Here is a 135,000-nt window from a genome sequence, read left to right on the forward strand (position 1 = left end):
CTGAACTAATGAAACACAAAATGATTCTACCTGGAACTTTTTATTTTGTGTGCCCACATTTACAGCAGCCTTACTGTGCCATTAGAGAGAGTTTAAAGTTGAGAGGGAATGCTTCAACACTGCTTCATCCAACAGGCTACTGTACTTCATAGGCTTGCTGACAGGTGGGCTGAACGTACCTATCTTAGAGGCCATGTGCTGGTTTGCAGTAGCTGCTTTTCAGTTCCCTCTTACTTGTTGATTGTATAACCATGGTTGCTCACAAATCCACTGCTGTTGTAGTTACAACTACAAGTGCAGCATTGGAATGATTTGCATTTAGTCTGTTGGCAAAAAACCCTGAGATTTGTCAAATCATTACATTCAATTAGCTCTTTAAAGAGAAGGATGCTGATATGTGGTTAGTATACAACAGGGCCTATCAGTGTGTTTGTCTTATCTAAAATGTGTTTGATACAAGTGTGAGGGTACTGCTGGGCTTTACCCCACTTCCATAGTGAGAACTCTCAGCATTGCCAGGCCATTGACCTATTTACATCCAACTGCCTACTGCACCTCAACAAAGTCTATTCATTGGCCAGGTATTTCAGTTAACTTCTTGGTTAATATACAACAGTCCTTGAAGCACCTAAACTACACAATAGCAATATTGTTTCAGTTTAATTTCTTCTCCATTGTGGTATAAGAGTATATTATATATTTTAAAGCAGCATAAGGGTGTACATATACACTAATTGTAGTGAAGTACACAAAGATCCCAGAGAACCAGGATGTTTTGGGCAGAGGTCCTTCAAAAGCTGTGCAAACAAAGAGCTTCTGAATTAGTAGAAGGAGGAACCAGTTTATATTAGAAAAAGTATACTACCATTTAGATATATAAACCATACATGTATATAATTTTAGTACATAATATTGCGTTCGTTTAAAAACCAAATATAACAATATTAAATCTAATATATATTATATTCATATACAGTCTCTGTTTTAGGAACATTCTAATTCAAGGTGATTTGGGGCTGTATAAAGCTAAAATTCCAATTTGCAATGGAGTGGAATAGAACTTAACAGAAAGGAGCGAGGAATTGAAAAATATATACATGTGTGTGTGTATGTATGTATATATATATGTGTGTGTGTGTGTTAAAGAGGCAGAGAAAGAATATAATTGATGTGAAAGAGTTTGAAGTTAGAAGGGTAAATGCATGCCAAGAGCAACAAGATGTCTGAATTGCTTTATTTGAGTGTGTAGTGTATGTGGACTTCACGTTCACTCTGTGATGCTCCTGACCCGAGAATCTTAGTGTGCTAATCTACATATTACCTGTTTAACATCTCTATAGCAACGCAAGCAACTGCCAACATGCGTCAGAGAAGTCCGTGACTGATTCTCAGTCCCTTTTCTGGTTGCCATGGACACGCTGGGGACTGACAACATCAGTGACGAGTGTCAGAACAGAGGAGAATTTCAAATGGTTTGTCATTAGCGGTCATCAATTAGTGGTTGTTAGTGCTTTGTACAGTCACACTCAGCAAAATGCCTATTTTGGAATTAACATCTACAGTGCTGATTGCTCTTACTGTGGTCATTTGTGTGTGGTTGAAAAGTTACAAACACTGCAGGTGTCAGTTCAGCACTGGGGCTTACTGTGTCCTAAAGCCCACCCTTGACATAGAGTATGTCTGCATGCTGACCTAAATGACTAGTGGACTTACATTCATCTTTAACACTAGTGATTAAACCAACACGAATCTAAAAACAGCAACATGGACCCATAAGGTTTTGAATGTTTTGAAGGGTCCCTTTCATGATGATCATGAAGCATCTGGAGATAGGAGTGGAGGAGAGGAGCAAGGAGAGGAGGAGGGGAGTGAGTGCAGAAGAGAAGCCCGATCCACCTTGCTGAGGGCTTCCACCCCTACCCCCCACCAGGGCCCCTGGGCTCTCTCGGTGATGCAGCCAAGCGGCCTGCTGTTAAGAAGAGAATGGGCAACACTGAGCCCAGCTCTGCTTGTTCTTGCCCTGCATTATTCAACTCACACCTGCGGTAAGCCGCGCCCGAAGCAGCACAGCACACACAATTGCTCAGTCTTTCACATGATTTATTTTTAGAGCCATATTGCATCCTCCCAGTCCTCTTGCTGCATCAGACTCAGCTATCCTTGCACATGCAGTAGGCTACTTTTACTGCAGTCCCCTACACACTAGCAGACATATAAGCTTAATATTCTCAATCTTAGCTTTATTGTCTCCCCAAGTGGTAGTGCTAGTCAGTTCCCAGTTATTATTGAGGCCTTCCCTGTCACCAAGGAGCTTCCAACCTGGGAGTCTGAGGGCACTAACTAGCCAGGGCTATATATGTGATCTAATAGATTGGCTGGCATTGCTAATCAACAGGGAGTGAACTGAGAGCACGGCTCAAAATCCAATCAAATCCTGATGGCTACATTGCAGTCCCACTATCAATGAACATCCTGTTTTACTCAGAAATATGTCACGTTAGGGAAGTAAAATGCCTTAATTTCTTTCGAAGTTTTCCTACATTTTCAATGTAGCTCTGTTGCATGCATTTTAAATGCCGCCCTTACAAAATAAAAAAGAAGGATTTTATCAAAGCATTTTATCAAAGCTTTTAACAAAGCATGCTAAAAGACAAGTATATCAAACAAGATGTAACTACAAAAAGAAATACAACAAATGAATGCAGGCAATCATTTAACCACTGAGAAGAAAAGTAGGCTAATAAAAATTTGAAAAATAAAAATCTGTCTCCTCACTTCTTCTCTCATGACTCCTCCTCCACCTCCTTCCCAGGCCCAGCACTCTCCCTTTCCATTATAACAACACCCACTCAAGGGAATAAGGTAAGAGAGAGTCAGACAGAGGGACAGGGTAAATGTGTGTGGACAACTCTCTGAAATATGCACCGACTGCTGGTTGTTTAGAGGGACGATCGGCAGCTCAATACCTACCTATGGTACATCATCTCTATCCCATACATCCTGTGCACAGCACCTGGATAGGCACCATTCAGAACACCTATCTTGATGAAAATTCATACTACTATATCACATTTAAGAGCATTTGCAGTTCTGCTGGGAGGGGGAGAGAGAAGAGCCACATGAGTAGCTAAGGAGACACAGGAAATGGTCGGTGTGTAGCCCAGGACATGCTATCGCACCACAGCTGTTCCATCTTACAGCCCACATATGCCCTTTCTACATTGCTATACATTCTTATTCAGCGATAGCCAGTATCTGTGCCTTCTTTGGAGCAGATGAGAAGGTGAGCAGAGAGGAAGTGTTTATGGGGTAATGTGGTTTATCACACGCTAAAACTAGCCTCACTGAAAGAAAATCTAATAGCATGCATTATTGATGCTCTCCAGTCATGGACCCATATGTAGGAACCACTTGCAGAAACAACAGCCTCCGTTTTACTGGTGATTCCTAAATCTATTTACATGCTTGAACTGGTGGCTGATACAATGAGATTAAACAATTTTTGTAACAATTAGCTCATAGAGCACATTGTTTTGAAGCAAAGCCTCTTAAAAATGATGTTATTCTAACAAATAGGTTAAATGAATTTCAGGATAGTTAATCTAGACTCTACTTCCTAGATATTTTATATTTTGTATATTTTGGTGTGGGATATTTTGTGTTTAATTATATACTTCATAATTTACTTTTTACTCTTTGTTTGGGAACTTCCATATTTGGAGTCCAAGTCTTTGATGCTGGCACACAGACACACTTCTCTTTTCAGGATTGGGGCCTCACCTACTGATGACATTCCACCATAAGTCTGTGATCAGTTCTGCATAATAGCATGTTTAAGATGTTGTACACAGCCCTGGATGGCCCCAGCCAGATACTCCCACTAACCAGAAAATGAATTAGTTTCATTACCATGATGTGTCGCATGAAAACTGTTGTCTACAAGGAGCTCTTTATGCGATCCAGGCACAAAAAAAATGTCACTAGAAAAAGACTACAAGTAGATGACAGTATTTTTTTTTTTACCCAGTTTTGTTCAAAAACCCAGATCAAACAAAATGACCTCTGAGTGTAAAAGCAATTTTAATCCTTTACAATATTAAAATGACAAAAAGCTAAATCAATATGAATTTGCCATGAAGACACAGAATGAAGAGATAAGATTAAGAAACTCCTTTGTACATGAATCTTTGACAAATCCTATCCTGTTATTGAAAGCACATCTTATATAAAAGACTTTGATAGCTTTGCTTTCTCCTGAGCTGTGGGACAGTAGTCTACTCTCACCCACATAATTCCACCACCTAAACAACGCCAAAGGCAAGCAATCCAAACTAATGATATGAGGCACATTCATCTCCACTTTTCAGGAGAGTTTATACAAAGAGCCCCTATAAACAAAGCTTCTTCAGGACTGGCACAAAACAATTTCTCTGGTTGGTGGAACATCCTGTTTGCTAATGCTGAATCTTGAATAAGTCTGGCTGTAGTGACCTCAGTTTGGGGATTTCCAGAGTTCTCCCGTGACAGTGAAAATGGCCTCTCTCTTCCAGAACAGAGAAGCTTTTCCTCTTCCTCATGGTTTTATCAGTAGTGACCATCAGTTGGACTGGATTTATTTTAGCTTCTGATCAAATAACTCTGTTGTTTTTAAGTCTGTTTGTCCCTCAGTCTTGTCTTTTCTCTTAACAGTGTCAGGGGTACCTCATTAAAGGGGGGTGGGGGTGAGGGAGTGAAGCAATAAGATATGAATATGATTATGTTCTTTGCTTGCTTCTGCCTTTCCTGACATTCCCACTTGAGACAAGCAAGCTTTGAGAACAAGAATGACAACAGGGCTTTTAGACTCAAGAAGGCTCTCTGATGGATGATCCTTGATGGGAAAAAGATAACTAGGCACTTGTTTATCTGGGAATTAATATTTCAAAACAAATCCTTGGTTAGGTTGTATAGCCAGCACAACAGCTAAAGCCAGTTTTTCTTGCTTGTGTGTGTGTGATGTGGGTCTGTGAGACACAGTTGGCTTTCTCTTAACACAATGGAAATTAAGGATAGGTCTCAGAGACATTAAGTTAGTATGTGTACAAATAGCTAACATGGCGACCAAAACCTTTCACTGCAGTTTATACAAACTGCCATGTTCTTAAATGACTGGAATCACCAGCCCAAATGAATAATTTATGAATTAGTTGAAGGCTTCAGCCATTGCAGAATCACAGGTGTCCACACAAACCTACATTTTATGGCATGTAGAATTTCAACTAAAACTGCCAAACAAGTTTTTAGTTGAAAATGCCTTCAATACCCTTAAGAAAAAGCCTGCCTTAGGGCTCAGATTGTCAAAGAGATACACCTTAATGAACATGAGGTAATACACATACTGATATAATAGTCAGTAAAATCTCTTTTAAACTGCAGCACAAATCTCAGTAGAAGGGCTTGTCTTGGGAGCTTTAAGTCCAGTCATGTCTCTGTCAAAAATATCCTATCCAATGGGTTCCCTCTCCACACACCAAACTGGTTTAAAGTGGTGTTTTCTGTTTATGTGAAGCTGTTATATTGTTTGATTAGATTACATTGGCCATTTTATGCTACTTTATTCTCTGAGCTCTCTGTACAAGTGCTGGAGCAGCAAGCTGTGGGTCTGAGTGCAATCGATGAATATTTCATCACTTTGAGACCTGACGCTTTCTCTGAGGGCAAGTCTTTGGTGGACTCTGTATGGTAATAACACTGTCCCAGCCCGATCTGGGCTAAGGAGTTTTCCAGCACATATCTGAACTCGAATTCAGTGTTCATACACTAAGGAAAGACCCTTGTGTATGAAATTGCCACAAATTCATGCCTATAAGGAGTGATGGTGAGTATGTAGCATGCACATGTGTGTGGGTTAGTGAAATGGGGGGGTGTGTGGTTATCTAATGTTACATGTTACATCATAGGCCTTTCCTGAGGCTTCCTGCATAAATTATTGGAAGTAATTGTATGCTGAGGTTAATTGTGGTATAAGCATAGGATTTTAAAGCAGTTAGTAAAGCAAGCTAAGTTTTGCTGAATAATAAACAGACAAAACCTGGCTGATTCCTTATTTATAGCATTGGAAAAAAAAACAGTGATGGCTTTGTCATGTACCACTCCCTTACAGGCCTGTCATCTTAGGGGCTATAGTAAAGCCTACAACCAGTCCTATACAATACGCCTAAGACTGTAGCCTACTGTAGTAGGCTGGTAGTAGTGCCTGAAAATCAGACATCTGAACAACATAATAGGAATTAAACCAGCTTTAGCCTTCTATCCATCTTTGGTATTGACCTAACGCCTCACTAATGAACTTGCATGGCCATGCACTGTAAATAATTTCTACACCTCTCTAGTGCAGCTCTGCTGGGAACATGACAGCCCCAGAAATGAGAGTGAGAGAGTATGTCTGGGTGTAACCTATCAAAACACCTCAGAGATGCTCTGACATTCGGGACCTAGATGTGACATTATGCTCTTGGAAATCATGTAGAGAATGGATGATGTGATTTTATTCAAAAGTCCTAGAATACAGCCAGTAAATTCCACCAGAGTGCTCTTTATCTTGCTTTAATCGGAGGCATCTAAATGGACATCTAAGCCTCAGATTTGTGAGTACTGTCATGAAAGTTGAGTCTAGGGGTGTCTGGAATGTGCTCTGTCATATTCTTTGAAAGTATCTGAAGCCATTGCTCTTTAAGAACTAGCTCCTCTTATTAGAACTTCTCTAACCTATTGGATGTACACAAGATTGAATCCTGGAGGGTTACAGCACAGTTTAGAATTTTCTCTTCATTTGCCCTATCTTGCTCAACTGGATAATTAACTGATGACCGTGAATTGGAGCTGCTATGTTGGAACCAAGAAAACGATAAAATGTGGTGCTACAGCCCTCTGGAGTGGCATTATAGTACTCTACTTTAATTATATCAGATAAACAGAGATATGGTTCACACACCAGCTCTAGTTCATAATTGTAAATTCAACTATAAAGTTAGAAAATCACTCTACAGGCTCTGCTTGACTGGAGAAGACAAAATCCTTTGAGTTGTCACTGAATTAAGCTTTATCAATCAAACTCTTCATATTATATTCATGCCCACATTTGAGTCTTACAACAATCACCTGGATGTGGTACTGAAAGCTCTTAGTTACACACAAATGAGACACAATTACAGACAAGTGAGAGCAGGAGGAAACCAGGATAGCAGTCACACCCATTTGGCTTTAAGCCACAGCAGAGAACAGAAGACAGGTAAGTGAAGTGAAACTGTCTTCATAGTGAGCAGCTTCCTAATGTAACACTGGCAACCTCTGCCTATCACAGAAGCGCATGGCACAAACTGTTTATCCTGGCAGCTACTGTGATCTATCCAACGCAAATGAGTGAGATCGGCATGGCAACAGGCACCCGGGTAATCAGCAGGCTTTGAACAGAAGCTGGCAATCAGACTAATATCTATCCTCCTCATCTCTGGGGAGTGCCCTCGGCACCCTCCTCCCCTCTCCCCTCTCGCCCCTCCCCCACCAATCTGCAGTCCAAATTTCCTCTCTGTCACCCTCCTTTATTCTGTTGCTGGCAAATTCTGATGGCCATGATATTAGACAATCAGAGATTGTGGAACCTTATGACTGAGGGACAAATCGAGTCATGATTGATTTCGGCGTCTTATTTCCTGTTGTGTATCACGGTGTTGATCAGTGCACACACAACCATCCTACCTAAAGGGGAAGTATTAGAACAAAATGGTTTACTGTAATTACAAAGCTTCGTCCCTGAGCACAAATTGAACAGTTACTTACTAAGCCTATTCAGCATTTTTGAGCATTTTTTATGTAGAAAACACAAATCATTTCCCAGGTTAGTTTCATTAATCATTCTATATAAGACGGAAAATACAAATATATAAATTTGGAATGTTCAGGGCAAGATTACAAATTATTTTAAGATGCATGTCTTTACAAATCATTTTATGTTATACGGCTTTACAGAGTAGCAGAATGGCACTCTTATGACATTTGATAAAATTAACAAAACTCCAGTGGGGTCACAAAGTTTCAGCAGTGGAGATTCCCTCTCTGTGTCGATTTCAGAAAGTGATCTCAGAGGGAGTACTGGTCCAGGCAGGAATGACTGAGCTAGCACATGGGATGAGTGATACCTGTCAGCAGGAAACCATCTGCAGCGCGAGCCCACAGGCTTCATGACTCAGCACACCTATCACTACCGCAGCAACATAACGGGAACTTTGCTGAGGTCTTACCACACTATTGCATACATCCATTGTAAATTGTGCTTTAGCAGGTTTTAAAAGCCAGTTCTTTTTTTGTGTCTTAGAAATATACTTTAACAGGACAGTTTGCATCTTAAATGCTCAGAATATTAAGGAAGTGCATGTAAAAATGAATATGCATAGTTAAAGTGCATAGCTATATCAATTCTAAATGAGTTAAACTGAGAATAAAAAGTATTCATTTTCTGCAAATCTCATCATCTCTGCCTGAAAACAGAATTCCAGACAGACAGGTCTTATGACTTTTTCCATAGCTGCCTGTCTCTGTATGTACAGGATATACTGAAAATAATTGTGTGTGGGTATCAGTGAGCAAGGTCTGTTTCTAGGCAGGTTTACAGGAGGCCAGACAACACCCTGCGCTTTTTTATCCCCTCCTCTTCCCTGAACAAGCTCACATTACGTAAGAGTGCTCCATCGCGCAGAAAGTGTTAGCTGACAGCCTGACTGATCTAGTTCACGAGCAGCGATGGCTGCAGACTGCCTGGGGGAGGTGAGGATGGAGGGTGGGAAAAGGGACGCAACAACAGTGCCTCTAATGATGTACATGTGCCGTGTTGCTTCTGACTACATTGTGAGAAATGGACATAACCTAACAAGACTACATCTACATAGAGTTGGATGGACCACAGGCTGAAATGAATTGCTATCACATTCATTGAAGCCATACAGATTTATCTTTCTTTTTTTTTTTTTTAAAGTAAGCCTCCTTGACTGCCTCTCATATGGCTAACCTGTGAGACCATTAACCGCCCGGGCTACAAAAATGCTGTCCATCTCTCCCTCTCTATTCCCTACCACCATATGAGTGTTCCACTTAGAGCACAGAGGATGCAGCATTTTAGGAACTCCAGATAAACCCGTGATACTCCCTGAGCACTCAGCATCCTGCATGCACTGACACATCCTCCATGGCTGCTAGCTCCCATGTGCGCTTCAGATAATGGAGTAGCTGAAGCCAAGTAGGCTGGATGCTTGCTGAAAGTCAGCATGAGGGTGTTACTGCTCTCTATCACCACTGTAGCCTAATATCCCAGCCAAGGAATCAGGACTATAGAGAGGATTATCTGAAGAGGAGGTACTGCATGAGGTACAAGACCTCCATCAGCAAGTCATCCTTTATTCTGAGCTGTAAAGGATGGGGACCCCAACATCCTTCACTCTGACTTGAAAGGGGCTGAAACAGAATAAAAGGACTGAAACAGAACTTGAAAATGGCAAAAGGTTTCTGTATCTTGTCAGTGCACATGAGAGAACAGCAGTGACATTGATGACATCTGTCAATGAGGAGTGACTATATCTACTGGTGTCTCTATAAGATTTTTAGTGTTATTCCTTACACTGTGGTAGGATTACAGGGACAAGAATCATTGTAAGCCTGTAAATGATCTGCAGTTTTTTCCAATGTGGAGCATATCAAATTACCCATTCTTTTTCTAGAAGGTGGAGGCCATGATATTTGCAATGAAAGGGCCACCACTTCCTGTCAAGGATCCATAATGTTTTGTTTGGTATCCTGGGTCTGATTTTAAAGGCCTTTAGCACATGCAAATATCTGCATGCGCAGTTTTGGCGACTTTGGACTCCTGCAAACATGTGTGCTTGGTAAAATCAGGCTGTATAAAACATGCCCAAGTTTGTAACATTAACATGAGGCTAGTTTACACCATCAGCCAGAGGCAACATTTGAAGAATTAATTCTCAGGGAGCCTCTTTGGCTTTTGACCTCTTTCAAAGATAAGCAGGTTTATCACTCACTGTGTGTCTCTAAATGACTCTACTCTACATGGAAAGTGAGATTCAAACACTGCCATTCAGAATGGCTGTATCCTTTTCATAGGTCATAAGATAAGATGGATGAGTATTGTAAGTGTAAAAAGCAAACCATCAGTGTTAGAATATGTAAAACAGTTATTAATTCCCATGTTAGTTATTCTGCTCTGTTGACTTTTGGCCTGCGACACTATCCTTCCTTCAGTAATGATTCTGCAACTCTGTTTTCATAAAAACATTCAATTTATACAGTGTTCACTAACGAAAAGATGTAAAGGAAATGTGCAGAGTAATATGAAGTGCCATCTAAAATTTGCACCCAGTGGAACAAAATAATTTTATGTGAAAAACATTATGCTAGTGATACAGTATTAACAAATATCTGGCAAGGGGAAAATGGGCACTTAACATCACATCCAATCAATACTGCAATCTCCACTCTCCTGGAATAAAATTAGTCATTATTTAGACTCTGTGTAGGTAAGCATCTTAAGTGCACTGCACTCACTACACTCACTGTCATCTTTCTCTCTTCCTCTCTCCTACAAAAAATAGTACACTTCCCATTAATGATTCATTCACTTCCACTGTAACAGACCACAAGGGTTTTGACCTGCAGTTCATTTATTAGAGATAAAAAGTACAACAATGCATAGTCATCCTGGTGACCACTATAAAGTAGTCCATCATTAAGGAGAGTACTGAAATGTATATTCTTTGACTCAGGTGAACAGTTGGACAAGGAAACTTGGTGTTTACATCAGCTGTAATTAACTACACACAAACACAGTGAGGTCACACAGTAGTGACTGGGAAAAACTCAGCTGGTAGTAACTGGAATGAAAAAGCTATCAGCTCACTGACATATATGTGAACTGCTGACTTGCCTTTTGGAGTCAGTGGTCTGGTGCTGCATGCCTACACTGCAATGGTTGTCCTTCAGGTACAAAAATCAATACAACACAACACCTAAGTGTTGGTAACTAAATCAGAATGGGAAGCTGGGAAATTGGTTGAGGGTCATCATAGCTTCCTGTCTAATTAAACCTTCTAAACCCAACTGTGTAGCACAGAGGTGCAAACTACAGCCATCTCTCAGATTTCTGGGGCAATGGTAGCTGCAATTCCCATGTGATATATGCTTGCCAGACAATTGTCTATAGATAGACATGCACAACCAAACTAGATCAAGCTTCATTTTGGGGAGGTGAGAGCAATCCTACAAATAAATGATTTTCTTATAGCAAATTAAATAATCACAAACGGCTACCCTCTATTTAATCACAGTGACTACTCAACTCATTGCTACAAAAATCTGCACCCTGACCTATAGCTACAACACATACAACAAAACGATGATATAAACAAGTGAGGGCCCACTTTGAGCCTTTTAGCGAATAAGATTAATTCTTGTAAGTCTATTCACGCATCTTACAGCGTTTGCTGGCATACATAACGATTAAATGTTCATCACCTACGGATGACTTAGATCAGGGGAAGAAGATACAGGTATTAGCTACTAATTTTCTAGGTTAGCCTACCATCTCTTGAGTCCAGCCACGCCCGCCGAGTATACAATATGGAGGGGGCTGTAACCGTCACGATAGTGACGTATTTTTCCTTAATCTCATTGGTGTAAAACCCGTGACTTCAGTTAAAACCCACCTTTATTCCCCGCGCTAGGCGGATATTGGTCAAATTCTCTGGCGTCTAACGGAAAACTGGACCTCGAGATACATTGTTATTGGTTGGCCCAGCCACTCGCCACACCCACTTTTTCATGTTCGGTTGACGGCAATCGGAATCTTTTCTCCCTCCAAACTAGCCGAAGAGGGTACTGGTTTGGTGGGGTGGCTTACTGGGACGCTGTGCAAGGTTGGCAGTTTGTCTTGTTTTTTTTCTGTCCGTCTTTGTCTCTAGATAGTCAGAGAAACGCACCTTGAGGTAGTTATTCGTGCGAAGTGTTGCAGTTTGGTATTGTGTGAAGAAAAACGGACCTACGAGAAAGATTCGGTCAGGCGCTAACAGCTACGTTAGCTGTGCTAGCTAACTAGCGTCTGTCTAAGAAAAAAAAAAAAATCAGCAGCTGTAGCCAAGGATGGATGCGGTGGTAGCACGGTCCTTTAGGCGTACGCCTTTTAAAAATGACATCCACTCGTAACTCGTGTTATTTCAACAGTAATTTGAAGTGGTAGTAGAGTAGTGGCATTTGGTGTATTTCTGGTGGTTGTAATGGTTCATAGTAACGTTAGCTAGAAGCAACAGCAGTTGAACTTGTACGGCTTTAATCACCAGTCGTTCACCACGTCAGGTGAAGAAACTGGATTGTCACAGTTGAAAATGCGCATTTCTCTTTTTGCGTTGATTGCATGAAGCAAAGGGCATTTGTGAACGTTACGTTAAGAATAAATGGATTTCATTTTCTGACACACCTGCTTTATCTTATCCACCTAATCATCTAGCACTAGCTAGCTAACGGCACTTTTCTACATAGACATTCATGTAACGGTACATATAGGTGTTTGTAGGTGGGGTTTACGTTATCTCCCCGCTGCAGATCTTTAGCCTAATTAACATATCGTTAGATTAGCTAGTATTGTCGCTTGATTTAATCAGCCGTTCCTGTTCTGTAGTTGGTGATGCAGAATAGATGTGATGATAACGTATTTTGTTAACAGCTTAACTCGTTGGTCAATATCTTCCCATTCTGCAGGTGCGCTTAGGACACTTCAACTGCTTGCCTCATCCGTTCTTCTCATTCTTCACTCTCGCTCCTTCGACTGGACACACCACTCAAAACAGAAAGAGGAATAGATTGTATTTTACGACCAGACCATGGATAAAACGGAGCTCATTCAGAAGGCCAAGTTGGCGGAGCAGGCTGAGCGCTACGACGATATGGCGATGTCCATGAAGGCGGTGACGGAACAGGGCGCCGAGTTGACGAATGAAGAGAGGAACCTGCTGTCCGTCGCGTACAAAAACGTGGTCGGGGCCCGGAGGTCAGCATGGAGAGTTATCTCGAGTATTGAACAGAAAACGGACAGCCCTGAAAAGAAGCTTCAGATGGTGAAGGAATACAGGGAGAAAGTGGAGTCCGAATTACGTGACATTTGCAACGACGTGCTGGTAAGTCATTGCTGAGATACAGGCTGCAGTTTGTCGATGCTAAATTGAGTAAGGTTTCCTGTCATAAAATCTAAACGGCTATATGTGAATGTAAAACATTTATGTGGTTAATAAATGTTAGACAAGAAACCTACTTAGTGATATCAAACTCAAAAATGTGAGTTCTACATGACAGACCATGAACCTTAGGGTATTTTCACATTAACTTAATGCTCAAAATAAATGTAGGTTTATGGTACAAAATATCTATGGTGGATTATATGCTTCATTATAGGAATGACATTGCAGTGTGTAGCTGATTCTTCTCTGGAGCAATGCAGTGATTGATTCATGTAATGGTGCAGAGGCGAATGACCTGCCCTTTCAACTACTTGCAATCAATATGTGTAGCAGGCAGTACTACTGCATCATTCTCCTCCCACATCCAGTGACTTGGATTCTCTTTCATCCCTTGAATTTGCTAGAAATTACTGTATTTCTTCCTCAGTGGAAGACCACTGAATATGATCATAACCAACTCCCTTTATGGTGTGTCAAATTAAGGAATTTCCTGAATATGATTTAAGGTGAGCTACTTGCCATTGGAGCTGTTGGATGAGTCTGTCCGTTATGAAGGTGTCAAGTGCTTTTTTTTTTTTTTTTTTAAGTCTTACAGTGGGATTTATAATTGTCATTTTTTAAATGTTGTGACTAATTGGCTGAATAGCAAAGTTGCTTTGGTTTACAGTTTATGCAGTCTGTATGTTGAATAGCAGAGTACTTTTTCTAGCACCAGCTAAAGATGAGGTGTGTGGACAAAGCAGAAGTTCTCTTGGATTACCTGCTTCAGCCCCCTAGTGTTGGCTAACCTTCTCCTACACACAGACGTCCCACATGTATGTGTTTACCGTGCCAGGCCAAGGGAGGCTAGGCTGATGTTTTTTGCGCTGATTGATGGAAGATGGCTCTAATGGGTCCCTGTCATTCAGGAGGTGGATGTGGTGCTGCTCTACTCTTAACCTACCCAGCTGTACTGAGCTGAGGAAGTGCGTGCATGCTGTCTTATTATAAATAGGCCATCGACTTCAACTTGTGTATTAGCGGTGAGGTTTGTGCTAAGCTTCATGGGGCACTAATCTTGCAGGGTGATACAGTTCATATCAGGGTCCCCTTTAAACTGTGCTGAAACTGCACATTGTTGTGTGTTGCAAAAGGATTGATTTATCAAACAACTGATATACAGAGGACTAGTTTAAGAAGATTGTAAAGCTAGGAATGAGCATGACTGCTTTTGGTTAAGTTCACTTCCCAACCTTACTGATTGGTGATGATGAAAAGTTACATCACTTGTCTTTGGAATGCACCATTTCTCACTGATTTATAAATGTACGCTTAGCCTGAATTAGCCAAACAGTTACTCAAACAGTTACAGCAGTTATTATATGTATTTTAAACTGTAGCGTGATGTGATTCATCCATCCACATGGTTCAAATGACCTTGTAAAAAGGAGCTCAACCTACTTTTCTGGATTGACATTCAAAATCATGTTGCACAGTGATTGGCTAGGTCAAAACACTGAGGAGCATCAAAGATGTCTGTTTTTCTCTCTTATGGTGATGTAGCGAAGCTGTTTATAGACTGCCGGGTCCCTTTTAGAGGAAGCAGTGACATGGATTTCTTGGTTTAGGCTATGCTGCTATGTGGGTTTTTTTCACTGCACTTTTTGAACAGCAGCTTTCTCCTGGAGATGCTCTTTTCATTATCCCTACATCCAAATGATGAGTGGCAAGGTTCTCTTCTCCACTAGCTAGTAACCCTGCAGTGCATATAGTCTTAAAAAGCGTAAACAAAAAAGCAGACACATTTAAATGTGGTCAGTCTCACACTTGGTTTAAACTGCTAAAGACTTGAAACTTGTTTGTTAGAAAGATATGGATCATAGTGTTTCAGAGTCCAGTCGCATCAGTGCTCATGTCAGCTGTTTTTTCACCTCTGAGGTGAAGCTGATGATTATGCATTAGAGTACTGATCTGAGTGGCACTGAGAGCCTGCTCTCATTTGACCTGAGGGCAATCCTCCCATCCTCCCATCCACCTTTCTTACTCAACAGCCTGGATTTCTCCTGGGCAAAAGAGCATTTTAGGTTAGCACTGCTGTCCTCAAATGCTTGAGGAAAGGGCTGGGTTTTCACACAGGATGTCTGCAGATTGTGCTACACCAATGCGTGCATGCATGTTTGTCTATTTGATTTGCTTGGTTTGCCCTTATGCACCAAGTCCCAGATCATGGTGTTGCGGTCAAGAGAGAGAACCTCTGTATTTCTATTTAACCTATTTGGTTAGCAAAGCTGCATGCTTGGTTTATATTGTTTTTGGATGGTACAAGAAAATGTCTGAAACCACAATAAAAGATACCAGTGAAAAATATTATTTATGATGTGTGTAAGCATTACTTACCTTTTTTTAAAGAATTTCAGAAGACTCTGAATTGGTATGATACAATTTTGCTATCCCTTTGTCTTCAGGGGCTCCTGGGCAAATATTTGATTGAAAACTCCTCAAATGCTGAGAGCAAAGTCTTCTATTTAAAGATGAAGGGTGACTACTACAGATATCTTGCAGAGGTGGCCTCCGGAGATGATAGGAAGGGTAAGTGCATTTTTTTATATATATATATGTGAATATATTGCTCTTTTTTAATATATATATATATATATATATATATATATATATATATATATATATATATATATATATATATATATATATATATATACACACACATGTTTAACATGTGGATTCATTGTTTAACCTAGTGTGATCTAAGGAAAAACCATTTAGCATTCTTAAGGGTTTTGTTTTTGCAAGTCTAAGTGGATCAATGTCAGGAAAGCAAAGGTGAGAGAAGGTCTGTGGTCTACACTTATCAGCTTGATTAAGAAAATGTATGGATAAGAATTGGATTAAAATGTACTTGGATGTTAGAACCAGCTGGGGTCATTGACTGGTACCACTGTAGTTTTTGTTGCGTTTGCAAAATCCCTCTCATGGTTGGCTTGTAAAACTCTAAAAATTCCATGAGTAGACAATCAGTTTGCCTTTGTAGTAAAGGAGTTTAGTAAGCTTTTTTTGAACCTCCACCACCACTCTTGGCAAACATCCACGCCCTGTTATTGCTCTTTTTTGTTAGCATAGGCTACAAAACTTATTTGTACCATAATTAAAAACTCTTTAGCCACTCTACCTACAGTGGAAGATCTGTAGAACTTGCTAAAATAAAGACTAAAATAAACTGCATTTTAATGGATATAGCATTAGTCAGGGGCTTTTTGTTACATAGAAATGTCGTTACAACCATAAATAAATAAAATTATCAGAAAGATTGTATATGCTGACAATAGTATGTACACAACAGAATCTCCGTCTGGTTGCAACACAATACCGAGTACAGCACAGAGGTGTAGTGCAGAAGTCCGTTGGAACAAGTACTGCTTTGACCACTCCCACAAGGCAGCCAAGGCAAAAGACACTACTGCCTGTTTTTGTTTTGTTTTGGTTTTTTTTTGTCTTCCCACTCTCATAAACCATTATCTGTCCATTTTAATTTGTTGAAATGGATATCCTAGCACTGTGGTTATTCAGTTCTAGAGTCCACTACTGTGTTAACGAAAGTCATTATAGGGAAGCATCTGGAAAGGGGTGCAATAATTATTATAAAAACTTAATCATTTTCTTTTATTACAGTGGACAGTGTGATGGATGTGAATTTGCTTCTGAAATGAACTTCAGAATTGCTGTCATTTGTTGAACACAAATTTCACTAGTTCTGACAAACATCAGAAATATGAACTGATCAAAGCAAACCTGATGCTGATAACCTTTTCATCATGTGCTTCACCATGGTAAAGGCTAATCAAGTGTTTGTGTGGAGAGACTGGACCCAATATCCATTTACTTGCTGGGTGGGGGGTTAAGCTTGTAGGCTTAACTAAAGATTAATACATTTGTATTCCAAATGTTGTCAAGGAGCCTTGCAGTGCCTTGGGGCTTCCTTTGGTGTCAGTGAGTCAGTCTACTCAGCCCCTTGCCCAACTGGGGAGCCTCTTAGCCAGGCTGGCTTCTCCTCCATTCGCTCTCCACAGCCCACTAGCTTGTGCCTCCTGCCTCATATCAAACTGTCAAAGAGGACCTGCATTCCTCACTGCTGCTCTTTGTTACTGGGCAATGAGAGTAATGAGATGGTGACATTTAACCTATTTCTAGTGCAGCATAATACAGTGTGGTTTTATTGTTTTATTTGTTCTCAGCTATACCTTATCACTGATACCATCAATAAACTCAACTGGCCAATAAATCCTGAGTTCTAAAACTATACACAGGCTGTAATGTTGCCTGTTTTCTAAAAAGAAAATAATAATAATGTCCTCCATGTTGAGCCTGTCTTTCAGTAGCATCTTTTGTAAGAAATGAAAGTGTTACAGTGTGATGTCAACTATTTCATTTGTATTATCATTTTGTGTGTAATATTTATTTTCCCTTGTCCCCCATTTAGACACAATATCCAACTCCCAGAGTGCCTACCAGGATGCCTTTGACATTAGCAAGAAGGAGATGCAGCCCACACACCCTATCCGTCTGGGTCTGGCTCTCAATTTCTCCGTCTTCTACTATGAGATCCTCAACTCTCCTGAGCAGGCCTGTGCATTGGCCAAGCAGGTGGGTGATGCTCTCTTCAGCTAGGCAGCAGACTGGTGTAGGGAGCTTGGTATCTATGCTTAAGGCTGGTTTCCCAGAAATGGTTTAAGCCTTAGCACAGATGCTTCACTAGTGAATTACCATTTGCTGTTACAGGAGGGTAAAAACCATGTCTGGAAAAGTGGGCTGTAATATGTGAAGGTTTGCTTTGGCTGTGTACAGAGGTTTTACACAAGTGTACAAAGGTATAAAAATTGATGAGGCAAGGGGTGAAAGAACAGAGACCAGGGTAGGATTTGGAAAAGATACTTGCACATTCCTTTATGCTCCTCTTTAACCAAGCTGTATACTTTTGGTTGATAAGCCAATAGTCTAAAATGCTGCAACAGCCCATTTTGTGGTGGCTAGGTTGCCTAATGAAATGCCCAGCCTCTATGCTTAGCTATTTTTCAGTTAGGCTAGATTCAACACATGCATTTTCAAGTGACATTAGTGAATGGCTCCAACTAATTTAATGCAGAGGTATTTAGGTCACCTTGCCTTACATTATATTACACTAAGTTATGACTATTAATTTTTATTAGCCTGGCCACCACAAATTGGGCAGCTGTGGATTTTAGGTGACTAGCTTATCAGCCCAAAATATATAGCCTGGTTAAAGAGGAGCATAAATGAATGTGCAAGGCAAAGTGTGCAGTTCACAGTGGAGGGGATAGAAAGCCGGGCACTCTTAACTCCTGGAGATGTAGTGTTATTTTGGCCAAAAAGTTGGCCAATGCCAACCTCTGCCTGTGAAATTTAGAGATCACATCATTTCTTGTCATATCATGCCATTGTGGCTCACAAGTTAAATATGGCACATGTGCCACATATGTTAAAAGTAATAAACTGTGTGCACTAAGCGTTAAATTATTGTAATATACACTGAATGGCAACTTTATTAGGCACATCTGCTCTTTTACGATTGGAGCCTCCCTATATGGAAATTAGATACATTGACCCTGGAGTGCAGCATGAAATCAGGTGAGCTTTGGATCAGGTTCATTTTGAAATCATATTAGAATAGGGAAAATCAAGAGATCCGCACAACATCAAACGAGGAATGGTCATCAATGTTAACTAGCCAGGGCCTGTAAAACTGCCAACCCTGTGGAGTTTTCTTGTGCAACAGTGTCACAAGTATACAGAGAATTGTGTGATCGAGGAATAACATCCAGGGAAAGGAGATCCTGTGAACATAAACAACTCATCAATGAAAGGGGTCAGAGAAGGATGTTGAGAATCTACTGACAAACAGGCGGTGCACAGTCAAGCAAGATGCAGCTGAATACAAAGCTGATGTTCCAACTAACATATCCGAACTCGCTCGATGTTTTTTGTCATGGATGGCCTATAACAGCAGATGACCAGTTTGAGTGCCATTGTTGTCTAAAGGAAACAAATAGGCAAGACTCCTGGTGGCAAAAAGCACAAAAATTGGATCACTCAGCAGTTGAAAAACATTGTCTGGTCAGAGAATCCAGATTTCTTTTGCACCATGCTTATGGGAGTATCAGAATTTGGTGCAAGCAACATGAGTTGATGAGCCCTTCCTGTTAGGTGTCAACAGTTCAGGCTGGTGGATGTAACATAATGTTGTGGGGAATGTTTTCTTGGCACACCCTGGGTCCTCTGATACCTGTGGATGGACTTACCTAAGCATTGTGGTTGGCTAAGTTCATCCCTTCATGGCAGCTGTTTACTCTTTGGCAGAAGGTTCCAGGAATATGACAGCGTTTTCCTTGCTTCCCTGGACTTCATAATCCCCAGGTCTTAATCCTATAGAGCATCTCTGGGACGAGCTCGAACAGGTTGTTCAGAGCACATCATTACCTCCAACTAATTTGTGGCAATTGCAAGACGCTATACTGTCCACATGGGCCAAAATTCCTGCAGAACAATTTCATTTCCTTGTAGAACCTATGCCACTACGAAGTATTTTAGTTCTGAAGGCCAAAAGAAAGTATGCTATGCTGCTAGATGGGTGTGTCTAATAATGTGACCATTCCATGTAGACTGTTGAATTCACAAAAAAGGAAAGGTTTTGTGAATGAACTATACAGCAATGCTATGTCTAGCTAGCCTGAAGTGCTAGCTGTGCTAACACATTCTGGCTTGTTTTGCAGGCCTTTGATGAGGCTATTGCAGAACTTGATACACTGAATGAAGACTCCTACAAAGACAGCACACTCATCATGCAGCTGCTTAGAGACAACCTCACAGTAAGTCCCACACCCATACAGCTGAAGGTCAGGTTCAGGTGCAGAGATGTTACATATGTGAATAATGCTTGATTCTGAAAGTCAAGAATGAAATTCACATTCAGCATTTAAGAGTGCCTTTCTCTTTCAGTTATGGACCTCTGACAATGCAGCAGATGAGGGTGATGGAGGAGAAGGAGGAGAGAACTAAGATCCTGCCTCTTATCTCCACTGATAAAAGAAAAGGATTAAAAAAAAACTTTTTACACATTTTCATTCCTTTTTGTTTCACTCATAATTATTCTAGCCATGTAAACAAACCCATTATCATTACCAATGAGCTATATGTAAGGAAATTCCAATCGTCTTGTTTCTCCACCTGGCTTGTGGTTATGATGAATGGAAAAAAAGTTAAGTTGAAGTAACTCCTCCATTCTTTGGTTTTGTGGTTTTTGTCCTTTGGCATTTCTGTGCAGTGTCTGCTGTAGAAAAGTATTAGCCTCACCTAACGTCAATTGTCCGTTAATTGTGAGAGAACAACTAGTGTATGTCCTCTGCGAAACTGGTGAATTAGAGTTGCAATGGGAAGCAAAGGCTGGCTCAAGCAGGGCAAGCTTTCTTCAGCCATGCTGTGTTTCTCTGTATTATTGGCAACGTGTTTGCTGAAGATTTAATCTCTTGTGGACCGTCTTAATGTTGGCTTGAACACTCCCCTACTAGTACTGATGAGATTAAAGGTGGCTGTTTTAAACACACACACACACACGTATGTATGTAGGCTCTTTCAAGCAGGGCTTCTCATAAGCACCAAAAAACAAACAAACAAACAACAAAAAAAAAACACTCCATCCTGGTGAAGAAGTTCACTTTGTGTTATTTTAAAGCATGTCTCAAGTCAAAAGGTGCCACTTTATGATCGCTCATAATGGACTATTAAAAAGCATGCCTGTTTTTTGATGTACACTGGTATGGAAACCAATATTGCATACATGTGCTCTATTGTTGGGTTAATTACTTTCATTGCAGGGTTGTTCACATGTTGAGAATCTTTGATTTGTCCAGTGATGTTGATAGATATTTGCACCACTATTGTGTTTTTGCTAATCATTGATTGTAGTTCCCAAGAGCCTTGTGAGAATGTTAAAATTCCCTATGTAACGGCTATGTAACCTGAATTAAAATTATCATTTTATAAACCATATATTAAATCTCTGCCTTTTACTAAAGTTGATAATGTGGAACCAGTATCGGAATGCTCTTCAGTGAAAGTACCAACTGACTAGCAAACGTTAAGCTTCTTACATGTCGAAGGTCTGTCTGTCAATACTTAACGATAATACTGTTAAGACTGGGAAATGTAACGTTTCTTTGGGGGTATCTGGAGAATGTTGAAGTAATCCAATTAATTGGTTTATTATATAAACCAAACATCTCCACTGGTCACAAGCAAAATATCGGAGTGATGGAGGCAAGAAATAAAAATAGCATAACCTTAACGACCATGACCAAACACCTCGCGGGCCGAATATATCCTCTTACGTAACCCGAGCTTAATGTTAATAAAGTTCAAATGAGCGACGTGCGAATCGGTTCAATATTTGTGCACAATTGCATACATGGTTAGGCCCGTTTTAAATGGAGCTGCATGTTTGTGGGTAAATGCATGAACCAGTGAAACCTGTAGCGTGTACAGTAACCGACTAGTGTCTGGCTTCTTTTTTTCATATCCACAGTAGTACTTCCGGGTGTTTCGCTCGCGTTTGAGATTTTTTCTGTTTGGAAACCTTTTCATTGCTTCGCCTGCGTAATGGTGTGTGGTTATGATTGCGATAAAAACAAATGTAGTCCAAAAGTAAATGTGTTTCTTTCATTGTAAATATTAACGTGTTACGTTCTACTTTTGTCCCGTTGACACCGAGAGTCGACTCCATGTCCAGATGTTGAACACAGCCACATTCGCAGTCCATCGGATAATATGTTGCTGCTTGTCGTGTAAAGTAGGTTACGTTGCTATGACTTTGTCTTCTGCGAAATGAAACGCGTCGTTCTAATTTTAGTATCGTTACTTTTGACGGAATGCTCAAAGAGTGCTCCCAAGGATGCCTTAAACGCCGAATATGGTGAGTTTGGGACAGTGCAACTTGAGAGCCTTCATCATGTGATGTCGGTTCCAAAGACAACTAGTTGTATTCTTTGTGAACATGATTTTCACTAAAATAAAAACTCGTATCATTGGTCTGTTTTCTAAGTTCAGTCAAGAGTACGTTTGTTTTTTTTGTTTTTTTTTCCAGGGCTGAAGGTTAAAATGGCATACCTTTTGGATGTGAATATCAACTTTTTAAGCATATCTGTAATTTGATATAAATATGAATGGTCTAAGAAATATGAGTTGCAGAATCATAGTGTTTTGGGTGTGATTTTTTTTTTCTTTTTCAAGAGAATACTTCTGCAATGAAGTAGACACCAGCTCAATTCTAAGGTGTTTTAGGTCTCATGTTATGTTCTTCCAGGTCACCTTGGTTCAGTGCTTTCAGACTTCGATGTGCTGAGCTTGTCCAGCCTGCAGCAACACTCTGTTCGTAAGCGAGATGTGCAGTCACACACTCATGCGGAGAGACTAATAAGCTTCACTGCCTTACAGAGGTCTGTCCACTTTGGTCTCTAGCATCTGGGTGTCTGTGTGTAAGAGTTCTCAGGTGCACATAACTAGTAAGAGCTCATAAATCCAGGTTACAACAGTAGCTAGGGATGGACCATGCATAACTGACTGTAGTCACCAATGAACCAAAATTAAATTGGTCTTTATAGCTGAGTGTCATGGTGAAGTTTCATTGCTTGTAATGCAGTAAGATGCATGAAGAATGCATGAGTGATGCCTCTAGCTCTAGTCTGGGCTGTTCTGCCAGGCACTTCCGGCTCTACCTGGCTACCAATACCGAGCTGTTCACAGACGACTTCAGCGCTGTGGTGATGGGAGTAGGCCGCACGCAGGAAGCTTATGAGGTCCAGAGACAGAACTTCTTCACAGGCCACGTCATTGGTAGTCTTGTGCTCGTGCCAGTCATAAATCTGAGTTATAAATTAATCAGTGATTCACCAGCATTGATAAGTGCTGGCATAACATACTTGTTTTGTGTTTAGTTCAGCATAAGAACAGAACACTGCCAATAAGGGCATATCTTTAGAAACATTTCTTAATTATTTGTATTGTGTGTAAAGGTCATAGGATGAATAATAGATACTGTGTACACTGTTTATATTTGCTGATTTCATATATAATTTGTTGATTTCATATATATGGTTTGTAATGTATATGTACCTTTAATTACTAAAAAGAATTAACAAATTTTCACTATATTGCTTGTAATTAATTAATAGGTTAGTTATTATAAGTAGTGTTTATACAAGTTACTGCAAATTATTGCTTCTGCAGAAAAACCTTATGATTACATTTTGACCAATGCTTTAAAATTTGTTTTAAATGGATTTCTTTATGGGTAATATGCGTTACATCATGAGTGGTGTATCCTAGACCTAAGATCTTCCAGTGCCCTGTGCCATCATGCCTCTGTACACTTGTAGGGGAGGAAAGCTCACGCGTGCAGGCTCACATTGATGACAGTGACTTCACTGCCCACATCCTGACTGATGAAGCAGAGTACAACATTGAGGTTAGTGATATGCAACTCCTGAACAGTTGCCCTTGCTTCCTGCTTCTTCTCTGTCCAGTTCAACAGGGCCAGGAGCCAGCCCACATGTACACTTGGCTTCCTTCTAACAGTGATCACGTTTTGGCAGAGCATCAGAATGTAGTGAACGTCTGTTATAGTGTGTGAGCCTTTGGGTGTACTCTGTGTCTTGTTGTATATGTGTTGTGTATAGCCTCTGTGGAGGTTCACGGAAGGTGCCCCGGATGGACGCTTGCTGGTGTATCGCTCGGAGGATATCCGGAACATGAGCCGACTGGCTGCCCCTAAAGTGTGTGGCTACATCACGACACCGGCTACCCAGCTCCTGCCTGAGAATGTGAGAAGAGCCTCAGCACTGGAGGAAGAAGAGGAGGGTGAGGGATATAGAGGTTATGAAGTGTGCTGGTGTGAGACTACTTGCGTGGAACACAATGTTTTTGTGATCATATTTGTAGCACTGTCTTCATGATTGTTTTGCTTGTTTGTTTGATTGTTTTTTTTTGGGGGGGGGGCGGGGGTATAGGTATCTATTTTACTCTTTAAAACAGCACATTGTCTATATGGATTTGGCTGGCCTGCTTTGTGGTCTGGGACTCATACATATTCTGCAGCTCTTTGCTCAGACACTGTGTGTGTGCTCCTTAGCCTCCGTTTCCATCGTGAGGCCTCATTATTCACGGAGGCCTAATTAGGGCTGGCTGTCATGGCACAGGGAACTGATGCCATGTCTGTGGGACTGGGGGTGAGGGTTGAGAAGAGAGCCACTGTTTACTGTTCTCCAGCACTGAAGAGCCCATGGGCTTTCATCATGCCCCGGACAGCTGGAGGGGCGCTCTAGGGTGCCAGAGCTCTGCAGTTTGGGAAACTGGATGATCTTAATGATCTATGATCTTTTAAATGTGTTTAATATTTCCACCAGCCCAGTGGCAGGAAAATCATGCATTGTGATTTCAAAAAGAAGTGTCTTTTGCTGGTGCTATTTTCATAACTGTCCTGAGTTGTCAGAAGAATTTAAGGACCTCTTGTCCTTGTGGCTTGTGCCTGCACATCCTGTATTACAGTTTCTTCCACAAAGCTAGTCACTTTGAAGGATAAACTGCAGTAAGTGCCTTTTCTTTGCAAATGTTGCCAGTTCCCGGGGTCGCTGACAATGGTATAAGAGATAATGGTAAGTCTAGAAAGGGCCATTTTTTCACCTGAAGTGACATTAAGTGTGACAGGTCCACCACGTTTTGGTGCAGGTCAGAGCAAAAAATGTCATCTGCTATTGCAAAATGTAGCTGTTCTCTATGATTTAGGTTGCCTGTTGTTGGATAACAATGTATACATAGTGTTAACTAAAATTGTGGTATTCTGTCAGTGGAGTAGACAAAACATTTTCCAAATGAACCCTTTCAGGAGGATGTTTGATTAAATTATTCAAGTTTTATTAAATAGTACATTGCAGTTATTTGAGCACATTTTAGAATTTGAGTGCAATTATAGAGGTTCAATGTTAGCATCATGAAAATTGATGTTAGCGTTTTCTGACATTCACACCCATTTGATCAAATTTCACAGCTAGACCAGCTAGAACCGATCACATTAGAGTGATCATACCACTCCAAAGGATTCAAATTATCACTACTCTCTCTCTCGCTCTCTGTCTCTCTCTCTCTCACACACAAACTCACACTCTCAGTGTCTTGTGCCTTTTCACAGAGCACTTGAGGGAGAGGAGGCAGGCAGTGGACCACAGTAAAAACACCTGCCCACTGCTGTTGGTGGCAGATTATCGCTTCTTCAGACACATGGGCCGCAGGGAGGAGAGCACTACCATCAACTACCTGGTGAGAGGACAGGCCACTCGCTTGGTTTAGGAACAGCATTTAATAGTTAGTAAGGGGCTAGTATTACAATAAAAAAAACTTTGAATAGGCTTTGTATGGATCCCATAATCCACACCTTAAGATCTTGGAACAGAGAATTTCCCTGTAGGCTGTTTTTTAGATGTAACATGTTCAGTGATGCCATGTTTCACCCTGCAGATAGAATTGATCGACCGCGTGGATGACATCTACAGAAACACATCTTGGGATGAGGAGTTCAAGGGCTATGGTGTTCAGATCCAGCAGGTGTGTGCTGATGTGGTCTTCTCTAAAGAAAAGTTCCTCTGGAGAACTTTATTTGTGGTTGTGCTGTGGGTATCATTGGTTATATCTTCTTTATACAGGAGCTAACCTGCTACTTTTTGTTTTGCCAGATTATAATTAACAGAAACCCCACCCCAGTGGAGTCAGGAAAGGCCCACTTCAACATGAAGGGGAGTCCAGTGAAGAACAGAGATGTGTGGATGTGAAAAAGTTGCTGGAGGTCAGAATTTTTCATCATGCCACTCTGAATGGCTACAGTAGTTCCACATTATCACTGTGTGTATCAGTCCTAACTAAGCAGTGCGTTTGCTATTGTTTTTTAAATTAGATTCTTTGGTTCAGCCCTTGAAATGGTGAATCGATAATATATTGTTACTCTATTGTGTCTCTCTTTCCTGCAGCAATTCAGCATTGACATTGCAGACAATGCCTCCAGGGTGTGCCTGGCTCACCTGTTCACCTATCAGGACTTTGATGAGGGCACGCTGGGCCTCGCCTACGTGGCCCCAGCAAAAGACGGAGTTCCTGGAGGCCTCTGTTCCAAGGGTGAATACACTGTTTCCTCACCACAGTCACGTGGTGTTCCCGCTCCCTTGTAAAATGAAGGCAACCGTAGTTTGCTCTTAGAAAGCTTTACTAATCAGTGATGCTAAAATCTAAATGCGCAGATACCTTGTCGATCTGTTGACACAGTAAATGTTCCCATTGTTTTGCTTCTGTTTGCTTTTTTAAAGAGGGCCTACAGTCGAGTGACCACCGTGCCATGTTCCTGAACACAGGTTTAACCAGCACCAAGAATTATGGGAAAACTATTCTGACTAAGGTGAAGTAATGCATCAGGTGTTTATGTGCATACAGCCCAGACACAGACAAAATGGAGATAAAAAAACAAACAAACAAAAAACCCCAAAATAAAACCAACTGAGCCCCATTTCTGACCATAAACAGGAAGCCGATCTGGTGACCACTCATGAGCTTGGACACAACTTTGGGGCTGTCCATGACCCAGACGAAGTTCCTTACTGTGCCCCCAGTGAGGAACAGGGGGGCAAATACGTCATGTACCCCATTGCTGTGAGCGGGGACCGCTCCAACAACAAGGTTCACATCTTCCTAATGTACCGTTCAACCACTGTAGCGCTGTTACGCTTGTCTTTTAAAGACAGCTTCATGCCTCATTTGGCAGTTAGGCTGACACCTGTGTCATGTCCTTGTGCTTCTTCCCAGCTGTTTTCCAACTGCAGCAAGATCTCTATAGCCAAACGGCTGAGGCACAAAAGTGCATCCTGTTTTAAGGAGAGAAACAGTAAGGTGTGTGGGAACTCACGGGTGGAGGAGGGTGAGGAGTGTGACCCAGGGCTGCTCCACCTCAGCACAGACCCCTGCTGCACCGCCACCTGTAAGCTGCGGCTGGACAAGAAGTGCAGGTAGAGCGCCCTCGTGTGGCCAAGCTATAGCACGCCCGCTGAACAGCAGAGGAAAAGCTATGTCATTCCTGTGTTTATGATAAAGCCTTCATTATTATAACTGTTTGATGTAATTAAAACAGTATTCAGCATTTTTGTTGCATGCTGACATTGTGCACTTGTCTCTGTCTCCTACTGCAGTGACAGGAACAGTGCGTGCTGTAAGAACTGCATGTACGAGAAGCAGGGCAAGCAGTGCCAGGAGGCCATTAATGCCACCTGCAAGGGCGTGTCCTACTGCACAGGTGACACTGAGCTCTACAGGACTCAGATAATGTTAATGTGCTATTTCCTAATTCTGGTCCTGCGATATCCCTGCACATAAACTGAGCAAATTATAAAGACTTTTATAAACAGGTGTGTTTAATCAGAGAAATGACTAAATTGTACAGTGCAATGATAATCCCAGATCATAAATAGCCAACCCCCTGTTGGAAAATTGCATAATGAGTGTGTACAAATAAAGCGGCACCTGCGATGGTGGTGTAAACATTCTCACCTTTTCTCTCCACCAGGTAACAGCAGTGAGTGTCCTCCTCCAGGGAACCTCCCAGATCACACCACGTGTGTGGACAGTGGTCAGTGTCTGAACGGAGAGTGTGTGCCCTTCTGTGAGGCTTCTCAGAAACTGCAGTCGTGTGCCTGCAATGGTGAGCATTACCCTTGATGCATTTAGCACTGAGCCAACTCATTGCAAAGCAGATTTGGGCCAAATTACACCTTGTAAATCATATATTTATCAGTAAGGAACATTTCACTGTTTAAAAAAGTGAAACATTTGGGTTAGTTGTGTTTGTCACATTATCTATCAAATCATTTGTCATGTGGGTTAGCACATTGGGCTAACATAGGTTAACATGCTCTTGACCCCCCCCCCCCCCCATCCATGGCACAGTGACGGACAGCTCGTGCCAGGTGTGCTGTCGCAGCGCGAGTGGTGTGTGCATGCCGTACCGCGACAAGCAGGGCAGCTTCCTGTACCTGCGCAAAGGCAAACCCTGCACCGTAGGCTTCTGCGATGGCGCAGTGAGTGACCCAGCGCGGATGCACTCACTTCACTCGAGGAAAAACACTTTCTTTCTGCTCTGCACTGCAGCACCTGCAGAGAGCCGAGTCTAACATGGTGCGCTTGATGTAGAGCTGACGGTAGATCAGATGAGAAGATTTGCAGAAAGAAAATTGCCCATCGTTGCGCTGCACTTATGCTGATGCTTTTGAAGGTGCGATCTTTGCCCGTTGATGTTGCTCTTGCAGGGTAAGTGCATGAAACAGGTGCAGGATATGATCGAGAGGTTGTGGGATTTCATGGACAAGTTGAACATCAACACTTTCGGTGAGTCATTGATGGACCACAACTAGCCACACGCCTGAGACAAAGCGCATATCGTGCACCGGGGACAGCAAAGGTGTGAGAGGACTCTTCTCTTCCCTCAGGGAAGTTCCTGGCTGATAACATTGTGGTCTCGGTGCTGGTTTTCTCCCTGCTCTTCTGGATCCCCCTCAGTATACTTGTCCACTGTGTGGTACGTCTCAAACACACGTCAATTGTCCTTCTGTGTGATTAGCACTTTTCTCAACAAATGTGTCCATAATTATTGCTGTTTACAATATTTACATTTTATTTGCTTCTACTCTAGGACAGGAAGCTTGACCAGCAGTATGAATTCAACACTAGATCACTCTTTTACCCCAGTGTAAGTAATAGTCAGTATGACAGTATCATTGATGCTGTACTGGGCAACAGATGTCATTATCATGCGTATGTGTTGTCAGAATGCAGAGTTGCTGAGCACCCTGGAGTCAGCCTCCGTGCGCATCTTCAAGCCTCCCCCAGCGGCTCTCTCTGTAGTGCCACGGTTCCATAACGCAGGCCCCCTGCAGACCAGCACCCCCCCTGTGCTTCTGCCCCCCGCCAGCCCGGCAATGACCATCTCGGGCCCACTGCCCAGCATGGAACACCAGCGCATGGCCACAATCCAGGAAGACCCAAGCTACGACTCCCACCTGGGTGATCAGGCCCCGGTGGAGGAGTTTCCCATGCCCAGCTCCATCCCCCGCTCCTTCGAAGACCTGACGGAGAGTCGGGAGCAAGCCCTGCCTTTCAGAATGAACAGACACAGGCCCAGGAAAAGCAAGGAGACTGAGTGCTAAAAAAAAGAAAGAAAAAAGTGTGTTGCTTTGCTGAAGAGTTGAGAGCTGAGCATCACAGTGGAGTGAGTGAGAGTGACAGTATGAGTGTTAGAAGTGAAACAGAATAAGCGCTGCTTGCATAAGTAATGTGTGGGATGATGGTTACATAATGCTCTTTTAATCTATAGTATTCAGAAACAGCCAAACTGAAGGCAGCAGGCATTGTGGACTCTGAAATTCCATATGGCGTTAAGAGTGTTTATTGCCAAGATGACTGTATCGTGGTTGCTGAGCTGCATTTTGGGATATGCACTATGCACACAGTTCATAGGAGATCTACATATATGTGAGCAGCTTTATTGTTAAAGGCTGTTGAAGCTATTTACAAAGCTTTTTAGCTAGAGAGGTATGAAGAACATCTGGAGAAGCATGTACAGTGGGCTGGGTATGGTTCATCTGTACTTTTGTTCCTGCATATACATAACTGCTGCAACTTTGGACCTCTTTGGATAACTATAGATACTGTTACAATTGAACTTTACAGAACATAATGAATACTAACTGACTGCTGGTTCGTTAGGGCAGTGTTATGATCTCCCAGTCTTGGCGAGTTCAGCGTTTCCCCTACATTGACGCGTGTGGTGCAGGTGTTAGCTGGAGCATTTATCTTATATTAGCCTGTAGCTGGAGCATGCAGAGCTCTACCTTTCAGGAGAGAACGTTGTATAGCAAGAGGTGTAACAATAGTTCCATACTTGTAATGGTGTTACACAGATGTTTGGGGTTCTTTCTCATATTCACCAGCAACATAAAACTTACCAGTATCTTTTTTTTCTTTTTATTAATCAATTCCAAGTTTTCTTTTCTGGTGCTCTTTTATGCCAAAGATTATCTTACACAATTTACTGACATTAGTTTTTTTTCTTAAATAACTGATAGTAGTTTATATTTAAGAAGTGGCCTGTACGTGCTCGGCTTGCACTGTGTGTACAGTGGGCAGATAATTGGCCTTCTGACATAATTCGAAAATACCAGTAATTCAGTAACTATATTTGTGTGAAATGTTAATGTAATTTTTTTTACTGACATCCTGTATTCATTGTACCTTTGGGTATATCCAAAGTGCTTTCTCTTGTGCTGTTTTGTGGATACTTTTTGTTTACTCTGTATTCTGCCACATTCAATCACCTATAGTACAATAAGCACAAACGTGCATAAAAACCCAGATCTTTGGACTTAGTTACATTGCAATAAATTAGCATAAGGCCGCATCTTCCACTGTAGTTTAAAAGAAACTGATGCCCAGTATAAATGTGTTTTATGTTGGATTTTATATCGTTTCATTTGTATGCATGTTTTCTTTGTTAATATATCCTAATGGTGATTTAACTTGGTACTTAAAAATGGTCGGGTGACAAACACTGCTTTATACATTTAAGATTCTTGTTTTTCACCTTTCCTCTGGTGTTAAATTCTGTGAAAACCTTTAGATATTGAACTCCTTCAGTCAACAGCACTGCAATTGTTATACTACAATACTGACTGAAGTATTAAGAATGTGCACGTCGTAATATTTTTGATATTTGAATGAGTTCTTTCTTAATACAAATTTTATTTACACAGAATATTGGTTACTTTTGTGTGTTTATGATATTCAAGTGCAATTGGGTCTAGAGAAGTGTACTTTTTAATTAAGTCAAAAATATTGATCCAGAGAAATAACATCTCTACTTTGAACATATTAAAAATGAAAGAGACATATCTGACACTATTACATATGTATTCAATCTACATCTGCCCATTTTCCTTAATTTAGAAATTTAACCCTAGGCCCAGCATCCATTTCTTTAGAGGTGCACTCCTTTTGTCATAATTGCATTGCCTGGTCCTGTGACCCAGGCTGAGGGGCCCTGGTGCCGTCTATCTCCTGGAGTTCTCCTTCCAGCTCACATCACTGGGTTCATGGCATCATAGAGCCTCTGCACAGCCAACTCCACCATCTCTCTCAGAGACTCATCATCCGCACTGCCTTCCTCATACTGCACGGTCTGCATACAGGGGCAGAGAGCTCATTAAGAACACAAAACACACACCTGCCACTTTAGAGCCCTGATAATCCTTAACTTTAAATCCAACCCTATCCACATTTTAACTTATTTTCCACTGTCTTCACACCTGACTCATAAGTAAAAGGTGGGGTGGGAAATCTATCATAATCAGCCTTTATAGGAGTCAAAGGGGCTATATTTGGGTTCTAGTGCATCACACTCACCCTCGTCTCCAGGTTGATGTAGGCAGTCTTGCCATCCACTGTTATAGACAGATTGCTTTTATCCTTGAAGTCTACACACTCCTCACCAAACATGTCTCTGTAAAGTGGAGGATGATGTGTATGCAACCATAATTGCAGATCATTATTATTATTACTGCCTACTGTTAAACTTGTTACGTCAATCCAATGTTCTAAAACATCTGTGGGCTTCTTACTGGAACATGATCTGTAGTCTGTTCTGGAACACGTCTAGATCCACCTTCTCTTCTTTGGGCTGTATGACTAGAATAAAAAGATTGCTAGATGTAATTGATACACTCCATTTCACATGTCTGACATCTATGGCCCCCCCTCCACCAAGATAAACTTTTATTTTGTCTGCTAAAACCATGTTCTTACGTTTCTGAGCTTTTGGATTTGACTGCACCTCCAGGACCACTGTGGTGACTGCATCAGCATACATATCGTTCAGCGGGTTGGCGATCCACTGTTACAGCACAGGCACATGGACATTTCAGTTAACATTGATTTTCCTATGCAAACATCATCAGGGCACACAGCTGTGCTGCATGAGCCTTCTCTCACCTCCAGTATGACCATGTTGACATCATGAACCAATGTGATGCTGTTAAAGATCCTCAATGTAGTTTTCTCAGCTGCTTCTACCTCCTCTACGTGCCCTAAAACACACCCAACCATACACACACACCCGAGTTGGCAAGAAAAGCCATTTTAGAGTACTTTGCTAGGGTTTTCCTTGTATAAAGGGTTTATGGCACTAGAGTGTACACAGCTCCAGCACAAACACCCAAGTTAAGTCATGCCAAGACAATGCTTTTACGAAATACTGTCCAAAAAACAAACAACAAACACCATTGTATAGCAAATAGTGCTTATTACACCAGATATTGAGACAAATTCATAAAACCTGATAGTAACTGCCTCACAAAAATGTGATATGGTAGTTAATTCTTAAAGTTACCATGGTGATATCACACTAGTGTCAACTTACTGTTATGTTAAATCACTTGTGCCCAAAATGAAATCCTTGAGGTAAATGAGGTCTTATATATTGAAAATTCACACCAAATTGACTAACCAGGTCGTGAGGCCAGTGGTATGCTGAAAACTGTCAGTTACATAAAAATTTAACGCATTTGAAACCTTCACCAAGATGGCAATCTGCTTGGATGATGACTTATATTTGTTAATATCTGACTATATCTGTTTATAGTGTCTTCCTTATTACTTAAGTATACATTTCTTAAGGCAGATGTTTGTGGGATTCAAGTCAAGCAAGTCACCCATTTCTTTGGGTACTTCTACTATTGCACTCCAAAAAGACCAAAAATCTGACTTTTAATCAAATGCCAATTAACTAAACGTGTACACACTCAGAATTTGTTGATAAACCACAAGTGTGACCAAACAATGTTGATCATTCAATCCACGGTTTCTTACCAAGAAATATACCAGTGGACAGGTTCAGGTTGCAATTTTTTGTGGAGAAGCATTCTATTATGAATCGCTAATGTCATTTGCAAAGGAAGAATGAAGCATGAGGAAACATGTTACCATGGTGTTTTTTGCTGTTAACACACAGTGCATTTGTCAGTAGGTTTTCTGAATGTGGCCCAATTTTTACATTCCCCTCTCCCCATATTCTACTTCACACACACACGCAGGAAACGAACCTGCCAAATGGTGCAACTGGCTGTGCAGTAGGGTGAATGGTCCAGTGAAGGGAATGGCCTGAGACTGTTTCACTGTGCTCATAGCCAGGTCTGTGTAATCTACACAAGGAAAAGAAAACATATGAGCATGCACAATCCTCCTAATCTCTCTTGATTATGCTCTGACAGTACAGCAACTCACTGGAGAGGTCTGAGGGGGTCAGAATGTGGTAACTGAAGTTCCGTTTGACCAGGATCCCAGAAACCCTTTGGCCCTGCACACACTTCTTATCAGCTAGAGAGCCCATCACCTGGGTGATCACACACACACACACACACGGTAGAAAATTGGTAAGATACCATAAAAAATGAACCGGTGGAACCCAATGTTTATACTACAAAATATCACAGAGTTTAACACTGACCTAAACATACTGCATACATCAAAACAGAAGACCACAGCACACAGAAGGGAGGCGAGTTTTCACCTTAGCCAGTTTCTCTCCTCTGAAGTTGAGCGTGACAGCCTCAGTGTTGCGTGGGTTATGCACCTCGATATGGACCTCGTCATTGTCTTCATACTCTCTGATAAGAGCTGCCTTCAGACGGGCCATCTCATTCTGTTCCCCATGCACCAAGATCTGGACATCAGGCACATGATGAGGAACACATCTCTATTAATACTTAGCCTAAAGAGCAGCAGTGATCAGAAGGAAGGCAGATCTCGAAGGAGACAGCTCACAACGTGGGGGGGTTTGAGCGCGCGGATAAACTCGCTGGTCTGCTGGTAGTCAGTGTGGGCTGAGAAGGAGATGTAGTCCACAGACATCTTCAGCTGAAGCTTCTGGCCCGACATGGTGGTGATCTCCTCCGGCTCAGACATGATGTGCTGTATGCAGCGCAGACAACAGGGACACGAGGGGAATGGTCATCACCTGCCCTCTCATTTGACAAAATGCAGACTGAAGAGAGAGAATTGCAAGCTAAATACTTGAGTTAATGTGGGCAGGGAAAGGTCATTTCAGGTCTACACCTTAGCGAGGGTTCCCTCCACGCAGTAACCGGCGATGATAACACCATTCCTCTTGTCAGTGCACCAGCTTTCAAACAGCTCTCTGGAAAGACCACTCTGCATCATACCAGGCGATGCCATCACCACACTGGGGCCGATGTCATCAAAATGATCCATGCTCTGAAGGAGGTGACAAAAGGCAGGAATAAGTCATGGCACAAGTTCTGCCAAGTTACTGACAGTGACAAGCCTAAAAAAACCAAATGTCTGGATATGTACTGAATGACCGGACCCATTTAATCGCATTACATTAGTGGGAAATTTTAAACAACAGATAACTCCAGCGACTGTAGATTGAAATTTTGTTGCAATAATTAAAAGGCTTATTTAAAACAATTAATATGTGCTATCTACGTTACCTAAATAATTCACTAACCATCTTACACTAGAGATGAGCACAGATCTTGCCATAAAAATCAAATGACAAAACCTGCCACACTTCCAAACTATCTGAATGTCTAAATATTCCTGAAAAATTTTAAGTGCCTATGACAGATCGTCAGATGCACGAAACCGCTTCTGAAGGAGGTGAGAATATGGCCAGCAGGAGCCATCTCTGCTCTTCAGGACTGTTTTGAAGACATCATGGATCACATTCAAGGAGGCTGCTACTGATGGTGACACTGTTAACCTGGAGGAGTATACAGCACCAGTGATTTGCGACATTAACAAGTGCATTGATGATGTTACTGTCTCCAAGACCATCATTACACACCCCAACCAGAAGCCATGGATGACTGCTGAGGTGAGGCATGCTATTGAGGACCTGTGACTCAGCCTTCAGAGCAGGCGACAAAGAGGCTCTTAGAAAAGTGAGAGCCAAACTGTCACAGGCGATCAGGGAGGCAAAGCGTGCACACGCACAGAAGATCCACAGACGCTTCAAAGACACCGGTGACATACGGCACATGTGGGAGGGCATTCAGGCCGTTACAAACTACAGGAAAACATCACCTTCCTGTGATAGTGATGCCTCCCTTCCAGACGCACTGAATGGCTTCTTTGCACAGTTTGAAGCACAGAACAATGTTGCAGCGGAAAAGTCCATCCCTCCGCAAAATGACCAGGTGCTGTGCTCGACTGTGGCTGAGGTGAGGCGAATTCTGTATGGACTTAACCCACGGAAAGCTGCTGGACCAGACAACATTCCTGGTCATGTGCTCAGAGAATGTGCTGACCAGCTTGCAGATGTCCTGACAGACATCTTCAATATCTCTCTGAGATGCACCGTTATCCCGATATGCTTCAAGAGTACTACCATCATCCCCGTGCCAAAGAAGTACACGGTGTCATGTCTCAATGACTACCTTCCTGTCGCACTCACAAGCATTATCATGAAGTGCTTCGAGAGACTCGTCATGAGACACGTCAGGACCCAGCTTTCCTCTTCTCTGGACCCCCTCCAGTTCACGTACCGCTCTACCAGATGATGCCATCTCTACCACACTTCACCTGGCACTCACACATCTGCATAAAAACAGCACCTACGTAAGAATGCTGTTCATAGACTTTAGTTCAGAAATCAACACCATCATTCCTCAGCACCTGATTGGAAAGTTGAGCTTACTGGGCTTGAACATCTCCCTCTGCAACTGGACCCTGGATTTCTTGACTGGTAGACCTCAGTCAGTCCGGATGGGGAGCAGCACTTCCAACACCACCACACTGAGTACTGGTGCTCCCCAGGGCAGTGTACTCAGCCCTCTGCTGTTCACATTGCTAACTCATGACTGTGCAGCAATGCACAGTTCGAATTACATCAAATTTGCTGATGACATGACTGTGGTGGGTCTCATCAGTGAGGACGAGTCAGCATACAGAGAGGAGGTGCGAGAACTGGTGTGCTGGTGCAAGGTTAACAACCTGCATCTGAATGTTGACAAAACAAAAGAGATGTTGACTTCAGGAGAGCATGGAGAGATCACTCCCCACTTACCGCCTCCCCACTTATCAATGGCTCCTCAGTGGAGACTGTCAAGAACACCAAGTTCCTTGGTGTTCACTAAATGGAAAACCTTACCTGGACCCTGAACACCAGTTCCATTACCAAGAAAGCCCAGCAACATCTCTACTTCCTTCAGAAGCTGAGAAAAGCCCATCACCCATCACCCATCCTCACTACCTTCTACAGATGTACTGTAGAGAGCATCCTGAGCAGCTGCATCACTACCTGGTTTGGGAACTGCACCGTCTTTAACCGCAAGACCCTTTAGAGAATAGCGTGAACAGCTGAGAAGATCATTGGGGTCTCTCTTCCCTCTTTCACGGACAGCTACACAATACTTTGCATCCGCAAAGCCACCAGCATTGTGGAATACCCCACACACCCCTCACACAAATTGTTCACCCTTTTGCCATCTGGAAAAAGGTACCACAGCATTCGGTCCCTCACTTCTAGACTGTGCAACAGCTTCTTCCCAGAAGCCATCAGACTCCTGAACTTTGGCTAATTCCGATTCCAAACAAATGGACACTTCTATACACACACATACACACATGCTTATACACATTCATGCACGTACACGTACACACACAAACACACACACACACACACACATATATCCATCCATATACACACACACATTTTTTGTATCGGACAAATTGTTGAAGTCAAACTTCACACACACATAATACACACTCCTTTTGCACATTCTTCCTCCTTGCTGCTAGAATACTGTACTAAATCAGTACTGTATTCTGAACTGTTTCTGGCTGCTACTGGTGACTGCTATGTTCAGTATAGCATGTCACTGACTTCTATGCACAAACCTGCTTTACATATTTCCAGTACTGTACTGGTCAAAATAATGTGCCGTCTGTTCACTGTGTATTGGTCCTGTCTTGTATTTATTGTATGGTATTATTGCACTCTATTGTATTGATTGCACTCGTGTAGCGTGTTGTCTGTTGTACTTGTTTTGTTGCACCATGGTCCTGGAGAAATATTGTTTCATTTTGCTGTATATTTGTATATAGCTGAAATGACAATAAAGCCTTTTGAACTTGAACTTTGACATGTCTGTGAGTTCAGTGCAAGCCTTAAGGCTCGTACAAAGGATTTTAAGAAAAAACTCTCTCTTCTGGTCTATTTTGACTATAAGAAGCGATATATTTAACAACATATTTAACAATTAGCAGAAGCACATTAGGGCTCAAGTTAGCCTAACAGCGGTGCTTCCAGCTTGCAGTGTCCACCTTGAGATTGCTGATGTGCTTGAAGACAAAGGGGTTGTTGATGTTGATGGCTTTTCGGATCTTGTCGTTCATGGCATTGACGTAGGTCTGGTACACTGCCATGCACTTCTTGGCCAGGGACGAGGCATAGTAGATAGGAATGTCATGGAGCTCTGGATGATTCTGCCAGTACTCATCTGAAAAGAGGCCAGAGGCGCCATCAGTGTCACTTGGAGTTCTTCCGTACAACATGACACAACACCCTCCACTATTCCAGAGCCTTTACCCAGAATAAGCAGCAGCTCCTGGGCTCGACCCAAGGCGAAGACAGGGATGAGGCAGCGGCCTTCCCGGTTCACTATGTCATGGACTGTGTTACAAAAGCGTGCTTCTCTCTCCTCTCGCTTCTCATGGATGTGAGTGCCATATGTAGACTCCTGTGAACAGGAAGCGGTGAGATTGTGTTATACTGTGCTCTGAGTGAAAATTTACCAAAATTGGGAAGGATTAACTATGTCTAGTATGACATACCATAAAGGTAACTGTTTGATCCTTACAACATGAAGCTACATAATCAAGGGACTATTACTCACAGTGATGAGGATGTCTGGTTTAACACTGGGAATCTCTGCTGCCATCAGATGTCTGTCTTCTTGACGAGAGAAATCTCCCGTATAAAGAATCTATTTAAAAAAAAGTAGACACTGAGGAAGTTAGGTCCATCATAACATGGTGTGTGGGTATGAATAAATAAATTAACTCTCTTCACCCACCTTCACACCGGCAATTTCAATCATGAACATGGCTGCCCCCAAGACATGGCCAGCATGGTAGCACCAGAATTTAATGCCAGCCACCTCTTTCACCTCATGGAAGTTAATTGTCTCAATCTTATCCATGCTCTCCTCTAGGTCTGTCTCTGTGTACAGCATGTCATCTGCTGAGATATTACTTCAGACACAGACAGGAACGGAACATAAAAGATTGCCATTATAATTTATCACTCACAGAAACCTTGAATTCTGAATGTTTTATTCATGTAAAAGAAAAGAATGTGGTTCCTATCTACCTCACTTTGACGTAGTCTGAAAGCAGCCACCGGTAGATGGCTTTGGTTGCATGGGTCATAAAGGTCCTCCCTTTAAAACTTGTTTTCTGTAAAAACCATGGCAACGCCCCACAGTGATCCAGGTGAAAACTAAGCGTGGAAGAAAAACAACGATATTGAAACATAGTTCAAGTTGAAATACATCTATAAAACTGCAACACTTAGCTATAAATCAAACCGAACAGAACTCACTGGCTGATGAGGAGTAGATCGATCTCAGCAGGGTCAATCAAATCAATGTAAGGCAGTGCATCCATTCCTTCTAGACCAGGGTGGATGCCACAATCCAGCTGTTAAGACAAAAATTATAGCTAAGGCGCTGTTTAACATTTTCATAAACCAAAGGTTCAAGCCAAAAGAAACGTACCATAATTTTACGTCCCTTGAATTCCAAGATTATGCATGATCGTCCCACCTCTTGGCCGGCACCACTGTCATTGATCCGAATGAAGTAGAAGAAAATAAAGCATAAATACGCACACTCGTAGCAATAACTTTGAAGACATATTCACAGCTAATTACTGGTTTAATTAATCATTGCCTCCTCATTTAAGTTATTTTATGTAATCTAACAAGGCCAGTCACGGGTAGGTTCATTTTGTAAGAACTACTTTATCAATACACTGGCACGAAACAGATGGCATAACTGGCACAACCTACTAGCTAACCCTACCTAGCTAGTACTAATAATCAGCTGACTAACACTAGCCAACTAGCTAGATAACTAGCAAACATTTGGCGGGGACACTAGCAAGCTAGTTAGCCGTCAGCCTAGCCTGCTAACTATAATGTATGAGTTTGAATGAACGCACAGAGGTCTTATGAGTAGCTGATCACTTTCCTCAGCGGGCACCGGGACATCTGATTTACGCTTTGTAGCCATATTTACAGAAGGCTTTTAAAGAAAATTTCACTAGTTAGCCAGCGGTTAACTAACTAATGCATTTCCAGCAAACTGTTTCGCTAATATTAAAAAAAGACAACGCGTCTGCTTTCACTTGTGGTGTGAATATCGTCTACAACAACAACAACATCCGATATTGAGCTGCTAAAGTTCAAAATAAAGGTCTGACCTTTACTGCAAACGTAGTTTGAACTTATTACTGTAGCGTGATAAAACAATTTTTAAAAATACGTTAAATGTAATTAGGGAAAGAATACATTTATATAATGTTGGATTCAGTGGAACGGTCTTTACCGGCCATTTTGCCAATTTAAAATATAGGCTATATAATTTAGAATTGCTGTGTATTATAAATGATTGTTGTTTTGTATTTTTATAAATAGCAGACTGCTATTTATAATTTTTATAAATTGCAGCTTTAATTTCCTGGCTTGAAACAATAAACAGTAAAGTACATTAAGTGGCCGCTCCCTTTATTTTTACAGTTAACAGTTCTAATTGGGCCAGCTTTCTTCAGTGTGCTTCGCTATTGGCTAACTACTTTGTCTGGCCAAGTCTATCAGTAGCGCAGAGGTTACCAAGTCAAAAAGCACCAGGTAGAACCACCACCGGGTGGTGTCTAGGGGTGAGCGGACAGAATTAAAAGGGAGAAGCCATGGACAGATATAATGTTGCGTCTATCCGTTTCGGTCGTTATGGAGTATTGTAACGTTTTCTTAGAAGCTGTTGTTACTCATTGCATGTGATCTTTATTTATTTCTGTTAATCAGATGGAACTACTTTAACACTGAAGTAGATTACTCCAGTGTTAAACGGGAATAAACAACGAAATCTGAACTAATAGTCACTTCGTTCTCTAGTTATAGTTTTCCGTTTCGGCAAAACTTAATTTTATTTTGATTAAGACTGAAGAAAGACAATAGTCATGCCAGACCAATTAACAGTGTCTGAGTTTATGGACATAACCTTTGAGGACTATAAAGCGCCAACAACTTCGATTTTTACCACCCGAATGACTCACTGTCGGAACACAGTGGCCGCGTTGGAAGAGGTGAGTGAATAATTATTTTGTGAAGCGAAGCGTACAAAAACATTTACACGTACAAAAGTGCAGTAAGGAACTTTATTTTCTACACAAGTCTTCCGATTATTAAGATACCTATAAGATATTTAGCGTTTAACCACGTTGTTTGCTAATGTTTAGATTCTTTGACGAAAGAGGAAAGCAAAATTACTTCCTTCTTTTGGAATCAAAGGTTTTCCAATTCGAGTTTTGTAGTTGGAGGTGAACCTCGCCCATAATGTTCTAGGCATTCGCACGAGTCGTTCACTAGACTGTTGGTCTGTATTAAAGTATTCTGGAAAAGATGACTTGGTCCATGATTAAGGCCCGGACTTGTTACAGTCTACAATAAATGTGTGATTCACAGTGGTAGTTAATGTATTCTAGTCTAAATTCTGTTATTATTATTTCTGTTATTCTGCTCTAAATTCTGGCCTATTCTGAACATAGAAGAATCAAACTGTAATAAGAGAAGCTGTAGTGGAACTTCTGAAAACAGTGCACAATTGAAAAGCATTTGTGTTCATCACAGCCTTCGGAAGATAAAACCAACTGCCAAATAAAGGATCAGTAAGATATAGCTGACTACTAAATAAAGGATCCATAACTATGGTGGAATCACATAAATAGAACTGGAAAAACTTTTTTTCTGTAATTGAAATGTATCACTGTTTTATATACGCCATAATTATGTCATTTTCCTTTATGTGTCAGAAGAAACTGAAAGCTGTCCCCTGTGTCAAATTTCCACATCTTACATTTTAAATAATAGTGAATTAAATTCTTTTGTTAGTGAGAGACAATCCCAGTCATGCTTTTGCACCTGGAGACTTATGTGGCCTTTGAACTCATTCCCCTGTGGTACATGATCTTGGGTGTGAACTGCAAGGGCCTTATAAGTATGAAACAAAGATTTGGAGGCAAAGTCATAAATATTACATATTCTAGTTGCTTAGAGAGCATGAAGATGACCAAGCAGCAAATGTCTTTTGTTTTGTGAACATTACAAGACCAGTCCCTCCCTCATTGAGACCTGGGGCGGGGGGTTTCCTCAACTGACCAACACTACCAGCCACAGGATGCTACGTAGGTCTGAACTGACTGCAGTTCTACATAGCATCCCATGGCTGGTAGTTTTGGTCAATGGCTTTAGGCTAGTAACAAGGAAGTGACCTTCCCTCATGGCTCACAGCAGATAAGAGAGTCTGCTTCTGGGTGCTACTTGGTGCTGGCTACCCTGCAGGAGAGGAGGCTGATAGTGAGTTGCATGTATCACATGCAAAGACCTATTGTGGTATTGTTGTAGATTGTTGCGGGGTGGGGTGGTTGAGTATTGAGTGTTCATCTCATCATTCACTCTATGAAAACATTAAAGTTGTTTTGGTACATTAACTGGTGAATCCCTTAAGATATACAACTAAGGACAGACACACTCACACATACACACACATAGAGTAAAGATTGTTGTTCATTCTAATTAATGGGCAACACTCCCCTTTCCAGTTGTTCCACAAGTGCCCTGCTTAAACCTTCCTTTAATAGAAACTCGGTGCACTGTGCTTGTGCTTTCTTTCATGTTCTTGATTGTTCTGAAATGTGTCCCCTGAAGGGTCTGGTACTTCAGGGACCTGTTTACACCTGCCCATTCTATTTCTTATTTATTCTTTCCCTTTCCATTTAGTTACATTAATCATTTAATCAACTACAATGGATTTAAGATGCAGATTTGATGTCCAGATTTGAATACCACTGTCTTAGGGCATGTGTGCAGGCGCATTGACCCACAAGTCCTGAGTCTCATTAGCACTGGAAGAGTCATCTGCGAGAAGCCCCTCGACCGTGTTTACTCTGACTGCCGAGGACACAGTGCAGATAAATGTCTGGTCTAGTGGGTTTGCCTTGGTGGTTCCTGTGTAAACAGTGTCTGTGAGCTGTTGGTCTGCTCCTTACTCCTTCATTCACTCAGAGGTGAATTCACCAAGTGTGACTCACTCAGAGAGTTCAGGGCATTGAGGTGCAAAAGCATTTATGTGCTGATGAAGGACAAGTATTAGAACTCTGCAAATGAATTTAGATATTTCAGCCGGTTACTTATTCGTCTGTGTCATTAACGTGTTATTTAATCTACCATAATGCTTATGAGGCAGTATGGTAGCATTATAAAGCATTACAAAGTATTATAATGTATTAGAGGTTGCTAGTAGGCTTTACAGTGTGGTTACTGTTATTTTTTTTCCATGTTGTTTTATTGTTGCATGTTTCAAAATTATTCAAGACTGCTGATAACCACTCCCAATGACTAATGTACTCAATATTTAAAGACTGGGATTATAAGTCAGAGCCAAATGAATTGAGAAACCTTCCTGTCTCATTCTCTTGTTCAGTATCCCTCGTTTAAAAATCATTCATTATTTTGCAGGCTCTAGATGCAGACCGCAGTGTTCTGAGTAAAATGAAGAAGTCAGTCAAGGCCATACACAGCTCTGGTACCAGTGAGTATGCCAAGTGCTCATGTCAGCCTGAGTCAAGCTGTTCTTATAGCTACTCTTCACACAGGCTTCACACCACACATCTGGCATTTTTAGGCTTGCCACAGTAGCTCAGCTTAGATCAAAACCACCAGAGTAGCAATGGCACCTTTTTTTTAAGCACCCTAACCAAAAACGTTTTTGCCAAGCTTTACCAGACAATGGGGGGAAAAAACTCAGGCTACCTAAGAAAGAAAGGATAAAGTAATAAGATCTCTACAAAATTTGATGTGAGTTTTGTTTCACATTCCTTTCATTCCACCCACCAGTGACTTGTCTTAGCAAGCCTCTCTCCCTCTTTATATCTCTCCCTTTCTCCCCCTCCCTTTCTTTCAGTCTTTTTCTCTCTCTTTCCCTCCCCCCATCTCATCAGCACAAGCTCTTCTTAATTGCGCACTGATGTGCTGAAACCCTTCACGTTGCTTCATGCCAGTGCATGAGCATGTTTGTCAGAGCTGTGAAAGTATTCTGCAGCCCTGAATAAGGCAGCAGTGTCTGTTGGTGCATTAACAGAGAGCAGCATGGTCGTAAGGCCCAGGCTCCATATGAATGAGCAGAGGGCAAACTTCTGCAAGCTGCAAAGCATGGGAAAGATCCAAAAGAAAATGATCGGTTGGCTTTCACTGTGAGAAATATTCTGATTGAGTGAGAAAGTATTTCACTTCGTGTATTTCACTTCCCATGATTTCAGCAGTTCATTGTTCCTCCTAAAGTTCATTTTTCACCTCCATGGGTTCATAAGAGAAAACGTTGTACATGACAAACGTGCAGAGTGAAAAAACTTGTTAGAGAAGGAGATTATTTTAACCTTAGTCAGAGACCATAAGTGTGATATGTAATCTTTCATGTTTTGCTTGAAAACCACATGTATACTTTGAATACTGCTCAATATCAGATCAGTTTATTGGGTGCCTGCCCATGTGGCATTTAACGACATAAGAACAGACACTGACCTCATTCCACTATCAGTCCAATCACTATAGAAAAGAGCCCTTTAGCAAGTTCAAGGGTTGCTGTCAGTTTTCTATACTCTCTACCCGTCTCCACCATTTCCCTACACACCTAAAACACTGCTTTGTTTTCTGTTGATTACAGTTTGTAGTTTTGTAATGCATATATATAATCTGATGCTTTACTAGCCCAGTGCTCTCTGACAGTGAGGTCTTCATGTTAAAGGCACAGATTGGTGCGGATCTGATCTGTGACTGTGTATGTGGATTTCCCCAGCTCACGTGGAAAATAAGGAGCAGTACATCCAGACTCTGGAGAAGTTTGATGAATCCTGTGTGTACAAAGATGATCCAGACGTGTGCACTGCCTTCTTAAAGTTTTCAGTCTTTACAAAAGAGCTCACAGCTCTCTTCAAGAACCTAGTGAGTCTCTCTTTCCCTGTCTCTCTCTGGTTTGCTTGTTCTTCCTCCTATCACTGCACTATTTATTCACCCTTCCTGAGTCTTGGTGCTGTGGGATCCAGAGTGCTCACTCAGCTACTTTGCCATTCAAGGCCAGTGTGAGCTGTGTCTCTTTTTTTGTAGCAGTTATTCACTGTAGCTACCTCTGTTCTTCGTTCTCACACACACCCAAAGATATCCGCATTTTACTGGGTGGTTTCTGTTGCTGTCTCCCAGTTTCAGTCTGTTTATCTGATGATGGTGGACTGCTGGAGTGACTTGCATGCTCCAGAGCAGTTTTTAATGTAAGCCAAGAACTTCTGCAGAAGTAGACCGTTTGTCATGCTATACTCGATCTGCCTGTTTTGCTTTGTTCACAGCTGCAGAATATGAACAACATTATTACGTTCCCTTTAGACAATCTGCTGAAAGGAGACCTAAAAGGAGTAAAAGGGGTATGATACCTGAATCACCTGTATTAACACAACAATAATACACCCATTTAAAATACAGCCTGAAGTATATTAAATATGGATTCACAGCACAAAAACCTTGTCTGTTGGCCTCTGCCATATATTGTGTAATCATGGGTTGGGGTATGGATATGGCATTGTGGTGGTTGACCATGTGTGTTCTGTGTGGATGCACCCTACAGAAGCTTTATCCTCTGGGCCTGTACCTGGCCATCCACTGGTCATATGTTAGCTGACATGGCAATGTTTATACATTTAATAAAATAGAAAATACTAGTTAAATTATATATCAATGATTAAAAAGTGGTGATAACAGTAAAGAAAATTATTTTTTATTAGTAAAAGTAAAAGTTTACCCTGAGATGTGAAGCTAGAATACTCTTTTGTTGTGTTCCTAGGATCTAAAAAAGCCTTTTGATAAAGCCTGGAAGGACTATGAAACCAAAGTGTAAGCACTACATACACTCTTTACTCTCTCTCACACACACACACACATACACACACACACACACACACACACACTCTGTTTACATACTAAATCTCTGCAGGCTGGAAGCCCTCAGGTGAATGCCAGCTAAGTTCAGGTTAACAACTGCTCAGTTCAGGTGAATGCAGGTTATGTTCAGGTTATGGCCCAGTGATCACAACCATGATAAACACTGTGTTTAGTATTATGTGCTCAGCAGAGGAGAGTTCCGCAGCTTACCAGGTTTCACTGGGAATTAATAAGCAATGAGGGTGCCCTGCTTGTGCTGAAGGAGAACAAAGTAAGTGGCATTCAGCTTCAGCTTTACAGTCGTATGTCACAAGAGCATCGCAACATCTCACTCCCAGCCCAAGGCCTTGGTGGCAAAACGCAATAGCCAGTCTGTTTTAGCTCAAAGCGTTGGAGCTGTTAGGATAAGATAAGCATGTCAGAGAAAAAATGGTACATTAGAAGGAGACAGCACATGGCCTATCTAGGAATTGTACTCTGCAAGCAAGCCCAACACAAGTCTTGCGCCATTAACGTGCCAGCATACCCCTGTGTCATCACTGCAGTAGTAAGATCGAGAAGGAGAAGCGAGAACACGCCAAACAACATGGCATGATCCGGACAGAGATCAGCGGGGGAGAGATTGCGGAGGAGATGGAGAAAGAAAGACGCATCTTTCAGTTCCAGATGTGTGAGGTGAGTGGAGCACTCTGGCCTTCTAGCCAGCTATGGCCACAATTGATCAGCAGTCTTCTCATTTCTTTTGTTCTGGGGTCTGTTCTGTTTTTCAGTATCTCATCAAGGTAAATGAAATCAAAATCAAGAAGGGAGTCGACTTGCTGCAGAACCTTATCAAATATTTTCATGCTCAATGCAAGTACGTTTTTCTAGATTTTTTTCAAAATATAAGAACAGGGTTTTTGTTTTTGCTTTTTTTGAGGATGTACTCCATAGAAAAGATTTGTAATTTTCCTTTTGTAATCAGTTTCTTCCAGGATGGAGTAAAAATTGTGGAGTGTCTCAAACCTGCCATGGAAAAACTGTCCACAGAGCTCACAGTAGTAAGATACCTTTACCTATTGCTAAGGGAGTAAATCTGAGATCTCACAACTGCTTGATTTGTTTATGATTCTTTATGTAATGACTCTATGAACCAAGAAACTCACATTTTACTATGATTTGGTTCAGTTTTAAAACATTTCAAGAAAACACAAATCTGATTGAGGGATCCATTTACACAGTAGTGGAATATAAATAATAGATACAGTGCTCAAAATGCTTCATTCTTTATTTATTGTATTTTTAAATTTAGTCCTAGAATATCCTAAGAATTTTGTTTTAGCCAAAAAATAGTTAATACTTTATTGAATATTATTATAAACAATTATAATAATTGAATGTGATTTGTCATGACTCATAAACACATTTCTACACCTCTATTACATGCTATTACATGCTATTACATCATCAGGCGTTACACCATCAGGCATTTCTAGCTCTTTTTCTTGCTGTATGCCAGATTAAACAGACACAGGATGGAGAAAGAAAGCAGCTGACGCAGCTCCGAGACATTATAAAGTCCTCCTTACAAACAGAACACAAAGAGGTGAGACATTATAAAGACCTCCTTACAAACAGAACAGAAAGATGTGAACTGCATACCTTTACATAGCGCACAGAAACGTAAAACAGATATTGCTGTATTTTTCAAAGCAATGCTCATAGACATTCTACTTGGCCAGGTGTGGTAGGTAAAGCGTTTTCAGGCTTTACACCTGTAGATTTTCTGTATTATATAAGTATTGGATTTCTTTCCAGAAAAATATCACAATGTAAAAGCATCACAGAATCTTCAGCCACAGAACAAAAGGAAAGCTGAAATTTCTGTTATAGGAACATCAGCCATATTTTGGAATCCATAGTCATGTGAACTGAGTAATTTTAATTTTTCTTGTTAATCCCTTCCACAATAGACGGCCATTTAATTGCAGAATAATGAATGGTTCAACTCGTATCAAGACTGGAAATGAAGTGAGAACAATGTTTTGGAAAGTTGTGTATTATTGTGTAGGATATTGTCAATATGATATCATTGGCTTTGACAGGACTCTCAGGCCAAACAGAACACTGGTTACAGTCTACACCAACTGCAGGGTAATAAGGCCTTTGGCACAGAACGCTCCGGAATGCTCTCCAAACGCAGTGAAGGGTGAAGGAAATGCCTCATGTGAAACATATTACAGTAACAACCTGTAGTGAACATTACATGGCCATTCTCTTTAAATCCTCTATTGACTTTGTACTAAAGTGCTATTTTGTATATATCATATATATTATATGCTATTTTAATGTTCTTGTACATTGAAGATGGTGGAATTGCCAGTTTAATTTTTTATATTGTCTTATAATCTTTGCATGTGAACATGATGTAAATTGCATCCTCTTGCTTCAAGTCTAGTGGCTTTTTAGACTGAGTGGTCGTGGTTGTATACCAGGGCTGAATCATGAAGTCTCCTGTCGCTGGGTTATTTTCAGGCTGAGGAAAGTGTGGCAGAAGAGGAAGTGTTCAGTGAAGAATGGACTTCTGACCATTTCCCATGGCACGGCAAGTAACAGTTGGATCTAGTATCGATCCAGCAACCCACCGTGTAACTGTACACCAAATTCACTAATGTGACGCTCCCTTTAAGATCCTTAGTTTGTGTAGGGTCACTGTGTAATTTTTAAATTTGAACAAATGGAATTGAGAGTAAGCAGACACAGGAGATGGGATGGAGGAACAGAGAGAGAAGTACAGTAGGTCAGTGAGAAGTATGCAAAAGGGAAAACTGAGTAAGCTCTGGCTATGTCTGAGCTACTTGCAGCCCCACAGCAGACTCCAGCAAGACAAACCTACTTGGGGTTCTGCCTCTGCACCTGCAGCAGCAAAAATTAGATTTTTTTTTCAAGTAGCCTTTTTTGTAGACTTAATGATTTAGCACATAAATGAGTCATGGGTGTTGTGCTGCCCTTTACAGGCAAATGCACCACCGGCCAAACTGAACCTGTTAACCTGCCAAGTAAAGTGCAACCCAGAGGAGAAGAAGAGTTTTGATCTCATCTCTCGTGAGTCTTGGCAGAAGCACCCTACACTTTGACTATGTCAGCGCCACAAGTCTTTAATTCACAGCCCTTTTCCAGTTCCTTGCTCATCATTTTCTCTTTTCTGCCACTTTGGAACAGATGACAGAACATATCACTTCCAAGCAGAAGACGAGGCCGAATGTCAAATGTGAGTTCGGCGTGTCGCGAGGGTGCACGTGTGTGACGAGACGGAGAGACAGTAGGACCTGTAAGGTTAAACTGCAGTTACCTGCTTCCTCCATTCCTCCCTGCTGCAGATGGGTGTCCGTGCTTCAGAACAGCAAGGAAGAGGCCTTGAACAATGCCTTCAAGGGTGAGCAGGACGAGGGCGAGAACAACATTGTACAGGAGCTGACCAAGGCTATCGTGGGTGAGGTGAAGAGGATGAGCGGCAACGACGTGTGCTGCGACTGCGGAGCCCCCAGTGAGTGCTCCACCCTCTCCACCTACAGATCCACCTCTCGGTCACACGTGGTTCACGGCAGTTGTGCTGGCTCCTACAATATCGCTTTCTCAACCCGTGTTCTAGACAACACACTGGTAGAACTCGGTTGGCTTTGTCAAGAACAGAGTCATGGTTATGTGTAATGAGAATACATGCAGAGCTTCCTGGTTGAGATACAGTTCAGCATTGTATCTGTTTCTGTAGCTTTATGTTGCTTTGATCAAACGTGTCTGCTAAAAGTAGTTGGAAGTGTAATTGACAGAAGGCAAGAGTTAAAATGTTTGTCTCATGTCTGTTATCTCCGCAGATCCGACATGGCTCTCCACTAACCTGGGTGTTCTGATTTGCATTGAATGCTCTGGCATCCATCGGGAAATGGGTGTGCACTACTCCAGAATACAGTCTCTCACCCTAGATGTGCTGGGTACATCAGAACTCTTGGTAAGTCCTGGTCTGTTGCCAGCTGGGGCAGTAGAGGCTCTGTATAAAGGGCTGAGGTGTATGACTACAGTGAATCTCCCGGCAGTTGGCCAGGAACGTGGGGAACGCAGGCTTCAATGACATCATGGAGGTGAACCTCTCAGGGGAGGGGATATCCAAACCCAGCCCCTCTAGTGACATGTGAGTGACCAATCACATTCTCACTCTCACCATGCTAAAAGAACATAAGCCACATGCTCCTCTTTTCTGACCACAACGGTTCAGTTGTCAGAAGCCTTCAGTCTGAAAAAAGCATTAGATGAATGTAGTTTAAGGTATTAGGCATTAGACTTTGGACTGATCTGCTTTACACGTAGCACGCTTACAGGTTGATTGCTGTGTCACTGCTGCTGTCTATCAGGCAGAGTCGGAAGGACTTCATCATAGCCAAGTACACGGAGAAGCGCTTCGCCCAGCGGCGGCGGGTTGACGGCACTGCACGCCTGCGCGGTCTGTACGAGGCAGTGAAGAACCGCGACATCTTCTCCCTCCTGCAGGTCTATGCCGATGGAGTGGACCTCACAGAGACCTACCCCATGCCCAACGAGCATGTGAGTTAGAACCCTCACTAACCTCTAATGCAGAGCTGCTGAAGAACAGCCTGGCTCACAGGCCCTTGGGAAACAGGAATGACGAAAGCTCTGCAGTTCTCTGGGTTCTGTTTTAATCCCATGAATACCTTGTGGTAATCTATGTTACCTTGTTGTACTGAATGACCAGATACCTGAAATGTTTCCCTCATTATTTAGTCATTTTTGGAGGTACACTGTGCTCACTGTGTATTACTGGTCGACTGGTTCTCCTTGTACAGGAGCCGGGTGAGACAGCGTTGCACCTGGCCGTGCGTGTTGTGGACAGAAACTCCCTCCATATTGTAGACTTCCTTGTGCAGAACAGGTAAGGCAGCGTTTCACAGGTGTCGCTGGATTAATTAAAAATAGAAGAAGAGATGTCATTGTGGTTAATTTGTCATTCCACAAGGATTATGTGTGTGTGTGTGTGTGTGTGTGTGTGTGTGTGTGTGTAGTGGGAATCTGGACAAGCAAACAGTGAAAGGCAGCACAGCACTACACTACTGCTGCCTCACAGGCAACAGTGAATGCCTGAAACTCCTGCTGCGGAGCAAAGCTTCTGTCATCATCCGTAAGAACCACACCCATGCCAGCACATCACTATAAACTGGAGTGTGCAGAGCAGTAAATAACACCATCACTTTACACTGCCTTCATCTACTGTATGTTCCTCATATGTCACCGGTCAACATTCAGCCAATGAAGTGGGAGAGACTCCTCTGGACTTGGCCAGGCGGCTGAGACACACACAGTGTGAAGAGATGGTGGGTGCATCTTTAATTTATGCAAATTGTAAAACCATAAATAAATTAGCTGATAATAATAATAATAATAATAATAATAATAATAATTTATATGGCACTTTCTTAAACAGTTTACAAAGTGTTTTACAGAAAAGTCAAAGTTAAGAGAAATAAAATAATTTAAGAATATAGAATAATTAAAAAAGTTAAAGGGATGAATAATATAAAACAAAATAAATAAAATGCTTTATAATTAATTCTATTAATTCTATTTTAAAACAATACATTCCTTGAGACAATACTGCTGAGATATAGGGGCAGAACACCATGAAAACACTTAGTTTGTACATATTTATATTTACAAACCATATAGCTATTTTCATGCTTACTAATGTTTTAAAAATCACAGCCACTCAGTTTGCTGTGTGTGTCTTCTAAGAATCTTTAATTTAATCTTTAATTACACAAGCTGTATGTGGGTGGGAGCTGTTGTCTAAGCCACGCCCATTCCTGTCTGACTCCTCCTCTTTCCACCACCCATGACAGCTAACCCAAGCGCAGACGGGCAAGTTTAATGTCCACGTGCATGTGGAGTACGAGTGGTGCCTGCACAACGAAGACCTGGATGAGAGCGACGACGAGATGGAGGACAAAGTGAGTGCGCTGCCCTGATGCCACGCAAACACTCACAGAGTAGCCATGTCACCGGAGCCATAACGCTTCAGCAAGCGAAAGTCCCGCCGTGATTTGGTATTATTTGGTTGCCTTTGCTAATTAATTCTGCCTGCCGGCAATATGCCAATTAGCAAAGCACGGGGGATTTTTTTTTTTTACATTCTAATCCTGAACTATACATAAGGATCATTTAAGGTTTCAGTAGATGCTGCGGGGCACGTGGTTGGGAGTGGGTTATGGAACTGAATGTGTTTGAATACATTTCAACGTGTTTGAATATGTCTTGCTCGCTCCTCGGCGAAGCCCATTCCCCAGAAACGTGAGGAGCGGCCCGTGAGCTGCTTCGTGCCAGGCAGTGCCACCATGCAGCCCAACATAGCCGCCCTGGCGCGCGACGTGGTCAGTGTGGTGCGGGACAAGCAGAGGGGCTTCATCCCCAGCATGCTGTGCAACGAGACGTATGGCACCTTGCTGGACCTCAGCCCCCCACCCTCCAACCTGCTGGGCTTCCCCCTGCCCCAGCTGCCCCCCCGCAACCCGCCTGCGGGTAAGCACCGTCCTGCCCCCGCTCTGCTCCACCTCTGTAAGCCTGCAGATATTCAGCTACTGTCGATTTTCAGGTACTGCTGGGTGGATGTCGATGGAGGCCGCAGGGCGGCAGAGATCTTCATCGGACCCCCCCAACCCCAGCAGTCCTGACAGCAACACCTATGGTAAGAGTCTGGCCTTGGTCATCTCAAACATTAGCTTATACTGTTAATGTTTAGGGTATTCAGTGCAACAGCTCCACATCATCCCATGCCCTTTAATGAGCTGTTAGCTATTGCTTGTTTCGGCTGGGTGATCTGCAGTGTTTTGCAGTCCACCAATAGCCCCGCCCTGCACATTTTAGTGGCTTCTCTGCTCGCAGTACACCTGCGTCAACACTGAGCCCACAGTGAGTTTTAAATGGGTTAGAACAAGGACAAGTCCAGAATGTGTGGTGCAGGTGTGCTTCAAGACCTAGGCTGGGTAACAATGATCTAATACATTGCTCGTTGCTACATAGGAGAGCTGGCCCATCTTCTGCCTGAAACCACAGTTTCTCTCTTCTGTAGTGCTGCCCCCTGCCCCTCCAGCTCCTCCGGTCATCAAGAAGCCCGGCACAACGGAGCACAAGCCACAGAACAAGAGTGCACCTCTACCTCCAGTGCCTCTCACGCTGCCGCCTATGACCTCACTGCCTCCGATCCCACCCATTCCCACCGCCCCGCCGGTCATTCCAGTGCCCCCTACTCCACCCCCTTTCAAAGCACCAGTACCACCTGTGCCTACACTGCCCAGAGGCCCTGCACTCAAACCACCCTCAGGGTATGACGCAGCGCAACTTTGCATCATGGGGTTTTCTACATGTGCAAAATCACTTTATTGCTCAATTCCTTTAAATATTATTTTAAAATTTTTATTTTCTCATTCCAGAACAGATAAAAGTGTTTCCAAAGCACTGCCTGCCAGGCCTAAACCCAGTGAGATCACTGGTATGTTCAGAACATGAAGGAATGCATGAAATGTAATGCATTTGCAAAACCTAACATTTTATTGTGTTGGTAGTGTGGAAACTTGATACTGTATAATATGGAAACACAAGTAAAGCTTTGATGCAGTTTAATACCTTTTATTTCCTGATCTTTTCAACAGAGAAGGATGGTTCTGTTCCGCCCCAAAGTTCAGTGACTGTGTCACTGCCTGCCCCACCCCCTGCCCCCAAGCCCAGAATCCCCCAGCCTGTAAGACTGCTTCATTTTTACTTATAACTAGCCATAATACAACACATCCTAAACCATTGTTGTGGTTTGTTGAACGTAATGGCTGTCAAAACAAATGAAATAAAAAGTGTCAGACATGTCCTGAGTAAATCTGGCAGAAGCATCCTGCTGACAATATACATCACATTCTGTCTGCAATGTGCATGTGACAGAAACAGAAGCCTAAACGAGTGAAAGCCATCTACAAGTGCGTGGCCGATAACCCTGATGAGCTGACGTTTTCGGAGGGCGAGGTGATTATAGTGGATGGAGAAGAGGACAAGGAGTGGTGGGTGAGTGTAAGGCACATGCGCGCACACACAGAGCCAGCTGTGTGCAGGTTATGCCAACATCACCCAATTTTCAGGCAGGAACAAGAAACCAGGATTCAGTGTGTTTGATGCAGGGAAATCCTGCTAGTCCAGTTTAGCAAGAGCATTCAAGAACATTCTCATCAATCCAAGATCCTGCACTGATGGTCCTTCATTTTTCAGGTGGGCCACATGGAAGGGGACCCTACCAGAAGAGGAGTCTTCCCTGTTTCCTTTGTACACTTCATCACTGACTGATGGGAGCGCTAGTCTGGCAGAAGCACCAAGACTGGCTTTTTCCAGAAAGATGCTAAATGCTAATGCTAAACAGGGAGCAGATTGTGAGGTTCCATTTATTGCTAAAGGACGAACCCTAGTAATAACCTCACATAAGATATTTACAAAGCCTTAAAACATTCAATAATAGAAAAGAGAATAAATAGCTTCCTTCTCAGTGCTGATCATCTCACTCCAGTGCAATATGACTGTCTTAATGCAATGAGCAAAGCTTCATCATACCTTAGCCAACATGGAGATGGCCTTCTGGTAGCAGAGGCCATGTCTCTGCAACATCAATTTTTTATTTTAAAGGAGCCATTTTCTTTGTTTTTGAGTTTGGTTGCAGAGCAACTGTTAGTTTACAGTTTAGTTAAGTGACCTATCAATGTTTTAATCAATGTTTTCTCTATTTTGTGTTACTGGATAAGGTCATTAAACAATTTTCACTGAATATTTTATACCGTTCCAAACAATGGTGGTTTATTTTCTGACAATTTGACAAAGTCATGATATAGCTTGCCTTGGAAATACCAATACTACGAAAAACACATAGCTATAAATGGTTTCAATTAATTAATGCTAAGAGATTTCTTTTTTATGAATGCCATTATTCACCACGGAAAATGTTTCTTTGTCAAATGATGTGCATTTTAATGGATTTTTCAAACCAATCCTGATTTAATGTAGCATATAAAAATAAGGACTTTTGTTGTATGAACTTGCAGCTTTCCTTGTTAGTCATCACACTATACACAGAGCTAGCTGCTGATATTTACACATTTTCATATTTACCATTTTACACATTTCATTTACTTCCTTTACTAACTATCCCGAGCAGTACAAAGAGATAAACAAAAAAAAAGAAAAAAGAATGTGCCTTTAAAAAAAGAGACAACTTAGCAAGTTTTAGTGAGATCAGATTAATGCGTATAAAAATAAAACTTGGAACTTGTTGTGGTCACCCGACTTTACCTTCGAAGAGCAGCGGCTCTCCAACCAGTTCTTTTGTGAATGCATTTACAGCATTGTCACTTCATCAAACCAGTGTACTCCTTTTGGACAGGCTGTTCCACGGAATTAGAAAATAAGTTTTATGGTTTGGACCCTTAGGCACTCCGTACAGCAGCAGGTGCAGATGGAACATCTTTAGGTAAACAGAAGAGAACATGCACATTATTGACAGTTTTCCAGAACTTGTCCTCATTCCAATAGCGGTCTTTAACAGTACTCAAGTACTTTTTTTATTAATTTTTTAAAAATAACAGCCCCTCTCATCCTCCACTTTTGGCATGCAAGCAATTAGGTTGGGATTCTTTTTTTTTCACGACATGAGCTGAACCTGTGAGCGGTGCGGTCGTGATCCTGCTCTCCTCTAGTGTAAGGAAATGGCCTCTCCTCGGCTGCTCCGGGGCCCCGCCACCAGGCCCGTCTGTCTCACACGTCAGCACATGAATGGGGCCTCTGCAGCCCTTGAGGTGGACCTGGATACAGTCCTAGTGAAGGACACGAGGAGACACAAAGCACTGCTCACTGCTGGCCTCCATATCATGGTGCCATCCATCTCAGATAAGTACTTGTATACTTATTGACTTAGTACGTTTCAAATGAGTACTAAGTAAATAAATACATTTAATTTTAAAGAAGAAAAAAGGCCAAAAAAAATCTGATGTTCGGTGATGTCCTGCCTGAAATCACAAGTTAAGGTTTCTTAAAATCTGTGGAAATTGAATCTACAAACAAATGTAGCATATTTCTTATTCCTTGTGTCAATATGTTTTCTCAGTCATCTTGGTTCACAGCCCCAGTCCAGTCCATTTCTCTTGGGATTACCTCAGTGGGTGTAGGCACCTCCAGTTTGGTCTCCTCTGGGGCTTTGATGGCTATCACAGTCTGATCATGGAAGGCTCCGATCTGACAGATATCTTCGTATGTCACATAAGCAGAGGTGAAAAACAGTTAAGGACAATGCATGAAATCTCTGACGGAGAAAGACATCTCTGCAGTACTCAATTCCAAATCAGCCAATTTGTCTAGCACATATCTGTATTTTTACTCATGCAGTTCTTGTCCAATAATTGTTTTTTTTTCATCTGAAACAATTTATGATATACTACACACACACACACACACACACACACACACACGTGAACACTACTGCAAGGATTACACAAAATCATCTACCCTCGGAGCATCTGTAACATTAACGCACACAACTCATTGTTTAAAGAAGTAAAGAAATTCTGGTCCATCTTTGATATTCCTTCCATCCTAATGGATAAGTATGACAGCTCATTCCACAGTAAGATTCTGGCCCTGGTTTCCTTCCATCTGCATGACCCTGTATGAAGGAGAATCTACAGGCTGCAGCAGAACTAGAAGTTTGGGAGGATATTTAGCATTCTCTTTGAGGTCCGTCAGGGCAAAGAGCTGTTGAGCACAGTCTTTGATGAGCCAGTCCAGAGCCTCCTCCATGGTCTTCAGGTTTAGCAGATCAAGCTTTACCTTGGTCTTCCACTGGCCTTTGAAACAACTAATGGGAGTCGGGCCCCTTGGATCAAAGGAGAGAAAAGAAAAAGTTTAACTGCACTTCACACATATATGCAGAGAATTGAAGGATAACTCATTTAAAATGCAACTATACTTCACTCTAATAAGAGTAGGAAAAGTAAGAAAGCTCATTTCTACTTCGTAAATGAGCACAGAAGGGTAATATAAAAATGTCATCTCTATCGTGATAAATATTCACATCACACTCTTCTGGGCACATGGTGCAACACTGTCAAAATAAAACTGCTGATTGTATAGGTCACATTTCCTTATATCATTATGCCATTTTAAAGCAATTGTTTAATCAATCATCTTATTGTTATCTTAAACGGCTTGTTTCTGTAAATGCTAGCTCGCTCCCAATTATCCATATCCTTTTAAAAATAAGGCACTACTGTTTTGCTTGTGCATAATGTATTTGTATTGTTGCAATCCCTCCTAAAAGACAGGATCAACGTAGATCCATCACATGAACCAAGAATAGCTGGGTCTGTACTTACACCCACTGGATCTTATTTTTTGACTTCTTTGTGATGAGTTTAATCCCATCTAGCACATTTGTGATGTCATAGACCCTCCTCTTGCGTGTCCCTAGTTTTTGTGATGCCTCGTTAAGGTCGAGAATTCCTTCTGGAGCAGAATGAAGCAGATCCATGAAGCGCTTGGTAAGCCGCCCGAGTGTTACTTCAGCGCGATCAGAAAGCCCTGAAAAAAAGCATGGCATCTGAACATATGTTCCCCATCTGTTTAGCAGCTAAACTAATTCAAAAGTGGGCAAATTTTGAAGGAAGTTCATATGAACACAATAACACTGACAGAGAGGTTTAAATATAGAAAGCAGTTACTAAAAAGTGATGTCACACGATTTAAAATGTGCAATCATAATTTATACCTTGCCTTGCTGGACCATGTTTTTGTCCCATGGAACTGTTGAGAGTTTCATGACTAAAGCAAGAGAAACAAATCAAACATAAAAAGAGACATTTAAAAATACATAAACACATTTAACAAATGTAAGACTTAAAAGGACTGACATGTCGTTTCCTCACCCCCATAGGAACTTACAGTCTAGCAAGCCATTCCTGCTCTGCTTCATTATCCATACACAGGGGGCCATCTTCTGTATTATCACAGTCTTCATCCTCGCCCTCTTCATTCTCATCATAATCATCGTCGTCGTCATCACAATCATCATCAGCAGCAGCAGCAGCAGCAACTTCAGTCTGTAGACAACCAAAGTTTCAAACAGGAGGTTATTTTTAAAAATCGTCTGCGGTGAATTTATGTGAATTGTTAAAACTGATTTTAATTAAAACTCCTTACAACCACTTCAGGTAGGTCCGAGTGTTCTTCGTGCTCATCAGGTGAGTTACATCCGCCTGTGCTCAGCGATCCTTCTAACGGAGGCATGATAGGAACCGCGTCGGGGTTTATACCAGTAGGTGTGATGTGTTCGGTCAGAAAATGATCCTCACATATCTGGTATTTATCCGTGGGCAACCGGTCCGATTCCCGTAAAGCGGCGAGCCACACTTTGATGCGGGCCTTATCTGTGGGAAAACTGAAAAATCGTTTTCGGGGGCGATTTGGTACCTCCCCCGGCATTAAATCGCTTTGGTTCTGGCATTCTTTTACCACGCATTTCACCATGTTCGCAAAACTGAAGAAGACGTGTAGCCACGTACATTAATTAAATCTGTTTATTTACGCACGTTGATAAATACGCACATCGAGACAACTCGAAGTGGCCATCTCGCGTGAATATTAATGGACCAATGAAGAACTCGGAAGGAGACGTTCTTCTTCTACCTGCTCTTTGCATTCCCCCCCGAAACACATTGCTACCACCTCGTGGACCGGAGAACTGAAGGTTTTTTTTTTTTCACAATTATTTTTATTTCCAAGTAACAAAAACAATCCTTAAAATGGGGCATAATTATGTTTAATTGTGTAATGTAAAACTGCAACAATGTAACAGTAAAATTGGGTCTGGAACATCATTTTTCAACCTAGTCTTCGGGTCCAACTAGGCAATCCTTATTTTTTGCTTTGTTCCTGCTTCCAACATACAGGAGCTAAGCCATTAAGAACACTGGCTATATATGAAATCGAATACTTACATACTAGATTTCAGTATGACCAAATGATTAGTATGTTCACATTGCAAAAAAAATGTATACTTAACAGAGCGCAGATGCAATACAGAATTTTCCGAAAACGCTGGTGTGCCGTAGAGGACACTTGTTTAAGCCCATCATACACCACAGAAAGGAGGATGTGTTTTGTTGGTTTCTTTGTTATTTAAATAGCGAACACACATCAGCTCTGGCTGCGTGCAAAGTACAAACCTAAAAAAATACTACATATGTTTAATTTTAATTTACATTTAATGCCCTTACTGAGCAAAGAAAACGGTGACAAAGGCAAAGGGTCGCTAAGACCTGTAAGAAAATCACTGTAAGAAAACATGCACTGTAAAAGATGTTCAGTTATTTAATTTAAACATTTTGTTGAACTTGAGAAGTTAAGTAGCACCAATCATTGTTCTGTCAGTTTGGTATTAGACGTTTGAAGAACTCAAAAAGCATTAAGGTTACTTTTTAACTTTAAGATAAATCAAATCTTTTTCACAGTATGGTCATGTTTATACAATGAGAAAAACTATCAAGCTATTTTAAGGATCTAAGATAGGTAGTTTTAAAAAATGGTCAGCATAGATGGTACATGACCTTGTCTAACTCAGAAAATTGTGCTTACTCTGTAGAGAAACAGCTTTATTTAATATCATGAAAGGCTATGGCTACACTTTTGACAGACATGCCTAATTTAACACCCAAGTTTTTTTTTTTATTATCTTGAAAATTACTTAACAATAAAATATTAAAGAGGGATTGAATAACCTCCTCAACACAATTAGCAAGCTCAACAATCAAATATGTATCAGTGGTCCTCTGCCTGCAGGGAGAACAAATATATTCTCAAGGCTACATGGATTAAACACTTGGCTAAACAAAAGCTATAGGTCAAACAGCCAAACTTTTTTTGACAACTTTGAATTGTTTTTTTGGGGAGAGATAATTTTTTAGGTGAGATGGATTGCCCACAAACAAGAGTGATGCCAAAACTCTGACAGAGAACTTAATTTTCTCGTTGTGCAATTTGACCACCTCCATTAGTGGCGATGCATTGGCACAAACACCCAAGGAGTTCATTGTATCAGTGGATATTATCAGTCCAGAGCCACAACATCTTACCCACACCGTGTGCCTGCTGACAGAGTTGCAAACTTTGGACAAGGGCCACGATGATGACTTAGCTTATCAGCTTCTGGGGACACCACAACCCTGTGAGGACTCTACATTGTTCTACTTCTCAACAACCCGCTCACCCCACCCAAACCTCCAAGCAACAGCGAAGAAGCTGGTATCAGCTGGGACAAGGCTGTCCCTTTCCCTGTCAGTCAGCCCTCACGTACCGTGTAAAATCAGCCCAGCTGCTCCTCTGCCCTCATCTACTGCCTCATCTCCACTTCCATGCCACAGACCTTCCTCTAAGAATCCTAAAACTCCTCCACCACCTGTAGATCAAAGAAAGAGACAAGCTCCTCAATCACAGGAAAAGCAGCTTTACTCTCTACCTCATCACCAACAGGAGCCCCACCAACATCCGCAGTTCTTCTCAATATTAGCTCAAATTAGCTCTCAGATCACTCACAAACAAGTCTCATTTAATTAATGATTTTATTAAAGCCCACAGGCTTAATTTTATGCTTTTAACTGCAACATGATTAAACTTATGTAGTGCCACAACTATATTAATTGAGTCAGCACTTCCAAACTTCCACTATAAATGTTTCTTGTACCAGCTGAAAAGGTGGAGGTACAGTCACATCCAATCAGTTGCTACATCAGCATTTTATCAGCTTTATCAACAAGATCAGAGATTTCCTGACAAAATCAGACCTAGAGAAACTCATCCATGCTTTTATCTCTAGCTGGGTTGATTTCTGTAATGGCCTCTCAACAGGACTCCCAAAAAAGACAATCATACAGCTTTAGCTGCTTCAAAATGTAGCTGCTACATTTTTATTAATCAGATTTAATTTAATTCTGGTTTTATATTTTTAATCTGTAATTTTATTTCTTTAAATGAACTTAATTCATTTTAACTTTAATAAATAGCATTTGTAACATTTAATTTTTTTTAATTTATTGGCAAAGTCTGTCCTGAGGTGATAGATTTCAGGTTGTAATAAACTTTGCTATTCTTCTATATCTTATTTGAAGCACTTTCAGTTACAGCTGTGTATGAAAAGTGCTATACAAATAAATGTGCTTTGCCTTGCCTTGTCTGTAGGACTGATGTTGTGGTGTGGCTGTCTACTGGCAGCATGGTCGATTCTGAGGCAATCTGTAATACTACATGGGGGGCTGGAGCTAGAACATTCCTCTCAACTGACTGCAGAGTTGATGCAGGGGCGTAACCTTCAAGATGGGCTTAAATGGTACACAGTATATGATTTAAGCATACAGGTGTTCCAAATACACCTACAGTATATTTTATTATTAAGTAAAAAAAATATATATCATAAAAAAAAATAATTTTAAATCAAAATGTTGGAACCAAGAATTCCTTCACATTTGTTAAGGTTTACTTCAAGACCAGATGCTTGAGAAAAATAAAAACAAAAAACTATCGCCTTAAGTGCTTTACAAACATTTTTGACTCCAGTTGTGTAATGGCACAAAATCTCAGGGTTTCTGAAAGCGTCCGACTGGCTTTAAGTCGATATATGTGATGATTTATAATGCAGGTCAAAAGAGCTGCAATTGATTAAATCCCTTCATTTGGAATGCCCTGCAACATCATCACACAGAAGACATTATGTCTGTCATGATTTGTTGTTTCTCCTGACAGCTGGGCCATTACACCGTTTCTTGTTTGTTAATATGGCTTGCAAATGACTGAAATGTATGTTCTGTACTGTACTGAACCCTATGTAATATCGAAACTATATTTTGCATGTAAAACTTATATCATTAATGTTAGCTAAACAGTTTGGTTTAGCCAATATTTACCTCAGGACAAATAACATCAGGTAACCAGGAACAAGTTAACAATTTAAAGTCTTTTCTGGCTAACTTGCAGATTTCTGAATGTATTACCTCTACATCATTAATAGTTTTCAGCAAAAATGATTAATAATACTCACATACATAAGTGAAGTCTGACATACAACCATTTATGTAACAATCTGCAGGCACTGGCATTGATAAGGTGTTCTTTGTCCTAACAAGCCCTTAGCTGGCCTGTAGTTGTCTCTTACTGCTTACAAAAAATGCAGCATGGATTTGTTTTTCAATCATGGATTTGTTTCACCTTAGACATCTTAAAAGGCCCATATCCTACATTTTTTAATTTTATATTTTTCCTTGATGTCCACTTACAATATTCACATAGATTTTCACGTACATGTTCCAAAAACATAATCATAGTTAAAACATAATCATAACAACCATTTTCTGACCTCTTTTTATCCCTTAGAATTAAACAGGTTATTTCTGGTGCTACATCTGTTAGATGGATATAAAAGATAAATGAACTCTATTCTGATTGGTTGCCCTATACTGTGTCTCATTCAAAAAGCACTCAGAGCTGAAACACCTGAGAATGGCACTGTAAGTGGGTAGAGCTAAACTGCTGTAGGCTGAATAAATGGACAAATGTGTTTGAACTTCTGACATCGGGGAAACGGTGATTTCAAAATGGGCTAATCTTAATTTCCATAAATGGACTTGGGGAGTGATTGGTGTGTTTTGAAACTTACAATACTTATATATTCTTTATTTCAATAAAATGAAGGAGAATCAGTTTTCCATGATAGTGGAATCGCCTAATATCTAGGTGGATCGAAACTGAAGTATTAATACTTCTGATCCTGGCTCATCCAAGACTCTATTTTGGCATTAAAGTATATTTTATATATTTATTTGTTTGTCAGATTGAACGTTTACCCTATCTACTAATGAAATTTAGAAATAAAATTAAAAAGAAATACGGTTCAGGTTAGGAACTACTTCTCCCTCTACGCCCCTCTCCAGTGAAAAAACAGGGACACATTACTTTGACGGCAAGAGCATGAGCAGATCCTCTCTGAGCAGACGTGCCACTAAACACGGGGGATTCGCAGGTTCTCAGAAATATGTTTCCAAAGGCATGGGGCTTGGACGCTGCCAGGGATTTTGGGCCTCATGAAGAGATATCACAGTGGGAGCCAATAAAAAATGCCCCTAATGTTCTGATAGCTTTTAGGGCCTTTGCCCATTGCAAGCCCTTGGAATAGTCTTTACTCTTCTCCCATATGGGGCCCCTGATGAGGGGGCTACTGATCTAATAAAAAGAAGAACAGACTGAAAAAAATCATATCATTTCATAACAAAACTCTCTATATAGCGTAAATCTATGTAGATAATTTATGTGTCCTTAACTCAAAAGAAGGTTTAAGTACACATACATTATGTAGCGACATTTGCCTAATACTATATGAGGTCAAAGTGCTTGTGTTTATTGACTTCTCAGTTGATAAGAAAAATAACTCAAACTTTATTGAGCATTACTGATAATTGAATTAAGATGTTTTATAATTGTATTCTTATAAACAAAAAGCAAAGAGAGAACTCTATTCTGATATTGGGATGTTAACCTTTGCATTTGAAAAGAAAATCTGTGGTGTTGCTCATCCCTAGTAATACCTGTGACTAACACCTCTGCTAATACTACCAGTTTGTGTCAGAACATTCAAAGGGTCTAGGACTACATAAACTAATATTTTCATCTTCTCAGAAAATGTACTAGTGGTTTATTTAAAATATTACCATTAAACTATAAACATGATATAATGTCTTCCTTTGGCTTGACATCAGAGTATCTTTTGTTTTGTATTTTTAATTCACATCATAAATTTCATAATCTCTGTAATTTAGTCCAAAAATAATCTAGGCCTATTAAATATAGGCTTGTTCATCACACAGTAACATTAATTATCCATTGTTCTCACATTAAAATAAGACAGTTTTTTCCCCAAATAATAATTATATATATATATATATATATATATATATATATATATATATATATATATATATATATATATGGAGAGAGAGATTATTGTTGTTGCCTATGACCATCAGTATTACTGTAGTTAGTAGGGTTGCCTAGTTACCAGTAGTGGGCAGCAGTGAGTCTAAACAGCGGTCACCAGCGGTGGCTGTTGTGGAGAGCGATTGCGAGCGAATTTGGGTGCCACTGTCATAGAAAGAGTAGGCTAGAGCCCGCAGAATTAGTACAGAATCATGGCCACCGACACAATATCGGCTTGTACTGGATCCAGCTTGCTACAGCCGATAAGCGAGATAATCAACCTTCCGCTGGATCAGGTAAATGTTTAACGCAGACTTATTTGAAGTCTATGAAATGAACATGCCCTCGCAGGTGCAAAAATGTTTAAAGAGCGAGGAGACAATTACCTCTTCGTCTGATTATACCGCGAAGGAGGAGAAGCAGTTTTAAATTAGGCCTAGCGTAGTCGTATTTGGGATGCTTATTGTGTGATGTTTGTCTGTCTAATGCTTCATTTTACTGGCTAGAGAAGCTACAAATGGATTGTTCAATTTGCATGGCCAGTAAATATTTAGAGATTTCCATAGATTATGTAGACATGGCATATATAGACATAGTGGAAATACAGATCGAGCTGCTTGTATTCTACCATCCGAATGTGTCATGCTTATTGCAAAATGATAAACACCAATATAGAAAATAGTGTCTTGCAATTTTCAAAACGTCGCGGAATTTCAAATTTGCTTGCATTTGATGATTTGTCTTGGTCTCTGGATTTTTCGTTACCATTTCGGTTCTCAAAGTTCGCTTATACATTACACGGAGCCCAGGTGTGTCTGGTACAGTATGTGCTACATATGCAACTTCTCAACTGACACAATTACTTTGTTTTTGCCAAATCATCGCATCTTTTGTACGCAATACAAGCCGTAGGGGGCCGTGATGTCGCCTACCGCTGTTGCTGCAAATTCTTGACAATAAAAAGGTTAGCGTGTCCCTTCTTTTAATTCATGTCATAACACGTAGGCTGTGTTGATTCAGATTCAAAAATCAATGACCATTCCAGTCTAACAGTCCCTGATACTCCGGAGCATAAATGCCTTGACTCATATTTGGGTTGTTTCCCCTTTCGTGCTTTGTGATTACCTGATAAACAATGCAACAGCCTTGACCCAAGTGCTGGGGTTAGGAAGGACTGAAGGCTTTAAACGAGGCCACTAGTTGAGACTGCTGACGTTTTTTGGCAGGAATCATCTGTTCTTTCTGCGTTCCATTGATTAAAACAGTGTAAAGGCAGGCATTCTCTTTCAATGCCTTCAGCTTGCAAGTGGGGAGTGCCCTTAATTCGATAGGACCAAGTTATATGCCTGATTCAGTAAATCACCTATAGCGGCACAGACCTCTCTCGTTGTCTCCTTACCAACTGCAACATTCCAAGATGTGCAAATTATACTTAATAACATTTTCTTAATATAAAATCAGATGCAGCTGCTGCATCAGGGTAACAATGTAATGTAAATCTATCTTATTTTGTGGGTAGGCTCAGTTTCCGGTAAATATGTTAGTGAGCAAGCCAGAGATTTTTTGAAAGTTAGTCACGTGCATCAGGTATATCGTGACAGATTATCAGGTGAAATTTTCCCAGTACAAACCCTGCTGAAGTTAACAGGCAGGCTGTAATGTGATGAGTAGGTCTTTAGTTTATAGACATCTCTCTTTCTCTCTCCCCGTTCCCTCTCTCCTTCACACTTAACACACATACACAGACTCTGCATTCATGTTACAGAATGCTATTTGGAAGATAAAGTGTCTAGTGCTGCTATTTCATAGATAATTAGCTTTTTTACACTTGTTCGTGTATGGCCTCCTGAAAGCTAGCGTAGATGTTTCGGAAAAGGTGATGTGCAGCCAGTGTTGCCTAGTTTTAGGAAAGACACAAAGTGTGATACTGCATGTGTATATGGGACGCTGTATATAATAAAACAGTGCATGGATATGTGCTGATTCATGGAATTTATTCAAGTACATTATTCAAATAATTCACTATGTACACATTAGAGTCAGACTCTTGTTTGAAACATTAACTAGTCAGTTCAGTGAATTCATGGAGTTTACTAGCTTCTGACAAGGGCATGATTGATATCTCCACTGAGAATTCCACAGAGTTTGTCAGTTAGATAAAAGGCCATATTTACTTCGGTATAAACAAATCCATCTACTTCTTAAGTAATTGATTTGCTCCATGAAAGCGCTCATGTATTTGAATTCTTTTGGATCTAATTTATAGGAAACATATTTGAACAGTGTACAGGATGTACAGTATCTCTATCTATCTATCTATCTATCTATCTATCTATCTATCTATCTATCTATCTATGAATCTAATCTATCTAGAGAGATTGTATTCTTCCGCCGTTCTGGAGACACATGAGTTTGCAGGGCCCTGCCTGAGCTCTTTATAGCACTGGGCTGCTCTGCTGAGGACAGGGCGTTTCTCATTGTCTCTTGTGGGAAGAGTCAGTCAGAGGGATGTCTGCTAATTACACAAGGGAGAATATTGCTCTCCCAGGAGACTTGAAGTAAGGAGCCCAGGAGGATCTACATTTCCCCCCAATTCAATTTTTACTAGTTGGGGCTTCACTTAGTGACGTCCTTGAAAATGGTCCCTTCATTTCACACTTATGTTATCTGGGCTAGACAGCTAATCACACACTTCTGGCTGGTTGGCTGACTGTGAAAAATAGCAAAACATTGCAGACTGCTTTTTCATTTATGTCTTTCCTGAGCAACACTCATAAACTTGACACTTTTTAGAAGATAATTCAGATTATTTCAGGTTGCTTCTTTGGGGTGAGATTCCACATTTCATAGATAGATGACTGTTACTTGGTTCTCAAAGTGCATGTATTTTGTTACCTTCAGTGATCATTCATTCCACATACACCCAAACATTTCACATAATTTAAAAACATTTCTAAACAATAAAAGCTACAGTGAGCAGAACACTTCTTGGACTGTCTTTGTAGTACTGTCAACTAATATATGACTGGAACATTTGTGATCCTCATGGTAGATTTGGCTTGTCTGTGACCTGGGCTTTCTATAGATATTCACACCATTACTTTTGTTGCTGTACCAGTCAGTGGATTTTCATACATGCTCCTGTAGATTATCTGGTAAAACAAGGTCATGGGTTCAGTTCCCAGGAAACATAAGTATTGTCATCTTGAGAAATGTATGTAAGTTGTTCTGGATAAGAGCATATGCCAAATGCTGAAAATTTTATTTATGATGAATAACAGACGCATAGCAAATTTAAATGTGAAAAATCAGTATTGATTCCTTGTAGCAGCAAAAACTGGTTCGATAATAGTAACCACCTTGCTACTGAACCCTCTTCCAACTTACTTTTCCATTTCTATATTTAGAAGATTGAGTCATACCTGAGAGTTTATTTGATTCGTCACAAAGAAGGAACCAGTGTGCGTTTGCAATGCCTTTGTCTTAACTGGGAAGGCTGATTCCAGTTTGTTTTTTGCTTTTTTCTTTCAACTGTCGCATCGTTTTCAGTCAGATCTTTTGGTCAAAACGTTACTTTTATTCCTTTAACTAATACACATCCATATTTCTATATATGACTGTCTTTAACTGCTTACTTGTCCTGAGATGAGTGCCTACTGTAAAGTAGTTCTCCTCATATATAAATAATTGAGTATTGTATACATTGCTGTGAGAAAGCACTTAGTGCTCAAGAGGTATTTAATCACTGGGTAACTTTTGAACTTTTATTTTCTGTATGGCAGCCAAGGCCAGCTTTGTCATACACTAAAGTGTATTAATAAGTTAAGTGTATCAGATCATCCTCCCCCCCCAACCATGTGTCTGCTGTGCTGGGTGCTGGAGTTCCATAGTCTATAGCACGGAGAGCCTCTGCTAAAAGGCCCTACTGAATCTCATGGTACAACGACTAGTGGACTATAGTGCTCCAAGGCACTGTGCATGAGCTACAGAACAGTACCCATGTGGTAGAAAATTCAGCTGCCTCACTCCTGCACCAATCTCTGTGCCCAGATTTATTTGCCATCACTGGGCAACAGTCAGTCTGTGCCAGAAGCACTCGACATGCTACCACCGCTAGCATGGTAATAAAAGAACAGCAGGGCCCTGAGACCATAATTACCATGGGTCCTTTGATCCTTCCACCTGCCGTGACCATTTAGGCCTGTAAAGGGTAGTCCAGTCTAGTGCCTGTCTGATTTTTGCAGTGTTTACACTGGTGTCATTTTTGATAGGTTCATTTATGAGATTGAAAAATATATTACTGCACATTACCAGTGTATGTTCTGAGTATTAGGCTTATTGACGCACCCCTGCTTTTAGCTGAGCCACTGTGTGGAGGTCCATGGGTGTTATTTGAAAGGCCGGAGCCTTGTGAAGGAGGGCCATCAAGGTTGGTAAGGGCTTCGAGGAAGCCATCAATCAGGCTCAGCCTGCAGTCTCAGATGCCTGTGAAGATGGTTGATTGCACACGCTGGTTTGCATTCAACACTGGAACCACCTCTTTTATTTTAAGGAGGACCGTGTCCTAGCAACGAGCTTCTCCAGGATTCCCTCGGTTAAAAGCCAGAGAACTCAGGCAGTTTCCGCGTTGATAATTGTTTTGATTTTTTTTTTTAAATCTATGGAAGCTTGTGTATCTGGGAAGTAGAATTCTTGGTAATGTACAAGATGTGTATGTATGGTGTTTTTAGGTTGTACATTGGAGTGTTTAAATGTTTTATTATAAACATGGCTGGATACTATATATTGTACACAATTGTTTTTTATTCTCTGCTACTCCTGATGCAGCTTGTCTGTCAATCAAGCCCTACATAAATCCTAATACAACAGGTCATTTTAACATCAAATTGAACAAATATCTGATCCCCCATGCAATTAATTTTATTTTTGTCTACTTAGAACATCTTCATGTGCATTCTTGTCTACTTATTCCTGCGACTCCAGACTTGTATTCCTGTCCTGTGAGCAGGATGAATATTTGTTCCCTGTTTCCAGCAGGAATCCCATAATTATTGGGATTCTTGTCTAGTCACCCTCTGTTATCTAGATTTGCCAAGCAAACTTCACAGCACTGACGCTGAAGATATTATTTGATTGTCATTTTTGGATTTTCTCATCTTTACCCTGATCCTGATAAATGACCATAGTGTTGTCGTCTGTTACCCTACATGCTAGTTACAGATGCTGTAGATTTAGTGCCCCTTATGACTTCCAGACATTTCAGACCACCTGCCCTAAATCCTTTTGCTCCAGAAGTGAGATGGTGCTTTGAGTCACTGAGCCTGAAAACCTGATTTGTCTGCTTCCTCAAATGAAACTGCAGGATAGTGCCTTCTCCTACACAAAAGAGTCTCGTATGCATGCAGTATATATTGCCTCGTTCCAGTCTGCTCCACACTCTGGACAAGTGTGGGGCTGAGAGGTGAGGAGTAGGGCTCGGGTTTCTCCACTCTGACACTGGAGATCACGCACACCCAAGCGAGACGCGGGCCAGCACCTGGCTGTAATGAGAGGCATCAAAAGCCATGAATTAAAGAGACGTGCTCGGGTGTATGAGGGAAGGAGAGTGAGTGCTTGAACTGGGTGTGGAAGTGATGTAGCTTTTGTTGCTGAGCTGTCGTGACACACATGGGTGACTGTATATGGCTAGGGATATAGCAGTGTGTGCTTTTTGCTTTGTGTTTGGACCTCCATGCTATATTTTCTCAATATTAAGTCACAGCTGCACTGTACAATAGTTGCAAAGAAAGTTTGGTTGCATTGCTACCATATAAGTAAGCTACTTTGTAGTAGCTTGTGTACTGTATTGTGTAGAATGTCTGCGTACCAGAAGCTGAAAGACCAGCGTCTCACACTCAGGCTTTCCTCTAGCAGCTCCCATGCAGTGATGGGAGACTTCCATAATAGAGAGACAAGCTGATGGCTAGTTGGCTAGACTGGACATTAGGTCTCCAGAACGATAAGGAGATATAGGCTTAGTCCACGTTAACACCAGTAAATTGTAAAATGCTGTATTTGTCTTTTGGCTACAGAGTGGATTGGGCTTAGAAAACCCACAACACATTCCCACATAAAACCCAAATTGCAATCACTTTGAATCAGTGACTTTGATTTAGGTACAGTGTTTTGAGGGGACTAATATTTTTGTTCCCATCTTTGAATGCTTGAGGTGGAGTTGGTTCCTGAGAGGTTCAAAAGATAAGCTGTAAAAACAGACAGAGAGATAAAGGCTTTGATTGTTGCTGCTCTACTCTGGCTGTAGTCACACTGGCTTCCTTTCTGTCCTTTTTAACAATATCAGCTCTTCCAAAGCACACCGATCTTTCTGCGGATGTACGTCAGAACTCTCTTTGAATGTCTTTATTTGACCAACTCATTGTTGCTGGGAGCAGGAGCTTTCTGCGGATGTCATGGTTACAGCCCAGAGGCTCTGCCTCCCTGCTGAGCTTGCTGACAGGTAGCTGCCTGCAGACCTTGGCCATCAAGGCCCTAGTGTCCCTAATAGAACTAAATATCACCATAAATAAATGTATACACACACATACACATATATATAGCTACGAGTACCTTGGAATGCCACAGGCAAATGGAAATCACGAAGAGGCGACAAGGAAAGCAACTACAGCCAAATATCTAAGAGTGAGGCAAGTCCTGCAAAGTCAGCTGAATGGGAGAAACAAGATACGAGCTATCAACACCTATGCTCTGCCAGTGGTCAGATACCCCGCTGGCATGATAAGCTGGCCTAAGAAGGAGATAGAAGCAACTGACATCAAGCCAAGGAAAGTCCTCACAATGCATGGAGGGTTTCATCCCAAATCCAGAACTCTGAGACAATACGCTAATCGGAAGGAGGGGGGCCCGAGGACTATCTAGGATGAAACAACCAAGATCCAGGAGTACACCAGGATGACGGTTCCAAGGGGTGAAGATCTTAGTGATTTACCTCAGACAGCAGAAACCCGAGGAGAATGGGAATGAGGAGAAGCAGGGAGCATAAACCCCTGCACAGTACGTACCACCGGCAGAGAGTGGAAGTGGCTGATATGTAGAAATCCTACCCATGTCTGAAAAGGCTGGGTTAAAAGACAGCACACAGGCACTAATCATGGCAGCACAGGAACAAGCTCTGAATTAAAAATCAATAGATGCTGGAATCTACCACCCCAGGCAGGACCCCAAGTGCAGGCTGTGCAAAGGTGCCCCTGAGACAAACCAGCACATAACAGTGGGATGGAAGATACTAGCAGGCAGGGCGTATATGGAACGCTATAACCAAGTGGCTGGCATAGTATACAGAAACATCTGTGCCAAGTATGGGCTGGAAGCTCTAAGATCAAAATGCGATACACCCCCAAACATGGTGGAGAATAACCAAGCTAAGATCCTCTGGGATTTACAGATACAGACTGACAAAATGGTGATGGCTTATCAAGTAAGCATAATGGTAATGGACAAACAGCAGAAGAGGGCCGTAGTGATAGCAGCATCAAGAACCAGGAACACGAAAAGCTCAAGAAATACCAAGGGCTGAAAGAAGAGCTAGAAAAGACGTGATGGGTTAAGGCAACAGTGGTTTCCGTGGTAATCGGAGCACTAGGGACTTTGACCCTCAAACTGGGAGAGGAACAATATCCTAGATCTCCATCCAGAAGAGTGTAGTCCTGGGAACAGCAAAGATACTATGCAGGACCCTCAAGTTCCCAATACTCTGGTAGAGGACCCAAAGAAAAAGAATGGGGGAGGGTGAATAGGGAATTTATTTATATATATATATATATATGTGTGTGTGTGTGTGTGTGTGTGTGTGTGTGTGTGTGTGTGTGTGTGTGTGTGTTTTTTCTTTCCAGCTGAAGGGAACCAGTCGTGCTCGAGCTGCCTTTAAGTCTGAAAACATTGCATGTGTACGGCAGACTCTTAATTTGCCCTCGGCCATAAGAGACGCTGTTTGCAGGAGATGTGACTGGCTTGGCTGACAGATTGGAGGCTCCCATCAGGGAATATTGGCCGTAAACTGAGATGCTCCGTGCACTCATGCACGTGTAGGTGTCTGTGTAACTGTTGCTGTCGTTGGAGCTGGCAAGCACATTTATCCTTGCTCACACACACGTGCACACACATACACACAGTGTCTTGGGTGAGCTCGGATTACATCTACTACAAAATGAGCATCCCTGCTTGCTTTGAGCCAGGCTGCCTGTGAGAGTCTGGTGGTCCTGCCATACCACTGTCAGGATCTGCTTCCTGCTATGGGCGTGGCTCTGTTGGAGACAGCGCTGTACTCCAGATATGAAAGAGCACTGAGAGAGCTGCTCTGAGGAGATTGTAGTAACGTTTTGTTTGTTTTGTAATGACATAATCAGGACATGTATTCACTCTGTTCATTGGTTTGTGTCCTTTGAACTGAATTAAGGAAAACAAAAGTCTTCTTCCTGTCCAATTCTCAAATTCACAGAACATTAGACAAACTATTTAATTTTTTCCAGGGCTCCAATGAGAGTCAGCTGATGCCTGCTATATGCTGAACACACTGGACAAGCTCAAAGCTAGTTGAGAGAGATTCTTTCCTCCTGACTAGATGATTACCTTGTTCCGTTTTATGCATGTGATGATCACATTTAACTATGTGAGCAACAGATAAGTTGCAGTTATTTAGATGCATCTGGTCTCTAGCAGTCATTTAGAGGTCAGAGGTCATTGTTAGTAAGCACGTTTTGAAAAGCATAAAATCATGTACATACTTAAGATGAAAGAGGCATTGTGGGGGAAAAAAAGAGGCATCTTAGTTTCACTGTTGTGAGGTTAGTTTGATGATGGCTGCTTGGTTACATGAGCATTTTGCTGGTGAGCCAAGTGAACTACTTTCTTTGTGGAAAAAAAATGAATAAATCTTACTTCCTGAATGAAACTAATTGATTCTTGGATCCTGAGGAGTGTCTGGCAGGCATTGTAATGCCCATCATTCTCCCTCACTGTCTCTCTCTCTCACTCTCTCACACACACACACACACACACACACACACACACACACACACTCGCTCTCTCGCCTTCTCTATTTATCTGTCTATTTCTGTCTCCCCCCACTCTTTGTTAGGCAGCCTGTAATCTGGCGGCTGTACATTATGATCCAAAGGATCTCCCATAGTCCCCTTGGTCTCGCCTGCGGGCCTAGCTGGTCTGCATGATGGCTGTGCTGGATGTTGCAGAACAAATGTCTGCTTGGTAGGGTGGTTGGGGGTTGGGGCGATTTTGGCAGACGGCTGTGCAGGCCCTGACTGTAGATCAGGATGGTAAGATGTCGGCATGCTGCCAGCAGAGGGCTCACCTTATGCATTCTACAGAGGAGAAGCCCTGACTACAGGAAGGGATGAAAGTGTGGTGAGGGTCAACATGCCATGCAGAGTCTTGACAGCATTAGCCAAACACCACCCCCTGGTCTGCTTCACCAGCCACTTCTGTAGCAACTGCAGAGGGTAAGGCAGAAGACACTGCTTTATCTGGGCCACAGGGTATTCTGGGTACTGGAATCCTGCAGGAACCCTCACAGGGAACTCCTGTCAGACTGTTTTTTTTTTAAATTTCTCTCTCCTATTGTAAAGAGCTGAATTATTCCTAACAAATGCTATCCCCCCCCAACAAGATAAACAACACCACCACAATTACCACCACACAGTTGGATACAATGGTACGGCGTGTCCTGCGCGTTCTTTTTTCTGAGACTAATCCCTTCTGCCGTGGCACTGACTATGTGCTCAGGTTGAGGCTTAACCTGCCTGTGACTCACAATCTTACACTACAGCTGTTTCTCGTCTGTCAGAATAAATCAGCAGATCAGGAAACTTTTGGAAATTTTAATATGCTGGATATGGAGACACAGCTGTTGTTGTTGTTTTGAAATTGTGCATTACATAATCACTTCTTTGTTTTATGTCCTGTCCAGACTTTGTTCCTCTTGTTTGAAATAACCCCTGAGACCGACCTGCTTGTTAAGCTTATTATCAGCAATAAGATGAATGTAATTTTAACTATCAAGAGGAACCAAAATTTCAAATTTTCAGTCAGAGCTGAAGGGCTAAGTGGAGGTCAGCGCACGCGTGTTGTCTTGCTGTGATAGGACAGTGACGCGGGACCTTCTATGTTGCAGGTCAACTTTGTGGTGTGTCAGATCTGTGCGCTCCTCATGGCCTGCTGCTTCCGCCTCTACCTGCACCCCAGCAAGACAAGCCCCCTGGCGCGACACGTGGTGGCTACGCTGCTGGGTGTCTACTTCGCACTCTTCTGCTTCGGCTGGTGAGTCCCCTCTCCTCCGCACCGGATCCTGCAGCCTGGTAAGACCCCTCTAACCAGCGCTGGTACAGTCTCTCTGCCCCATGCTGGTTTCTGTAGGCTGGTACGGTCTCTCTCCCCTGCACTGGCTCCTGCAGGCAGAAATTCTGAAAGCGCCTTTGGCCAACATGCTGCTGTTTTTGTCAGTCTGGCAAATCTGCAGCGTAGTGAGCCCAGAAAACTGAGATCAAACTAAACAATCATAAATAAACAAAACTGATAGGATCCGAGGTATCATGTTATTACCCGTGAAGCTTTTTTTGTGGTTCGTATTTGTAATTTATATCTTGATTTATTTATTTTTGTGGTTGGCATTAGTAATGCATAAAAATATTTATGTCGAGTTGAAGAAGCACTCTGTTGCATCATTGTGCTGTTGTAATAACATTACTCTTCACAGCCTTCTTGTCTTCTGAAGACTGAGGCGCCATCGAGGAGGGTCCCCGGGGGCCACGCCCATACAGTCTCTGCCCTCCCAGGGGCCACCCCACTTGGAGAATTGACTTGCATATGCATAATATGCTGCATAATATACTTCTGTTTAACATATTTCATTAGGAAATATCCATTCCAACCAATAATATCTATTTAAAATAAATGCAGGCAGCCAACCGTCACCGTATCACACTCCGACCCCTCCCCCCGCTGACGCTGTACAGCGTACTGGGTGAGGGCAGTCTGCATTTTGGTTTTGGTGTGCCAACCCGTTTGGTCACCCCTATGAAACATTTCATGGGTATATTGTAAGCAAACATCTTCCTATTTGAACTGTTCACAATAAACACAGCATAACATTACCGTAACTTGCTTCTTTATTAATAGTAATTTAATTAGCTTTTAGCTTTTTAAATCACTACCTAATAATTACATAATGTCCCCATTCCTCTACACCTGTGTAATGAGGGAAGGGCCCATTGCATGTTGCAGTCTGTCATGAATAGTGACATGCTTTCAAACCCTCATTAAAGGTTGAGTACAAGGCGTGCATGTGCATGTCTCTCTGTTCGCTGGCTGCTACATGTTCCAGAGCACTTCTAGTTCAGCTCTTTATGCAATCATCTTATTAAACAATGAGATCTGTGATTGCTGATGTTGGTCTCCCAGTATCCCCCAGTATCTGGATTAGCAGACTAGGTCCATGTTGTTGTGCATAGCAGGTCTGATAGGCTTCTGCTCTCCAGTTAGAGCTGATTGACAGGTCTGAAAGATAATGCAGAACGGCAAGAGGGAGGCCAGAGTCATGGGCTCTTCAGCCTGAGCTGTCTGTTCATAACTCTGCTTCCCGCTAGTGGGCTGGAGATGGAGGGGTAGAACTGGAGGGAGGGTCCTTAGCAGACGCCTGGGAATTTACGTTCACCCACTGCCAAGATGTCTGGCAACCATGGAGAGCTGCACACTTAAAATCTTGTGTGCGTTTCATTTGGTCATATGAGTTGCTGAATGTTGCACAACACTCTTCCATGGTTAACAGCACCGGTTCGAGCAGCTTTGAGACTGATGAACTGGTGCGAATTGAAACGTTGGCCTCTCTATGGAGGGAGACTTAAGATACCTGTTAGAGTGACCTAGAAAATTAATTCACTCATCCTGTAGCACAGAGCACAGGACAGGAACCAACCCTAGACAGTGCATCAGTCCACTGCAAGGGCCTACAAAATTGATTCCATTAAAAATGTATTTTGTTTACAATTGACCGAGAAGCAGGCAAACTAGGGAGAGAGGGGGAGGCTTTTTTGGACAAATGTAGAAGCAGGCAGGAGATGCTCGCTTTCTTTTACAATAAGAAAAATAACTGTTACTGAAAGCAGCGGCATGCGTGTATCACTATAGCTGCCTGTATCCGTCACTAGAGCGCAGTGTGCCTGTATGGTTGCCTGTATGCATTATTAGAGCACAGTTTGCCTCTATAGCTATGTGTATCTATCATTAGAGCGTAGTGTGCACCTGTATGGCTGTGTGTATCTGTAACTGGAATGTAGTATGCACCCACCTGGCTGTAAATATTTGTTACTGGAGTGTAGTATTCCTGCATGTATGTCTGAAAAGGCTCTTTGCTTCCCGTATCAGGTATGCGCTCCACTTCCTGGTGCAGAGTGGGATTGCCTATGGCATCATGATCTTGGCTGGCGTCGAGCACATGCACAGGTGAGTCCGTGCACTCTTAGCAACAAAATGTCCTCCTCATCAGCTCCACATGAAGTCACTCAAACAAATTCTGAATTTTGACTCTGCTTGTTATCTCAAATTTATACTACCTGGTAGAGATGAATACTATAGACTGTACTAAATGAAGGAATCAACATGCTTAAGTGTGTTGTCAGTTCCTGTATGTAGTAGTTGATCAAGGTCCAGTGTGTGGTTTGGTGAGTTTGGATCTTTCATCTTTATTGAATACCGCCTTCCTCCGTTAACCAGACCGCCCTGAGGCAGTTGACACCTGAAAGCTAAGGCTGTTGAGAATTGACCCAGAATGAGAGAGCGATCCTTGTATTTAGCCGCTGAACAGCAGACACCCTCCATCTGTTCAGTGGGAACGAAATCTCCAGTTACTCCGCTCGGTTACTGTCTGCTGGCAGCAGCCCAGAGTCGAATCCTGATCTAGACTAGTAGCACGCAGGGAAGAACAGCTGAATAGTGGGAATCTGCTAGAACTTTTAGGACGAGAGGTTGTGAATCAGAAGAACCATCAAAGTCCTCCTTTATGTCTCTGTGCATCCTCTGTGTTGGAGATTGCTTACGAGTAACACCTCTGGCTTTACAAAGTGTTGGAAATGACATATGAGGGATGTTATTCTGCTTTGGCCTCTTTTAAGGTTTCTCAAAAAAGGTCATATATCATTAGTAGTGTAGGCATGCTTACAGTGCAATGTGCTGTTGGGTGTTACACCACCACTGGGAGTAGACCGTATGTAAGAGAGGCGAGGGAGCCAAGGTCACAAACCTTTTCCGTACACTGTGGAGTAAATGCTGACCACACACATACACAAGCACCCTTACCTTCATACAGCCTGTGATCTTTTACATTTCGCTCACATCCGCAGTCTTCAGGGACCCGTGAGCTCCGTGTGTCATAAGCAGTGGGAAGGTGTGCGTTGGTGTGAGGGGAAGAGCGAGGCGGACGTCGAGCCGGGTTTGCCTGCAGAAACCCGGTGTGCACCACTGCCTCCTCACCTCCGCGGCGGGGGAGGGAAGCTGATTGGATACGGTGCAAAGCCAGTGCTGCGGCATCGCTATGGCTGGGCTCCAGATACAGACACACATGTGCAAAATCAAAAATGAAGACACCACTTTGGTGATAGATAATGGCTAATGGCAGTGCTGGTCGATGTAGGCCACTGTGCTCTTGTGCCAAGGCCTCACTGAGCCCTAGACAGACACAGGGCTATGGTATAGCCAGGTATGGTATGTGCAGGCTGTAGAAAGCTCTTCAGTGTGGAGGTTCTTGCTTTGGAAGGCTGGTCTCTGTTGGCCAGTGTCGTCTTCTCACTGCGGTGTCACAGCACTGTCAAAAATAGAAGGCTGGCAACCTGAAGCACTAGGCAGCCATGTCCCTCTGTGCCTCGGTGGTAATGAAACACCTGAGTGATGCTTAATGTTAGGCAAGTGTGTGCATGAGTGTGTATGCGTGTGCGTGTGTGTTTGTTTGCATGCACATTTATTTTTAGGTCCAACATGTCCATTTAGGTCCAACATTGACCACGAAAGCCATGGCAAAATAGGCCTAAGTGAAGTTCTTTTTAGGAAATCTGTAAAGTTAATTAAAAGGACATATTATGGTTTTGTTTATGGCTTGGCTATGAAATATAAATTCCTGATCATTCTAGGCATTCACACATAGAACATGAGATATATGTGTGGCAGCATGTCCTCAAAAGGTATGAAAGCAAATCTGTGTCTGTGTTTGCGTTTCTCTGTATGTGTCAGTGCATTATAATTATTGCCTTACCAGTAGAGAAAAGGAATGATTTCTTTAAAAATCAGTGGCTTTTTCCTTATCTGTCCGCACACACGCATACACACACTGCTATTCAGTAGTTCCTGCAGATAACCACATTTCTAAATCGCTTTGTATGTTAATTGCAGTTTTTTTCCTTTCCAATCCATGTTCTCCTTGCTTGGAACATGGAACATGGTGGAAGTTCTCACCCTGTTTCAACATAATAATGTTAGAACCTCGTGGAAAAGTAGCCTTCCCTCTGAAAGAGACACACATATTCCACTATCCTGCAAATGACCTTCAGGAAAAGCAGCATTAAATGCTAAAGATGTGTTTTTACTGGTAGACTTATTTTGTGCTGTTACTGAATTTGGCCTCCCAACTTCATAAGAACTCAGGAAATAATCAGTAGTTTTTAATAGGACCTGTAATTACTAATGCAGTTCCTCATAAAAATCATACATAATTCTATACAATTATCTGACTGATTACATGTAAGACCTGTAATTCATCACTTTTTCAGTTGTACCCAATTGCATACTAATAGGACCGATGTTCCACAAGCACTAGAATGAATGTGCAGTGAACCCTTCTGTGAGCAGAGATGCTTGTTGTAGGAAAGGACTCAGTCCTTTTCATTCAAACTCACCAGGTTCTGCTCAATTACAGCCTTACACACGTTCAGCCATCATCTTGAATAATGACAGACACATCTCCGCTGTTCACTTCACGATGTCTATAGAGCCTAGGAAAGGGAAGAAATAATTTCTCAGTGTTGGATATTAAAAGGGTGGAATGAAATGAAGAGATCTGAAGAGGGCTTTGTGGATCTTTGTTTCAGATACTGTTTGGTGTTTGCTCTGGCTTACCTTAGTTTCTGCCAGATTACCAGGGTCTATGTCTTTGACTATGGCATGTACTCCGCTGACTTCACAGGGTAAGCATGTGTGTCTGTGTGTGTGAGACTGTTTTAACTGCCTTGCCAATTCATATTTTTGCTAATTGTTTTAGATATAGGGCAACATTGCATTTTCATGTATTTGAGGTACTGATCGAACAGACAAAGATTCCACCAACAAACTAAATTTCTCCTCCGCTGCCTCCTCTATCTGCTCTGCCAGGCCAATGATGGTCATCACACAGAAGATCACCAGTATGGCCTTTGAGATCCATGATGGTGAGTGTGCTGTTGCCACAGACATCCCAGGCATTGTGCTCTTCTGTGGTGTGACGAATGCCACAAATGCTTGAAATGGGCCCAGATCAGCTCAAATGTGACTTTTGTGCTCATTCACTACAACTGGTTATACACAAGCATGCAAATGCATATGCACACACACACAGACACACACACACACACACACATACACTCATGCGTACCAAAATTGGACCTGTGTTGTATTTTGAGAGTAGAGTATATGTGTGTTGCCTACTAAAGTTAATGAAAGCACAGGGACAGGGGTGCAGGGCTGAAATGAGAACTCTTCATATAGCACCTTTTTCAGAACCCAAGAATGCTATACATCCAACACACAACTTTTACATCCAGTCCACACACTGGTGAGAAGCAGCAGCCAACTGCGCACAGTGTGCTCTCAACCAGAAACCACAGCCCCCTTGGGGACTAAATCAGGTACAGGAACGAGGGAGAGGATAACACCCAGGACAGAGCACCATCCATCACTGGGCATGCAGGCGTCCAATCAATCTCACACACACACACACGGGCAATTTTTAGGGTAGCCAATTTTTTAATCTTGCCTCCATGTTTTTGGACTGTGGAAGGAAACTGGAGACCCTGGCAGAAACCCACACAGACACAGGGAGAACATGGAAACTCTACCCAGATTGGGACACAAACCCAAGACCCTAGTGCTGAGAGGCAGATGTGCTAGCAACCAAGGCACTGTGCTGCCAAATAATAAATAGTAAAACATTTATGAGGAAGATGTCTTCTGTCCCAGATTCACCTTCTTAAGTAAGCTCTAGCATCTAATCGGACCAATGACCAACTCTGCATCTGAAGAGTTTATACTGAAGTGGTCCTAAACTGTTGTATGTTTTATAGGAAAACAGGTTGCATTAGTTTCACACAAGAGAGTTATAGATATAGTGAAGTGCAGAGAGATCATAAAATATGGCATATGAGAAATGTTAACCTACAAGAATATCACAATGTAAAAAAACAACAACCTTTGAGCTCCCCCTTTGAGTAGCGAGACAGTCCACAGAGACACCAGCAGTCTCAGCAGACACTGGGACGTAAACTCTGGGGAGGTCAATTTACAGCTTGCTGCTAACACCCACCAATTAGCTCCATTTATCAGGCCCAGCACTGGGATTTTAAAGGAAGCCTCTTTTATTGACTGAGAAGATCAGCAAGCAATAGAGAATAGGACACACCCTCATTCCTGAGAGAAGACTTCAGACCATCAGGGTGCAGACTTATCAAGGTTTCTATGACGTTGAACCTGAGTTTGGCCCTTTACACTGTCATTCTCAGTTCTCATTAGCACCAGCTGTTCTCTTAGTCATCTCTTGTGTGTTGTGCTTTTGTTCGTTAACGTGATAAAGACCACAAGTCATTGTTCCAGGTCTGTTCTGTTAGGAAGCTCATTCATTTTGTACCACAACAGGCATTTGGCATAGTCTGTTTTGATAACTCCTTCACTGAGGCCAGGTTAACACTGATTACTTCTTGGTGACATCAAACGAGGTTACACTGGGCTTTCAACAAAGCTTTCATTTACTGAAGACATGTGATGTGGAGAATACAGGTTTATGACACTATGTCTAGCTGGGAAATCTCCAGCATAGAATTTGGAAAGTATACATAGCTTTGAACTACTAAAGCCTAAGCTGTTTATAGTATAAAAGGTTTATTTTGTGTGCGTGTGTACGTGCGTGTGCATACGTGTGTGTGTGTGTTTGTGTGTTTTCACACTTTTTCTCTATCGACAGGAATGGCCCGGAAAGAAGATCAGCTCACTCAGAGTCAAAAGTTGCTCGCCATCAGGTGAGTGAAATAACAGAGCTGTTTAAAATAGATATGTCAAGATGAACCTTGAGTATGCTGTTACAAGCAAATGGGGAAAAGTTAGAAAAGTTTAGGTTTGATCAAGGATTGCACACTCATGGAAAAGTTCTTCCCCATCTCTCAGGTGACTGTTAGTGTGGGAGTTCTAAAGTTACTGGTGGTGTGGTGCAAATACAGAAATAGCTCTTTGCCGGCGCTGTGTTTAGACGGATGCCCAGCCTCCTGGAATACTTCAGCTATAACTGTAACTTCATGGGCATCCTAGCTGGTCCCACCTGCTCCTACAACGATTACATCGCCTTCATTGAGGGCAAGCCCTATCGCCACAGAGACCAAGGAAGCAACGGGAAGCCACAGGGAAAGACCAGTCTAAACGACCCTTCCCCCAACGTAAGTTCTCCTACGCTGGCCATTTACTGAATTTATGTAAAGCATTTAGAAGTAGTTACACTGTGGTAGGGCTACCAACACAAAGCAACTATATCTTCGTTAAAAATTTAACATCTTGCATTATGGTGGGAGAGAGACTCCCAGCTTTTAATGAGTTGAAACACCCTGGAGATGTGTATATATGATCTGCATAAACAGGGTTTCTCAGAGAAAAACAAAATCTTTAGCAGTTATTTACATACAACCCTAATTACTCAAAGTAATGTTCTTGAGTAAAAGATCTAATTTCCTACTTTATATCTGTATATCTGAGTAAAAGGTCTAATTTCCTACTCTGGCAAAAATAACTCTTTGGATGTTTCCCTCGAATCCAGTACATCACATTTTAGAGGTTTTTGTTATAATGTGGCATTAACTTTAAATGCTTAGAAAATTAGGTTATAAGTTTGAGAGTATTCATAACACCTCTCTATTCATACCCTTGACCCATTGTGTGGTGTAAAAGTGAATGGTTAAAATAATCAATTTGTGGGGTACACTCATCCTTTTGTCAAGCCGTACACTTACAGCCACATTGATAAGGTTCAATTTTATGAATGTGATGTTGGGTGTGCTGAATGTTAAAGTGTTCGCTCTCACATCATTATTCCTTCATCATTAGGGATGAAAGTATATTGAATTTCATGTACATAATTGTTAACTAACACCTTCTTCATTTTAAGTTCACACTAAAATCCATTTTTGAAGTGAGTGTTAGAAATGTTCAAAACTCTAAAAATGGATCATTGACATTGCCATGTCACAAGCATTTAGACTTATCAGTGAGTGTAAACAACTTGCAGGTAACATAGGGGAATGGTTTTATAGTTGGCTGTATTGTTTGTATTTCCTAAGTGCCATAAACACCATGCTTTTGTTTGTGATTACTTTAACATTTAAACTTTATCATATTTGTTTTCCCTTTTTAAAAGCAAGATGGACAGATAATGCTGCTGCTCCTTGTTTAATTGGTTGTATTATTGACTGAAATTCCAATACTGTGAAATAACAATTATTTACAAATTCCACTTATCAGCAAATAATATATTACCACATATATTTTGTACATTCCTATTATTTTATCTACTTTATATGATATATACTATTATTTGATGTTTATTTTTTATTGTCATTTTATGTAGACCTGATTGTTTTCCTGTAGAATGTTGTCTTTTGGCTGGGGAGGGCTGAGAAGTGATTTCTCTCTTTTATGACGTTTACAGAAGGAGGTTATTCGCAAGCTGGCCACCTGCTTCATCTCTCTGTTGGTCTTCCTCTCTGTCTGCAAAGTTTTTCCTGTGGAGCGCAACATCGACGATGGCTTCATCGCCACCACACCCTTCTATGCCCAGGTGGTCTACCTGTATTTGTCCATGCTGACCACCCGGCCTAAATACTACTTTGTTTGGACTCTGGGTGCGTGATTTCCTCCCCTCTCTCTCTCGCCCCATCTATCACTTTTCTTCTTTCTCCAGTATTTCTGTGCCGACTGTCTCTATAACATATTTGGAGAGTTTCTCTAGGATTTATTACCCTTGTCCTTCATGTGCATGCAGAACTTTCATTTCTTCACTAGGTTTCTCTAAACTTGCCTCGTCTACTACAATAGTGTCTCCTTCACAATATTGCTGTTTTCTTCGTTTTTCTCTAGAATTGTATATATGATTTATGGCTCTTAATGTTTATATATTATTTATACATCTTATATTTTCTTTCCTATGGATATCCCCTTTCATTCTTCATTGGAGGGAATTAATTAATGCTCTGATTCTGATTAATCGAAGCCTAAACTGACCTAATGCTCCATTTGTCTTATTATTTTGTTTTTACTGCCCTCATAAGACTAAACGGGGAATGGCAAGGATGAAATGATACCTGCTCTTTTCATATATTTCATATATAGTTGAATATTGATATCTAGAATAATATGAACCATATGGTATGGCATTGTTCATACCTCAGTCTTTAGAACTGAGAGACTGTGCACGGGACACTGTCAAATCCTTCACCTACAAAGTGACATCACATCCCGTGTCTGATCTGGGACTGTGTGCTTGTTGTCACTCTAAACAGCCGACGCCATAAACAACGCGGCTGGCTTTGGCTTTAACGGCTATGATGGCGAGGGACTGCCACGATGGGACCTCATCTCCAACCTGAGGATAACAAACATAGAGGTCAGTCCTGTTGCCCTCACACTTGTTTCCTTGATTCTAATCGGATTTGAGTTTCATCTGTGGTTCCTCTCTTTCCCTGTTTTAGCTTGCCACTAGTTTTAAGATGTTCCTTGATAACTGGAATATTCAGACTGCACACTGGCTTAAAAGGTAAATGTGGTGATGCAATCTAATTTTAAGTGCTATACTGAAAACTGTCATCTTCTCAATAGAATAATGATCTGTGAGAGCATGTGCCACCTGCTGGCCACAAATGGTATTACTATTGCAGTTTAAAACTGCGCTCTGAGGGGTCTTTCTCCAAGTATAATGTGTGTGGGGTCTGTGTGGTATTTCTTGTGCAGGGTGTGTTATGAGCGCTGTCCATATAACCCAACAGCTGCCACCTTCTTACTCTCTGCCATGTGGCATGGGGCGTATCCAGGCTACTACCTCACTTTCCTCACAGGCATAGTGGTCACCCTGGCCGCCAGAGCGGTGAGAAGCCCCCTCACACATCACACACTGCCAGCACACTGACATCCAGACTCACACACCACCAACACACACCACCACATGCACGCTGACGTCCAGACTCACACCACCAGCACACGGACGTCCAGGCTCACGTGAAGATCCAGCATATTCATGTCATTAGCAGAATCAAAGTGCATCTTGGAACAAGACAAGGAAAACCTTGATGGCATCAGACCTTTTCAGCTCAGCGAGGACATTGCCATTGCTACTGCATTGCCAGTGCATGGTTTTACTTTCCCTCTGCATGGAAAAGTTCAAACTTCAGCAGCAGACTGGAGAGAGAGAGAGAAAGCAGAGGAAATGGGCTTCCACTCAAGCAGTCACTCACTGGGGTGCTGAGGGGCTAGGCAGCTAAGAGTAAACGAAGATGGAGTGATGGTTTGGTAGTGGGTAATGAGCCACTGCCCTCTCGATCTGAAACTCACTGAGCCAGACAGAGCCCTAATGCCTAATGTGGAATCAGTGCTTTGTGTGTACCATATATTACTATGTTATTTTTCCTAGTTCATATTGGAGAAAAGGTTGTGAAGTGTGTTTCTCTTTTTCAATCAATTCTCTCTCTCTCTCTCTCTCTCTCTCTCTCTCTCTCTCTCTCTCTCTCTCTCTCTCTCTCTCTCTCTCTCTCTCTCTCTCTCTCTCTCTCTCTCTCTCTCTCTCTCTCTCAGGTAAGACACAATGTAAGACCATGCTTCTTGGGTTCACCAACACACAAACTTGTGTATGATGTCATCACATGGGCCAGCACACAGATAGCTATTTGTTACACTGTGGTGCCCTTTGTGCTGCTCTCTGTGGGCCCTTCCCTCAAATTCTACAGGTGAAGTATGGGCTAATACTCCATAATCATACACTGTCGCCTAACTTATTCACACTGCTTTACTTTCTATACAGTCTAAACCAATTTTATGCGAGATGTATTGGAACAGAAATGTGGCAATATGTTGTTTGGTGAAGATATGGGGCAAAATTATGGGAAAAATAATATCTGTAACACCTTTTGATTTCTCGCTTTCTCTGCCCTCTCCCCATCCCCTCAGGTCATGGTACTTCTCTGGCCACATAGGCTGCGTGCTGCTGGCCATAGCTCTGCCGGTGAAGCCTCGGCACCTGCGACTGAAGGAGCAGCAGCTTGGCCTGCAGCCCAGCTCCACACACAGCCAGAAGCACAAGGCCACATGAGCCTGTCACACTTCTGTGCATGTGCGTGTGCATACACTCAAGCGTGCGCACACATGCAACCACACACACACACACACACACACACACCGACACCAAGCAACGCTCCCCCACTCTACAGACACCCATGAGGAGAGTCAGATGTATGAAACTCAAACATAAATACAAACCAGCCTTCGTCTGGACTTGTTCAGTGGGTCGTCACACTAAAAATAAATAAATAAAAAGATGGTATCAGGACTCTGCAAAGACTTGAGGAGATGGGACTGAATCTCACTGGTGGCAGTGTTAAAGTAAGATACCATGGAAGCTCTGATGTGTAGAATTATGCAAACTTGCCTTTAAACTCTCCATTTCCCCTTGTTGCAATATGCAGGGTCTTGCTTTGGGATGTATATAGCGTTACCTAGCATACAACCATGTCACCATTGCTAGAATAATGGTAATGATTACAAAGGCCCTGTAAAAATCAAGTGATCTGAAAGAAAACAAAAGCGCTTGCCTCTGTGCTGATGTGTCAGATTGCAAATAGTTATTAATTTGTCATTCATCTTTTATTCTGGGGGTTATGCTTCAAGGGAGTATTCTCTTCTTATCATAAAGATGGTAAAAGTTGAATCAGAGTTTTGAGTACATTGCAATGCCATCACAATGAGCTTCTATGGTCCATGACATATCATTATTAGTATAGTCTGTGGCAACATCTCTTGTGCATGAAGTTGGAATATCATCAGATTTGCCCAGTGGCATAAACACTGCAGACTCTTCCCTGCTGATACCACGTGAAGCTTTAATAGGCATTTTCAACACATTCCATTCCAGAAACCAGAAAGCAGAGTTTTGATCTGGTTCTACACTTTCTACATTTCATAATTAAAATCAAATATGAAAAGGCTGTGTATAAGAAATGTTTGCCCAGTGATTCAAAGCTCAACTTCAGGTTTCATGTTTTTGTAAATTATGGGATTAAAAAATGAATGTTTTGCAAATTGACTTGTGTGTGTGTGAGTGAAATTACAATTCATGCAATTAATATGCCCATAGACAAGATAACGTATACCAGGTATAACAAAGTTTGCTTGGCATTACTTTGAAACTGATCTCCGAACTGTTCGTATTACCATACAATATACAGTGCCCATACTGTTTACAGTTCAGAAATAAGTAAGTGTGCCATGTGCTGACATTAAAGAAAAATGTCACCAGACCTGAGATAAAAGGGTTACCTAACTTCACTTTAGGGCTTTAGCTACAAAAGCTTTATCTGAGAACTATTGTTACAGTAAAAATACCTCATGTGCCCTTTACTCTCTAAGCATAAATGTACTTTGTTCCATTACAGAATGCATTACAGGTATACATTTTCTATCCACTGACAAGGTAACAAAGTGTGCTCTCTCTCTCTCTCTCTCTCTCTGTATATATATATATATATATAAATATAGTTTATATATATATAATATATTTATATATATCTGTGTATATATATATATATATATATATATATATATATATATATATATTTATATTTATATATATATTAAATATGTCTGTGTGTATATATATATATATATATATATTTATATATATATTAAATATGTCTGTGTGTATATATATATATATATATATATATATATATATATATATATATATATATATATATATATATATATCTTGTCTTGTTTTCGATATCTCGCTGACGTCATGTCATACGGCTGACGCGGTAGCAATGTGGCTCGCTAATACAAAGCTTTAGTCGTCCTCCAAAATGGCTGTTGTAAAGGATGGGGAGTACAAAAATAGCTAGCTAGATAGGGGAAGCAAGGGATTTTTACTGGGGAAACAGAAACCTCCTAGTGACAAGCTTAAAGCGGATCTTATAAACGTTTCTCTCTTTTAAGGTAAGACTAAAAAGGCTAAAATATTTTAGCTTTGTAACGTGTATTTTTTCTCGGTTAGCAACGTTGATGCGACTTGATTGACAGCTCATCTTTGGAAAAGAAGCGACGAAGTTCATGTTTGTCGCTAGTTTTCGAAAGCTTGTTATAAATATATTTTCATGTCTGATATCGCATTGTCTTCGTATTATAGGTAATAACCTTTCATATAAAAGGGAATCATTTCAAATTAAGTGTAGCCCGTGTAATCGGCTAGCTAGCTAGCATCAAGTAATCTATCGCGCTGATATAACCGTAGACTATTGACATGTCTACCTTGTCTAAGAAAATAGTGTTTGATGCGGCTGTTTGTATATTTTTAGAGAAAGGTTCTTCCGTGTCCCATTGCAATATTATGCTGCGAATATATCTAAAATGTAAATGAAATGTATATCGTACGACTAAATTAATTTTGGGATTCACTAGCTGGCAACATTATTACTCTTTAATCTAGCTAGTTAGCGTTAGCTAGTTAGATGTCTCTGACAAGAGACAATTAACTCCAGTATCCATCCACGCTGGCTTTAATGTAATCAGTCTGCTGCTTTGTTTATTTATATATGTTGCATTTTAAAATGGTCTACATTTAATTCTGAAAGACCTAACTACATAGGTAGGTGTTGTCATAAGTCTTTGCCCGTAAATGTACGGCATAATTATATCAAAATCACGTGGCACTTTGAGTAGTTGTTTCATTTTGTTTAATACATTGCTGTCCTTTCATTGCAACAACAGGAAGAAAAGCATAGTGTAATCCTTGTCAATTTGCTCAGCGTGTATAGATGTTGATAATGTGGAATAGTAGCTTTCATTATTTGATCTCTCATCTATATTGGCTAGTTTCTAAATTAAAGGTCAGAAATGTACTTTCTTGTTGATGAGTTGGTGACTAGTACATCTGGGCCTGTACTTTTAAAAACACAGCCATGACCTGTTACTGGAAGGTGGGGACAGTTCACTGGCATAGTCTTTCAAAAAACAGTTTTGGACACTGAATTAATAACGATGCCCTCAGAGTATGCTGAAGCATTTCACTCAACTGAGCATGTGCCAGAGACACTAGGCGTTAGCCAAGCCTACTGGACATGAATAAGACATGATACCTTGCAAATAGAGCAGGACACACAAAACATAAGAGGTTGTATGTGTTCAGAGAAAAGCGACAGTGGTCAAAACACAGGTGAAGAAAGGAGGTTCGCACTGTGAGTAAGGTGTCAGATTTTGTCTCATAAAAGATTGTCACATGTCCTTTCATTCAGCCTTTATTGTTCCAGCTTCTTTTGTTATTGGTCCTACATTTGAGTATCATGTAGAGTGTACATCAAACTGCATACTTAGTATACAGTAATGAGGTTAATTAGGATTTAGTCTCAGGTGCCAGTAAATCTGGCTCATGTCTCGCTTTATGTTTGATAAGTGTCAGATAAGATATTGTTTTGCAATTGCGGAATATTGTCCTCTAGAGTGGTGAAGGTTGTATCGTGTTTTAACGTGACCCTATGTTTTGAACACAGGTGAAATGTGTGAGGTATTTTTTTTCTAATTAGCCTTAGTCTTGTATGTTATTTATATTTTATTACTTATATTTTGTTTTTTATTTAAGTAGTGTAATTTCCAGCCATCTAGTTGTGCAAAAAATCCTGTATGCTGTCTAGTCCAGACTACTGCAGTGGCATTGAAAACAGAAGACAGGAACTGCTTCATGTTTGGCACTCCGTCAGTCTGTGTTTGTCCTCAAATATTCCCCTCTAACTACCCGAGCTATCAGCCTAAACATCAACTCCATTCAAGTAAAGTGGATGTTTGAGATGTACTTCACTCTGAAATCACCCAGGTATTCCATTTGCTTTCTTTCCCCTTATGATCCTCCCCTACAAAGTAGGGCCAATTCCTGGCAACTGCCTGGAAGTGGAGATTGTTATTTTGGCTTGTTTGTTTTGTTTTTAGTATCAGCGGTCCCGTTTTAAGGCACAGTCCTGGCGGAGGCCTGTGTTTTGCGGAGTGAGCTATCCTGGGAGAAGGAGAAAGCTTGTTGGAGCAGGTGGCTGTTGAGGTGCAGAGGGAAGCAGGCATGCTGTTCTCCTGGCATTGAGACTGCAGAGGTGTTATGGCCTCATATAGCTGGCGCTATCCTTATTCACCTTGACATTTTAAATGCAGATCATATATCATGCTGGGGACCAAGCATTATTACAACTCAAATGCGTGCTGAATAGTAGTAAAGAACTACATTTCCTTAGCTTCCTAATTGAACCTGCTCCTTTTATTGCCTTTCATTCAGTCTAGCTATCCATCTACAGTCGGATCTTCCATCATTTTTCAGATCACTTGGAACACAAGACTTTAGGCTGTGAATTGTGTGTTTGCTGTGACAGTGTATCCACGGTTCTGCTAAACCTTGGGGCTCTCTTCTCAAGGTGCCCTGGTGCTGAGCAACAGTCATGGACACCACCACCTCTATCAAGATGACCACTATGGCCATCCAGAACCTCTTCAGCTATGTAGAGGAGGAGAATCTGGCTGCCCTCAAATCACACCTGGATAAGTTCAAAGAGGTGGACGGGCGCAGTGATGTAAGTGGATTTCTATATAGATCCAACAGTCCTCATATACATACACACACACATACACACACACACACACACACACACACACACACACACACACACACACACACACACACACAAGCCTTATCTATCAGTCTGTCTCTCTATCACTGATAGAATGGACAGACTCCATTGATGTTGGCTGCAGAGCAGGGCAGTCTGGAGATAGTCCAGGAGCTCATCAGAAGAGGTGCCAATGTCAACTTGGATGATGTGGTGAGACAATTGTCACACTGCACCTTCAAAAGCATCAGACATGCACCATATATAGGTCGTTTTAGCTCACTGCTATTGGATGCTTACCCCTTTTAATAGGTATGCATTCCTTAAGAGCACACACAAAGAGCTTTGTTGTCACTCATCCAGTGCTCACCGCTCCACTGTTTCCATAGCAACAGTGGCCCATCATGCTGCAGTTTCCATGGTAACCAGTCTCTCTGCTCTTCTCTCATAGGACTGCTGGTCGGCTCTGATCTCAGCAGCAAAGGAGGGGCATGTGGAGGTGGTAAGAGAGCTGCTGGACAACAGTGCTTACATTGAGCACCGAGATATGGTGAGACACACTATTAACATAAGGACATTAACATTTGCTTAAAATGCAAATAAATAAATAAATAGCTCTAAAGTACTCTAAGAAGCTGTTAACACGTTGCATGAACATGCATTTTTGGTGATCGAATCATGTTTGGATTTTATTTGCGCACATGAAAAGCAAGGTGTAAATATCCCCAGGATGTGCTGTGTGTTGTGATCGGGCTATAATATATATACATATAACATTAAGTAAACGGAAATACATCTGCAGAGTGCTGACTTGTCTCTCATACCCAAAGAGTCCAGTAATGGTGTAGTATACCACCACTGCAGAACAAAGCCTTCTCTTCCACCAATGCAGATAATTCTGGTTTCATACAATATTTGACAGCATGTAACACACTGGTAGTACTGGCTGAGAAACCATGTTTACAGTATGAAGTAAACAAATAATGTATGTTTGTGTTTTTATGCGGGTGAGTAATTAATCTCATCTAGTCACACTGGGATGCATTTTAGTGAGAAGTCTAAATGGAATCCAGCAATAGTATATCCAGATATGATCTGGTTATGAAACATAAGTAACACATGTAAAATGTAAACTGGCACTTAGGTGCAAACATTTTATCCTTGTTTAAATGCCACTGTCACTTTGTTTAGTTGCTAAAGCTACTGAGTAGAACCTAAAGGAATGGTTATAAATATTTTAGAGAGGTTGTAGGGTGTATGGGCTGAGAAACGATTGTTTATTCAAGTGATGCATGAATTGAACTGTGACAATCTACTATGTGTGTCCTTTTGAGGGGTAACATTACTGTACAAGCCTACATCTCTTTCAGAACAGACGCTGACCTCCTTAAATAAGAAGCCAAGACAACTTCATTATATTATACATTACAGGGTTTAGGCCTCATTACAGGATTCTTGACATATAATCGCTTATTTGAATGCTTATTTGAATACTTATTTGAAATTTTTCCTGTTGCACAATATTACACAATTCATTATTAAAAAAGGATTATCCATTCCTATTTAATTGGTTTGATACAGAGGGAATGTTGATGGGACTGTAATAGAGAGTGTTTGTATTATGCAGGGGGGCTGGACTGCTCTTATGTGGGCTGCATATAAAGGTCGGGTGGAGGTCACAAAGGTTCTTCTGGAGAATGCAGCCAACCCCAACACAACAGGACAGGTAAAGAGAGAAACCTTTGGGGCTGCCCCTATCAAATACAAGTGGCTAAATGTCAATACATCGTTATAATGAAGTAATGAGGCCATTCTGATAAATCCCTGCAGAATATTAGTGACTACTGATTTACCGGCCATTCTGTGCTATGGTTTAGCAGTATAGCGTATATCCCATCATCTGGGCTGCTGGCAGAGGCCATGCGGAAATTGTCAAGCTGCTGCTGGAACATGGAGCCAAAGTCAACTGCTCTGATAAGGTGAACTGACCCCCATTCAAATAGAGAGAACTGAGCCTGTCTTAGCAGTTTCTAACATGGTGAATCTTGTGTGGCTGACCTGGGTGGGTTTGTTTACACCAAGTATGGAACCACTCCCCTGATCTGGGCTGCCAGGAAGGGCCACCTTGACTGTGTTATGTACCTGCTGGAGAATGGTGCCGATGTTGACCAGGAGGGGGCGGTAAGTTGAAGCTGTCTCTTGAGGGCCCATTTTCATGCTTGCCCTTAAATTCTCTCTCTGCATTTATGAGCTTGTGCTTATACAGTGTTGTCCTAAAGTCGGTCTGGCATTCCATTCTCTCGTACTCAGAATTCCATGACAGCTCTGATTGTGGCTGTGAAAGGGGGCTACACCGAGGTGGTGAAGGAGCTCCTGAAGAGGAACCCCAATGTGAACATGACCGATAAAGATGGCAACACGGCCCTCATGATCGCGGCTAAAGAGGGCTACACAGAGATAGTCCAGGACCTGCTGGACGCAGGCACTTACGTCAACATCCCCGACAGGGTGAGCACTGGATCGGTGGTGAACTGGAGGGCTCTCTATAAACTTGAGCAGAGCAGACTGTTGTAGTATTTCAGGCTATGGTTTTGAATATGTCTGAAGCCCTCATATAAAGGAGACAAATGTGCTTGTGTGTGTGTGCGCATGTGTATGAATTACACCTTTAGAGTGGGGATACAGTGCTGATTGGAGCTGTGAGGGGTGGCCATGTTGAAATTGTAAGAGCCCTGTTGCATAAGTACGCTGACATTGACATCAGAGGACAGGTAATGTAATGTGTAAATTACTTGTGATTTATTTATATATATATATAAATATGTATTAATAACTTTTTTTTCCACTGTAAGAAACTATAGTGCAAAATCAGTGTTTTCTGCACTAGGACAATAAGACAGCTCTTTACTGGGCTGTGGAGAAGGGCAATGCCACCATGGTGAGAGACATCCTACAGTGTAACCCTGACACAGAGACCACCACCAAGGTACAGGGAGGCCAAAGTCTTTTAGGGCATTATTATGTAAGAAAAGACTGGTTCTAGTGCAGGTGTTTTCTATGTATGTGTGTATGTGTGCGTGCCTCAGGATTCCGAAACACCACTGATCAAGGCCACCAAGATGAGAAACATAGACATAGTGGAACTACTCCTGGATAAAGGGGCGAAAGTGTCTGCTGTGGATAAGGTAAGATTCAGTTATGTGTACTTGTACATGCAAATGATATGAAATCTGCATATTAGGTGCGTTATTAAAACTGAGTTTTCTCCCCCATTGCTAGAAAGGGGATACGCCTCTCCACATCGCCATACGTGGACGGAGCCGCAGGTTGGCTGAGCTTCTCCTCCGCAATCCTAAAGATGGCCGCCTGCTCTACAAGCCCAATAAGGCTGGAGAGACACCATACAACATCGACTGCAGCCACCAGAAAAGCATCCTCACTCAGATCTTCGGCGCCCGTGAGTCTTTCTCGATGTGACCAGCTGTGTCACCTGCACCACTGTGCTGATGTGGCACTTGACCATATGTAACCAAAATCTTAACCAAGTCTCCTATTCAGAGATTTGATTGCTCTGTGACATCACACTGTTGTTTGCCAGACACTGTTGTTCCATAGCACCCTGTAAGACATTGTATATTTTGTATGTTTGCCATTTTGACTGAGCAGTGTTTTTTAGCACCTCTGTGTGCTGTGCCCCTCAGGACACCTGTCCCCCACCGAGTCGGATGGGGACATGCTGGGCTATGACCTCTACAGCAGTGCCCTGGCAGACATCTTGAGTGAGCCCACCATGCAGCCACCCATCTGCGTAGGCCTGTATGCCCAGTGGGGCAGCGGCAAGTCCTTCCTGCTCAAGAAACTGGAAGGTGAGTGCTGGGGAACGACAGTTCCCAGCTCAACATGCACTCATAGCCAGAGCCGAACAAACAGAACTCTGCAATCCCTGTTTACTTCTGCTGTCTCCCTAGACCTCTTTATGGTTACATATTTCCTCATTAAACCCCTTCCATTCCTTTAATTTCAGGTGATGAACACTTCAGTGTAGTTACTTAGTAATATGCCATCAGAGTACTAAGTAAATGATAAGCCTGAAGAGTAAGAGATTAAACCCAAACTGTGAGCTGACAGGATTGGCTAAGGTAATGCGTTTGTGTTTCTCCACTTCCCAGATGAGATGAAGACATTTGCCGGGCAGCAGATCGAACCTCTCTTCCAGTTCTCTTGGCTGGTGGTTTTCCTGTCTCTCATGCTGTGTGGCTCTGTGGCTCTGCTGCTTGGATTCACTGTGGACCCCAAACTGGCTATAGCTGTCTCCCTCAGCCTGCTGGCCCTGCTCTACCTATTCTTTGGTAAAAACAAACAAAGAAAAAAAACACCAAACACCTGGAATGTTTACCCTACCATGTGTACCATGTGTATATATCCTATGTGTATATTGCACATTGAATCTTACACTTTGCCATTTACACTGAAGGCCAGTGCAGCTACCAGTGTCTCACTCATGCTAAAAGCCTAGTTTTGAATAGCCACTCTCTCCCCCCCGTCTCTTTGTCTTTCTCTCCCTCACTCTCCCTCTCTTTCCCTCTCCTCAGTGATTGTGTACTTTGGGAGCAGGCGTGAGGGTGAGAGCTGGAACTGGGCCTGGGTTCTCAGTACCCGACTGGCGCGTCACATGGGTTACCTGGAGCTGCTGCTCAAGCTCATGTTTGTTAACCCGCCGGAGTTGCCGGAGCAGACCACGCGAGCTCTGCCTGTCAGGTAACACAGCTTTACCTTACCAAAACTATACCACAGGTGTGTGTGTGTGTTTTGAAGAATTAGACACATTCATCTGTTGTTGTTCTGTGTGGGTCTGTATTTTTAAATACCATTACACCCTGCTTCTTGAATCCTAAGCCTGTACTATAATTGGTAAACGGGTGAGCTGATCACCTATAACGGTCATGCTTTTTGTCCCCAGGTTCCTGTTTACAGACTACAACAGACTGTCCAGCGTGGGTGGAGAGACCTCCATGGCTGAGATGATTGCCACTCTCTCAGACGCCTGTGAGAGGGAGTTTGGCTTCTTGGCCTCCAGACTCTTCAGGGTCTTCAAGACAGAGGACACTCAAGGTAAGGGCTTTCCCCAGCCTGTTGGCTCTAACAGATACATGTCCTTCTTTGACTCCAAATGTCATTTAACATGGTGGCTGATCATGTTGTTCATGACCCTCTTTTTACACCAGGCAAGAAAAAATGGAAGAAGACGTGCTGCATCCCGTCTTTCGTCATCTTCCTCTTCATCCTCAGCTGCCTGATCACAGGTATGGCCTTGCTGGCCATCTTCAAGGTGGACAGCCGAAACCAGACGCTAAATGCTGTGCTGGTCGCCATGGCGAGCGTGGTAGGCCTGGCGCTGCTGCTCAACTGCCGCACGTGGTGGCAGGTGATGGACTCAGTGCTCAACTCGCAGAGGAAGAGGCTCCACAGTGCCGCCAACAGGATGCACAAGCTCAAGAGTGAAGGCTTCATGAAGGTGGGTGCACAGGCCTTCATTATAGGGTACTCTGCTGCAGTGGCATGTATCATGAACAGGCACACTCCCTTCCAAATATTGATCCAGTGTCTTCTTTAGAGACATGGTTGCTTCTGTGGGATTCATGTTGCATAGCCTGGCGTCACTCTGTGGTCTGACTCAACTGACTTCTGCTCTGTTCTGTTCCTCCAGGTGCTAAAAAGTGAGGTGGAGCTTATGGCTAAGATGGCGAAGACTATCGACAGCTTCACTCAGAACCAGACACGTTTAGTTGTCATAATCGATGGCTTGGATTCCTGTGAACAGGATAAAGTACTGCAGATGCTGGATACGGTGAGGAATAATAGTGCAGTACAACATGCAGCCAACAGAGGTTACTACTGGCTCACTTGTTCTTAAATGACTAAAACATAAATTGCATAAATTGGTTTTGAAATGAGAGCCAATAAACTAGATTTTCCTCTTTATTTACTTATTTAATTTTTTTGTTGTGAAAAGCATGCAGATATTCTAAAAATTCTCAAAGCATTAATACAAGAAACATCTGCAAATCATCTAAAAGCCAAAGATTTCTTGCTTCTTGGACATTGCTGCTCATCAGTTTTCTGCACCTGTTAATTTGTTGTAATTCTGCTGATCTCCAGGTGAGGGTGCTCTTCTCCAAAGGGCCCTTCATTTCCATCTTTGCTAGCGATCCTCACATCATCATCAAAGCCATCAACCAGAACCTGAATAGCGTACTGCGTGACTCCAACATCAACGGGCACGACTACATGCGCAACATTGTGCACTTGCCCGTCTTCCTCAATAGCCGCGGCCTCAGCAGCGCTAAGAAGATGTGTGCACCAGCGCCAGCTAACGGAGACACTGGCAACCCCGAGGGTCAGTGGGATCACCTGACCAAGAGACTCTGTCATCACCTGTTCCGTAGCTTCTGTCGGGAGAACTTAGGTTGAGAACTTCTCTTAAACTTCTTTGCTGTTTTTGTGCTGCTCCTGCCTGCAGGTTGGCATGAGGAGCTGGACAGGAAGCTGTCCCAGCACAGTCTGGGTGAACTCTCTAAGCTCGGCAGTAAGACCACTCTGAATCGCAGGGTGAGCTGGCCAGCCTACTCCACAGTGCCCTCCACACCTCTGGCTCATGGGGAACTATCGGATGAGTCATTGTCTGCATTCACATCAAACCCCCAGAGCTATGAGCTATTAAAACCAATAGTCTAGCATTAATAGTCATGCAGGACTGTTATGAGTTTTGCAGTCACAGTGTCTGAGTAGCAGCTGAACTACAAGGTTAAATTTAATATTGTCCTCTATTGTCCTATTGATGTCCTCTTTCTTGCACTGTAATTGAATGAGGCTAATGCAATAATGTCTTCTAACATGTTATAGGTCTATATTATCAAATATTTTTGCTTTATTGAACTGTAATGCAGATAAACATTTACTGTTACCTTGTTTTTGACTTTGTGTGAGAGATAGCAAATATTGTGTGAGAGATATCAAATGTCTTATGAGAGTACTTTACCGCTTTATTGCATGAGAGTGTTTTGCATATATCTGAAGTTGATGTCAGATGTAAAATGTTGGTTCTCTCTCTCCTCAGGACACATACCGGCGTCGTCAGATGCAGAGATCTGTCACGCGTCAGATGTCCTTTGACCTGACCAAGTTGCTGGTCACCGAGGACTGGTTCAGTGACATCAGCCCTCAGACCATGAGGAGGCTGCTGAACATCGTGTCCGTCACAGGTAAGAAAAGCCTTCACACATATGACATGTTCTCTTAAATCTAGCCTCTGTCTGTTTTAGTAACTGTGTCCCCACCCCCCAAAATCACCTGCACAGGCCGCCTGCTAAGGGCCAATCAGATCACTTTCAACTGGGACCGGCTGGCGTCCTGGATCAACCTGACGGAGCAGTGGCCCTACCGCACGTCCTGGCTCATCCTACACCTGGAGGAGACGGATGGGATCCCTGACCAGGCATCACTCAAAACCATCTATGAAAGGTGCCCTGATGTTTACTGTAGCACCCATCACTTCCTCCGCTTAATCAGTGAAATATGTGTCGGAATTATATTAAACTCTGAGTCACGAAACTGAGTCCCCCCTCCCCTCAAGAAGTATCTAGCTTGTCTTGATGACAGTGTGATGATGTAGTCCAGAATGCAGTTTTAAACTTGAGTCCATGAACACTTATTATTCTTATTCTGTATATCACAATTGCAAAAAGTTAGGTGTTTTGGTTTACATTAGAGGCCTGAGATATTCTCGAAACATACAGACTGCACAAGTTTTTTGTACTCCATCAACACCGCTTGCACTAAATTGTACATATCTAGTCTGTGGTCATAAGCTATGAGCCACTCACTGTAATTACTGCGGAGCACTCTTATGCATACATGACCTGTATATATTTGGATTCACATTTTTCCTTCAGTGACTAAATACTGTGGTGTTTCTTAGCAACATTTAAAAGTTAAGCAATCTGCATTTGCATTTGAGGAATATGGGGTCAGTAAAGTTTGAATGTTTTAAATATCTCTTTTGAAATCCCCTTTGGTTCCCATAAATAAAAACATCGGAATTTTATCTTTGTAGTAAGAGGTTTGGCTATTCGAGGAGCTGTAATTTCACCATGTTGTGTTAACACTGGCTACCTACACACTCTTCCCAATTTAATTCCATGACCCTTAAAATGAAACAAAAACATAATCAAGATATAAGAGTTATATGTGCATAATTTACTTTTTCAGTAAAACCGTCAACTCTTTTTGTATGGAGAGTCGACGTGGTTTGACACAGTGTGTGCATAAGCCAAACCTTTGGTCAGCCACACAAAAGTCTGCATTGTTTGAAGTAATTCTTCATTTCAGCAGTTCCATATGACCTCAGAAGGTTCTGGAAGGTCAACATTGCCTGAGATTGTTACCTTTGTCTTTAAAGAGTGTTTCTGTCCATTCTTATTTTGTGCAACAGGATTTCCAAGAACATTCCCACGACTAAAGATGTGGAGCCCTTGCTGGAGATCGATGGAGATGTACGGAGCTTTGAGGTGTTCCTGTCCTCACGCACCCCGGTGCTGGCTGCTCGAGACATCCGCACTTTCCTCCCCTGCACGGTCAACCTGGACCCAAAGCTCCGAGAGATCATAGCAGGTGAGGAGCCACGAGATGGTCTTTTCGAGTCGATATACGAAAAACTCAGGATAATTGATGTAGCATAATCTGGCTGAACAGACTGGGGCCAAGAAGTTCAGGAATCCCCAATAACCTAACCTCCAGTGAAGGCGAGTTTCTCAAAAGCATCATAACACAAAGATCATCGTTAAATTAAAATATTACACTGAAAGCTCTCTCTCTCTTAAGGTGATCTTAGCACTTTGATGCTTTTGGGAAACCTGGCATTATGATAGATTGGGGTGGACCACTTTGCTCTCTTTATCCACAGACGTGCGTGCGGCTCGTGAGCAGATGAACATGGGCGGGGTCACCTATCCCACACTGCCCCTGCAGGATGCTGCTCCCCGCCCCACCTCCATCTACAGCCAGCAGTCCTCGGCCTGCTCACCCACGGCCTCCTACAACGGGCCTTACAACCCGCCCGGTGTGTCCCCTCAACCCCACAGTGCCTACTACAGCGGCATGGCCGGGCCTCAACATCCCTTCTACAACAGGGTGAGTGTCCCTGCATGGCCACCGTGCTCAGGCCTGCTTCTAAGATCATTGAGGCTTACCTGTAAATGCCCTGGTATCCAAATGGTTGTATTTTCCTAAAGAGTTCCTTTAGAGTTGGATGAGCAGTGTAGAGTCAGGTTTCACCTTGCTGTGTTTGATTGTATTAGTACATATATACTGGTCTAGGCCAAACATTTGTTTTGAAATTTTTTGAAGGTGGTCTATACAAAGTTATGGCTACTGTTGTTTTTTGGGAGTGATTTTGATTGATCCATTTAAGACTGATGATCATTTGGTCTGGATGTGTTAGTGCTGTTTTCTACCCAGCTTTGCCAATCACAGTCTGCTCATATAATGGATGAAGGACATCTTTTACATTGCTGCACTTTCAAATGAATTCCAATTCCAGCATCCGATCAGCAGTATTTCCCACTGTCCCTCCTGTCTGGAAAAGTTTTTCATTTATCTGCTCCCCGACTTGTCATAGCATTTATTTTTGTCATTTCTATTTAGCTGTTTAGACATTTAAGTTTTTATCCTGTATGCAACAATCACATCCATATCCTAGCAGTATGTGTGTGTGTGTGTGTGTGTGTGTGTGTGTGTGTGTGTGTGTGTGTGTGTGTGTGTGTGTGCGTGTGTGTGTGTGTGTGCGCGTGTGCGAGTGTGCGAGTGTGCATGTGAGCATCTCTTTTCAATTTGCATTTAAGGTTTGTGTTTGTTTTCATTTGCTAAATTTTGTTTCCTTCTTCCAAATTGCATCTCCCAGCCATATTTCCCCCACCATGTTTACCTGCTGCCACGGCAATACGCCAGCAGCACTGGCCACGCCCACGCCCCCGTACCTCCACGCCCACTCATTAAAGCGGCCTGTCCCAGGGACGCTAGCACTGCAATCGTAAGTACTGGACCCTAGATGCAGGCCTAGATCTAGACATACTAGATCTGGATGTTGTCATGCTTGTGTGTTTGTGTGACTCCTTCACCCACTGACATGCTCTTTTATCCTCTGCCTTCTCTTATTCTGCTTCCAGCAAGACATGTTTCTGATTGTCAGGCTTATGATCGATTTAGCTCAGACCAGTCCTGGAAAATGGATTTGTTTTTATTATGTAGAAACGAATGTTAGTAGCACCGATGTTACGTTGTGGTTTCATGTGTAAGAAATTATGAAGCGTTGCACAAAAAAATGTTATAGACTTTTTAAAGCCAAACCCATAATATTTGTAACATTAAAGCTATTTACTTTGTTGAGCATGTGTGTGTGTGTGTGTGTGTGTGTGTGCATGTGTGTGATTTCCTACAGTCTGTTCACACACACACACACACACACACACACACACACACACACACACAAACACAGAGGCTGCCAGTGACGTCAACCACCAGCTGTCTAATGCTCACTGAAGCCTTTAGTGGTAGAAAAGCTCCACCTGCTATGGTGAAAGCCATACCTTCTCTCTTGATTCACTTTTTTTTTAATTCACTCTCTCCTTGCCATGTCCTGTATGAGGTTCCCTCACGCTCTCCACCCCCTGTGTTTCTTCCTTCTCTCTGTTTGAGCAGTTTAAGGTAGCGTCTTTGAAAAAGAAGCAGGTACTGAATCCCTCCAGACTTGGCTTACGCACTGCTGTTGTGCCTTCCATGTTCATGCTGCCCTTCCTTTACAGCACTCTTACACACTCCCTTTCACTCACGCACGCTTCATGCGCTCTGAGCACTCAGCTCCCAGCATGCCGTATGGGAACAGTAGTAGCTGACATGGTCACAAGGGGAATGAGGAACTAGTGTTGAAGAGTAATGTTAAAGAAGCCTGTCTTCATGATTACCTTTGAAATAACAATAAATTAAAAAGCTTTATAATTTTAAGATGACAGTAGCACTCCTTCCCCCAGAACATCCTTTCTTGCAGCTTATCTAAAAGGTCTTTCAAAGTGATATCTACTCTTGAAATATCATTGAGCTTGCTTGTTGTTAAAAAAAAGCCATTGAATTGCAAGCTTACACAGTAAAGGCTGGACAACTGAGGTTTTGAAGTATATGCTCACGAGTTTATCTAATTACTCATGGTTGAAACATCCTCTTGGTGTGCTGTGAGAAGAGCTTGCAGTTCCTTGATTAGATGTGATTATAATTAATAGAAATAGATAGTAAGTAGTCGCTTTTAGTTTGAAGCTCACTGACACCTTGCTTACTTTCTTCCTGTATAACCCTATGTTTCATTGAATTTTAAATTTAAGGTCTTTTCCTACCTTGCCAATAACTTGAACTGTATACTAACAAGCAGCATGGAATTTAAAACTTTACTCAGTTTATCTCATCCTGAAGGTTTCAGAAATGTTGTCGTAAAGGTGAATGTGGTAATAATGCACAGAAGGTGATGGTTTTCTTTGGGCCTGTGCGTTGTTTGTGTCAGGGCACAGCCTCTGTGATGTCAGGCACACCATCTGTGCTGCTCAGCTCCATGAACACAGATATGGTTTGTGAGCGCGTCAAAGTAATAGAAGGCATCGACCAGGGCATGCTGGCCCAGTATACTGCTACCATCAAGAAGGTATTTGTGTGTGTGTGTGTGTGTGTGTGTGTGTGTGTGTGTGTGTGTGTGTGTGTGTGTGTGTGTGTGTGTGTGTGTGTGTGTGTGTGTGTGTGTGTGTGTGTGTGTGTGTGTGTGTGTGAGAGAGAGTGTGCTTGAGAGCGAGAGAGACAGACAAATAGAAACAGGGAGGAAAACATGTACGTGCTAATCTGAATCCCTATTTGTCTCAGGCCAATGTAAATGGCCGGGTTTTATCCCAGTGTAACCTGGATGAACTGAAGAAAGAGATGAACATGAACTTTGGAGACTGGCAACTCTTCAGAGCATCAGTAAGTTATTTGCCAAGCAGTATGCACAAAGAAATGTACAAATTTATAATGACAGGTGTTAATATATCAGTGTAGGTTTATGTATCAATAATCTTGATTCCACCATATATGTAATGTATGTTTTATATAGAGAGTCCTGTTTTAGTACAGATTCATTATTTATGCAATGCAGTTTTATCAAAAATGGAACGTTCTAACATTTTAAGAGTATTCTTAATATTACTTTAACTAAACTAATCCTGTTACTAACAAAGGATATTTCCATATTTTTCTTCCAAATTGAGGCTTTGTAGTGAAATGAAACAGTGGGTGGCAACAGGTGTAACAAAGGTGACACTTTAATGACAGCCTGTTGTGTTCAGGTGATGGAGATGCGTCACGTGGAGAGCCAGGTCTTGCACGAGGAGGCTCCCAGCGAGCAGGGCAGCATCATGGTGGGCCACAGTGAGCCAGGCAGGCATCGCGGAGCTCCAGGCCACAGCGGACCTGCTAACGCCGACACCTCGCCCATGTACAACTTCAATCTTAGCTTTGAGGAGCTCTCTACTGTGGGCCTGGATGAGCCAACCAGACATGCCAATCCACCATGGATGGTAGGTGTTTCACAAATTCTCAAGGTCCTTTTCCTGTTACCGGCAGTGCTTGAGCAGGTCGATTCTCACAGTATCTTTTGCCTTCCACAGAGCACCACACACCGCACCCCCAGCATGACCAGCCTGAACTCTCAGGAATCCTCCAACGATATCTGCAAGCTCACTGACAAGCAGCAGGCAGAGTACCGAAATGCCTACCAAGAGTACATAGCCTCAATGGCTCAGCTGGAGGCGGCAGGCAGCGGGGCAGAGAAGCCCGTGCAACCCCATCCAGGCCAGTTTATGCACTCCGGCGCCGATGACAAAAACAAGGATGGTGGGGATCAAGATGGACGCAAGTCCTACTCCAAACGGGGGGGTGGGAAGCCAGCAGTGGACGCAACTGATTATGCCTCGACAGAGGGTGCCACTCTAGACCCCATCAGTGAGGAAGATGAGAAGGTCGACCATGGCTCCTCCAAAACCTTGCTGGGACGGAAGACCTCTGGAGAAAAGGTGGGTCTCTTCCAGAGTGCTGACCTGAAACTGAAGGCTGCAGGGGGTCTGCGATACCAGAAGCTGACCAGCGACGATGAGGAGTCGGAGGAATCTGACAATGCCCCACTGCTCAAGGATGGGAAGAAAGTAGAGCCCAGACGCGTTGAGAGTGAAGAGCGACCTTTGGCCAAAGGTAAGGAGTACCTCTCGGACAGCATGCTGGATAAAAAGGACTCGTCTGACTCGGGTGTCCGCTCTAACGAGAGCTCACCCAATCACTCTCTGCAAGATGAGGAGGCTGACTTATCGCAGTCTGAGAGGACCAACCTGATTGAGCTGGATGAGGAGAGCCTAGCCCGCAAGAGAGGCCTGCCTAGCAGCCTGAGTGGCCTCCAGGACCCAGCAGTCGCACGCATGTCTATTTGCTCTGAAGACCAGTGCAGTCTCTTGGCCAGCAGTCCTGAGGAAAGCTGGCCTTCCTCCAGAAGTTACAACCTCAACCGCACACCCAGCAACAACACCCTCAACAACAACACCAACGTGCAGCAGGGAAACCGCCCGCGTCAGCCAACTGATGGTTCTAACACCACCTCCTCCAACACCACTAGCAGTGAGGTTATTGTAACTCCTGCTTCCAGCACCAACACCACCACATCCACCACGCAGAATGAGAATGTTCGTGTGGTGCACCTGAAGAGAGGTCTAAAGCCAGGAGACCCACCTGAGATCTGCACTGTGACCTCCGACACGGTCACCTTCGGGGAGGAGCGTGAGAGCATCCTGTGAGAACCTGCACCCTGGTCTTGGCAGACCTTCTGCCCAGCTTTAGATGTTTATGTGCCAAGCTTTAGCTGTTATGTGATGCATGTTAAATGGTGTAATGCTGTTGGTTCAGTATGGTCCTTGCATTTCAGTATTGAATAGTAGTAGTTGGTCCAGTGTAGTTTACTGTCTGCAGTGTTGCCTACATTCCTGATTGTCACGAATGCCTTTTTCTTATTCAATAATTTGATCCAATCGTTGATAAAGGGTATGTAGCATCTAACAGTATTACCGTCTCTCCTGCTTTTGGAAAATACTGAACTACCTAAGTAGAACATGAGATGTCAAGATTTCTTCTAAAAGAGCTGTGATTATTATGGGCTATAATTATTGGAATAAGTTTATGCAGCAGTTAATCTAAAATGTAAAGCTTTCTGTTTGGTCTGGTCTTCTGGGCCACAACTGACACTCAATTTATTTTAGCTTGACCCTTAAAAAAGGCATGAGTTTAATCTTTTGCCAGATTCTGAACTGCCAGAACCATATTAATGCTTATCGCTAACTTAGTCGTGAAGAATGGTGTTGTGATGAATTGTGTCAGTTGCATGTTTTCTGCACCCCTGTCATTGTAGAGCAGTTTCCTGAAAATTTTGATCGTAGGACCCAACTAAAAATGGACTTCCTTCAAATCACCCAAGTCATCCATTATGACTGAATTACAGTATGTGATTATATATTTATCTTTGCAACTCATGCACCACTCACATACCCAAAACCTGTTGGGCATCCTGAACCGTATTTTAAAAACTATGTAGTAAGAGGATTAGCAGTGAGCATGTATGAGCGGTGAAAAGCATGTGACTAAATGTCAAACGTGAAATGGCATTCTCCAAATCGCATGCAGTTACTTTAGATTTGATGTGTACTTGTGTTAACTGCCTAGCTAAGGCGGGAAATTTGATTACATGAGAACTGTCTGTAATGTGGAGCAAAAATAAACAATAAGTTACAGCTACTGTGCTTGACATTTTTCCTCTGATGGAAAACCAATAACTTGAGAATTTGCATGATCAAATTTTCCTCACTGAATTTGCTTTAACTAACATAAACATCTAAACATTTTTACCCCTTAAAATGTTTCTATTTCTACATTTTATTGACTTCCTGTAAGCTTCATTACATACTTTTTCTGAAAGGTCTGCATGAATGACGAATAGGACTGAATAATTACATTTTATGTTACTTCATTAGAGAAACCTTGCGTAATTTTTAATATGTGCTGCACGTATCACTGAATAATAAGAATAATAAAATACGCAGGCAATACCAAGAGCTATAGAAGGGTGGCATCGTCACATACTGCGATAAGTTTATGAACAATGGCGCTGTACTCCATGTTACAGGGTTTTGAGCAGAGACAGATTGGAGCCAAGCCCCAACCCCCAGGACCTAGTTGACTTAGGCTAAGCAATAATGGCAAACGTCTATTTTCGTAGCCCACGTAATATTTATTTTATAGAAAAGTGTATTACAGTATTTTTACAAAATTATTTAGCATTACAAACATTACATTTCAGCAGAAATAAAAGGAAAACATTGATACGCGCTACCGCAGTCGGCGCGTGACGAACTGTGTTAGAACCGCTCAAGCGCTCCATTTAGGCCTATTCCCAAACTACCATAGCGGAGCACAGCTCTCTGTCTCTCTCTCTCTCTCTCTCTCTCTCTCTCTCTCTCTCTCTCTCTCTCTCTCTCTCTCTGTCGCTCTCTCTCTTTGTCGCTCTCTCTCTCTCTCTCACACACACACACACACACACACACACACACACACACACACACACACTTACACTCTCTCTCTCACACACGCACACACACAGAGGACATGATAGTTTATGAGTGCTGTGACCACACCAGAACTGTAGTTTGACACGCGCTTTGTACCTTAACAAAAAAGGCAGTGGGGTTTTTTTTAAATCGTTTTCTTCATTTGCTTTGATCTATCAGTCCTGTAACGAAATCTTCCTTTGGAAGAAAGAATGTGTAGCCTGTAGATAAATATAAATCACACAGAACGGTTTATCTCCATTTGAGGGAAATCCGTGTCATTCAAGACGAAGTCCAGGCAAAGAACACGGAAGAATAACAAAAAAGGTCCTGTTTTTGCTCCATGACCGAAACACCTGCGAAAGACTGGAAGAGAGAGAGGCGTGTTTAGAGAAGGAAAGAGAGATCCGGACATGCTGGCGCCAATGGGGACCCGCGCTGCCCCCTTTTTCAGACTTTTAACTAAACACCACGGAAACCAGGCAATCCTAGATTACCGACAATATGGTCCAACGAGAACCTATTGAAATGTTTAATTGACGATATACCTGACTACTGCATACATAAACACAAAGAAAAACTAAACGCGATGACTGACAACATAGCGCGTAAAACCCTCCTGTACTGCACTACGCAAGTACTTGGATAAGATGGGTAAGCATTTCATTAGTGCAGCTGATCTGAACTTTGTCGTCTGTGTTGTCGAATATTGAAGTACATTGTGACAAACTGGTCGGTGTGTCTTACCAGTTCAGCGAGAGATGGTTGTATGGTCATCTGAAGTAATTTCTCTCGGGAAGTAACTCGGCTGAAAAATAACATATAAGCAATTTTACAACCAATTCGCAGTAATTTTACACATTCGTTCATTTTTATTTATTTATTTTTTTAGCTTAGTGCGCACAAGCGATGTTTACATTCACTGTTCACACACTGATACGGTTTTTCCAGATGCAGTACAGTGGCGCAACGTTTTTGCAGAAATTTTTTTTTTTTGAAAGCCTGTGTGAGTTTAGCAGAGATAAATACGATACTCCAGATTTGCTCGCACCCTTACCTGAGAGGGACTACTGATATCAGTACTCAGGGAAATGACGGATTTCCTTGGAGTGGTGTGACCAAGATGCCGCTGCGATGGTTGTTGAAGCGCTTGTGGGTTTGCAGACGCTGAGCTGGAGTCCAGTGCAATCTGAAGGTCCAGGATATAATCTATTACATGCTGCAGTATTTCCATTTTACTAACGTTTCGGTTCTGTGGCAGGCTGGGAACGAGCTCCTTCAGTCTGCTGTAGCAGTCATTCATATTGTACAACAGACTGAGTGGATCATCTAAAGTAGTCTTGCTCCTTGAGACACCAAGATTATGTTCCGTTCTATAAGGAATAGTCTTCCTTAATGGTAGCACAGGGCTGATCGCCTTCATAGTCGATTGAATCGGTGTTTCCCTATTAAATTTCGATGCACAAATATCTCTTAGAATTCTTCACAAAAGCTTGTTGTCTTTGCATTTATATACCAAGCGGACCGGGATTATTATACGGGATGAAAAATTACCCCGATTGGCCAACGTGTCGACGTCAATCCGCAATTTAAAGCAACAGCATTGGTTACATCTTGAAGTACATGAAAACCCTCCCACATCCTCTGCATTCTTTCCTCGTGGTGATGAACTCTCCGAGCGACCGTACTGGGATTGGAGGCACTTACACGGGATGAATTTAAGGTTTAAGACATAGTGCGAATCCACCGATACGGTTTTTTTTTAACCTTATATCTATTATAACATATAACACATAATAATGTCTAGCTTCTTAGATTATTGTTAAAGAATAAAAAATATATATCACGTTTTGTATATGCTACGAAAGGAACCTATTGGGTGTTCGGAATGAGCCACTACCTAACCCACCCTTATGCAAAACGTCCACAAGAGGTCTATAGGGTAGTTCCTACTTCACATAGGCACCCAAGAATGGGTGATGAATTGGCAGCGTGCTATTGCGCACTAGCCGACAGTTCAGGCCGCAAACTCCTGGTTCTTGCCGACTCTCCGGCGCCGGCCCCGTGACGTCACCAATCCACAGCCACCCTCGGAACCTTTGCTCTCGGCACCGCAGAACTCGCTGGCGTGGCTGTAGGAATATGTCTGACCGTGTCCTCGGGTGACGTTAAACTCCAACCGGCTAAAGCTGTTTTTGTTTCGGCTAGTGCATAAATATACATTTGGCACACCGTTGCAACTTTACTGAAACGTAAACGCAAACGCTTAAAGTAAGGAATAAATTAAAAGAAGCCTGCAGAAACAGTACATATCGAGGATGCACGCTGCTTGGAAAGTTTGGTGTCTTGAGTTTTAGTTTAAAATACAAAAGATAAATCAGCAAGTCGTCATTACACAGAAGTAGGCCTAGTACTGGTGTTTATGCTTTGCGGAGTGATTTTCTTCCCGATATGCTGGAAAACAAATCTAATCTTACAATACTGAATAGCATCTCTTGGACCATCACAAGTCGAGTTTCTCTGGCGTGCCCGTCTTTCTCTCCGTGACCTTTATTGCTGTAAAGCAGTCAAACGGAATAGAATTACAGGGTAATAATCTTTTCTCAGCTGTTTCAGGAAACTGTGACATTAACATGTTTTCTTTATAATGGTTCCAAAGTGGTGCCAATACTCATAGACTGCATACTTTGCGACATATATGGGGTTGCCAGATGCCTTTGACCAAATCCACCTTAAGGAGGCCCTATTTCATGCAGTTCTCACAATTTTCACAGAGATCTTTTATTTTGATTAAAAAAAGGATGAATATACCCAGTCAGAAAGACACTATTAAACATTATCAGCTGCCAATAGAGAGACAAAATAAATCCCTCCAGGAAATTGTTCATGACGTGAAAGATTTTTAGGTGCTTTTTAAAAAGCAATTTTGAAAAATGTGTTTAAAATTTTACATTATAATCTAAACTGCTATCTTAGAATGAAATGATGCATTAAAAAGAACAGTATTTTGCTAAACTAGGCATTTACATGTGTATCTGCACTCAATATCTATTAACTACTTCATGCCATTAGACTTAAACAAAGCCTTAAGACTGAAATTTGTTTGCCTAAGGTCAGTGATTTTAACTGCAGTTTCACCCATATGTTAGAAGTTAGTGAATAGTTCAGCCCCACCCAAACATTTCATGTAAAATGAACTACCCCACAATCCCCACATTCAGTATAAAATACATCCCAACATCAACATCTGGCTGGACGTGTCTTCCCTGCTATTCACTCACTGACACTGTGTGTTGCCAGACCTCTCAGTCCAATATCTTTGGCTACATTCTTGTCATTGATTTGTGTAGTCTAACTGATGGAAAAGTGTTATAATTCATTAGTGCAAAATTGATGCAGTTGTTCAGTATGTTGGAAGTGAAATTGCAGATAAATTGACGGATGAGGGCTAACCCAGGACAAATACAGTTTACACCATGGTTAAAATCATTCTTTAAATTAAATTTAAAAAATTTTCTTTGCTTTCTTTAGTTTTTATTATCCTCCCAGTTTTTAGTCTAAAATGTGTCATGTAATTAGATCTTAGCGCATGTGCTATAGTTCATAGTCATTTTCGCAGTCACCCTCACAGGTCTCACAAGTTCCTATGGTGTCAGCATTGCCTAACTCTGGAAATTTAACTTGTCCGCTTTTCTTCAGATAACTTATTTATGTGCTGCTGTCCTGGTAATACTGCTAAAAATGAGATATGCCTCAAAATTACTCAGTATATGAATGTTTGCTTCTTCCCATGATGTGTTTACCTTTGTATTCAGTTCAGCCTCTGGAGCTTGTCTTCTCTTGAGTGCTGATTATTGGCTTGGACATTCAGTAATGAGTATTGACCTGAGTTGCCTTAGTGCTGGGTTTGTTGCTAGATGTGTCACATGAATAGGGTTTTTACAGTTCTCTAAGGAACTGTGCCTTACTTTTGACTATTTTTTCCCACATACCGATAGCTGAAACTTATAATATAATATAATATAATTTTGCCTTTTAAAATTCTTTTATAACTGATGTTATGAGATATTGATCCTGCTATTGATTTTATGTCCAAATTTTAGGTCAAATTAGGTTCAAAAGATATATTTTGTAGGATAAGCTATATTTGTCTTTACATTTCATTAAAACTATATTATATACTATTTTGTTATGATCTTGTGATCATACAGCTTTAATAAATTAACCATATACAATTGAATAAAGTGTTTTATTAAAAACACTTGCATGAACATGAAAGTTATCTGGATATTTAGCATCTGGTCTGTAGAACAAATGACTAAATTTGTAGGTTAAAATAATTAAATAATTGTGTTTGGTCTGGCAGCAAAGTACTATATGATGTGGCCTGACCTAAAGAACTGTAAGTCTGGCAACTGAAATACTGATAGGTAGGCAGCTCTTCTGCATCAGTTATAGTTATTAAAAGTAAATTATGTAGAGCTGTCAGGACCTACAAACTGTGACCATTAAAATCCATACCCTGGTTCAAAGGCAACTGTTGTTTGTCCGCTTGAGAACACTTTCTCAGAGTCTAATTAATCAATAAATCAAACAAAGGAAGCTGGAGAGCATGATAGGCAGTTCCACATCTGTAACTGCAACATATCAGATCACACAGAGCCTGCTGGCCTGGGGCTTGCTTGCCTCACTGTGAGAGATGCCTCAGGCATGACTTCACAGCACAGGTGCTGTTAGCTGCACTGCCTCATAGTAGTGCGGCAACATCAAAGGCTGGAAGCAGAAAGATTTGGATGGTGTCTGAACTGGCTTCAGACCTGGCCCTGGCCCCTGCGTGTGCAAAACACACCGAGAGTGTGTGAGGAGGAGAAAAGCACAGTTTGCTCAGAGAGGTTTGTGTGGAAATAGAAGAGGTCACACCTCACTGTTAGGAACGAATGGAGGTAGAAGGTACATTGATGGCCATTTTTAGCTCTGCAGTGTACTTTTGTAACAAGAACTAAGAACTACACTTCTATAACCCCCCCCCCCCCCCCCCCCACACACACACACACACAAACACATACACAGGTGTGTTATGGAACATAATGCTAGTTTGCCCCAGAGCTCTTTGGGCTTCCTCAACCAGGTCTGCATCAACCGCAAACAAAATCTCCCAACCCCTCTTCCACAGAAATGCAATGTCTCCACTCTCCTCAGCTCCACCTAGTGTCTCCATCTTCCTCATCTCCACCCAATGTCTCCATCCTCATCTCCACCAAGTGTCTCCACCCTCTTCATCTTAATTCAGTCTCTCCACTCTCCTCATCTCCACCCAGTGTCTCTACCGTCCTCATCTCCACCCAGTGTCTCTACCCTCTTCACCTCCACCCAGTGCATGCTGCTCTTCATACCTCCTTTTCAGCCGCGTGGCTCTCACGCCGATCCGGTGGAGGCTGGGCACTGCGTCGCCACTGCCCAGGTGGGGAGAGTGAGTATGCGCTGTCAGAGGGGCTGTGCGTGGCTGGGGGAGATGGGTGCAGGGAATGGGGAGGCTGGTGCCCACAGGGAGAACACCTGCTCACCCTTGCCCAGCTCCCTTCCACCTGCCTCAGCTGCAGGCTGCCAGGCATCTGCCCACCTCTGGGTAATGGAGCTGTCACAACTTCAGGCCACTTGCAGCACAGGCACTGACCTAATTTATGTGGCCTGTCTCTTACTCCACAGCCTGTCCGTTATCAGTCTGACTATTTCATGTATCTTATGTGTTCTCATGTGGCTATGACACAATAAACCCCAGGCTTTGCCTGGCCATTGTTGTGAATTTACATTTGTTTGAATTTGGCTCTAAATAATGTTAAGGTGTACTGTATGCTTTGCTTACACAAATCAGTTCACAAATCTCCAGTGCTTCAAAGGAAATACAGGCATTTTGCAGGTATTTTGCATGCAGGTGTATAGCAACAGCTATACTTGCTATCACACCTTCCCTATCCATAAACTCTCTCTCTCTCTCTCTCTCTCTCTCTCTCTCTATATATATATATATATATATATATATATATGTGTGTGTGTGTGTGTGTGTGTGTGTGTGTGTGTAAGAGAGGAAGCATCATTTGATCCCTCTGAATGGCAGATATGTTAGCTTTGATGGAAATGTGTTGTCACAGTTTGGTCTCCTCTACTGTTTGTTTACAGAGCACTCTCCTTCAGCTCTGTTCTTCCTTATCTCTTGAGGCTAATTCACTTTGAGTCATCAGGGATGGTACACACACACACACACACACACACACACACACACACACACACACACACACACACACACACACACACACACACACACACACACACACACACACCCGATGCTTTCACTCACCTTCAGCACTTGCAGCAGAGGTCATTGAACAGATGGGCATCAACCTTGAATATTTGAACCTGCGCGTTTGAGGCTGCTCTCTTAAAGCTTTCACCAGCGCACTGCCACACAGAGCCCAGTTCAATGCTGCCTGGATGTGCCATTCACACCTCGGTGCCACTCATCACCTAACTGCAAGCCTCCAAATGATCTTACGGCCAAGGATGATGTGTGTTCACAAAGGGGGCTGAAATTCGCAGCTGGGAGGGAACGATGCATTAGAGTGTATTTTAAGCAGCTGCGCCATGTTTCTTTGGCTTGGGCAAAATGGGACTTAATAACCAGGCACGAGCGTCAGGCACGGGAGACGCAGCTCGCAGTCTGCTGCTGGAAGTTCATAAACGGAGAAATGATTGCAGAGACGCAATTAATGTCAAACTCTTCGGGATATGTGGCATCTCACTGACATTCAGTCATCATTACAGCAGCTGGAAACAATAAAAGCGAATATTGCAAAGAGCGCAGCCATTGACTTGGCCCCTTGAGTGCGTTTTTGGGAAAGCAATAAGCCATTAAACCATCCCCAGCTTGTAACTTACTGTTCGGCTGGTGAAAAACAAAACAAGGCTACATTCTCTTCGTGTAGCATGACATCGTAGTTTTAGTGTCGATACATCTACGGAAATCCGTTCAGGAGACAGGGCTCGTCGCGCAACATTGTAGACTGGATCATTTCTTGAGGCCTAAACACTTTGCAACTGTCCGTGCAGCCGATCTACACGTTATACGTAGTAACCGCTGCTATGACGTCTCTCCCGTTCTCGCTCCTCGTTCGCGCCATCTGAGAGATTTACCCCGGCGAGGGGCTAAGTGCTTAACCGATCTCATAATCGGTTAATGTTCGTGGAGATGATTATATAGCCACGGCCTCTCTGAGCAAAAGAGCTATTACAAGCCATCTGTGATGCGCCACCCGTACTCAGAAGAGGAGCCGCCTACCTTTCAACGCGCTCACAAATCAAGCCCGTGGTATAGGACCTCCCTCACATACAACAGCATCGCCAACAGCATGCACTACACATTACAGGTGTATAATAAACACTTCTAACGAAGCAACGTGTTCTCTGCTGAACGCTGAAGTTTATGCACTTATTACCGAGTCATGTAGGCTACACAAGAAATGTTTTTCTAAATAGATATGTACCAATGTAATACCACAGAGAATCTACAGATTTGAAAAAAAAAGGTAAGAGAATGACATACTCAAGACTATGGCACAGTGAGTCAGTGGGTGAGCGAGTCTTCATCTTTGGTGAGTGTCAGACTCTGTAAGTAGGGTTTCAGCCTCCCTGGGATTTTGATTTATGAGTCTGATATGGTGTTATTAATCACCAAAGCGTTTTTTCATGGCAAGTGTTTGCCATCTCATGGTAAAGAAACAGGATTGGGTCCAAGACCATTATGGAGAAGAGTGTCATTCCACCCGGCTGGCTACTCTTCAGCCTGCCGCTCTGTTGCCCTAACGATCTAGGCATCGCAAAAATAGTGCAAAAATAGGAGCAAGAAATCAGAATAAATGACATAAGCATAGCATTCTGATTGTGTAGTAATTTGACGCAGCGTTGAGGGCTGAACTTTTTGTGGAGGATGCTGGGGGGGGGGGGGGGGGGGGGGGGGGGGGGGGGGGGGTTTGAGCTGCTCTCGGTGAATCCTGAGAGGAGACAATAGCTTCGATTTGGGCACGGCCTTTCCTGGCCCAGCTGGAGAATGCAGCAATCAGCGCAGCAGCAGCGCGACGTGGAGGTGGTCATGCCCCCAGTGCCTCCCAGGTCTCTCGAGGGCCACTTGAGCCCTGATGAAAATCACCAGTAATCACTGATTGCGCAGTCCAAACACACATGAAGTGTATTTTGAAATGCAGCTTTGTATTGCTCACAGCTACTTGGCACATAAAGGTGTGGGGATGTCAGTCTAAGGCTGTTAGCACATGAATGAACTTTTTGTTTTGTCCCTGGTTGTATTGTAATATACAAAAAATTCTAAATGTATATAAACATACATAGATCAAACTCTCCACAGTTGTGCCGTCTCAAAGACCCACAGCCTTGGCTGATGCTGAAGATGGAATGGAATGCCCTATCTCCGATTTGTTTTTATTTCCAAGACGATTGGACCTCCACCCTGGAATAGTTCGTTCATTTCCCTGGGCAAGGACATCCGCATGTGTGTGCGGCAGCCCCAGATACTGATAATCTAATCTGTCTCTGAGGAGATGAGGAGGGGAGGTCTCCAGCCCACAGGGTGTTCCTTATGGGCTGATAGGCCAGCCCTCCCTGCCAGTGCTCACTCGGCTTATGCTGTGCCGCCGCAGCAAACACTAATTATGTCAATTTCCTCCTACTATTACAACTGGGGTGAAAATAGACAATTACATTATGCTCGCTCATGCTCTCAGTCTCTCTCTCTCTCTCTCTCTCTCTCTCTCTCTTTTAGTGTCTCCGCATCTTTTTGTTGATCTCTCTCAGTCTCGTCCTCTGTCTCTTATCCTGCAATCAGGATTTCTCCAAAGCAAACTCAGGCTGCTTCCTCCCCCAGGGCGTCTAATCACACCCCTTGCATTGGGTTAACACCGGCACCATCCTGCTTTTCACAGCTCTGTGTGTTGCGGTGGTTCGGAGGAGGATTGTAAGAACTGCATATCTCAGCAGCTTCCCAGCAGACAGACAAGCGCACTTCTTCTCTCACTCTAAGGGGAAGTGGATGACAGGAGGAGAAAAGGTGAAGTTTCCCAGATATGCTTAGAAAAATGTTTATTTGCTGCAGGTATTAATTGAGATGCCATTGCTCATTCCTGGTTTGAGATGGCTTTCCACCTTGCTCAATTCAATCTCTTTTATTTATTTATTTTTACCAAGAATTTTATTCGTAGAACATAAAAAGCAACATTTATGCTTAAATTTACGTTACATTACAATCTTGGAATAAGATTGCTCACAAATCAATGATTAAATTAACAATGAATTATTAATCATACATTACTATAGGATTCATGATTTATTTCTGATACCTGTCACCATTCTACTCTTGAAGTTCTGAAAGCAAACCCAGTCTGTCTGACAGCACACCACAGGTGTGTGAACACTTCACGTACTCCTGCTGCTGTGTGCTGTGGTCCAGCAGTGCTGACCTGAGCAGCTGTAGCTCAGAGAGGGGAGGGCCCAGCAGCCGGGCCGTCAGGGCTGCTAATGCCTGCCAGCCGAGTGGCAGAGAAATGGCTCCGCCAGCAAGTTCAGCCTGTGCATGTCTGAATCTGTCAGGAGGGTGTAGCGTCAGGGCCCACGGGGAGAGTAACCACTGACCTGATGGGGTTCTAAGGAACATGAGATGAGATGTTAGTCCCACAGCCTGGGAAGGCATAGGAAGGGATAGATACTCTTGTCATGATCAGGACATGATGAAGGAACAAACCTCTTCAGATGTGAGCATTATGTCCACATTGTCATGGTTATATAATAATAGGTTTTGTCTGCTTTGGTGTTGCAAAATATTATTTTACAAAATGCAGTTTGTGCTGAAAAAAATATTGTTCAAAGTTTTAGAGGGATTTTCTGACTTTAGTATTTTGTTAGATAAATCATTGTAATGTATTGATGGTTGTGGTTATGCTTCAATTAAAGGAGTTGCAGTGACATCCACCTTATATATTCTGTGCATTTGAACTGAGTTCAAAAGTAACGTATAAAACATCACTCAGAGGACATGACTACAAAGATTTATTTTTCCTTTTTCTCTTATTGCGCATTAGTTTCCCATCAGCCTGATGCTGTTCATGAGTGTCATGGCTACAATTCAGGGAGCAAGTAGAAATAAATCTAAATGGAAATGGATTTTTTTTTTTTGCGCAATCTCACATGTGTTATAGTGTCTGCTGCGCACATCTGTACAAACAGAAAAAGAAAGAACCCTTTGCTTCACTCATTCCATGCTTAGCCTAGCTTGCTTATATCATAATGGACAAATAAACAACTAAAACTATTCATCTCAATTGTTGCATGAATTACTTCAATTTATGATCCAGTGTGGCTGTATAATATTTATTCACTGGGTACCAAATCTAATTTACAAATTACAGAGCATCACCTGGGTGCTTCCTTTTGCTTCTATGAAGGCCTCTTTGCTGTGTGAACATATGAGTGCTAAAATCGCCACTCGGTCAAACTTCTGTTTTTGCGCTTTTATCCTTGCTTTGGTAAACCGATCCAACTTTAGCAAGCAGGAGATAATGTTTCCAGCTTACTTATGCAATTATGTTTAATTACGGAATGCACTCCCACAGTGAGTGTGCCAAAAACAATTAAGGACAAAAAACCAAAGCAAACAAAAGCAACACAAAAGCATTTGGGCTCGATGCCTCGCTAAATGGCATCACGTTGTCTTTGGATAGTGCTGTGCAGGGAAAGTGACCCAATGTCCTCCAGGGACATTAGATATCATCTGCTTCTGGTTAATTATAGCTACCATGGTGGACCTCAGTAATCTGTCTCTCCTTGCCATCAGCATGCAAAGATGAGATAAGGCCAAGCCCATCGATGTTTGTGTGCCTGCAAAAGGTCCCAGTGCACTACATAATTTGCAGCCAGTCGGTGTTGATTTTTGAGAGAAGCATGCTTAATGCTTTAAACCCAAAAATATGTGCAAAGGACCTCATGCAGTAGTTGTTTGAGTTTTGCGTCTGGGTCTTGTCACTTTGCAAAAATTTGATCTTGGTTTTGAGAGGATGTCTGATGAAGATGTTCTTTTAATGACACAGGTCTATTTTCTGAGAGTGTATGTTGTTCTACAAGTTTAGCAAGGGTAGGAACTTTAGTTTCCAGTTGGAATTAAGGGAATATTTTGTGCAAAATTAAATGTTTATCATTTCATTATGTCATGTCTAACAGCGGTAATCTTTGGGAAGAATTTTTGTAATTGCCAATGCACTCTGTGGTTGGACTAGCTGAAATTAGTGGTGATCATACTTCATGACTTTAGAATGGAGATATGAATGTGTTAAAATTCCAGAAACCAACAGATGAGTCATATGGTCATGGTGTACTCTCTGTTCTGGTTGGCTAACTGTTCTCTTTATTTTGTTCCTATGCCAAAGTCACATGATCACATGATCTCTAATAACAGAAGCTTGTTTTTTTCCATTTGCAGAGCTTGTGAGGAATATTATTTGCCATTATCAATTGCAATTCATTCTTATCACATAATAAATGATGGACTTTGGATGGAGTAATCCTTTAATGATGAGAAACAGATCAACAAATACTCTTTGTATTGCATCTCCCTTAAATCCACTGTGGCAGTAAAGTAGAAAATGAGAACTGCATTCAAATGAGGAAAGAGAATTTGTTTCATTTCTCTTTGCAGTGTATCACATCGTTGTGTATAAGCACAGACCTGTGGGAGACACCTAACAACATCTTAGCCTAATCTTCTGTTAGATAACCTAATTTCAGCTTTTAGGCTAGTGTAAAATATTAATCAATAAAAATAAGAATTAAATGTAATAAGAACTAAGTAGACACTCAACTTATAAATCTGGAAAATAAAATATTTAATTTAAATCTATAACCTTCTAACTTGCATGGCTTTGCTATATGATGCTGTCCATTTTAAATGTATTAGTTTCACATTTCACACAACTGCTTAATTTGCGTAACAAACAATACAGAAGTCAGTCACTGAGCAAGAGTTCAGTCTCCTGTTAAATATGCACAGCTAGAACTCTAGAAGTATGACCCCTAACTGTAATACATTGTACTGCATACCACAGAGATTGTCTAAGAATTTGAATATTCCCTGGTGTGTGTTTGTGCATTTGTGTGTGTGTGAGTGAGTGTGATCACCCTGGGCAGCAGCTGTATTGTCATGGTGGCCTACTGTAAGCTGTGTTTTGCATGTGTGCGTGCAAGCAGGCACTAAAGCAGGCCCATGGCATAGCTGAAAGGGCTGATACTGGGATAACATGCAAACAGGGCAGACGTACAAGCATGACACCATTGTGTGACAGGTGTAACTCGCTCAGTAGGTTTGAGCTCCTTTGCCTAGAACTGCAAACTGGCAGGTGTTCATGTTTCTGATAGTCAGCGAAGGGCAGAGGAATTCAGATCAGTTCCAAAGTTTGTTGACACAACGACGTTACTATATCATTAAAAAAGAGCAGGGAAACCAAGGAAACTGACCCAGTAAATTGTGTGCGACTGTGGGGACAGCCCTGTTGTCAGAGAGTAATGCTACACAGGGAGTGATAAGTGACAGCCTCGGGAATGGGTGGGTTTTCAGACACTTGTGGATAGTACTGTAATTGACACAGACACATTATTTTCCTCCACAGAGAAAGTCATACCAGGAGCACTTTTTAGAGCTGAAACCTTCACTAAATTTATAACACCAGTCCTGCTAAAGTTTAAACAATTCGCATTTCTGTTGATGTATATTCTCTCTCTTGATTTCCTGGTCTTTTTGTAATGCACAAAACATCATCACCAATAAAACGTTATGACTTATCCTGCCTATCATTTGAAAACTGAAGCTGATTTTCATCAAGACTTTTACTGGAGTCTTGAAGGGGAAACCGGAACACAGATCTAATCTGGTAAGTGTCCTCCTGTTCGATCGGCCCCCATTAGTGGAAGTACTGTAGAAATATGTCCCGTGGCTCGTAAAAGGTCCTGGCACTGTGCCTGCTCTTCACAGGCCGTGAGTTCGGCTGACGCCGCGTTGCTGTTTTATTCTGTTACTCTGTGCCAAGTGCACGTTTTTTTTCCCCCTTGAGGTGTGACACGTGGAAATCTGTTCCTTACCAAGCTGCGACATCAATTTTACAGGCTAGTAAATGTCTTGTAGTGATGGGCAGAACAGAACTCCATTCTGAAGATGAATAAACTGCAGAGTTAATGAGAATGCGATCGTCACGTGAAGGGGAAGGGAGACGCATAACGCTGTCAGTAAAATGGCTTTTTTGGCTCACTCCTGTGACAGAGTCACAGAGAGAAAGCTCTGGTCTTGGCTAAAGTAATCAAAGCACTTGCACTGATTGTAGATGGCAAGCCCTATGATGAACATGAAAAGTAATAGGTCAACAGCAACTTGAACTGGCCAAAAAGTATATGTATCATAGTTTAAACAGGCCAGAAGCACCGCGTTTTTATATTGGTGCAGTAATGGTGTTATACTGGCAATGACTATGGTAGAGCAAAGGCCAGAACACAACATGTGGCTTTGATATGCCTGTGGCTTCTGGGTAATGTGGTGTTTTTTAGATTTTTGAGGAAATATTGGTTAGAGAGAGCGGCAGAAATACTTTCCGCCAGAAAGTGACCATGAAGGAGCAGTGAGCTTGACAAATAGTTTCCCTTTCTGTAATACAGATACATTCTATTACACACACGTTAACCAAGGCAGGGAAGAGTGAAGAGGCAGGCATGAGTACTCTCACTGAAGCCTTAGAAGTGTCACACTGTGTGTGTGTGTGTGTGCTGGTACAGATACAGCCATGAGTGCATGTTTGTATGTGGGTTCAGAATGATGTTTTTGTGCCTCTGTGTGTGTGTGTATTCATGTGCTGGTGGAAAGAACACTGTGGTGTGCACCAGTTCAGGCTGTGGGCGGAGGATCAAACAGGCGAAGGGCACCAGGAAGCCAGGGGCACCAGAGCCCCTGGGCGCCAGGCCCTGGGCGGCGGGGAGCCCCAGCTGGGGAAGGCAGAGGCCTGCTGCAGCGTGGAGCTCTGCCTGTCTCTGGGGCCCAGGCCCTGCTGCAGGTAGCTGAGCCATCTCATCTGGGGAGCAGGCCGGGATGAAAGGCAGGCACACAGATGTTGCTCCTGATGGGGTGTGCTGGCCCGGCCAGGAAATGTCATGTTCGGCAGCTGGTGTGAAGCCTCTGCTCTTTTTTGTCCATTCCATTCCACACAAGTTTAATGCACATACATACACGCACACACACCCACAATTGTGCATGGGGTACACCGTTGTGTTAGGATGGGCGTTGCTGGGTGGGCATGCTGCTGGCGCTGTCTGACTGAAGTTTAAAGACGAGATTGGAGGTCAGAGAGGAGAGGCACAAGCACAGACTCCTGCACTGCCTGATGGTGAGGGTGGCAGCTGCACCGAGCTCAACACCATCTCACCCACAGGGAGGGAGGGAGAGAGAGAGAGAGAGAGAGAGAGAGCGCGAGAGAGAGAGAGAGAGATTCAGCAGCATCTGTCTGACTTTCCCCATGGGCTCAAGCCTCCTACAGCACCAGGCTGGCCAGCATGAGATGGTACAGCAGCAAGGTCACCTCCCTCCCTCTCTGAGTGTCACTCTCTCACCCTGGCCCCTCTCTGACTTCTGCTCTGGCCCCACAGGTATGGCTTCTGCTTAGCTCTTACCACATTAGATATGTGTGACATACTTCAGCATGACGCACGCTGCTGCGGTATGAAGTTGCTTGAGATTATCATACACAGCTACAACAGCTGGTGTCATTTGTGCATTTAAGATTGCAAAAGACTGCCACCAGGATGGCTGCATTCTTTAAAAAAAAAAGAAACAAAAATTGTTCTCAAAACATTCCGAATTCAAATCGATCTGTTGTGTTTGTGCAATAATCCAGCCTCCATGGGTTCATGGCAGTTTGTGCCCCTATAAATGTGCATGGTACTGGTACTTGAGAACTACAGATGCATGTGGAGAGACTTTCTGTGTTGAGCAGTTTGGATGTGGAGCAGACAGTGTGTGATATGTGGGGCACTTTCCTCCTCGAGTCTCCGTGGAGCCCCCATCTGTTACTGCAGCGCCGTGTGTGATTCAGAGGGTGGTTGGGACCAACTCCCGCTAGCCTGAGCAATACTTTAAACACACACACACACACACACAAATGTGCGCACAAACACATACAGATGACACCCATGCACACCCAAATCCATCATCCACTGTCTTTTTCAGGTGGATTTGTAGAGAAAAGCACAGATGTTGGGAACTTTGGATGCCTGTACAAAGATCCAGCTTGCATTTATTGTGAAATCATAAAATGTTTGTACTGTTGGCTGTACATAAGAGGCATCTTTTCAAATTTTGTATACAGAACATCCCAGTTATATTTTTGTGGACAATGATGAAAACAATGTAAATCTGCATATGTATAAAACAACTTGATGAACAATTAAAGCAAACAGACATATCTGACTTGTTGGATGAAAAGATCACAAAGTTTGCGCAATGTCCACTTGTGCTGATTGTATCCTATGTGGTGGGTAGTGAGATAAAAGGTGTGTAACTGACCCCTGCCAGTGGATCCTTAAAAAGCTGGTTAATGCTTTGGAGTGCGTGTTGGGCTGGGACATGGAGGCGGGTGGAGGCCGCTGAGGATGCTGGGAGCAGTGCGTCTGCTTGTCTCCATCTGGAGCTGGAGCTGGTAATTATAGTTGGGAGAAGTGCCCGCAGCGCGGTGCCAGCTGCCAGTGGGGCAGCCCAGGCAGGCTGGCGCGGCAGGCGAGGGCCAGCCGAGCTCCCCCGGCCTCGGCCGACAGCACCATCAACACCTGCCAGCGAGCCGCTGGGCCACAACCGGCCTGCACAGCCAGAGGAGGGGCACCTGGACCTGGAGGGAGAGACAGAGAGAGAGAGAGAGAGAGAGAGAGAGAGAGAGAGAGAGAGAGAGAGAGAGAAAGAGAGAGAGTGCGCAGGGATGAGTAGGTGACCTGACACAGCTTGTGGCTTGTGTAACTCTTCCTTTCTTCTGTCAGCACATGCATGTGAAGTCTCCAGGACCAGCCCTCCCAAGTTCTGGGGCCATACAGTGCACTTTAGGCGTTGCTTTAGAAAGCTTGCCCTCTGGTGGTTACATGAAGGAAGTGCAAGTAATCTCTAGCCAGAACTCTATGGGCCAGTCTCCTGGACACAGATTAAGCTTAATCTTGGCCTAAATTGTAGGGACCATAGCACCCTTGGCAATTATTTTTAGGCAAAGCGTTATCTTAACCTGGGTGTGGGCAACCAGCTCTCTGTGCACGGGGGCACCAGAACTGGGCATCGCTGCAGCTTCTGCCCCAGCAGGTCAGCCTGCTGAATACCCTCCCGCCATCAAAACACACACCTGGACCAATCAGGAGTCTTTCCATTACCACCAGGACCATCAAGACTCATCCCATTGCACACCATAAATGCCTTTCTTTGCACACCACAGCACACCTGTACTTTAAACCCAAGAATGACCTTGTGATCTTGTTGGTTGGTAGAGGTAATATCCAGTATGTCCCCCACCCTTCGCCTGTTTTAATAAACAAGTTTTCACAGTTTACAGACTTCCTTAGATGAAGAGCACATAACTAAACGTACATTATTATGCCAGTGTGGCCATCGTGTCCTGGCCTGTATGATGCTTACTGTACTGTGTTCATTGTATTTCCTGTTTCATCTCCACTGGCATGGTTGTGTTGTCATGTCCCACTTCTGTAGTCTTGAGTTCTTTGCTGCTGTGCTGTTGCATTGCACCATGGACTAGAAGAAATGGCATCTCATTCCAGTGGATCAAAGGGTAAGCAGAAATGAAAAAAAAAAAAAAAATTAAACTTCAACCTTAAACTTGATGAAAAATCTAGTGATTGTGTTCTGTGCAACGAGGTGGTGTTAGGAACTAAATGTCTTTCATGCCTCATACTTGGGAAAAAAAATGAGCAAGTTTTAATGTTTACTGAGAAATTTTAAGTTCATAGGCAGTGACCTTTCTGGTCTGAGTTTCCTGCAGGTAACATGCTCTCCTCTTTGGCCAACACCCTGAAAGAGGCATGACTGAGGGCTCCATCCCCGTCCCAGGTGGGGGAGCTCAGTGGCGCGTGGTGTAGCCCAACCCAGCCTGCTCCAGCCTCTCCTGCGTGTGACCGGGGGGGGGGGGGAGGCTTCTGCTCAGCACCGACACAGATGGTGCGGGTGGAGCAGCGCATGAATTTGTGATGCGGGGGGTGAAGCGGTGCGGGGCCAGGCAGATGCCCGCAGGCCCCGCGAGGGGCCCTCTGCCCGGCTGGCCGCAGACGGCCACGCTGCAAGCAGCTGCTGCCGCATCGTACCCAGAGCCCCGCGCTCCCCACGAGAGCACTGATGAGACTCTCACTGCACGCCCGACGAGCTGGCAGAGCCGAGAGCGTCTCTCCCTTCTCAGCTGTGCAACACAGTACACACCACGAATAACTGAAGAAAAGGACGTCTTTGAATTAGAAAGTACAGTTCTATGTCTGAATGGCTCTGTGCACCCTCTGTGGCCTTTAGCTCTAGTAAAATGTGTAAAATTCTAATTTCATATGTAGTTTTCCTGATGTAATCAGATAGACATGTGGTCTGTCCTATATTGTCAGATTTGTATGTCCCTGAAGCCTGCTATTTTCAGCTACAGTCTGGACCATATCCACATGAAGACCAACCATGTCTAAGTTATATATGAACATGTAAATAACTGCACAACTTCAATCACTTTGCTGACAACATGTAGCCCTTAAAATACGCATTTCATTATGTAAGGAAAAAGACCACACTTCTGCATTTCAACACCGTGGTTATATTTATAAACCACAGAAATGTGAATCTCCTTAAAATATAGCCAAAAATAGCAAATCTTATACAAAAATTCTCACCCCAACTGAACCCCTGCCCCGAAAACAGGTTACAACCATTTCAGACTAAAGGAATCTTACTAAACTATTAGCGTTGTATTATTGCACTTGCACAACATTCGTTGTTTGCAAGTCCCCCTCAAAACATGTAGAGCAACAGACTGCACAGCTGATTCCTCAGAGGCTCCGGCACATCAGGGAAGGGAGTTGACACGTGGGTATTCAGCAAGAAACAAAATACGATAACCAAAAAGGAGGAAGAGAGGGAGAAAGAGAACAAAAATACACCTAAACATTTTACTATTTACCACATGAATTAGGTACAGTAGTAACAGTGAATTCTGTGTGAGACAAGAGATTCTGTGAGGAGTAGTAATACAAATATGAGTTAGATATGACTCACGAGCACAGGTTTTTGCAGTGAAATTAGAAATTGTTTAGCCACATTCGTCTCCCAGCTGGAACAGGGCACCACATACAGCAAGAGTAAAGCACCAAGAAACTAACAGAACAAGTGGAAGATGATACCGAGGTCACAAAGGCAGCTGCTGCTACAAGAACATAAAGACAAAATTCAATGTTTATAAATTGGAAAAATCAGAAGAATGTATTAGAGTCGATTAGCTTGCTAGGAGACACACAGAATACACACGGAATTACAGCTATTAATACAGTCAGCCTATGACTAGTTCTGCATTTTTTCATACTTGAAAATCAAACCAAATAAGCTTAAGCAATAAAGTAAGCCAGGAGGAGCTTTGGGAGGATGAGAGGAATAGCGGACATCTCCAGAACCAGTGCGCTGTCCAACTGGTCTTCAGAATGGGATTCCTCCTCACATTCCAATCCTTCCTCCGGATGGCAGACATCCCAGTACCCCGGCTCCTCTCAGAGCCGATGGCTGTGGAACATTCCTCACCTCTGCATACGCTCCAAAGGGTCCCACAAAGAGTCCCGCAAACAGGGCAGGTTTGTGAGAGAGGAAGAGTGTGGGACCCGACAGCAGTGGAAGAGGAGGACTCCAGAGACTCCGTGCAGGGAGTTGGGAGTTTTTGCAGGGGGTGGGAGCCCTACGTAGCTCAGAGGTTGTCGTCCTGGCGGCGGCAGTTGCATTTGCAGCATAAGATGAAGGGCATGGCGAGAAGCAGGAACGGGGAGGCAACCAGCAGCAGCAGGCCGAAACCAGCAAATATACCCACCACCTAAACCCAGAGACAGTGCACAGTGTTACACACGTGTGAGCAGTAGGAAACATTGACAGTTGACATTCACTGCCACTAGGGGGTGTTGATGGCTTGATAATTAAGGAGTTCAGGCCAATACTCTCAGCCTATTTCTGCATTTTTTTGGCGAGTTTTCATAAGGTGTGTCAGTAATCATGGGCTTGACTTGAAAACATGATCAAGAGTGGATTTAGGTCAAATGGAACAAATCTTAATTCTGCTAAAATGGAATGAACTATTGCATATGGGACAAGAGGTTCATTCATTCAGGGTCAACTGCCAGGGCAGCAGTGTTTTTAACACACTTCACAGGGTTTAGGAGATAGCACTCATCACTTAACATCTGCAGGAACAGCCAGCACACATACTTAGACATGCATGCAAACACACCTGGGTGCACACCTGTACACACACCAGGACGGGTGATGTAGAAGGCCAGGTGAAGGGGTTTATCTGACTAAATCCCCTGTGTTAACACTCTTTGATACTGATCCCTGGGGTTTGTCCTCTACATGAAGCAAGCTACATTTACCCTATTAAATAATATTATCTTGTAGTGTTTATAACCAAAATAGTCTGTAAAGGTAACAATTGCGCCCTTCATACCCACGTACCCTCCATACCTGTGTCCGATGCCAGATGACAGATACTCTGGAATGACCCAGTTTTTTCCGACATGGTCCTTTGTCGTAGTGCGTCAGTAAGAAGTCATCCTGGGAGAGTGGATGAAGAGTATTAATAGAATTTTTAAATACACAGTGGCCATCACACAGCTGACAGTGACTACACATATATATTGATCAGCCATAACATTAAAACTTCCTGCCTAATATTATGCATGCCTTCTTCCTGTCATCAAAACAACTCTGACCCATCGAGGCATGGACTCTACAGGACCACTGAAGATGTCCTGTGGTATTTGGCACCAAGGTGTCAGCAGCAGATCCTTTAAATCCCTGAAGTTCCATGGATGAGGCATCCATGGATTGGACTCGTTTTTCCATGACACCACACAGATACTCGGATTAAAATCTGGGGAAGTTGGAGGTCTAGTCAACACAAACTCTTTGTCATATTCCTCACACTGTTCCTGAAGAATATTTGCAGTGCGGCAGGGCCTGTCGAAAGAGGACACTGCCATTAAGGAATGCCGATGCCATGATTGACAGGACACAAGGTTTCCTAGCAGATCGTTGCCCAGAATATCACACGGCTTCCACTGGCTTGCCTTCTTTTCAAAGTGCATCCTAGTGTCAGCTCTTCTCCAGGTCAGAGACCCACATGCACCCAGCTGTCCTGATGATGTAAAAGAAAACGTGATTCACCAGACCAGGTTACCTTCCTCCTTTACTCCATGGTCCAGTTCAGATGTTCACGGTCCCATTGTAGGTGCTTTTGGCAGTGGACATGGATCAGCATGGGAACACTAGCTGGTCTGCGGCTACGACAGAATGTTGTCTGTTCCGACACCTTTCTATCATAGTCAGCTTTTTCAGCAATTCTTGCTATAATAATTTGTGTGTGAGATGAGACCAGACAGCTAGCCTTTGCTCCACATACACTGTCCTTCCTTGGAACACTTTTGGTAGGTACTAAATACAGCATACCGGGAACATTCCACAAACCTGCCATTCTGGAGATGCTCTGACCTCAGTCATCCAGCCATCACAATTTGGCCCTTGTCAAAGTCACTCAGATCCTTACACTTGCCCATTTTTCCTGCTTCTCACACTTCAACTTCAAGGACTGACTGTTCACTTGCTGCCTAAAAATGTCCCACCCATTGTCAACGTTCTATTGTAACAAGATAATCAATGTTATTCCCTTCACCGGTCAGCAGTTTTAGTGTTGTGGCTGATTGGTTTCTGTTTGCAGTAAGAGATAAAGAGAGCCCTGTTCAACATGCGTGGTAGTCAGTGACTCACATCCAGTGACTCCAGGCAGTACCAGCAGAAGGCATGCTTGCAGTTCGTACACATCATCTGAGCACAGCCCTCATCTCTCTCAATGTACACTTTACACTTCGGACAACGCTTGATCAGAGCCTCGTCCTCCTCGTGGCTACCCATGGAACTAGAGTGAGGGAAAGAATACAGAAAGACAGAGGGAGAGTGTGTGGACAGTAGTAGTAAGACAGAACAGCCATTCAGAAGAGTCTCAAAACTCAGTTTCAGAGTCCTCTCTGAAAACAAAGGCAGTTCTTAGACTCACAAGTACAGAGACAGCTTCCCTGAACCAGATATTTACATAGTTGTCACAAGAGTCACACACAAGACTGCACATGTGAATATGTAAAATGAAACCGAAACGCAAACAGATTAACAATGCACAACATATGACACCCACATTTTAAAAAAATCCCCCAAAACAATAAACCCTAGTTCTGTTACATTATTATATCTCTGTGTAGCTAATTAGCTAATTGGTACAGAGTTGAGCTTTTCTCAGTTAATGGTCTCATGCACTTAACGTTTACCTGTATTTGCAAACACGAAGTGCACTGCTCTGGAGCATTTATCTGTATTTACTGCATACAGTGCACAGTTCATAACATGTTTACCTGATCAGTACACTGTTCTTGAATTTACAGGCCTAACGTGCTCTGCTCTGGAGCAATTTCCTGTAGTTTCTAGCAAGACGTGCGCTGCTCTCGAGTTTGTATCTGTATTTACTGCATGAAGAGCGCTGCTCTGGAGTGTTCACCTGTATTTACTAGCATGAAGCACCCTCTGGCGTATTTACCCGTTATCCTCAGACTCGAAGGTCATAACAGGCAGGCTCTCCTGGCACACCTCCCCGCCGTGCCAGTCAGCCTGGCATGCCGAGCAGAAGCGCAGGCTGCAGTCGGGGCACTGCACCAGCTGGGCCGTGGAGGCCTCTGTTGCCTTCAGCTGGCACACGGCCTGGCACGAGGAGGACGGGCACCAGGTCCGGCAGGGGTCCAGCAGCACCTCTGCATGATGAGCAGTGATAAGTGTTGGCATCCATCACAAACATTATGGATCCCCAGCCAGCTGTACTAGATGGCAACTACAATTATTTACATCTTGTCTACAGAGTCCAAAAAGGTTTGTTTTTGAGAGGGAGGAGCGTTTGTTTTAACTAAACTTCACGGTCGATACCAAAACAATGAACCCAGTGGGTTCACATTCTCTCCTTTTATAGTCATATTCCATTTGAATATAGGTGAGGTTTTTTGCAGAAAGTCATCAAGGAGCTCTACAGAGTATCCTGTTATTATAATGTATGTCTTTTCCCTAAGTATTAAATACAAATTCAAGCAGATTTCAGAAAAAAAAAAGAACTGCACTGAAATAGTCAGAATTTCCAGCAGGGTGATACATGGAAAAAGAAAACCCAGATGTGTAAGCAATTACAGCAAGCTTGTTTCAGGCCTGCGTTCCTCTACCCCGCAGGGGTGCAACTAAGTTACGAAGCTCAGATAAAGCATGTGGAGGAATCTACAACAGCAACCTGCATTTCTGTAAATGATTCCAGTCACAGGGGAAGTCACCTCGCTCAAACTGCAGCCTTCTGTACCGCTGCATGACATCTGCACTCACTATAGATTCAATCTTCAGCAGACAGAGAAAGCGAGAGCGAGAGCGAGAGAGAGAGAGAGAGAGATGGGGGGGGGGGGGGTATAATTTAATAAATAATTATTTGAATAATTACAAATATCCTTGTTAATAATGGAATGTGCTATTAACTTTTAACTGCTATTTTATTGTGTATGTAGAATTAATCATTGTAGCCAGAATTTTATCAGTGGTTCTGGCATGTTCATCACTGCTCATGTTCCGGGCCCAGTGGCAGACCAGTCTCAACCCAGCATTAAAACGCATGGCCTTGAGTGTTGAGCTGGTACATGCTGAACAGGCACAGCAGTGTTGCTGGGTTTTTTATACATGTGACAGTGCTAGGTTACTAGTGGTCCGTCAACCAAGAATAGATTTCCCCCAACAACAGTCAGGAACTGCCGAATGATGTAGGGCTATTCGACAGGTACTAGAGACTGTGAATGACAACAGATAGGCTGCCTGGAGACTAGAGAAGTAAGCCAGCAACCACACAGCAAACTGGCAGAATGACATTTCAGTGAAAACAGACAAAGAATATCTGAAAGCTTCTTCTAATAAAGTGGTGTTGCTAATAAAGTGGATACTGATGCACACACACTAAGTAAACTTTTGCTTTTATACTTTTAATACAGTGGAGAGTCTGACAGCATACAGGTGTTTGCTTTACCTCGCTGTCCTGCAGTTCTCCGTGTTTTAGACAAGCGGAGTCTGGGCAGGTGATCACCGTTTGCAGGCCGTCTGTGATCAGCAGCTCGATGTAGCGCTTTAAACACTGTGAAGGAGAGCTGGTTATGCCTATGAGCTTGTGATGCTGAGGCACCTGTTAATAGTGGATTAGCATCGACATAGGTGAATCATTTAAGTGGGAAGACGGTGGAGGGCAGTGGTTCTTTAAGAATTCGGAAGGTTGTTAATTGGAGTCCCACTCGGATGTCATGGAACAGGTGTTCTTCATTATGTCAGCATGGTTTCAAATCTACATATTATAGCAGTTTTAAGAAAATCCTGTAACTCCATTTTTGCCTTTTTTTGTTTACAACATTTGACATTGTGTGCTCTTTACATTGGGGAAACATTTCAAGACCAATGGACCTATAGAAATTGTCTGAAATGGAATGGAATGGAATAATATCATAAATCGACTAACATTCTTTTCTGTCAGGTTCTGTATCCAGACTAGAGGTCCACTCACTGGGATGGTGATCATATGCTTGACTTTAAGCTTAACCCTATTTGTCATACAAATTCAGAGTCACTTGTTGGACGCCAATGCAGAGCTCCTCACCTCGCCACAGAAGATGCACTGGCACTGGGAGACGGTGCTCATGTGCTCCGGTGGGAACTGTCCCAGGCAGAGCTTGCAGGCCAGTGGGGTGGGCGGATCCCTGGGGGATGTGCTCATGGCTCCTGGGTCCATGGATCTGAAGCACACAGAGATAGGGAGCACTCACATTCTCTCCCTGCAGACCTCACCCGTTCATACCAGGCAGTGTCAGTTACATGATGAACAAGCTCTTCCTGACTATGGTATATGATTATGCAATAAGGCATCTGGAATATGTAATCCACAAAATTCTGTCAAATAGTTTTGTTTTGTCATGTCTTGGAGGCTTGAAAATGACAAATGACTAAAATGACAAATTTGAAGCTCTACCTTCACAAATACTAATGTACAATTTGTCCAGTTGATGTAGGTACCTGGAAATTAAAGCCTTTACCAATTATGATGCATTATTATATTTCCTGCCACAGCCACAGGGATTTAGGGAGCTGTTCCTACTCATTTCTCTCTGTGCCAGAAAAGTTCACAGGTCCAGTCAAATAACAAAAGCGTCTCAGTGCATGTCTCTGCTTTTCTTAACAATCCACTGTGAGCTTAACAAACTCCTTAAGAACAGTTATCTTCATCCACAAAAGCAGTGGGTTGAACAACTAAGTATTACATATTCATAAATCGAAAAGCGATACTGTTGAACTCACAGTTTTCATATGGTATCGGTCCATTCATAGGGATAACGTGGTGCACCAGCTTTTTGCAATGCTGACTTGCGCTGTGCCAACACCGACACTCTGCTTTTCAGTGTCCTGCTAATTACCCGCTCCGCCCAGACCTGGCTCCCACAGCTGTGGGGCCTTGGCGGGACGGCAGAAAGCAGCATGTTACCATGACTCCCACGCAATAAACTCTCATACTGTGGTAATATGTCACTGCTCAGGCTTGGCACTAGGTTCGGTCTCGCGGAGGCTGAGAGGACATGAGGGGAACTCGCAGGCATGAAAGCTCCACCACTCATCTCCCTTATTCTGCAACCACCAAGTGCAGCAGTAACACTGCGCAGAGTGAGTGCAGGCACACACAGGCCTGCCTGCAGCTCCACAGAGGGCAGGCACTGAGCCTCAGCTACACCATGGCTCAATATACCTGAGACTGGTAGAGAGAGAAATAAAGTCGAGTCAGAGAGCTGTGCTAAGAGGCACGTTTTATGTTTTAAGTACACAAATATGAGTGAAATTATTAAATTATTACATTACTATTCATATTAAAAAGGTCCACATAAAATCTGTTTTGAATCTATCCAGATTAATTCCAAATCTCCATTCTGTCATCTGTACCACAGGTAAGTCATTACATAAACACACCCAGCTGCACACATCAGCAAAAAAAAAAACCAGCCCAAAAAACAACAAAAAAACCCACAAACTATTTACCACAAATATGAGTAAAGCTAAAAACAAATTAAAACTTTAAATACAAAAAAATAAATAAAAACACCCCCAAACAAATAGACAAACAAAAAGCATTAAACCCTTGCAATGACACATACCAACAACAAATGTAATTTTTTTTTTTGGTTATCCCAGAATAAAAAAAAAACTTGCTTACTTAATTTCCTTGAAAACAGTGCATTTTTCCCATCACTCCCCAACAAAACCCATTACAACTGAAGTCTTTTTCCCCTCCTGTCAGCCTGTTCAACTGCAATAAAAGCATCTTAAGTTGCTCCTGGTTCTGCTCATTTCTGGCATGTTCAAACTGGCATGTCACTTCTGCATGCGATGAACTGAACACAGATATGAGCACTATCAAATAGCTAAAAATGCACCATTTAATGCACCTGTAATCATGCTCATGTACTGAGAAGGCAGGGAGGATCTCAAGCTAAACAGTGTTGTCTGTTTAGCACTCCAGAGAGAAATGTTGTCCTGATGATGCAGGTTCACAGAGAGATCAACCTCTAGTGGCAAGTTGTGAAAGCCTTTTGCTTTTGGAGCTCTTGCATAACCCATATCTCGACTGCACCAACTCGCATTACAAGAATTTTAGACTTGGATTTGTTCTGTTTGTATTTGATGTAAACTAGGACATCTAGCTGTTAAGGGTGGTGGCTGAGATCACTAATGCACATACACCGAAGAGGTATGGAGGTGCGCACCATGCCTGAGCCTCAGCGCACCAAGGGTTAGCTAGTAAGAACCTGTTAAACACCATCAACAAATGTGAACTGCAGTCTGGTTTGGATTACAATACAAAGTTTTCTTAAAAATAAATAACCCTAGATATGCATTAGTCGGCCATCCATAGCTAGATTACCATTTCCTTACATATTTGTGAAGGGAAGGTCTTGTTAGCCTCCCTGGCATAAGATAATGTGGCACTACGTCATGTAGCATTAGGCTTGGCGTATACATCTTGTATCAACATGTTCTGGGCAGTGCTGCTACAGTGTCTTATTAGAACCAAGCTCAGCCCAGATCAGCACACAGCACAAGGCATTCAGGCCTGACACAGGACACTGCATGCATAACATCACCTGAGAGCACTGCGTGCATGACATCCCCAAGAATGCTGCAAGCATGACATCACATTATTTGTGAATAAGTAAACTGGCTGACAGCAGTGGAAATACCATCACCAAACTTTCTCCTGATCTTGCCCTTACATTAACTGAGCACTGACGAAGAAACATGATATACTCTTCCTGAAAAACTTCCAGTGACAGAATTCCATTTGTGAAGGTTCTACTCTGCTACATTTCTTCTGGTTAAGGGTGTTATTATTGTGAATTGAAAGCATTTAAATGGTTAACAGCAGACCTGAACCCCTCTGAACACCTTTGGGATGAACTGGAACAAGCCAGGCCTTCTTGCTCAACATTAGCACCTGACCTCACAAATGCTCTTTTGACTGAATAAGCACACATTTTCACAGACACCCTCCAAAGTCTTGTAGAAAGCCTTCCCAGAAGAGTGAAGGCTGTTCTAGCTGCTAACAGGGTGGGGTCATCTCCATTTTAATACCCATGGTTTTAGAATACAATATCCAACAAGCTCATATGGGTGTGATAAATGTCCACACAGTTTTACATGAACAAGTAGACAAATTGACAGCAATTGTTAAGGTGAGGGCTGGGATTAATCTTTGAGAATGCTTATGAAATAATACACATGCAACATAAATGACTCCACATCTTGGCAGTATAAAAACTGTAAAAACACAAGTGTGTGCGCATATTTGTGTGGACCAGGAACACTGCAGGCTGGCAGGCACAGCATGCTCTGGATGTGAAGAGTTCTAGTACCACTAATGAAAGGCCCATTGAGGGTATGCCAACTGCCTCAGCATGGGCCGGGCTGGGGTGCAGGCTCCAAGAGCGGGCCCTAGCTCCAGCACCAGGCTCTCACGGCACAGCCAAGACGTTAGAGTCCCGCCCTGCGAGTGGGGGCCATAAAAGTGAAAACCAGAAGAGCAGAAGACCCAAACGCAACACACTTAGGGTTATTTTGGGTCAGCATGAAGCCCAAACAACTGACACACCCCAAGTGAAGTTAGGGAACTAACAACGAACCACCCCATAAGGTGTGTCTGCTGATGAAAGAGGCAAAAGAGCCAAGAAAAGCATCCAGATTCGCCAACAGTCTGACCCAGAGCTTGGCTGAGTACTGCTGGGAGTACTGCTGGGAGTACTGCTGGGAGTACTGCTGGGAGTACTGCTTCACATCCTTCAGATCCAGCAGTACACTCCCACGCTTGAACCTTGCTGACAGATGCATAAATCCATCTGGGAGAGGCTTTGATCTGGTCCTGGGAGGACCTCCAGCCAATTCAGCTTTACATTCTTCTCCAGATTCTCCAGTCAGTCTGTACACGCAATGTCATCTATACACGTAATTGCGTCTGTACACGCAATGCCATCTGTACTATTTATCTCAAATATGAGTAAAACTAAAACAAATTAAAACTTTAAATACTAAAAAAAAAAAAAACTAAAATAAAAACATCTCCAAACAAATAGACAAACAAAAAGCATTAAACCCTTCCAATGACACATACTAACAAAAAATTGAATTTTTTGGTTAACCCAGAATGAAAAAACTTGATTACTTAGTTTCCTTGAAAACAGTGCACATTTTTCCCCATCACTCCACAACAAAACCCATCACAACTGACGTCCTTTCCCGCTTCTGTCAACTGCAAGCTACACATAAGCTAGCTACATGAGTTATAACCAGTGAAGAGATCTTAGCAAGTCCATCTTAAGGAATAACCAACAAACATTTCATTTCTAGCTAGCATCTACCAACATTTGAAGCATTTAGGGGACCTCTGTAAATTGTAGCTACTGAAAATAACCCATTACACCCCTCCACCCGAGGGCCGCTCCTTGGGGGCCACTCGCCCTGCCCAAGGGCAGCTCCTTGGGGCAACCCATGGCTGTTCTACAAGGTGAGGCCTGGATTTTGTTCATGCTCTCGGTCTTTCCCTCTCCTCCTTTCTCTACTGCTCTGTTCTCATTTTCACTCGGTCATGTTCTTCTATGTATGGAAAAATATTCTCCATTAAACAACATTAAAAATCTTAAAAGTTCATGTGTCCAGTTGAATCAAAACAAAGAGCTTTAAAGAGAACAATTATGCAATAAACTATTCAAACAACATATGCAGGACAATAAACAATAAAATGGAGGAACTTTTTAATATGTTAGATATTTAATGGTGTCTAAAGCAGATTATACTGTACAGAGAACAGACAGACAATGTCTCTGTACAGACAGTGACACGAGAAAGATCACCTGTTTTCACCTATCAGTTACCGTTTATAAAATTTTAAATAGATGGATAAACATAAGATAAACAGAACAAATACAAATGTACTGTTCATTATTTTACCTACATAAATACGTTATTTCTTTCAAGTGATACCTTAACACGCTAGATGGATGAACAGAACCAGGAAACCCTCATATCACAGCGGAAATTAGGATGGTTTCATTCTGACTGCAGTATGAATATAGAAAGATTGCACAAGGTTGGGAAATCTTGTATTTTGCTCTAAAAAAAAAAAATTACTTTGATTAGGGTCCCCGGAAATGCCATATATCCCAAGTATATATCCCAAATAGTTTTGCTAGCTATGCTAATTTTTTTAGATAGCTTAGCTGTGCTAACCAGAAATTAACTATAAGATGAAAGAAACTATAAAAAAAAGGTGTTTAATTACCCCCCCCCCAAAAAAACAACAACAAACAAAAACACCACCATTAACAAATTTCTCATT

The 135,000-nt window shown here is 42.4% G+C and overlaps 8 protein-coding genes across 20 annotated transcripts in view; 5 read left to right on the top strand and 3 right to left on the bottom strand.

The window, feature by feature from the left end:
* The first annotated feature begins 11,850 nt into the window (after nucleotides 1-11,850).
* Nucleotides 11,851-21,326, top strand: ywhaqa (tyrosine 3-monooxygenase/tryptophan 5-monooxygenase activation protein, theta polypeptide a). Its single transcript, XM_026998973.2, has 6 exons — nucleotides 11,851-11,957; nucleotides 12,796-13,211; nucleotides 15,716-15,839; nucleotides 17,743-17,906; nucleotides 20,051-20,146; nucleotides 20,277-21,326. Exons 2-6 carry the CDS (start codon nucleotides 12,918-12,920, stop codon nucleotides 20,334-20,336), a joined length of 738 nt encoding a protein of 245 aa, XP_026854774.1. The 5' UTR covers nucleotides 11,851-11,957; nucleotides 12,796-12,917; the 3' UTR covers nucleotides 20,337-21,326.
* Nucleotides 21,327-21,730: 404 nt separating this feature from the next.
* On the top strand, nucleotides 21,731-31,167 carry adam17b (ADAM metallopeptidase domain 17b). Its single transcript, XM_026998944.2, is given in 20 exon segments — nucleotides 21,731-22,245; nucleotides 22,636-22,768; nucleotides 23,032-23,165; nucleotides 23,708-23,796; nucleotides 24,008-24,188; nucleotides 25,516-25,643; nucleotides 25,842-25,928; nucleotides 26,057-26,144; nucleotides 26,147-26,166; nucleotides 26,348-26,492; nucleotides 26,681-26,769; nucleotides 26,895-27,047; nucleotides 27,174-27,373; nucleotides 27,554-27,657; nucleotides 27,928-28,062; nucleotides 28,308-28,438; nucleotides 28,667-28,745; nucleotides 28,847-28,935; nucleotides 29,050-29,106; nucleotides 29,186-31,167. Coding segments are annotated over 20 exon segments (2,508 nt in total). The 5' UTR covers nucleotides 21,731-22,157; the 3' UTR covers nucleotides 29,564-31,167.
* A 44-nt stretch (nucleotides 31,168-31,211) lies between these two features.
* Nucleotides 31,212-39,850, bottom strand: cpsf3 (cleavage and polyadenylation specific factor 3). Its single transcript, XM_026998945.2, has 18 exons — nucleotides 39,654-39,850; nucleotides 39,209-39,272; nucleotides 39,034-39,131; nucleotides 38,803-38,931; nucleotides 38,507-38,684; nucleotides 38,327-38,416; nucleotides 38,020-38,170; nucleotides 37,755-37,930; nucleotides 34,521-34,679; nucleotides 34,230-34,376; nucleotides 33,976-34,128; nucleotides 33,690-33,798; nucleotides 33,509-33,607; nucleotides 32,400-32,494; nucleotides 32,214-32,301; nucleotides 32,030-32,096; nucleotides 31,815-31,911; nucleotides 31,212-31,590 (listed from the first exon to the last, which is right to left on the bottom strand). Exons 1-18 carry the CDS (start codon nucleotides 39,722-39,724, stop codon nucleotides 31,489-31,491), a joined length of 2,073 nt encoding a protein of 690 aa, XP_026854746.1. The 5' UTR covers nucleotides 39,725-39,850; the 3' UTR covers nucleotides 31,212-31,488.
* Nucleotides 39,851-40,340: 490 nt separating this feature from the next.
* Nucleotides 40,341-54,545, top strand: asap2b (ArfGAP with SH3 domain, ankyrin repeat and PH domain 2b). 2 transcript variants are annotated; one of them, XM_026998950.2, is made up of 28 exons: nucleotides 40,341-40,796; nucleotides 43,228-43,300; nucleotides 44,564-44,709; nucleotides 45,108-45,182; nucleotides 45,599-45,648; nucleotides 46,242-46,371; nucleotides 46,467-46,552; nucleotides 46,661-46,736; nucleotides 47,195-47,281; nucleotides 47,781-47,884; nucleotides 48,211-48,280; nucleotides 48,693-48,780; nucleotides 48,898-48,946; nucleotides 49,056-49,222; nucleotides 49,551-49,684; nucleotides 49,770-49,864; nucleotides 50,085-50,274; nucleotides 50,535-50,620; nucleotides 50,751-50,866; nucleotides 50,992-51,059; nucleotides 51,585-51,692; nucleotides 52,017-52,260; nucleotides 52,334-52,426; nucleotides 52,811-53,063; nucleotides 53,172-53,230; nucleotides 53,391-53,479; nucleotides 53,671-53,790; nucleotides 53,992-54,545. In XM_026998950.2, the coding sequence occupies exons 1-28, from the start codon at nucleotides 40,671-40,673 to the stop codon at nucleotides 54,064-54,066; spliced, it is 3,057 nt and encodes a 1,018-aa protein (XP_026854751.2). In that variant the 5' UTR covers nucleotides 40,341-40,670; the 3' UTR covers nucleotides 54,067-54,545. The 2 variants fall into 2 exon arrangements, with proteins under 2 accessions (XP_026854751.2, XP_035380261.1); XM_035524368.1 differs by having other exon boundaries at nucleotides 53,671-54,545.
* Nucleotides 54,546-54,713: 168 nt separating this feature from the next.
* si:ch211-195d17.2 (uncharacterized protein LOC560495 homolog) lies at nucleotides 54,714-58,438 on the bottom strand. Its single transcript, XM_026998951.2, has 8 exons — nucleotides 57,958-58,438; nucleotides 57,700-57,857; nucleotides 57,527-57,579; nucleotides 57,135-57,339; nucleotides 56,480-56,635; nucleotides 55,918-56,032; nucleotides 55,427-55,580; nucleotides 54,714-55,231 (listed from the first exon to the last, which is right to left on the bottom strand). Exons 1-8 carry the CDS (start codon nucleotides 58,282-58,284, stop codon nucleotides 55,194-55,196), a joined length of 1,206 nt encoding a protein of 401 aa, XP_026854752.2. The 5' UTR covers nucleotides 58,285-58,438; the 3' UTR covers nucleotides 54,714-55,193.
* A 5,504-nt stretch (nucleotides 58,439-63,942) lies between these two features.
* mboat2b (membrane bound O-acyltransferase domain containing 2b) lies at nucleotides 63,943-86,404 on the top strand. Its single transcript, XM_026998913.2, has 13 exons — nucleotides 63,943-64,070; nucleotides 73,958-74,103; nucleotides 76,207-76,284; nucleotides 78,918-79,013; nucleotides 79,198-79,253; nucleotides 81,038-81,092; nucleotides 81,320-81,503; nucleotides 82,766-82,958; nucleotides 83,616-83,719; nucleotides 83,805-83,869; nucleotides 84,064-84,196; nucleotides 84,901-85,052; nucleotides 85,273-86,404. Exons 1-13 carry the CDS (start codon nucleotides 63,987-63,989, stop codon nucleotides 85,412-85,414), a joined length of 1,488 nt encoding a protein of 495 aa, XP_026854714.1. The 5' UTR covers nucleotides 63,943-63,986; the 3' UTR covers nucleotides 85,415-86,404.
* Nucleotides 86,405-87,160: 756 nt separating this feature from the next.
* On the top strand, nucleotides 87,161-104,858 carry kidins220b (kinase D-interacting substrate 220b). Of its 5 annotated transcripts, none has more exons than XM_035524242.1 (30): nucleotides 87,161-87,312; nucleotides 89,766-89,921; nucleotides 90,072-90,170; nucleotides 90,409-90,507; nucleotides 91,585-91,683; nucleotides 91,835-91,936; nucleotides 92,040-92,138; nucleotides 92,268-92,465; nucleotides 92,630-92,728; nucleotides 92,845-92,943; nucleotides 93,044-93,142; nucleotides 93,237-93,414; nucleotides 93,659-93,823; nucleotides 94,127-94,306; nucleotides 94,550-94,715; nucleotides 94,918-95,069; nucleotides 95,183-95,472; nucleotides 95,665-95,805; nucleotides 96,117-96,354; nucleotides 96,478-96,566; nucleotides 97,075-97,219; nucleotides 97,316-97,478; nucleotides 98,449-98,627; nucleotides 98,920-99,146; nucleotides 99,916-100,044; nucleotides 100,713-100,742; nucleotides 101,563-101,700; nucleotides 101,913-102,011; nucleotides 102,374-102,604; nucleotides 102,695-104,858. In XM_035524242.1, exons 2-30 carry the CDS (start codon nucleotides 89,790-89,792, stop codon nucleotides 103,865-103,867), a joined length of 5,238 nt encoding a protein of 1,745 aa, XP_035380135.1. In that variant the 5' UTR covers nucleotides 87,161-87,312; nucleotides 89,766-89,789; the 3' UTR covers nucleotides 103,868-104,858. The 5 variants fall into 5 exon arrangements, with proteins under 5 accessions (XP_035380135.1, XP_035380136.1, XP_035380137.1 ...); XM_035524243.1 differs by having other exon boundaries at nucleotides 91,838-91,936; XM_035524244.1 differs by lacking the exon at nucleotides 100,713-100,742.
* A 16,668-nt stretch (nucleotides 104,859-121,526) lies between these two features.
* rnf144ab (ring finger protein 144ab) overlaps nucleotides 121,527-135,000 on the bottom strand; it is an 18,611-nt gene continuing 5,137 nt past the window's right edge. For 4 of the 8 annotated variants that reach the window (XM_026998994.2, XM_026998995.2, XM_026998997.2 and 1 more), the window contains 8 exons: nucleotides 129,730-129,865; nucleotides 129,112-129,216; nucleotides 128,378-128,438; nucleotides 127,606-127,816; nucleotides 126,789-126,936; nucleotides 125,487-125,576; nucleotides 122,421-124,842; nucleotides 121,527-121,635 (listed from right to left, as the gene is read on the bottom strand). In XM_026998994.2, the coding sequence (XP_026854795.2) occupies nucleotides 124,720-124,842; nucleotides 125,487-125,576; nucleotides 126,789-126,936; nucleotides 127,606-127,816; nucleotides 128,378-128,438; nucleotides 129,112-129,216; nucleotides 129,730-129,861 (870 nt within the window). In that variant the 5' untranslated portion in view covers nucleotides 129,862-129,865 and the 3' untranslated portion in view covers nucleotides 121,527-121,635; nucleotides 122,421-124,719. Of the gene's footprint in view, nucleotides 121,636-122,420; nucleotides 124,843-125,486; nucleotides 125,577-126,788; nucleotides 126,937-127,605; nucleotides 127,817-128,377; nucleotides 128,439-129,111; nucleotides 129,217-129,729; nucleotides 129,866-130,424; nucleotides 130,873-135,000 lie in introns of all 8 variants that reach the window. The other 4 variants (XM_026998999.2, XM_026998996.2, XM_026999000.2 and 1 more) reach the window with 2 other exon arrangements.

Source organism: Electrophorus electricus, chromosome 3, assembly GCF_013358815.1.
Source record: "Electrophorus electricus isolate fEleEle1 chromosome 3, fEleEle1.pri, whole genome shotgun sequence".
Lineage (NCBI taxonomy): Eukaryota > Metazoa > Chordata > Actinopteri > Gymnotiformes > Gymnotidae > Electrophorus > Electrophorus electricus.

Coding starts and splice junctions, on each gene's coding strand:
- ywhaqa (XM_026998973.2), top strand. CDS start 12,918: ATGGATAAAACGGAGCTCATTCAGAAGGCCAAGTTGGCGGAGCAGGCT. Junction 17,907..20,050: donor CCTGTGCATTGGCCAAGCAG/GTGGGTGATGCT, acceptor CTTGTTTTGCAG/GCCTTTGATGAGGCTATTGC. Junction 20,147..20,276: donor TGCTTAGAGACAACCTCACA/GTAAGTCCCACA, acceptor TTTCTCTTTCAG/TTATGGACCTCTGACAATGC.
- cpsf3 (XM_026998945.2), bottom strand. CDS start 39,724: ATGGCTACAAAGCGTAAATCAGATGTCCCGGTGCCCGCTGAGGAAAGT. Junction 32,495..33,508: donor CCAGTTGCACCATTTGGCAG/GTTCGTTTCCTG, acceptor GGTGTGTTTTAG/GGCACGTAGAGGAGGTAGAA. Junction 31,912..32,029: donor AGACTACAGATCATGTTCCA/GTAAGAAGCCCA, acceptor TCCACTTTACAG/AGACATGTTTGGTGAGGAGT.
- asap2b (XM_035524368.1), top strand. CDS start 40,671: ATGCCAGACCAATTAACAGTGTCTGAGTTTATGGACATAACCTTTGAG. Junction 45,183..45,598: donor ACCTAAAAGGAGTAAAAGGG/GTATGATACCTG, acceptor TTGTGTTCCTAG/GATCTAAAAAAGCCTTTTGA. Junction 50,867..50,991: donor CAAAGCTTCTGTCATCATCC/GTAAGAACCACA, acceptor GTCAACATTCAG/CCAATGAAGTGGGAGAGACT.
- si:ch211-195d17.2 (XM_026998951.2), bottom strand. CDS start 58,284: ATGGTGAAATGCGTGGTAAAAGAATGCCAGAACCAAAGCGATTTAATG. Junction 55,581..55,917: donor AGGTGCCTACACCCACTGAG/GTAATCCCAAGA, acceptor GTCCTTCACTAG/GACTGTATCCAGGTCCACCT. Junction 55,232..55,426: donor CACGACCGCACCGCTCACAG/GTTCAGCTCATG, acceptor GTTTACCTAAAG/ATGTTCCATCTGCACCTGCT.
- mboat2b (XM_026998913.2), top strand. CDS start 63,987: ATGGCCACCGACACAATATCGGCTTGTACTGGATCCAGCTTGCTACAG. Junction 76,285..78,917: donor GGCGTCGAGCACATGCACAG/GTGAGTCCGTGC, acceptor TCTTTGTTTCAG/ATACTGTTTGGTGTTTGCTC. Junction 84,197..84,900: donor TCACCCTGGCCGCCAGAGCG/GTGAGAAGCCCC, acceptor TCTCTCTCTCAG/GTAAGACACAATGTAAGACC.
- kidins220b (XM_035524242.1), top strand. CDS start 89,790: ATGGACACCACCACCTCTATCAAGATGACCACTATGGCCATCCAGAAC. Junction 90,508..91,584: donor ACATTGAGCACCGAGATATG/GTGAGACACACT, acceptor TGTATTATGCAG/GGGGGCTGGACTGCTCTTAT. Junction 91,937..92,039: donor AAGTCAACTGCTCTGATAAG/GTGAACTGACCC, acceptor GTTTACACCAAG/TATGGAACCACTCCCCTGAT.